We start from the raw sequence: 117,274 nt of genomic DNA, 5'->3' as shown, positions 1-117,274 counted from the left end.
AAAAAAAAAAAAGCGGTGGCAGCCACCTTCTTTCATCCTGATCGACACTTTATTCCTGGTGGAAAAGGTTGGATGGCTTTTTCTCTTAACCCACGCAGCACTCAGTCCACTGCTCAGAGCAGACTGTTCTGAACGTGGGCTACAGTGGGAGTTGAAAGCTGTGAATGGGTTTTTTTTTGTAGATTGAAATGTCGAGTACTGAAGAGCTGTGGGTACAAAGAGGTGAGGGGATATTTGATTGGGAGGGAGCGGGCTTTGATGTGACTTCGTCTGTGTGGGACCACCGTCAGAGATAAAACGGACCCGAGGGGGAGGGGGAGGGGGAGGGGGAGGGAGGACGCTGAAAGAGTGAGGAGGACGGCATTGCTTACCTGTTTCTGAATCACACGGCGATAAGTACTGTGACCCTCATTACTGTTGACTAGCATTATATTCCTCTAAAATACACTGAACTGTAAACTAACTGTTAACACTGAACTAATTGTCTATTACTTATAGATTGAAAGGACATTACATTACGTTGGTTCATATACATTCGAAGGAATAGACACAATGTGGCTGTACTTTAAAGCTTGGAGTAAAGGGGTAATAATAAGGTGTTTTTTTAGTAGTTAAGTGATAGTGTTAGGTTATTTAAAAGGACCCAAACGTCCCTCCAGATTATGTTGCTCTTTACCTAGTTACAATGAAAGGAAGTCGTGTCAGGGCAATAAAGATGCCACTGAAGTGTGGTACTCAAGTGTAATTTCTCTGGAATTAATGTTAAGGGTTAGGAATCTGATTGGCTGAGGTGGAAATGTGTGCCCTCAGGAAGCTGCAGGGCTGGGTTCAGATTAGGTCCTCTATCAGGCCAGGTGATACCCTCGCTGGCAGGTTTAGGCGAGGAAGGAAGGTGTCATGCAATCAGACCTGTGCCTCATGGTTACCGTAGAGCTTTATCTGCTACCCGGGTAAGGTAATTATTTACAGCATGGTTTGATGGTATCATCCACCACCACGTCATACTAGTGCGATAAAGCAGCAATACAATATAACCAGGGCATAACGTTTTCCTACACCTTACACCTTTTGAAACAAAATATCTTTGAAAACAATGGTCCTATTATTTAAGATTTCTTTGCGCTATAAATATTACAGTTGGAGAGTGTTTATTCAGCCAATCTCTGACCATTCCAACTTCATGTATAATTAGTTCACCTTTGGAATGTGAAACTTTATAGAACTGATGGAAAGCCGATGATTGGCTTCCTTAGCCCCTTTTGCTTGTGTGTTATTTATGAGGAAGTATTCACAGCATATTCAGAGCTAAAGTATTGTACCACAGCACACACAACACAACATATTTTAGCAAAGTGCTCATAAAATCCCCAATACCCTCCTTGCATTCGCCTTCATGTTTCCCAGCCTCTTTCCCAGCCAGTCATGTCTCTGAATAGCTCTCCATGAGTTTGTATGTGCCTCACACAGTAGTCAAATCTCTGCTCTGTGGCTTGTTTTGAAATACAATGATCAAAGGAGAGAAAGGTCATCTGGATGTGACTGTGAGTGCTCATTGCCAGTACACATATTTCAGTCGATCACCCTGCATTTACAGTATTTGCTTCTGCGTCAAATACATGCAAGGTTTCAGTGTCGTGAACTCTCAGTGGGTCCGTGAGCACAGCTGTAATTTTAATCGTAAAAGAAAGGGAAGTTGCTGACCTGCTGAGACGTCCTCTTGAAAGCTCTGCTGTCCGTGTCCATCCTCATCCAACGGAGCTTCATTATTGAAGAGTTTTACAAACTTGGAGCGCTCCTTTCTTCCAACACCCTTCTTTCTTTCAACACCCTTCCTTCTTTTCCCACCACTCCAGGCTGCTTTGTCTCATGCAATGAATCTTCAGCCTTCAAGATGGCGTAACGATGGTGGCCTAACAATGGTTTCTTAAAAATTAAGCATGGTTCGCAGTTTGCCTCTTAGTGTTTCGTGCCAAACTGCCTCTGAATGTAATTGTTTTTTTTCTGTGCTTGATGCATGAGGGAGAGAACGAGAGAGTGAGAGAGAGGGGGAGAGAGCAGGAGAGGGAGGTAGAGCATCATCAGACTCATCTGTCCCTGTCAGAAAACCATCAGTAGCGATTGAGTGAAGTGTAGATAATACCTATGTGCCTGCGTGTGTGTGTGTATGCGTGTGCGCGCTTGTCGATGAGCGCATGTCTGAGTGCCAGTGAAACTGTGCCCTTACCTGTTGACGTGTGTCTGTGTCGTTTCAGATGTCAGATAGCGTCAGCTCCCAGTTGCCAGTGACTGGAGGCTGCTGTGGAGCTTTGTGACATCACAACTTGTTAGTTCCGAGCAGAGCAAGTACAGCGGGGATTTAGGGAGCGCCATGGCGGTGCTGCCAAGCAGTGATGCTGAAGTCAGCTCCATTCCTGACCTAAAAATGTGGAGGTCACACCCACATGTGACGTCTATTTCCTGGAGTTCGCTTCTGTGTCATGCCACTATTGTTTAACCTGTTTTGTTGGCTGCACATTTAAGTATTTATTTTTAACTGGCTATAGCTTCATTAGAGGCACAAGAGTGGACCCAGGAGAGTCTACATGGAAAAACAATGCATTGGGCTGGGAGATAACGTGTAGTTCACATTAGTTTAAATAAGGAGCATCCACCTCCTTATATTTGTGCAGCAAAGGAAGTTAGAGGTGAAATGCTGAGCACTTGTGCATTTACGTGCCTTGTTTCGCCTTTTACAAATTGTATAACTGAAACACATGGATTAACAGTTTTTGGTACATAAATGATGATAGTTTAGATGTGTTTATTTTTCATGCTGAGTTTAGTGTAAATAGTAAGTAAGCCATCTACATTTTCTGCAGGAGCTCATAAGCAATCCGGTAGTTTTCTTTGTCATGTGCTTCAGACCACAGTTTACATTGGCAGATCTGTGTAGCTTTATCCAGGGACACACTGCCGAACGTGATTGATTAGGAGCCAGTTTTCCCGTCACCCTGGGCACTGAGTCGAGTCTAATCCATATTACTGCATAAAACTTCAAAATCATATATTAATTTATAAACAGGGAATGTTTCTTCAGATAAAAATGCCACCTTCATTCTACATATGTCTCATATGTCTATACCAAAATAGTTGATTAATTAATACTTTTTTTCTGAATTTGATCATTTAATTGTTGCTTACATTGGCTAAATGGCAGGTGAATGGCATTCATTTCAGAAGAACATAATTAAAACTTATTATAAAATATTGTTTTACATAAATATGATAAGATATATAAAAATAGTAGTAGGTAACATTTTGGAGTTGGACTCACTTTTTATGTCAGGGTGAATTTCCTTAAAACCACATCTTTGTAAAATCACATTCCCTATGGGTCAAAGCTCTCTCTGTCCTAGAGATGGGCGTCAGCAAAGCTGACCAATAAGAACACTGATTCGTGGCAGAGGAGCCAATAAAGTTACAGCAGAGTGGAAGCGGTTTGACTGTCCCCACTGCCAGATTTCATGAAACCCCTGTTTGTGAGAGGAATTAGAACGAACCAGAAGCAAACATGGGCTGGAAGTCAGACTGATGTATTTTTCTTAACGAAAGGAATTATGCATCGTACCACGTGATTTCTAGTACAGAAGTGTACAGAAATAATAATCATTATAAACCACCCCCCAAAATTCCGCAAAAATTAAAAGATAAGGAGAAGAACGGTTCCATTCGCCAAATATCTAATAATGAGGCTGCTCGTTAGATTATACAGTGTATGACATCCTGCAAATAGCCATGTTTGACGTTTTTGTAGATGATAATGAACTATTATAATTGCTTATACATCTACACAAATTAAAAATAAAAAGCTTTTGCTTTACTGTAGTGTCTCCTGTAGGGTCTCGTTGCAATTCATATAAAAAGATTTGCATTTAAATTTAAACATGTCTTAGATTTGACTTGTGGAGTTTCAAGTGATTATGGGACACTATGTCCAATCCTTTGTGCAATGGTAGGGATTAGCTTCGTAAAACCGTTTTTAAATTAATCTTAAGTAAGCTTCCATACATTTTTACAGGTTTTACCAGAATGTAACCAATTGGTCCTGTTTTGACGAATTTGAACTCGGCTCAGTTTTCTATACCCTCTAAAGGTGGAACCAAATTTGAAGGATTGTTGCTAGTCGGAGGAAGACATCTGGCAACAATGCTTTCTAGAAAAAAAAAAACGAATCCAAGGTGACGAAGAACCTTTAGGCAGTTAGCGAGCTAGCCAGCTAGCTAAGCTAAGTGTTAAAATTGCTTCCTAACACTTCCTTTGTGGCGATCTTGTAACTTTTGACAGCGACTTTAGTAAATCGTCGAACTACTCTCTAAGGTAAAATGTCTAACTGTATTAATGGCCGTGTTCGTTTTTTAGTGACGAGATTGAAATTTAAAAGCTAGCTAGGAAATACTTAGCTAGGCAGCTAAGTATTCACACGTTGTTAAGCGAGCCTTTCCACCCTAAATTCAACGCCTTTTGCTAGATATCTAGTTAGCTATCTTAGCTCCCACCTTGCTGCAGCTGCCAGACCACTTATGAAATAAGGAACCACAACATTAATGGTACACATGTCTAATACCTGCATCGGTATAAGCTGTCACTATGCGTTAGCTAAACTGCTCCGAAGTAGCTAGTAACTATCTGGTTAGGCATAGTAGTGGAGTGATGTGGCTAACCGTGACAGTAGAAACAGTTTTGTTTTTAAGTCAAACTGCGTTACCCTGAGACATAATACAAGACAGATTTTGTCAGAGTGAATTTTGTATTAAAGCTTTCTATGACGCGTTCAATTAAAGGTAAACAAACTTTCACTAGACTAATAGCCAGCTAGCTAGCTGTATTTTAGTAGCTGCGACCTGCACACCGTTTATTCAATTTTAAATAATGGCTTTTCATTTTCTTGTATACATTCAAATAATACTAGGTAGCCTTTTAACAACGACAGTTCGTGGCTAGCTGGCTTCGGTCTTTGATGAAATAAACCTTTTTGATTTGACAGTATCAGTATCAAAATTAAACAAGAATGTTGAGCACGTTTCCTACAAAACTACACGGGAAAGAAAGTGTGCCATATTCAGTGTTTTGAGCAGATAGGTCTATAGGCTCACATGATTGGTCACAGATGAAATGCTAGTTCTATGATATTTACTGTTTACTGTTATATTGAAACATTTTTAAAAATCAGCTAAGAGAACGTGGGACATTCCAAAAAAACCTCTTGTGTAAATGCCCCTCAGTTTCCCCCTGTTTGTAACAAGTTGATAAAATTCTTAACAGCAGGATGCTGGATAAAACATGCTGAATAAACAAGCAAAAACGGAACACGGCTGTTTAATTTGGGACCTTAACAGTCTGGGTTAAACTTGACTTAAGGAATGTGCTCTGACAGCATGGATATAGTGGACAGCTACCTGTATAGTTCCAGGAGGCTAACATGACATGTACAACAATTCACATGGAATGTTGATGTTCACCAACAGAAGAAGAACCATAGAAGTACGATTTAACATTGGTTTTAACAGTTTAACTTTTCCATTAAAAAATGTGTTGGTGTGTGCGTGTGCGTGCGTGTACCAGGTGATTCGGCTCTCAGAAAAGCGCCATGGCTGCAGTGGAGGAGGTGCCGGCTGTGGACGGTGGCAGTAAAGCTGAGGACGCTGCCGCCCGCTCTGACGACGGCGACGGCGTGGGGATTCCTCAGCTGGCCGAAAACCCGGGACAAGGGGGGGCCTCGCTGCTGGACAGCGGGGAAGACTTTGAGATGGTGAACAATGAGGATGAGGATGATGATGATGATGATGATGATGCTGACCTCCCGCCCCTGGAGGACACCGGGCGGCAGAAGAGAGCACCGGTGCAGGATGGGGCGGAGGCCGCTGAGGGGAAGGGTGCTGCGACCGACTCTCCCCCCATGCCAGCTGAGGAGTGGCTTGATGTGCTGGGTAATTCAGAATCACACAGGAATTGTGCATTTCTTCTGTTTGGTCACTTTGCTTTCTCTTGTCTCTTTGGTCACTTGCCTTATCTGCCTTAACCACTGAAGGAGGGAAACTGTTCTAAAAAAAACACTTCCTTCAGAGACAAGGAGTGACTCACAGACTTCTCTGTGTGCTTTCTTAAATTGTTAACGGTCATCATGTTCGACCTCTTTTTTGCAGGTGGCAATCACATTAATTTACTGTGTTGCGAGTGTCTGACATGCAACAGTCACAGCAGTTGCTGCTATAGCAATATCATGGTCTGTTCATTTGATTACAGCTGCCCTCGTGCTAAGCAGCAGTGTGTAACTATTATGGGCTGTCACGTGACCTGTGCCCTGTTTCGCTCCAGGAAATGGGCAGTTGAAGAAAAAAGTACTAGAGGCGGGGAAAGGGCCAGACAGCAGGCCGAAGAAAGGTCAGGACGTCAAGATTCATCTGAAAATGTCATTGGCTGATGGTACCACTGTGCAGGAGGAGCCAAGCCTCTCTTTCACTCTCGGGGACGGTGATGTCATTCAGGTAAAGACGCTTGGCCTTGCGTGGGCTCATTTCAGTTCTGTCTTTTATAATACCCCAACTTTTTTGGAATTTCAGCTTTGATGTGGAATGCGAGATTCAAGAGATATGCATGGGGAAGATGTGTAAATTATTGTGGGTCTCTGTGTTGTAGGCTCATGGCAGTTGAATGTATCCCGTTTCTGTGGTGCAAAATAACTGCCCTCCCACTGACGGAAGAGAACATAGCCACTGTTGCAGCCTGCTTCCTTCCCTGTCTGCCAGTACTTGCCAAGTCTTTGAAACAGCACAGTTGAGACCCAAGCCAATGCCCTTCTAATATAAACTATGACATTTTAATCATAAGGTCAGTGCACTGATAAATGCGATGAAGGCACGAATATCCAACACCCTGTAACTATCTTCAGGTAGTAATGTGGCAGACACCATTATCAAGGGTATCGGATGTAGATTTGCACCACAGCGGGACACACGACCACAGCATACAAACAGCAAGTGCAGTAGCAGCCACGATTTTGACCCACAGCTACAAGGCAACACATCCATAGGCACAGTCAAGCACATTTTATGCTAAATGAGGCAACAGAGCTGTCTGTACCATTTTAAGCACAAATCCCTGTGTGGCTAATCCAATATGAATGATAATGCTAGCTGCCTGCTACTGGTGTAGTCTGGCAAATCAGGAGCCAACTGGTGTGCTTCAAGTGCAGGAGCAGATTAGGGCCGATCCCATAATGGTTAATCCCGGGAGAGGGGCAAGGAGGTGAGTCTTTGCAAACCAGTCATGTCTCTGTGGCCCTGATCAGGGTAGATAGATCATTCTTCCACTAGGACCCCAAAACTGAGAATGAGCAGGCCCTGATGATGGAACCTTTGAGAAAAAGAACAGTCAGGAAAGCACCAGTTTTGGAGTACATGGTACTTGTGGGCCTGTAGGGGGAGCCATCCATACTACTCCAAGTAAGAGTGAATGGTTTGGTTCTCAGGCAGATACACACTGTGAGTAGAAGCCAGTGGAGAGAGACAAAGAGAAATGATTACAGGTCTTACCTGAGAGTGGCTGAAGCTAGTAATTATGTGGGATTGCAGTCACAAAAGTGGAAAATAAGTTAACCAAGCATTGTCTTTTAATTACCCAGCTAACTGCTGTTCCTCTCGTCACCAGACTGAATTGAGCACATTGGCAGGTATAACTGGCTAGTGTGGAGGGGCTGAGAGGATGTGTCATGTGTAAATGTGAAGCTTTGATCACAGTGTGCTTGCTCTTAGGCACTGGATCTCACTGTGCTACTGATGGAGATGGAGGAGAGAGCCCTGGTCAGCACTGACGCAAAGTACGCCTATGGAGCCGTGGGCAGGTAAAGAGTCTTTCCACGTGGGGAAAAAGAAGGAGAAAAAAGCAGTTGTTACTGTAAATCCCTGATCTGTTTCTCTTTAATCCTTTACATTTTAAGCTGTCAGTTTGCCTGGCTATCCCCCTGCTCAGCCATGATGAACTTTGTGATACCATTTCATCTTGTCTTTTTTTCTGGATGTGATGCTGTCTTTTCATCTCTTCTTGCACACTCCACCCTGCCACTTGTGACCTACATTTTAGGAGAGGAGTCTCCCAAAGGCATTCAGAGAGCTCCTATCGACCATCGCTGACAGCAGTTTTCTAAATGAGGGCTTCAAGCCACAAGCTTCCAGGCATTATCATCGGTGCCCTTAAACCTTGTATATTACAAGTTGTTATTAGCATTATTCTAGAATTTATTTATTATTTTTGGCTGATGCTTCTATCCAGATTCCACACAAGGTCTCCACCACAATGCACATTAAATACACAAAACAGGAGCAACAATAACCACACTGGGCAGCCAGTAACATCATGTCAGCACACCCGGTTACACATAAAATTTAACACACAGCTGCCAAAATACATTTCTTGGAGGCTTCATAGGGTCTGGTAGTGTGTGATACCCCACCCACTTTGTACCCCTGGTTCCCCTGACAGCGCCGCCCCGCCTGTACCCCCCGACGCCGCCCTGACCCTCTACCTGCGGCTGCTGGAGGTATCCGACGCCCCAGATCTGGAGCTCCTGACCCCCCGCGAGAGGATGGCCCTGGCCGACCAGAAGAGAGAGCGGGGCAACGAATACTACCAGCGCGGGGACTACGCCTTCGCCGTGAACTCCTACAGCATCGCCCTGCAGATCACCGAATCCAGCTCCAAAGGTGAGGGGTGAGCACCGCCCACCTGCAGAGGGTCACACCCATCTGCTCGCCACTGGCAGGGTGACAGGCCACTTCCTGCTCTCAGCAAATGATCCCTGATCTGAATCAGAATTTTCCATTTAATGGTTGGGGCTAGGATTTGGGGAATGGCGTGCTGATCTTAGATCTGTTGTAAAGGGCAGAAAGTGGAAACTGGAGAAACTGGAGCCCATGGCAACTGTGGAATACTATCCAAGACTCCCTTTATGGAGGAGGTGAGAGCCAGAGGAATTCAGTTGTTCTTATCATGATTAGAGCTGTTCAGTGACACGTAACCTCCTATCTGGTAGATTTGTCATTTTGTAAAACGTTCAAAGGCACCACATGTCCACTGACAGTGTGTATGTTGTTTTTTTCTCCATTTGTGAAATATCATCAAGCGTTGCTTGTTTGATATGTCGGTTCTGAATCACACATCAAATGTCACTCGTGTGGGAAAACACCCAGATTAGTCCATGAATTGGCAAAGCTGTAGTGTGGTGACTGTTTCAGGTTGCAAATTAAATCCAAATATTTTCTTACTTAACCCTTTGTTTTTTTTTCTCACATAGGCCCATTTATAGTACATTGCCCTTTTTTTTTTTTTTACAAAAGGCAATTATTATTTTCACTTTGTTCAAGCCAGTTGAGCACTCCAATAAAAGGCCAACCAGATGGCCTGCTGCTGCTTGGCTGAGCCAATGGTGTTGCAAGAAGACTGTATGTAGGCCAATAGCGTCTGTTGTGTTGAGTGTCATTGTCATTCCAAATGTCACTTGGAGTGTGTAATCTTGACGCACTGCATATTAGACACCCACGCAAAATGTATTCATTTGGAAGCTACATGAAGCAGTAGGCGTGTTTAGAGGAGGACTGATAAAATGGCAGACGCTCAGAAAAACACCCCACAGAACTACCGCCACAAGCAGGCTCTCCGCGAGCCGTCACAGCAGTTAGTTCTGGCAGACGCAGAGGACAGCGTTTGCCTCGCAAAGGCGAACATTAGTTAGATATTAAGCAGTGCAGGGCTTTGGTGTTCTCAGCCACTGAATAAATCAGAAATGGCTCGTACCCACACGTAGGCACATCCTGTGTAATTGGGCAGTAGCGTTGAACAGCAGTAGCTCCAGGCATTTGTCCCACTTACAGAACATTGCTTTTTTGGGCAGCCGGTTATTTTAGCTTGCCTTACTGACTCTCTTTTATTATGGACAGCAGCCAGAGGGAAGCGGAGTAGCTGGGCTGGAGCGCTCAGACGGTGTAGCAGTGTAAACACATGTGGGAAGCCCGGAGTGCTGTCACCGGCGAACGTGACACGTGCTGCTCCATGGCTTCTTAAACTGCAGGAGAGAAAATGTTGCCTTTTTTAATGGTCGCGTTTGGTGCTCTGATCAGTGTCATGACGCGTTTGCATTTACCATGTCTCTGCTTACTGTGTATCCTCTGTCTGTATGCTGAGATGGGCTGTGTGTCCCTGTGTACTGACTGTGTGCCATGTTTTCCTGTTTGTGCATCAGTGGACATCAGCGCAGGGGAAGAGGCGGAGCTTCTGGAGGTGAAGGTGAAGTGTCTGAACAACATGGCCGCCGCTCAGCTCAAACTGGACCACCTGGAGGCTGCGCTGCGCTCCTGCGTGTCCGTCCTCGCCCACCAACCAGAGAACGTCAAGGCCCTCTTCCGCAAGGGCAAGGTGGGGCTGCTGCGGCTGCGAGTGTGTGAGTGAGTGTGTGAGTGAGTGAGTGAGTGAATAAGTGAGGGAGGTATCGAGGGATGGATGGAGTAAGTGAATCATTAAGTGGTTTAGGGTGTAATTGAGGGATGCATGGAGTTAGAGAGGTAGTGAGTGAGTGAGGGAGGGAGAGACAGAGGGCCTCACTCTTTGTGCTTCTCTGTTTCAATAACTTGTGTCTCCAGGTCTTGGCATTACAAGGAGACTATGCTGAAGCTATCAGAGATTTGAAGAGTGCCCTAAAACTGGAGCCCAGCAACAAGGTACTGTGAAGGAAAAAGTACTGTCCCTGTTGGGTTCCATTACCAGAATTCCTTGGTTTAAGCCATCAAAACGGAGCTGTAAAATCTGAACCAGAGAACGACAAGAGCTGCAGCAACTATTCTGCATTGGTAAAGAATAAAGCCCCATTTGCAGCTTTGATTTTCTTGCAAAAAATGAATAGGGCTTTGAATACATGGTGAAGAATAGTCAGTGGATTTTTAGCAGGAGAAGGCTGCATGACAACCAGAGAGATGTAGTTACATATAATTTCCAGCAGGGGGAGTGGGGTTGTAAGAGACCAGGCAGACTGCATGCTCATCACTGAGGATCTGGTTTCTTGTTGTTGCTGAAAATAGGATGCACCATCCACATGCCTACCATATCAAAAGCACTCCCTGCACTGCGTTCACCTGCAGTGCTTCCCTTTGCCGGGCTAACTTTGATAGCTCTGATAGCACATGAAGCACTCTGTGGCACCAGCCACATACCGGCCCACCTTGGTGATCTCTGTGGCCATTTTTCAGTGGTGTGTCTAGCACTGATGGCAAAATGTAATGTCCAGGTATGGTGAGTCCTACAGATTAAGGACACATCCTGTCTTAACTGACTGTCGTTTTCAGTGCGGCCTGTTTCTCATGCAGGGCCCTGTTGAAGTGCCGCTGCTGCTTATGTTTACCAGTGCAGATGTCCAGTGCGGTGCTCTGGCTTCTTTTATTAGCAGAGTCCCTGCATCTATTTCTGTCACAGCACACGGAGACCTCACTGCATGAGGACCGCGCTGCAGGGCCAAGAATGACAGGGGGAGGTTATATAATCTCTGCGCCGTGGTCACACTGCTGTCTGCAGTCCTCGTTGTGCTGGAGGCTTCAGTGGGTTGCTACAGTGTACCAGATTTTGGGTGCTGTGCTATGTGTAGGGTAGAGGTTGGTTCTGCAGGACTGGATGCCGCAGAGTTTGCGATATCCTGCGCTGATCATTCGATAGAGTTTGGTTCTATAGTACTGAATGCCTTGGAGTTTTTGTTCTGCTATGAAGAGTGTACGGTAGAGTTTTTATGGTCGACAGTGGTTCTGTACTACTGAATGCAATATACTCTCCACATTCTCCTGTGCTGAGCCTATGATAGAGTTTGGTTCTGCAGCAGTGAGTGCTGAAGAATTTGGGTTCTGCTGTGGTACTGTGGTTGAATTTGGGTTCTGCTGTGGTACTGTGGTTGAATTTGGGTTCTGCTGTGCTACTGTGGTTGGGGCTATGCTTGCTGTGCTGCTGTTCTTGTTGTTTTTACGGGAATATTTTTTTTAAACTAGATAAGAGGAAGAAATGCAGCCTGTGTTTCGAAAGAAATTTAAAAAAACTGCCGGTGTTAAAAAAAAAAAAAAAAGTGGCTGAACACTTGCACAATACCACTTTTTGAGCACAGGGTTTTGGTTCTGCTGTAATGATTTAAATTTTTTGCATACTCTACAAAGTTTGTGGTGGAATCCTTTGGGGGTTGCTGTTGTAAGTCTTCAGTGGCATGAGGGGTTTGTGCTGCCCTGAATGTTGGGCTCTGTTGTTGTGGGCCTTGCCTTATGGAGTGTTCATTCAGAGCGCTGTAGATTCGTGACGGTGGGGTGTGCAGGTGACTTGGAGACCTTCTTGAGCATGAATGCCAGTGGGGTTCAGAAACCCAACACCGTGTTCCGCGTGGACACCATGACTGATCTGAGCAACAGATGGTGAGAAGCGGCCCGGAGAGCCTGGGCCAGGGGCACACCGACAAGAACCTGAGCACAGTCCACAACATCACAAGTCCTCTTTCCTTCCCTACTCTGCTTGCCTGTGGCATCAGAAAATAATTTTCTACCTGTAACTGGTGCTCATGTTCCTTTGTGCTGAGCTTTTTGATGTATATCCACAAATTTCACAAATTTGATTTGTATCTCTGCATTTAGTAGTGTGAATTATGAATTTCTTCATGAATGTTAATTTTTATCTGAATAGGAAACTCCCTACTTATGTGATTGATCACTGACAGAAGTTCACTTTTTAGTTCAAATGTACTGCAGTCAGATGGAAGTGGAAAAACAGTGCTTGTTCCTGAGAGTGGATTGGCCGGTTTCTCGCTCACCATCGCAGTAAACAGCATTACTGCTGCCATTTATCCACTGAATGTGAGGTCAGTGGCAGCAGTGCTGCGTTGGACAGCAGGTCGCTCTGACACACCTGTGTTTCCTGTGCAGACCATCCACGCCGAGCTCTCCAAGCTGGTGAAGAAGCACTCAGAACACAAGGGGGCAGAGCAGGCCATGTACAAGAGGATGCTGGGTAACCCAGCACCTGTAACTTCACAGACGAACCGGAACAAGTCCTCATGGGTGAGACACATACACACACACACACACACACACACACACACACACACTCTCTCTTTCTTATGATTCTCCGTGGACTTCAACGTATGAGTATGACCACTGTCATGTTCAGAGTTGCATTTAAAACGTATGTTTGACTTCAAATTCTCAAAATCGAATATGACCTGACCTCATTAAGATTTAGGTTGTGTTGAGGCTCTCAAATATAATTTGTCCAATTTGCATTTGAAATAAACTTTAATTTTGACCTAATAGATGTGGTAAATGGTAAAAGAACATTAATCTAGTCAAAGATTTTACGTCCAGTTTCTGATTGTGTGTCGTACATGCCAGCTGCTCACTGTTTGAATATGACCCAGCAAATGCCATTGTGTCTGGTGATGTTTGGTGGTTTGTTTGATCACTTGCAGGTGGCCAGCTCACTTTATCAAGGCATTTAGAAACAGAAAATCTCCTATCAGCCCCAACATGGTTTTCCAGTAATACTGATGGCGTGCCTGTGACGAAATGCCATACATTAACTGCCAAGTAAACACTCCTCCTCCTCTGTGTTTTTCTCTCCTAGAGCATCAGCTGGAAATGGCTGTTTGGTGCCACTGCAGTTGCAATCGGAGGGGTGGCCTTGTCTGTAGTTATCGCTGCCAGAAACTGACAGCAGTCAGGTCGCTGGTGGGTCTCGCTGCGGAAGCGAACAGAAGGCAGCTTGGGAAGTGACCACGCTGCCAGCAGACTGCAAGACAAGGACTTTAACGGGACCTAGCGGTATTAAGGCCTACTTTGTGAGGCAAAGTACAACTCTGTTAACTATGCTGTTGATTCCTTCACTATTTAAATGAGAAGCCAGTAAATAAGATGTGAAAGATGATTTATTATGTATATATGAAAAGTGACCACCATTGTTAAAATGCCGTGTGTATGTTAGCGTGTACTGCTGGACACTATATGTGTATGACTGCCTGTTCAATCATTATATGTCCCTGCACTTTTTCCCTCCTGATTAACTAGTGAATTGATTTTAATCCAGAACTGGCAACCGTGGCAAAACAAGAGAACCTGTTCTATTCATGTCCGTAGTAGAACTAGCCAATGCATAACTTTTTAAATTGAATATTGTAGCATTACGGTCATGTGTACATGAAAAAAGTAATAATTTTATATTTGAGATTGTGCAGAACCAAAAGGGTCATTTAACTTTCTGTTTCTTTTTGAAGGTTATTTTTGTACCGGTTCTTTCAAGAGGTTAGTACTTCTGTTGACATATAACCCTGAGGATGCTAATACCTGTGATGGTTTGTTCTGGTATTTCAGTGAAGCAGAATTCTTTGGGATGCCATGTGAACTTCAAGTTAATTACTAACATTATTGAAACTAATGGGTAATTGGGGCAGGGGTAAAGCCTGTCCCAGGATTGAGACCCTTCCTCTGCCTGATTGAAACTTGGTAAATGTGTGCATGATTAAAAAAAAAACACATACCATCAGCGCCTTTAGTTCCTGTGAACAGTTAACAGTAGATACAGGAGAGAGGATTTGCCTGTTTGTGTGTTTTGTATAGAGCACTGGAGTGTACCTCAATTTTAAGTTTCTGAGACCTGACGTTGTTTTCAAGGGGATTCTTCCAAGACCCGTTTTTAGATTTGTTTTCATATTTTGTCTGTGTTCTGTTGTTGTTTGTATGTAACGTTCTGGCATTTTTTGAGTTGGTACATACATTTAATGTCCATTTCCGTATAATGAGGGACACCATCTCAGACATTGATTCAGACCATCCTGTAGAGTACACTTCATGTGCAGACACACACACACCCTGCTGGATTTGAGATGCACTGTCCCTCTATCATTTCATTCATACACTGAGCAGTCCAGGGAGGGGCAACACTGTGAGATTGTGTCTCAGTCATTGTCTTCTCATTTGCTGTTTCTTCCTTCCTGGGACCAAAACTCTTGTCACTTGGCCATTGATGTGGTACACTTACAAACAGCCCGTGCTCCCTTTGAAATCAAGTGGTCTGTTTTACTGCAGTGCTCAAGCATGGCAATCTACTAACTGTGCATTACTTGTGCAGCGTTGCCCAAGTGCCACAGGTCTTTTTAAACTGGCAGCAGTGTGACATAAAGGTAAGGAACTGGGCTTGTTGTCTGAATGTTCCAGGATTGATACTCAGGTGGGGCATATACTGTTGTGTGCCTGAGAGAGGTACTTAACTGGAAGTGCTTAAGGAAATGCCATGTATACATAGATTATGTTGTGAGCTATAAGTGTGAGTTATGCCAGCTGCCCTGCATAAAAGAATCTGTCAAGCAAATAAAGACTAATAATAAATGACTTGGACTTTGTCTCGTGCTTAGGCGTTGGTGTGCTCTTTATTCCATTGTGAGCGTACCAGCTCATGCTATTTCTATTTTTCTATTTCTACATTTTTACTTCTGTTTTTTTCATGTTTTTATATCCCAAGGAGTGATGTATTATTAAGATTTGTGGAGCGATGCATTAGACAATCAAACCAGGGAAAGTGATTGGTTGGATGTACCACTTACACACTAAGAAAGATCGTCACCACAAAGTTGAACAACTGAACTCCTGCAGTGGATTTATTACATTTTCAGAGACAAACCAGAGATGAAAAGTTCAATTATCACTAGATTTTTGGTCCTGCTGTCATTCCCACCCCTACCTGTGTCAGAATTCGAGGCCAGTTTTGTTCCACTGCTGTGGGCTTGGGGTCGTTATGGGCCTGTGACATGGCTGGGCCCATCCCACGGGGTTCAGCCTGTGCTCAGAGTGAGGGCTCAGACTGACAGAACCACTCGACAGCTCCACCTGAAAAGTTGCTTTAGTGGAGTCAAGAAAAAGAGTGAGGACAGTGATAACCCTGTGAAAGTCTCTCGTAGAACAAACAGCAGGTTAATCAGGACAGGAACAGAGGCCTCTCTGCAGCATTGAAATCCCCTTCAGAAAGCCACAAACTCATTTCCTATTGGTCAGTTTGTCAAACAAAGCATTGAAGTGGTCCAATGAAAGGTATTTCTTTGGAAAAAGGCTCAGTACACAACGGCGTGGCTTATTTTGAGTCCAGCAGTGAAGATCAGATGGATTCCTAGAATTGTGCTTTTGCTAAAAGTCCCTGTTCTGATTCCATTCTGTTCTGACACACGCCAGGCTATGGGTGCAAAAAAATAAGTAGCCCCAGGACATGGGCATACTTGTGTGGTGCAGTACTAGCACAGTTCCTGGAACTAATTAGTGTAACTGAGGCACAGCTCATCAATGGTCATAGCTTGTGCCACCATCAGAAACTGTTCCATTCTCTTTCAGAGTGTTGTCACCACGCAAGATGGTTTTTTTTTTTTTTTTACATTATTGGGTTCCCTCCTCAGCCACTCTAAGGTGTGAGAATAGATGAATGGAGAAACCCAAAAAGTTATTGTATCCTAAGATACCTTCCATACCAACAGTCATAATAGTCAGATGTGTCTTCTACCCTGCTATTCGCTGACACCATGGGACTTTTTCCTGTCTTGTTCAGATCAGTGCAAGTACTTTGTTGCTTGCTGATCCCTATCTTGTAGTGGTTTTCACAAACCAGCCCACAGACACCCCCAAATTTTGTGAGTGTGCATATTCCATTTCACCTTGTCTGTCATTTATATCACTCATATCCTGCACCTAATGACTTACACGAAGCTCCAGGCAATGCTTTTTATTTGTCCCTCTGTTGTTTTATCAGGTTGAGATGGTACTGACAACTGGGTACCCCCTTGTTGTTTAAAATTTCCATAGAAGTTTCATGTTAAATACTCAAAAGTGTTATGCATTGCAAATGTGTCCTGGGCAGGGTGTGCGCTTTGTGTCCCGTGGGGGTTTTTTGGGCATGACATTCTCCCCTGCTATCATGAGTTGTGGCCACCTATTTATTTCCAAATTCATTGTGCAGAGTTGGGACTTTCCAAAGGAAACTCCTGACAGAATTTGTCAAATGAAGCTAGTGGAGGACCACATGATGCTGGGGCCACACCATCTGTCTTCTACCTGGTAGTTAAGACATTGCCACTTCATGCCAAAAGTGAAAGTCGGCTTTGAAGCAATGGGCCTTAACACCTGTTTTCGGTTTCAGCAAATTTTGATTATGTTCTCTGGTCAGTTTCATGCTGTCAAAAACAACTCTAGATTCTCAGTTCCGTCTTTGCCTGTGTTGAAGAGAAACTCACAAGGAAGATGTCACTTTCAGGCAACATCCGCCCTCAGCTGTTGTGCGTGCCCATCATCTAGCAGGTGGGTTGTCAGTAAATTTAGTCATACCATTACCTGCAGAAAACAAAAATCCGAAACATCCGTTAATTTCAGGTCATGTGCAATGTTTAAATGAATATGTTATCTTACTTTTTATGTGTGTATCTAGTTGGGTAAGACAGTAATTTAACATGTTAATGTTATTGTTAATAATAGGCATGTAACCCCTTTAAGAAGACGTCAGTGCTCGAATTGGCAGGAATGTACCTCTCAGCCCACCCAACCCCCTCCCAGAACCCAATAAGTTGGATAAAAACACACTCAAGACTGAGGCGCTTACGTCGTTGGTAACAGAATTCTTGGGGAGGAGATGGACACGGACACCTTCTTTAGTTCTTGCTCTCATATATGTTCGCATTTTAGGCAGAGTCCAATATAAACCCTCATCTAGAGAGTTTACAGAATTCAGGTAGAAGCCAATGATATCACGTAAGCTCGCCTATGGTTCTTTTTCAGCCTGAGTGCAAAGAGCATCCTTTCTTTAACACAGTGCATGCATATGCAGGCTCACGGATGCATGCAAATAATGTGGGCACAGAGACGTGGCCATCAGAAGCCACAAATAAAGCGCCACCCACCTAGCTATCTACGTCCTCCACGCACCTCACGCCTTGTGAATATTCATTGGAGACCAAAGGAAGTTTTGTTGCTCAAACGTCGGCGGCGTGCGAGGCTAGTGGTGGTGGTGGTGGAAATGGTAGCAAGATGGCGGCACTGAAGGAGGACCAGTGTTATGGACTGTCCTGTGGAAGACTGAGCAATGGCAGCAATGTCTCTGTCTTTCACGTTAAGCTCACTGACAGCGCGCTGCGAGCCATCGAGGGCTATCAGAGCAACAAGGTAAACGAGAGCTGCGAGTTCGCGCTCTTTCAAACTTGGTATTACGACTTGTAACAGCTGCGGTAACGTTGCCTAAATTAGCCAGCCTAGCGAGCTGGTGACCGAGCTGTCTCACAAGCTGTTAGACTGGCTAACTAGCTAGTTAGGCAGCTAACATGCTTTTCGGGATTGCAGCGTTGGTGTAGGTAGTTAGCTGCCTCAAGCTAGTGGAGTGTTACAGTAAAAGGTAGCCAGTCAGCTGTCTTGATTGTCAAGCAATAAGCCCCTCCACCAAAAGCAGCGCTTTAGTAGTTGTTTTTTTGGTCGCTTGCTAGATTAACAAGTGCTTTTCCTGACGCTAGCTAACTTAAACTCGGAGGTCACTTCCAGGTTGCCTGAAAGGGTTGCTGGGCACAGCGTGAAAAGAAACCCCAACAAAATTAGATCGCTAAAACGCTAGCCAGTTGAGACAGTTTTAAAGTGTCTGTTTCCGCTATTTAAAGTGTTCACCAAATTGGTAGCTAACGAGTGGTCGCCAAATAGGTATTTAACCTGTTATAACTGATTAGATAGTTAGAACTTTTTCCCTACATGGTAAAACGTTGTGATAGAAGTGCTTAATAACATTACCTAGACGTAGAGATTGTCGGTGTAAATTAGTCACCTCGCTACAGGTTAGTTAATGTTAGTTAACTTGCTAGCCAGTTGACTAAGGCTATCAAGGTAAATGTAAGCAAACTGTAGCTAGCCGGCGATCCGGCGAGCTGCTGGCCACGTAGCCAGCCGCTAGTCGATTAAGAATAAAAATGGGAAATGTGTTTGGTTGACTGGGTTTTCTGCTCACAGTCAGCAAACGATAAACTAGATAGGGAGGTCCCTTTATAAAAGAAATAAAAGTCTGGCAAGCAACCGAACTGCCCTGTGAGGAGAAGCAGGACGGAGCTACCTAGTTACCGGAAAGAGTGGCTCACTTTTAATCATTTGGTTTTCTAGTTGGCAAGTTAGACTTAATGTGTAGTGCCCGATTTTGCTAGCTGGCTACCTTTAATACCGGTTGTTTCTGTGTCTCGCCAGGATAACTGGTTAGCCTGGCAGGACAGGTATTCTCTTCAAAGACTTCAGACAGCAGTGCACTTGCCACGACCTTTGTGGCTGTCTAGATAACTCGATTTCCGGTGAGGATGCAGTTTGTGGCCATCAGGTATTTTTAGCTAACGTTTGCTAGTCTAACGTAATTTTCCTACTGACTAACTCTCTAGCCTACATACATAGCTCTATACCTGCGGAGCTACCTCGGTATTAAGGTCTAGGTAACTGGAAAAAGTTAGAAGTTACGTTAGCAAGCTGTCAAGTATACTAATCCGATGGAGTAATGGTAGCCGTAGATTCTTAATGTCTTGTGGGTGCTGAGAGCTGTCAGTCAGATGGCCCACATGAACACACGTATTTTTTTTCGGGTAGGTCATGTAAAATCGAAACTTAATACACGGTCTAACCAGATATTTATAGAATACCAGACCTAAATCCTATGCTTACAGTTACAAAAAAACAAGCTTACACGACTATAGCAACATGTACTGCTTTTGTAAAATCAGAACAAGTTCTCCAATGTGCCGTCCCAGTTGAATCCAAAAAGCTGCAACACAGAAACATCTTTTCAGCTAATGATAGTGTTGCTTGAACTGGGTCTTATGCCAGGCTGTGTTGGGTCTTCTTTCCCAATCCTGTCTTAACAAGCTAGTTATTTGGTCTGTGCTGTTGCCATTAGACTGTCCTGAGACTGGGTTCGGTAGGAGCTTATAAGCAGGCACTGAACCCAGAATCACCTTAAATTCTTTCAGATTATATTACTTGCTGCACTTCAAATTGATTATAAAATGGAATTAGGAACCAGTCCTTAGAAAATGAACCGTACAGTTGAACCTCCTGCTGTTTCAGAAAGTGCTGCAGTAGAAGGAACGTTGACACAAAACTGGAAACTCAGGAATAAACATATACAGTCTCTCCCTTAGTGATCTATAAGTGGGGAAACTCCATGTCATTTTAAGTATTCTTTAAAGGAAATGTAAGGTGTCTCTGGCATTTCTTTTTCTGGGTTTCTGTTATGTGCTGAAATGAAAAAAAAAAGATTTGTTTTTATGCTTATGATTGGGGAAAAAATTGTATGTGTCTTACTCTCATTGTACATTACATTATATTACTTTTATTCATTTTGCAGACACTTTTGTCCAAAGCGACTTACAAGTGAGTACAACACAAGCAAAAGCCATACACGGAGTCACAATGATAGAGGTGCTGAATGGCCAAGTTTCAATAGTTGGCCAGACAAGGTACAAGCTAGCTGGTAGAGACAGTGTGTACAGAAACCTGGAATCATATGAGGTGCTCAAAAGTGTCAGCATCGAAACAGGAGTGGAGAGAAAGCCTTAAGAAGTAAGGCACAGTGACAGTAGACTTGGTGTTACTGGATACTAGTAAGAGCTTAGGGTGTATTTGTATGGCGCTGTGACAGTCTGAAGTCTTGGTCCTGTGTGGGGAGGTTCATCTATCCTGTCCGTACTCAAATTTCACCCTGGCACATGCTTGCCAAAGGGCCAGGCGACCCTTCCAATTCTGTCACGTCAGCCTGGCTTTTGTAAAAACCCAGTCTGCACCCCTCTGACGTATTTGTTCTTTTTTTAGCTGTGTTTGTGCCATAGCGTTGTGCCTCTGTGGCTTTCTCACAGTGTACCGTGTAAACTAAAAAAAAAAAAACAAAGTTAGATCATCTATCACCATTAAACGGTATCTCAGGAAACTGGAGTAGGCAAGGCATTTGCATGGAACGGTGTCATGTTGCCAGCTGCACCGTGGACAGTTGCAAGAGGGCGCATTTGAAAAGGAGCAAGTTTTAAAATGGATTTTGGATGCATCGCCAGGATTTTTTCCCCCTTGTGTTAAAAAAAATCCAAGGACGCGCTCGAGAGCCCGAAGCCGCAATACCCCGTTGGCTACTCTGGAGAGATGTCGAACCGTAAATGTGTCACATTGCGAAAAGCGAGGCTAAAAACCCAGAGCAGAGGTAGAGTCGGCACAAGGCCTCTTTCTTTGGCTCGCTCGCACACATATTTATCTCTGTCAGATGTGTCCTTAGCCATTCGTCACTGCCTCAGAGGATTAGCTCGCGGTGCTTCGCTCTCGTTTTCCCGCCGCTGTCGCGTGATACAGCGCGGGACCCCCCCCCCTCCCCGTGACGCCGGACGCCGATCCCATGTTCGTTTTCCTGTCAGGTGAAAAACGGCACACGTTTCGTTTTTCACGGCTACCCGGAGAGTGCTGATCTGGATTGATACGTCCGAGCAGCGCCGTCCACTGTTTTTTGATGACGGAGGGCTTTGCTTATTGATTTGCAGATTGAGTTCCTGATGAAGGGGGGGGGGGGGGGGGGTTGACTGGGTTTATGCAAGATTTCACAGTCCGCGTTTTTTTTACTTCAGATGAAACATGAGAGCATGGTTGTGCTTGGCCATACTTGCAGATATCCACGGTTTAAGTAAAATTAATTTGCTTTTTCTATATATTTAGTGCACACGTGTAATAAATTCTCCATATGCTGTTGTCTTCTTGGCATACATGCAAAAGATGATGAGGACTTCGAAGATGAATGCAGGATATGCCCGTTTACATGCTGAAAATCATCACTTAAATAATTAAATTGTAATCTGTGACATGTGTTAGTAGCTAAAAGGGGGCTCTAATGTGAGGATCACAGGACATGCACAGTACAATGTACATGCAGGAAATGATGCACATGTTTCACACGTCTTTACAGGCCTGAGGGTGTGGCCTGATGGCCTTATTCATTTTCACATGTCTGGATAGATTATATTTAAAATACGAAGTGCTGTGTAAGATGGAATGTGCAGTCCGCTGGATATTGGTGCAACTGTGCATGTAGGATGGGAGTTGGGCTGGTGTTGGGTAAAGTGTCTGTGTGTGGTAAGACAGTGCATGGTGTTGGAACATTGCGCTGTGGGGTTGGGGTTGGATGAAGTGTGTGTATAGTGTGGTAGCACAGTGTGTGGTGTTTGGAAGCTTGGGTGGTGCGGTAGCAGTAGGGCTGGGCAATATAGCCGTCGCAATATATCGAATAGCTATTTTGAGCGCAATGACAGTAATCCCCGATATGTGGCATTAGGTTTCTTCCCGTGTTTTTTTTTCCCTGTAGTCATACCTGATGCGGGAGCATCGGTTGTATCACTCATCTCTAGGTAGCAGTGTGTGGTGTGGGAGTGTTTGGAAGTGTGGATGGTGTGGTAGCACACTGTGTGGTGTGGGAGCATTGGGCTGTGTTCCTCTGTGATGGAGGAGAGCTGTTATCCCTCTGCCCCCTGGCTTTGGCTCCGTATCCACAGGGTTCAGACATCTTGGCAGCCCTACCATTGATGAATTGTGCACTCTCCTTTGAAAAGCTTTTTTACCTGAGCGCTGTGTGTGTGTGTGAGAGAGAGATTGTGTGTTTGCGTGTGCACTCATCTGTTTCAAAGAGGACATGAGTACACACAGGCAGAGACTTCATACGTAGGCAGTATGAGGTTATCTCTGTCATCTTTCACGTTTAGCCTGTGACTGTTGACCTTCTTTACCAGGAATCTCACGAATCGTACCGTAAAAATGTCAGAAATGTGTTTGTCTGACTGCAGTTTGCTGCAGGTTGGTGAGTTTTCAAACTTGTCCCTGCCTAGCTTTTACGCTGCCAGAAGAAAGCAGGTGTTAGGTAAATACACTAGCACATTACTTCAAATAGCCTAAGCAGTATGTCTCCACTGATGTTATAAAAAAGGGTGCAGGTTACTGCCTTCCCAACAGACAGATGAATAAAGTCCATGTGGGATGTGAGTTTTTGCGTGTTGCTGAAGTCCTCACAGAGCAGGATGTCAGTCAAGCAGACAGCCACAGGAAGAGCATCAAAATAAGATCAGAGCCAAGAACCCAGCAACAGCACACAGCTGAGGGGAAGGAAATTAAAACAGGAAGAGATGCCGCTTGCTCTCTTTAATAATCCTCTGCAAAGCTGCAACCCAAGATGCTGACCAAACTTAAAGTGGTTCGGGTGGGGGGGGGTGGTTTTGTTATGTCCGGTTTTGATCAGGAAGCTGTTCCCTTGATTGCGAAGCCCACATCCTCCCTTCAAAAAGCCAGAATCCTCCAGAAATAATCTGAGTGCGCTTGCTTTACCCTGCTGCCTTTTTTTTTTTCTCTCAGCTCTGAGGGGAAGCGAGCAGCAAATAAAGTGGGAACTTTGCCGTCTGTGTGGCGTACCCTTAGTAGGAAGAGCAGGCACACAGAAACAGCAGGGGTGCGTGGATAGTGCACTGTTAGTTATCCCTGGCCTATGTGTCCAATTGGCCACTGCCGCCTTATCCCAGGAGCCTCACAAACTAGACATCTGTTTTTTTTCCTTTTTCCCGTTATAATCTGTTCGGTTGTCCTCATTGTCTGGGATCGCGTTTGTTACGACAGCTTTCTGGCTCTCGGGGGGAAGTGGCGCAGAGTGACGTGGGCTTTGTCGGGAATCACGCCGCTGAGTGCTGTTGCGTTATTTGGCAGCAGCGACTCATTTGGGGCTCAGAGGAGATGGGCGGAAATGGCAAAGCCCCAGAGAGCGAGGACAGACTGCCCTCTGAACTGACGGGCGAGCAAGGCTCCACCAACCAGAGAATGGGTGGAGCTACCATATGTCAATCACAACGTAGCCTAACATCAAACTGACATCAAAACACTGCGATTTGCTTGAACTCCTAACTCGTCATGGGGCCACCTTTTTTGGGACTTGGAACCTCAGCGTCTTACCTCTTTGCAAAACCTACCAGGATCAGATCTGCCTAATATCTGAAAGCATCATGCCTCATGTTCTCATTAAGACATATTACAAGCAGAACTTTTGAAATAGGGAACTGTGGACTATGTAGACAAGGTCTGTTTCCAACAGTGATGGTCAAATGCAGTTCTGTCCGTCACAATGGGATGGAGGCATTCACTTCCAGCCGGCTCTTTCAAGGTGGATGTGTGCCAGTGCTCCGATCCACCTTAAGGAGCTCGCTTAGATCAGAGGGCCAAATGTGACTAGCACATCCTTTCTATTGTGGGCGAGGTGAGCTGGGTGGCAGATTAACCTTTCTGCCTTGGGAATGTGGGGCAGGGCCCTTGTCCCTTTCACATGCAGACTCCACATGTGTGTAGGGCTGTTCTTTGAGAAAGGAAATATCAGTAGTTAAACTTTCAGTGATTATTTTTAACATTTATCTAATTTGGATTTTGGAAAGCATATTGTTAGGCCTACATTTTCTGAGGAGAAGTCCAGAACTATTTGGAAGATGTGCAAGAGTTTGTCCTTGTATGCACAGAATTGTGCAGAGCACTTACACCAAGCCAGTCCTGAAGGGGCCGATTTCTAAAGGACGCCTGTCACGACCAACCAAACCTGTTCTCTGGGGTGTGAAATCCTCTCGTGCTGCCGTTGAGTGCCTCTGAGAGGCAGGCCATTCTGCTACCTTCAAAAGAGCAGCTCTGCAGAGCTGGTGTCTCCAGCCAGCCGTGCAAGACGCTGCAGATCGATCAGAGGAGGAAACGGTTGCCTTTCAGCTCCGGCTGTCCTCAGGCTGGCAACGTTCACAAGCTATGGGGTTCACAAAGGCTGACCGCTTCCATCTGCCAGTCATCTCCCCGTGGCTGTTAGCTCCACCCACTCATCTTCAGGCCTTAAGGCTAATTTGGCTCTTCTTTGCTTGGTTTTTTCTCCTAAGTGGAGTATCTCGAGTGCACCTAGGTGGAGTTGCTCAGTATTGGGATAGAAGCACGCTTTGGCAGAAGGTGATACTTTTTTGGAGAGAAAAATATTGACAATGGTGATTAAGTGTTCAATTAGGCCCTAAACTTTTATGGTACATGATTAAGAGACTTTATGCTTGTTCTGCAAACATGACCTTGTCATTACCTGATTTGGTGTTTAACACTTTTATTGCTTGGAGTGTACTTAGCCCTTCCATGTGTGCTATGCTTCAGCAAGAGTTCAAACTGGGCTATGTAACATTAGTTAAGTTTGAACTTAAGTTTAAGCATACAATGATCAACATCATAGTCATGGCCATGTTGAGTGCTGTTCATTGGAAGAGGTCAGTAACACTTTGAACCCTAGGGAAAGATATTTTGGACAATCCAAGCACACACCATTGATAAAGATGATTCATAAATTTGCGGTAAGTCCAGTCACATTCCCAGGGCTTAATGTCATTGTTGAACCAATCTCAGTGCCTCTTTGTATTTTTTTTTTTCTTTTAATGTTTTTCCTGTTTTTTTTTTTTTTTTCCATCCCATCCCAATCTGGAATCACCATGCACATTGAGCTCATCTCACCATGGCAACCTCTGTGCAGAATGTCGGGGGTGAGAGAGTGTTCTGATGCACCCACATGTCATCTAGTATGACTGGGACCCAACCCTACCTCTGCCAGAATTAAGCCAGTTTGTTTCACCCCTGGGCTTTTGATCATTGTCAGCAGATGACAGTCTGTCGCCTTCATGGGGTTGGTCACATGACCCACTTGGTGTTCTCTCCCGGCGCTCTGTGTTCCTCAGAAGTGATAAGGTCCAGTAACATCTGTCTCCTGGCTGGCTCGCCGCGTTCCTGAGCTTGTGCTAATTTCTTCCTGGAACCACCTGTAGCATTTCAAATTACCTTGTTTTCCTATAAGCACACAGCATGCTGTAATATCACCAGCATTCACTGAGGCACAGCACAGCAAAGTGGCAGACTAATGTTTGCAGAACCTGCCGTAGTGGAGCAGTACTGTTCCAGAACTGTTCCCTCACTCAATTGTACAGTCCGTGCTGAGTAAAAAGGCCATGTGTATATCTGTGTCATGACTCATGTGTCTCCAAAACCAGAGCATCACAGTGTGGGCAGGTCTTCAGTCCTGCTTAGCTCAGGCTGTTTGCTTTTAATTTCACATATATTTGCTAGTCATCTGCTGGAATCCTTTTTAAAAGAAATGTTTTGTTGGAGGTGGCCAAAAAGAAAAATTAAGTGTGTTTCAGTTGACATTTTTTTCCACATGGACCTCTTCACAAAATGAACACTGATATGTGGCGACTTAAGATTCATATTTTTAGGTGACACAACAGTAACCTGTGGAACAAATAAAGATTAGATGTGGTAGCAGCCCCAAATATAAGGGGTGGATTTTAACAAAAAGTAGCTGAAGAAAGCTGAAGTTGAATTAATTTGAAAGCACATCATCAGAGACACCTTTTTCCAGCCGGTGTCATTTCCTCACAGTGACTGTGAGCCCGCCATGGCAAAGCAAATTGGCTTCTTTTCAGTGGAGGCGGGGTTGGGTAGGTCAGCCAGGGTTTCCTCACCTCATTACTCTCAGGCACCCTGTGATTCGTCAGCTGCCTGTGAGTTTCATGGATGACGACCACAGACTCCCGCTGTACCTCCAGTGGCCCCCCACTCTGCTGTAGTGGGCTGTGTGACTATGCAAAACAGCCACCGACTGTGTGTATCCTGAGCAAATGCAGTGGCTGTCGCTGTGAGATGAGTGTAATATAAAATTGGAAATTCCAAAATAGGCTTGCCTGAAGGGGGAAAAAATGCAAAAAAGAAACACCTTTCTGTAGCACATGCCTGCCAGTAGTTGTAAAATCGAAACTAGCCTTCAATCGTTAACTAAATCAAAATAACTGATTAAGAGCACTTTGAACAGCAACCAATACATATATCTGGTCTCCAGCATCAGGATTGAGGAAATCTGGATCTTTTCCGGTATCACACTGATGGTCAAAAATTGTCTCCTAGCAGGGGTTGTGTCATGTACCTTCCAGGCTTTTGGAATGGGGCTTTTAACTGAAAGGTTGAGTGTTCAGACCTTTGAGCAAGGTGCTTGATATGAAGTGCATCAGTCCAGCTGTCTGAATGGACGTTAAGCCATCTCTGTATGGTGCATGTGAGATTTTTTTTTTCGCTCTGAACAAGAGGAGTATGAGACCTCATGTTTACAGTAAGGAATAATGTCCTACCATCGTTTTGATGCAGAAAATGAAGGGAATGAATTTTACTGATGAGTCATAGGCTAAAAAATAGGATTTATGCCAGTTGTTGCCATGGCATTCTCACTGGTTATCAGCGGTTTCGTTGTAGAACATTTTAGAGAATGGATTGCCGATTTGACTGTAGTGAACTGACAAAATGCCATACACAAGAAAGGAAACTAACGTGGTGCTAGGCCACTCCCTGTAGATGTTCTGATACCAAGGTAAGGAGAGCTAAACATATCCTTCTTTCAGTTCTGACACAGGAAGAAACTTTGTATCCCTCTGAATATATAGGCTACGCACTGATTCTCAATCCTGCTCCTGGGGCCCCCCTGCTCCGCACGTTTTCCATCTTTCCCTGCTCTACCTACCTGACTGAACTCATCAGTGGCTCTTTTGATTAGCTGAGCACACCTGCTTTAATCAAGAGCATGTTAATCATTTCAATCAGGTGTGTTTGGAGCAAGGATAGATAGAAGGTATGCAGGACAGGGGGGCTCCAGGAGTAAGATTGAGAAACATTGGGCTACAGAGTTCACTCCTGCTGTGGAGCTGCGTTGGTGGCCTGAGAAAGGACAGTCTGTCCTGCTCCAGTCTGGCACCCTCTCAAATGGGATTGTGATTTTTGAATGTTCCATTGGTGCCCTGGCTCTGCCTCTCCTCCGGATCTACAGTTTTACTCTTTCTGCAGCAAGGACCACATCTTAGTGCAGCATGGTTCCCATCCTACATTAGCCTGTGACATGTTTATGAGATGCATGGTTGTTGCATGCGTCCAGACCAGATTCACGCAGCTGGAGAGACAGCTGGGTGGGCCTGTGGGCTGGGCAGTCATAGATGAATGGATTTCCACATGTTCCACGGTTCAAAGGGCCGTGCGACGTACGAGAAATGGAGAGTGGAGCAGGGAGGAAGTTGTGAAGGAGTAGCAGTGGTGTGTAAGACGCTGTAGGTGGTTACGGAACAGGGACCTCAGCACAGCCTGAGTGTGGTGTCAGGTCTGGCCCCAGGCCCTCTACAGCCAGTGTCTACCGCAACAGCCCAGAATAACTAACAAATAATGAAAAAATATAATAACAGTATTCTCAGACTCGTCAGTGAGCATTCAGATGTGACAGCCTGCTGGGAATAACCAGTGCTGATGAGAGTTTCGGGCCTTAAGGAGAGCTGGTAGAGGCTATTGAGAAGGATCGGAGACAAGCTGGTCATGGAAAGCACAGCTGCACCGACTACTTACTAACAGCTTTGGGTCGTTTGTGTGTTTTACTTGATAATGTAAATATGGAGGCTGCAACTTTGACAAGAGTTAGTGCTATTTTTAGCTTGCGTGAACAAACTTCCTTGTTTGTTTCTCTGAATAGACGGCCAGGACAGGAACCGTGTAAAATATAAACCTGTCTTGTGGCTAACTTTGTTTTTTTTTTTTTTTTCCCTTGTGCCCACACAAGCCAGCAAGTCCCCGTGTTCATGTTCAAAGTTGCTGTGGTGCTTGGTGGTACTGACTGGCACCACTTTGGCCCTTTCCGTTGGTCTGACCGTTTATAACGAGCGGAGATTTAACGAGTGGCCCGCCGCAGCATGATGCAGAGGGGCCATTTGATGCCATTTTGTGTCTGACGCTGCAGTTGTCTGTTTCTTTCCTTTGTTCTCAAGGCCTTTGGTGAAATTACTGGAGCTATGTATTATTTACGCTGAATCTGAGAGCCAAATGCCAGACCCTGCTGTCTTCTGTCGTCGGAGAAAGAACACTGTGAACCTGCTATAACAGCCTGTTCTTCCTGGTTCTCTAATGCCTTTATTGTGCTTGACATATGAACTGGACGGGGGGGGGGGGGGGGGGGGGCTCTGATTTTTGTTGCCAAGGAAGCAACAGTCTGCGCTTTCAAAAATACATAGATCAGATTTTCTTTCTCTTTTCATGCAAAGGAAAAGAACTCTTGATTGTTCTGCTCTTTTGTGTAGGTCTGACTTTTCTGTCAGGAGCAATTAGAGAAGTATTCCCTGGCGGTATCGCATGAACATGGCATTCTGGGAAAGGAACATGTGCTTACACGGTAATCTAACTGTGCAAAGCAAACTGAATTTGATTTCTGAACTGACTGGTGAGTTGGAGGACATGTCTGGGGAGTAAAGTTCAGTGTAGGGGCGAAGCGAGGACTGTAGGCAGAATCTGAAGGTTGTGGAAGTCCTCTTTAAATGTGTTTCCATGATTACTTTGCTTATGTTACTCACTAAGTATAATGACCACTGTTAGAAGAAAGAGTAAAATCGGGTACAAGAATGAGTATGACAGGGTGTTTGAGAACAGCTCTGTAAATTGGAGGGCAGGAACTCCACAGCCTGCATTGCAGACTTGGGGAGGGAAAACTTTGTGCGCACGTGTGTGTGTGTGTGTGCACCCGAGCGCGTGTGTGTGGTGTCAAGCTGCTCGGTTTGGTTAGGAGACTAGGGTTCTCTAACGCTCTGGACAACTGAAACTTCAGCCATGTTACCGTCATGACCACCTCCTCGACAGTTATTACTGTTCATTCCTTTGCTCGTCTTATTTGGCCATGTAAGGCAAGCTGAACATGCAGCTGACCAATCAAGAACTTGTGGAATAACTCCAATTTTGTGAACTTTTTGGCTGATGTTTTGTTGTCTGTGACAAGCTTGTCAATAGACAGTAGTTATTAGGGTGGGTTTCAGCAGGAAAACCATGTTTTAGTGGCTTCATTGCCATCAGAGGAAGACTAAATAGATATTTTTCTAGACCCGTGGGAGCTTGCGACCGCACTGCACAAATTATCCATATAAACTGATGTCCTTCAGCATTAATCTTGACTGAGTAGTCCATGTTTTTTCACTTCTTTGTTTTTTTTTTTCTACTTGGAGCACAAGTCACATTGTGGGTTAGGCCCCTTCGGTGCATTGTAGACACAGCTTTGTTGAATTTGACGTGAGGGTTTTTCATCGGTGTTAGTCATCTCTGCCCAAGCGCCCCCGTGTCTGGTGTGTTTGCAGCAGTGCTCACCTCAGCTGGTGATGCAGCAGGGCCTGTGTTATAGAGGTCCTGGCAGGTGTTTTGCATAGCAGGGAGGGAGCAGTGATGTCAGCCAGGAGATTGCGGGTTTGAATCTCAAATGGGGTCCTGGGGCCTCTCAAATCACCTTGAGCAGCGTACTTGGATTTACCTGATAGGTAAATATCCAGCTGTGTATTTGGACACTATATCAGCTCAAGGCTGTGCAAGTGGTTTGGGATGAAGGCATGTGCTAGTTAATTAATGGCATTTGAAGGTTTTTTGCCTCTGTGAATCTGGATGGCAGTGTGATGGAGCTGTGTGCGGGATCAGTGTTGTCCTCGGGTCGGGCCTGTAGAACATTCTGGTCTCCGGTCCCAGAGAATACTGCCACGTCAGCTGCCTTTTCAAACGAACAGCCTGCCAGCGTGGCGAGCGTGCAGTCTTTCACAGAGCCCATGGGTCAGACCTGTAGCACGTGGAAAATCAGGTTCAGTCGCAATGGGGAGGGTAATTTCAGTGGAACCTCGGTTATCTTACCTTGACATCTTCAGGGAAATCAGATGCACATTTTTCTGGGCCTGTGGAGGATGCGCTCTAGCCTGTGGGAGGCAGTGCACCATTGTGTGGGAAATTAAAACTGAAAAGGACGTGCATGTAGACAGTCAGCTGTGCAATGGTGCATGGGTTCACCATGCAAGTGCATGTCATAAGTGACATTGTGTTCTGGATCAACTTCCAGTTGTTCAGAGATCCTTTTCTGTGGAGATCTAGGTGTTTGGCTGATAGAGGGATAATAGCACTGGACACAAGAAAGAGACATAAGACCCAAGCCTATGCAGAGGTGAAAGTGACCTGGGGCTACATGAAAGATTGTTTTGATGCGCTTTCAGACCGAACCAGCAGGTCAAAGCTCCAGTTTCTCCATAAAACCCGGAGCTCAATGCTCTGGTTTCTAGATAAAACCCGGAGCTCAAAGCTCCAGTTTCTCCATAAAACCCGGAGCTCAATGCTCTGGTTTCTAGATAAAACCCGGAGCTCAAAGCTCCAGTTTCTCCGTAAAACCCTTCCGCTTTAAGCAGAGGGAAGAAGGGAGAGTTGAACGCCCTGCTCTTAGCTACTGCCTATTAATACACTTAAGAGCTGCTATTTATATGTCCCACAATCCCACACCAAAACAAATTGCCCTGATCTGATTGGTCAGTGAGAGATCGGAGAGCCTCTCCAGCCAGTCTTTTATTTTCGGTGGGATCGGAGGGTCCGGGAGAGGGGCGTGTTTTCCCAGACTTCATCCAGCAATGTTCCGTCAGTGCCTGTCTGTTGCGTTGGTAACAGGATTTCTGACAGGCTGGTGCATGGCTGTAATGACGGACCCTCTTCTCGCAGTTCTCATGAGGTTTCCCACTGTTTTCCTGCTGTGGTATCGCACTGTTGCGACTCTGGGAGATCTGTTGGCTGTCGGCATTGGCGTGACACTGGCTTTCGCGTTAGGCTTTTTGTGGGTAGCAGGCCGCGTGTCTGTATCAGATGGTGGGGTCACACATGCTGCCCCCCCGCCAGCGCCGTGCTGCAGTCTCTCAGTTCACCATGCCGTTTATCGCGATCGAATGGAGACAGGTGTGGGAGTTCCCCTTTTTCACACAGCTTTTTCACTCATGCACCAGCTTGTAATGGAATAGAGCATTACTGTTACAGCACATCACTGGTGTTACACTGTTAGTGTTAAATCACACGAACACAGAGAGGAAAAACCACCTGAGCAATATGGAGCTTACCATTTGCTGAAATGGAAGAACAAGACACTGTAGTGAAAAGACTGTGGCTTATATACTGTTAACTTAAACTGATACTGTTTGGTAACTGTGGTGTCTTCCTGGGTTCCTGTTTCTTGTAGAGTACAGTCTCTTGCATTGTAGTGCAAATGCGATCTGTCTCACACTTAGAATTCTTATCAGCACACTTACTGAAAATGAGCAGTGTCAACATACATCAAATCGTTAATCTTGGATCAGTTTTGGGATTAAATCAAGAATATCTCTGCGCGTTTTATTGCCTATTAACAAACACATGGCAATTGATGTATTTTAAACATGAGTCTTCACAACAACCCTCAGACATCTGCTCTCTAATTACACCGTCTGCCTGTGAAGTGGAAAACCAGAACACGAGGAGAGTACATCTCGTGTTCTCTCTGAGTGGATTTACTCAAAGGAACAGTACACTCCTGCTACAGTGTGCGACAGGCCCAGGGACTCTGACCTGCAAGCACAATGATTTTGAGAATGTGGTGTTTTCCTAAAAAAAAATCTATTTTCAATCCTCAGTCTTTTCTCTGCTCAGTTAAAAATGAATCTCTCCTATTTCTCATTGTGTTGAGTAAGCCTCTGTCTCTTGGTGGCAAGGCGGTTACGTTAACGGTAGGATGGTCACACGCAGTGCATTCTGGGGGAATGTCACCCCCCACCCCTCCTCCAAAACACTCTGACACTCTGAGGTGGTTGTCTTGGAGAACATGTGATTCAGTATAAATAGGAGTGTGGAAGTGTTTTCCCCCTTCTGATGTGGCTCCAGCAGTTCATTTTGGTAGGCAAGGGAGAGACTGAATAAAAGCTATGATTGAAATTGCAAAACTGGATTCTCTAATAGTGTATGACTACAGCAGCATTCATTTAGGTACTTTTTCGGGGATTGACGCATCGATTTATTTTGATAAGCACAGTGCGTTCATCTGATCTCTATGCGGTCACTCTGTTCACCTTTATTGGCCACAGCCTCTGAGGATCACTGCTTGACTGTTTCCCCCGTCATTCATCAATACCCTGCAGATCAACCAAGCAGAATCCATCATCTGCACGCTGTATCTAATCTTTGAGGGGTTGCGTGTTGGGTTTGCAGATTTTGCTGCGGTAGGAGCACCGTGTGGGAAAACGTTAGCGGCGGCGTGGCGATGCGATGCCGTCTACAGATCTGCGGCTCTGGCAGCCGGATCCTCGCTTAGCTTTCCATCGCAAGTTTTCCTGCCCAGCAACACGGTGTGTTTGAATGGCAGCGCATCTGCTGGCTGAGGCTGTGGGGTGCAGGCCAACCCTGCGGGGGCTGATTTTAAAAGTGATTCACGTGCAGAGAGCTTTGCCTTTCTGCAGCGCGTCTCTCTGAGCGCTGTTACGTAAGGGGTTAGCGCCGGAGCAGGGCCTGGATGGGTTACTCGCCTTTCGAACTGCGACACGTGCCCGGAAACGCGTGCACGCTTTCGCTGGCCCGAGTATGTGTGCGCGCGTGTGTGCATGTGAATGCATGTCTCAGTGTTTGACTGCATGCAGGCATGCATGCATGCATGTGTGCACGTTTCTGTGTGTCTGCATGCATGCATGTGTGCACGTTTCTGTGTGTCTGCATGCATGCATGCATGCATGTATGTATGTACGTGTCTCTCTCTTTCTGTTTTTTATGCATGCATGTGTATGTGTGCACATGTCTGTCTGTTTCTGTCTGTGTACCTGAACGCACACATGCATGCATGTGTGTGCATGTGTCTATCTCTGTTCATATCTGCATGTCTGGATGCACGCGTGCGTGTGTGCATGTGCCAGACCTTTCACATGTGCCTCCCGGAGCAGGTGAGTGTAGCAGCCCAGGATTAGCCTGTGAGAAAGAGCTCACATGCTGAATTAACGACCTGCCACAGTGAGTCCCCCTCCTCCACACAAAAAAAACAACAGTAAATATTGATAAAACTTTACTTATGTTCCTCTCGTGTGCAAGCAGGAAGAGCGCTTTCACATTTCAGTAAGTTGTAGTGACTGCAATGGAGAGAGAGCTGGCCGCTGTGAATTCTAAGAGTGGCAAGAGATGCAGTTAAAGGCTTTTAATGGAGTTCAGTTTAGTGGAGTTTGACCAAATTCCACTCTATCTCATTTCAGACGTGGAAAGCCTTCCGAACAACAAAAACAATTGTGGTTATGCCCGCACATATCCAAATGCGTGTCTCTAATGCGGTGCCATCTTCAGCAGAGAACTTGGTATTTCCATTGAGCGAAGGGTGACATTTTCATTGAGTGAGAGATAGAAATGTTCCCTGGTGATTGCCGTGGATTGTCAGTTGCATGGCTGACTCACCTGTTGTCTTTTTAACCAGCATGTGGTCTGTCGTTGGCCTCAGCATGCAGCCTAATGTCCAGCCACACACTTTGGGGTTCAGCACCTCTCACTGCAGGGTCAGTAGGAAGCCTCTCTCCCTCTTTAGATCCTTTGGAGTCAGTGACTGATGGCACATGATAGCTCTACTCATTAGGGTCTTGGAGAAGCATTTCTCTCCCTGCCCTGCTTCTCAGGGTCTCCACAGTCTGATCCTGAATGCTAACTGCTCTTCTCTTCTCTTACAGGGACTGTCTGCACGACCCACTATCCGTTTCTGTGGAAACCAAGGGGTAAGAAACAGCCTTTTTGTGATTCTTTTAACTCTGTTAACTCTGGCAACCAACTGGCAGTGACAGTGAAAAGCTGAGGATGAAACAGAGCCTCTTGATGTTGTGTGTGAGGTGCTGGTGTTTGTTTTTTTAATTGATCCCCCTTTCACAAGACTGCTTTGCTACTGCAGACTGTACATTCATTTCCTTCTACCGTGACAGCCACTTCGCAGTGCAGAGTGTAGCCGGTGCAGTCCTGCATTGCAGGACACACATGCACACCATGCATGACCACAGCGCACCAGGATGCAGGGAGAACAGACGCATCTCCTCAGTGTCACCTGTGCAGCTCGGAGGCCCTCGCCACGGGTCGCAGGGTGCTGAGAGCGGTGTCACGAGCAAACCGTGCCGACACGCCCACCCCAGGGGCTCTCAGACATGCCCACTGGCATCCTTTTAAATGCCGTGTAATCCTGGGGGGGGCTGTCCGCAGGTTGCAGGCTGTGTGCGTGCCTCTCTGGGTCTCTGACAAAAAAAATGGAGGCACTCAAGCAAATCTCAGTGTTCTCCACCACAGAGCTGAATCTGAGAAATCCTGTTAGCTTTTTTCAGGATGATTTTAATGCGTGAACTGCGAATCCCTTTTCTATTTTTGATCCCACAGTGACCCACAGTGTGACCCACAGTGTGTCACCTCAAATGCATCCATGCAAAGAGCTGCTGAGATGCCCACAGACAGAAGGCAGCTGTCGGGGCAGAGAGCCTATTGGGACCTATCTGCAGGGGCCATTGGAAAGTGTTTGTTTGGGCATACTCAGATTGCTGTCTTACAGACAGAGTGATACATGATTTGAAAGCCAACCTCCATTCTGACACACCTCTTAAAAATTCATGGATTTTCTTTTTTTACCTTTAGTTTGGTTTTATTCAAGAAGTCGTTGGCATTTTAATTCCCTGGTCAGCCATGTGCTTTTGCTTAACCTGGTCTCTTCTCAACAGCTTTTTGATTGTGTTAGCATGGCACTGAAGTGTCTGACTGTGTGGGAATCGGTGCGGTTCGGATAAGCCAGGGTGAGATTAGAGTCTTAACAGTACAGGAACCCAGCAGTCAGGCTCCTGGGCCAGTCCCTAATGAATGAGGCCAGTGAAGGGGTTGAGAGGGGATCGAAACTGCAGATCTTGCAGATTCATGGTGCAGTTCCTGACAAGAGACACAATCATCTTACTGCACAAGAGATCCCCAGATCCCTCAGACGGTGGAATTGGCTGACTCTCATCATGGCTTCTGTTGATGATGTCACAGTGGGAGTTTTAAGCGCCGCAGTGACATCATGGTGACATCATGGCCTCTGTCGACTGCGGTGCCTATCCTAACTCACTGGCCTGTGCACGGTTTGCCACTAGCTGAGGGGGAGCCTGGCACGAAAGTGTGGGCCCATGACTGATTTGGTCCTGGTTGGAGATGCTCATCAGCAGCAGCCTTAGCCAGCTGCATTATGCAGGACAATGGCAAAGCTCTGCAACAGTAGGTAATGTCACTGGAAGCTTTGGCTGATGTTCCGAGAAGTGTAACTAGCAACTGAGCTATCAGAGTGCTGCAGGTTGCAGCCTTTTTTGCTATAAACCTTCAATTCCATCTGCTCTCTAGCAATATAGGAACATGACAGCAGTGTGTGAAGTATTTTTTTTCAATGGTATTTGCATGAAGTGCAAAAAAAAGTGTGCATGCGCATGTGTGCCTATGCATTTTTTCTGTTTCTTTAATAATTATGTTTATTGGGTTTTGGTTATAATAACAACAAAAGACATACATATGCAACTAGTTCACCAGAACATCACATCTTTACATTGACAAAACCCCACATACCCATGCCTCATCTCCACAACTCTTAGCTTTAACATATATCAACACACACATATAAAACACACTCACAATCTCACACACTTACACGTACACATGGTTCTCCTTCCTGTGGTTTCCCTGCCTGTTCCCCGCTTCTGTTCTAACCTTTAATTATATGGCTTCACATATATGATGCCATATTCTACTAAATTGTTCCCTTCTATTTCTGTCTTCAGACGTTGTCTTTTCTATACTTAAATATTTCACCATTCCCTTCCATGCCTTACTGTGTTTGTGTTTATGACGAACGTGTGCGTGCGTGAGGTGTATCGCAGTAGCTTTGTGTGTGAGGATGGTATAGTGCAGTAGGTGGTGTGGGGGGCGGAGCTGGCATCCTGAGTGAGAGTGTTGAGTGTAGGAGGAGTGAGAGGGAGGTGCTACTCGAATCCCAGGCCGTCACCGTGTCTCTCACTGAATGAGGAGGCGGTGCTGTGATGTGCAGCTGTCTGTTTTTATTTCATTTGGGTTTATGAGTATTTTTTTTGTCAGTTGGCAGAATATCAGATTCCAGGGGCATTTTAACACTGAGGAGCAAGTGTTTGTTTCGTTGTTATTCTAAATTCTCCTTTGCAACATATTCCTTATGCTGTAAAATGAAATGAGAAAAAATAGGTTGAAATAGTAATACAGTAAAAAAACAGTGCAAAACATTTTGCCTTGTTTATAAAGTCCAGTCATTGGGGTGTGCTCAGTGTCTTGAAAATGAATGAGTGTATTAGGGTGTGTCTATGAGAGTATGAGCACATGAGTGTATGTGTTTGAGTCTTAAGTGTGTGCGTGTGTGTGTGTGAGCGTAGTTGAGTGTGATAGTGTGTGGTTGTGTGTGTGAGTGGTTATGTGGTTGACTGGGTGTGTGTGTGTGTGTGTGTGTGTGTGTGTGAGAGAGAGAGTGGTTAATGATGTTGAGTGTGGGTATTTGGGTATGGGGTATGTGTGTGTGGTTGAGCGTGTGTGTGTGTGTGTGCGCGTGTGTGTGTGTGCGCGTGTGTGTGTGTGCGCGTGTGTGTGTGTGCGCGTGTGTGTGTGTGCGCGTGTGTGCGCGTGTGTGTGTGTGTGCGCGTGTGTGTGTGTGTGTGTGTGTGTGTGTGTGTGTGTGTGTGTGTGTGTGGGAGGGGGTGATCAGTGATCTGCTGAGCAGAAGCCGCACGGCTGCAGGGTGGGTTAGAGCTATGAGTCACCACTCTGCACTGACCTGGGGTCAGCCAGCCATGCGGCCTCTGCGCATCGCTGTGTTAAACACACCCACTTCCCCTCCACCTGGAGCACCTTCGTGTCCTCGTGAGGCTTTTGCACTGAACATACAGTGGAACTTATTCCAACTTTATTTACTCGCGCGTTATATTTCAGTTTTGTATGCTTTGCTTGTATGCAATCTGCAGAGCTCAGCTCAGTGAATGTGGCAGGAGGATTTTTGCGGGTTCATATCATCATACAAGGAATTCCAAACGTTAAACAACTATTTGATGGCCGTGTGCCAGTTGGACTGTTATATTTAAAGAACAATTTGAATGTTGTAGTTCCTGTATGAAAGGATGTTTTCCCAAGAAAGCAGAACATGCGTGATGTGATCAACTGTCAGAGTTCGTGGTCCTTTGAAAGATAAAAAAGGTGTCTTTATTTGTGCCTTTAAAACTCCCAGGATTTCCCACCAGGGCTGCCTTTTTCTCCGCGACACAGGGCTGTATTCTTCTTTGCACAGAGCTCATTTTCAGGGCTGATTCATCCCCATGTGTGACGAGCCAGCCTGGTTCCAGCTTTGCAGTGGAAAAGGGGTATAATTAGCCAGCCTGGTTCCAGATCTGCAATGAAAAAGGGATTCAATGAGCCAGCCTGGTTGCATCTCTACAGTGGAGAAGGGGTGTGAGAGAGAGGTGAAGTGTTGCTTGTGGTGCTGCAGCAGGGTGAGGGTGAACGGGCTGTGTCTCCAGCAGTCTGGACTCTGGACCGTTTCGCGTCACTCAGCAGGTGAACCGCGTGCGTCTGTGCGTGTCCTGACGATCAGCACAGCAGGGTAGCAAAGTTCATCCCAGACACGCTTCTTCTTCGTGGCTATTTTTGGGAGCCAGTCCGTGATCCTCCCTTCAGTTTTGGGAATGTTTTGAAATGTAAATTTGTTCCTCTATCCTTGTGAAATTGAGCCTAAAAATATTTACATTTCGGGTACACCTTCTTTTTAACTTTATATTTAGCAGAGAAGAGCCAACAGGAATTCTATTGGTGCGGATTTGCTAGTGGTTGCAGTCCTGTGGTCTCTGAGTAAGACCCCCCCCCCCCAGGCCAAAACCAGCTGCTCTTGCTTTGGGTACAGCCAGGCCAAAGGTACAGCAGCTGGCTGAGAGGGCAACCCGTAACTGAGATTCAGACATTCAAAAGTTACAGATATAGACTATAAGTTTTATAGACTATAAGTATTGAATTTCCTGATGTGGTGCACAGCGGCACTTTGGTCAGAGTTTCTCAGCAAGTCATGAGAAGATGAATAATGGTGAATAATGGTGGCAGACATCACTCTCGTGCATTAGATCACTGTACAGTACCTTTAATCATACAGAGGTTAATTGGTTCAAAAAAATGGCATGGTTGGTGGTGCACTTAAAGAATGTACGTTTGTCCTCGATGTGATTATAAAGTGAGTGTGTCTGTGCCTCTGAAGGTATGGTTTCACAGCTGAACTGAACCTCTGCTTTCTGAGAGAGGGGGTTGATTTCTCCTTCCCCACAGAAACTGACTCTGGATGATCTTCTGAATGAATGAGAGACGAAGGAGTGTTTCCCGTGTTGTGAAATGACTGCTGCTTCCTCCTCCTGTCTGTCTGCAGAAAATCACCATACCACGGTCGGAAAGCCCCAACGAGGTGCAGACGTTCGCCTTTGACCTGTCCAATGTGGGGAGGGACAACCCACAGGGCAGCTTCGACTGCATCCAGCAGTACACGGCCAGGTAAGGGAGCCACCTGGGGAGCAGCATGCGTATGGAAGCGCGCGCGTGCGCACACACAGGCACACACACACACACGCGCACACACACACACACACACTTACATAGACACAGACACAAGCGCACAAGTACACATATACATTTGGGCACACACAAGTAGCCTGCACACAGAGACAGGTACACACAGGTACACAAGGGCATATAGGGCGAGTACAGACAAACACGGGTGAACTGGAAATGTACACACGCACACACACACACGCACACACGCTATGTAAACATGGTGTGTGAGTCAGTCCTGTGCTCTGACACAGCGTTTTACTGTTCTCCTATGCAGTTTATTGACCTGACCGGTCTATCAGTTGGACCGAGGGGGGTCCAGATCCCTAGTGGCTTGCAGTTTTCCTTATTTCTGCATACTTGGCTTAGAGTGGAAATAAAGTGGCACTGGTTCAATATCATTGATCAAAGGTGGGCCCTGAGCGCTCGAGCTGTGTTTCTGCAGAGCGCTGTCAGCCTGGGGGGGTCGGGGGGGGTGTGTGCTGTCACCCAGAGTGTGCTGAATGCCTGTCCTCTGCCCCCGTCCCCCTCGCAGTGACGGCAGCGCTCGGCTGGACTGCCTGGCCGGGATCCAAGACAAGATCACGGTGTGCGCCACGGACGACTCGTACCAGAAGGCCCGGCAGAGCATGGCCCAGGCGGAGGAGGAGAACCGCGGCCGCGGCGCCATCGTCATCAAGCCCAGCGGGAGGTTTGTGGGTAAGGGACGCCCGCTGTCTCTCGCTCTGTCTGCGGGACGTGTGCAGGGCCGCTCCTAGCGCCGGGACTCCCCTTCGGCAGACCTCCGGCCCATCACCTGTTTAATTCGGGGTTTGAGGCTGAAGAGGAAACCTTGTGGGGCGTGATGTGTGTCACATTTTCACTTGTGAAAAGGAGACGTAGCAGGGTGGTGTTTTTGTCGTGGGCTCACAATATTGGTGTGGGGGGGTGGGGTGCACAGCGGGAGACTCAATTGTGGCAGGGGACTGCACTTAGCTCTGTGTGACACGGACAGCCCACGGAGACGAGTCACCGCGGAAACGGCCTCATTTCCACCTGTACGGAACCGCTGTTTGAAGGTACAAGTCACCCTGTCAGGGGCCCTCTTACGAGCTGACACACATTGGGTCAGCATGTGCTGGTCTGGCTGTCAATCCCAAATGTGAAATGGAAAAGGCATTAGCAGGGTGGTGAACCTCCCATGGAGCTGAGGACTGCTAGCCAGGGTGCTGCAGATGGCATGGTGTGAGTGCAGAGTGCAGCTCCTCTCTTTCTGTAGTGCGTATATGCATTTCTATATCTGTATAGCGTGAGATACATATTTATATGGTTTGTGCAGTCTTTCCTGCTGTGTTTTTGAGCCACAGAGTAATGATTTACAGAGTAATGATCCAGTTTTATACGGGCCGCTGAAGAACCTGGTTGGGCTGGGGGGGACAAAAGACATTTATTTTGTCTAATTTATTGAAACTGTCAGCCCATACAAAGCTTAAATCCGCAGGCGGTCTCCAGCCCCGTGGGAGTTGCGCAGCCAGCGGAGCTTGAATTGGTGTTGAAGCGAGCGGAACAGGTGTTGCTCTGCTCTGGCTTGTGTTCACTCTGTCTTTAAACAGCTACTGTCTCATCCTGCAAGTAGTCACCACGTGTCATGCCATGTAGCAAAAATGATCAGACTGCGTTATCAACCGTTGATGGCCCCCATATGTGCATATAAGCAGGTTAACATACTTCTGTTCCTTTGGGTTCACATTCCACTGAATTCAGTCCCTGTGCAGGACTTGGCAGCGATTTTGCACTCACTTCAAATGCACTTATTGATCCCCTGAAGCAAACGCCTGCCCACCAGTGGCATGTAATCAGGAGCGATCATTAAAGTTTGATGAAAGTGCTAATTATCAGCGGTGTTTCTCGGCTCTCATCAGTCCCTGTGACGCTAGCAGCTTCGGGAGGATGGGAGTGAGCGTGACGCTAACCAGCATCATTCCCTCTGTTCCCTGCGTCTGTGTGTCCGTGTGTGTCCGTGTGCGCTCGTCCGCGCTCGCTCAGGCAAGCGGGTGCAGATCCGGAAGCCGGCGCCGGGCCTGTCGGACGTGGCCCCCTCGCGGCGGACGCCCCGGCCCGTGCTCATCGGCCGCGCGGTGAAGAAGAGCGGGGGCGGGGCCCAGCAGCGGCCGCTGCGCGAGCGCCTGGCCCACCTGCTGGCGCTGAAGCCCTACAGCAAACCCGAGCTCATCCTGCGGCTGCAGAAGGACGGCCTCTCCGCCCAGGACAAGGACACGCTGGACGGCCTGCTGCAGGAGGTCAGCGCCGCCGGCCCTCACTGCGGAGTCACTGCCCTTACACTGCGGAGTCACTGCCCTTACACTGCGGAGTCACTGCCCTTACACTGCGCTTACACTGCCCTTACACTGCGGAGTCACTGCCCTTACACTGCCCTTACACTGCGGAGTCACTGCCCTTACACTGCGGAGTCACTGCCCTTACACTGCGGAGTCACTGCCCTTACACTACGGAGTCACTGCCCTTACACTGCGGAGTCACTGCCCTTACACTGCCCTTACACTGCGGAGTCACTGCCCTTACACTGCAGAGTCACTGCCCTTACACTGCGGAGTCACTGCCCTTACACTGCGGAGTCACTGCCCTTACACTGCCCTTACACTGCGGAGTCACTGCCCTTACACTGCGGAGTCACTGCCCTTACACTGCGGAGTCACTGCCCTTACACTGCGGAGTCACTGCCCTTACACTGCAGAGTCACTGCCCTTACACTGCGGAGTCACTGCCCTTACACTGCCCTTACACTGCGGAGTCACTGCCCTTACACTGCGGAGTCACTGCCCTTACACTGCGGAGTCACTGCCCTTACACTGCAGAGTCACTGCCCTTACACTGCGGAGTCACTGCCCTTACACTGCCCTTACACTGCGGAGTCACTGCCCTTACACTGCCCTTACACTGCCCTTACACTGCCCTTACACTGACCCAACACTGCCCTTACACTGACCCAACACTGACCCAACACTGACCCAACACTGCCCTTACACTGACCCAACACTGACCCAACACTGCCCTTACACTGACCCAACACTGACCCAACACTGCCCTTACACTGACCCAACACTGCCCTAACACTGAATACATGCGTTACTGCCCTAACGCTGCCCTAACACTGCCCTATAGCTGAATATATGCATTACTGCCCTAACGCTGCTGCAACACTGCCGCAACGCTGCCCTAACACTGGATACATGCCTTACTGTCCTAAAGAGGAATACATGTGTTACTGCTCTAATGCTGAATACATGCCTCACTGCCCTAAAGCTGAATACATGCATTACTGCAGATACCATCGGCTATAGGAGTCAACAATATGCCAAGTGATGAGCTTTCCCCCATGTAAGTGGGTGCAAATATGTAATCTGACATAAAATGGCGATAGTTTAGGTACAGTAGACAGGATAAACCATCGGCAGTGTGCTCAGACACAAAGGGCACCGCAGAGCACACTGAAATCTGACGTCACACTTGCAGAATGGAATGTGTGCACTCGCCATTATGCTCTTGATTATGTTTTGCTGTATTGGATATTTTAAATGAGGGTCATGCAAGTGCTGCTTGAACTCTGGGTTCTGCAGAAAGGATCCTGTTGGTAGAGGAAGTCCATTGTGTTGTTGCGTCTGTCTGAAGGTAGCAAACCTGAACGCGAGAGACAACACATTCACCCTGAAGGACTGCCTGTTCAAGGAGATACAGAAGGACTGGCCAGGGTACACCGAGGGCGACCAGCAGCTGCTCAAGCGCATCCTTGTTCGGTGAGTGTAAAAACACCGTCACTCCACTGCCTGTTCTCTCACGGTTTACCGCAAACGCGTAAATGCAAGCGACAGTTGGAGGTATACAGTCATAGATTGCGCTGCCGCTGCTTTTTCAGTTTCACGCCGAGTCCCTGAGTTCAAACGTGAGCGCCGTCAGGCTGCACTCTGGGATAGAGAGAGGAAGGCCCTGGTGGAGGGTGGGTCAGCTCTCGCTGAATGTTCTCCAAAACAGGCCCATGAGGGCTGGGTAGGCAAGGGGGGCCTTTTTCTCACGCGCTGGGTGAACGAGGATGAGCTGGTGGATAAATTTAGAGCAGCCAGACAGATGGGTGATGTTCTCAGATGCCGCAGCGTCGTGGTGTTTGTGTCAAGATGTTTATCCCCGCCAACGTCCCCAGACTGCACCGCATTAGAAATCCCTACCCCCCCATAAGTGCCTGCACCTGCGTGGGTGGTGGCATATCTGTGCTTCTCTTTAACCTCCCCTCGCTCAACACATCGACTGCTTAGCCTACCCCTTTCTAGAGCTCAGTGGGTCACATGGGGCGTAATGCAGCACAATGATTGGACAGCTCCCAAAAATGACACTTCTCCCAGCATGCGCAGAGAGTACGTAATCGACGCAATCAACGCTGACCTGAGGCTCCTCCACGCCTTGCCTGGTGTACTCACACCTGGCACTCCGGTGCCCGGGCCCAGTCCTGAGCCAGCCCACAGCCCACAGCACTCAGCCGCAGCTTGTGCTTTAAAGCTGGTTTTATCTGCCGTCCCATTGGGCGGGCCGCTGATTCACTCTCAGGAGTGAGGATAGCTGGCTGTGTGAGTGGGAGCCCGATGCTCTGAGCACCCTGACTACACTGTGTGTCATCTCCCGCCCCGTGCAGCTCGGTGCCCTGGGCCTAAACACTCATCTCATGGACACGAGCCACCACCCATTCATCCATTCAGCCATTCACCCATTCATCCATTCATCCATTCATGTCCCACCTCTGTGGCCAGTCTGTTTAAGCAGGAACTGTCTGCTGCTGGTGGTGGGGAAAGCATTGATTCCAATGCAAAGTATTTGTACACACTCTACAGATCAACACACTGGGATTTGTGTGGATGTAGCTGATGCAATATTCTGCCTACACGTGTGTCTCGGAAGGAACTGCCATATCCACATGTATACATACGTATACGCATGAAGCAATATTCTGCCTACACAAGTATCTAGTAAAGGAAATTCATTGGAAAAGAATGAGATGGCAAAATCTGTTTGTCAGGTTAGTTGAAAACAGCGTGGGCTCTTTCTTGCCATGCTAAAAATGCTTTTTTTTTTCCCCTCTCGGAGGGAGTGTGGTTTTGAGGCAGACAGGATCTCTGGTTAGGTCATGTAAACAGAACTAATGTGCTGTGTTTGTTTGGCTCTTGTGTTTGTGCAGGAAACTGTGTCAGTCCCAGAACAGCACCTCTGTCCCCGGAGAGAATCCGGTCAGCCCCCCAAAAGAGCCAGCGAACTCCTCCCCATCCCAGGTGAGCTCTGTCCCCCCCCGTGGCCAAGTCCTTGATGGGGAGATGGAGAACCCAGCTCTGTACGTGGATCACATGCAAAAACGGAATTGCCCTGGAAAAGGACATCTGACTGGACAATGAATAATGAAAAGGAAGACATTGACAGGTTGAGCCTCACCTCCCTGTGGACACAGGATCGGTCTCTGTCACCTGCAGGGTTGTGTGTCTCTTAGCTTTCTCAGCTCATGGTGTCCAGACTCACTGTAGGAAGGTCACCCGATCGAAGGGCAGCTTTAAACAGGACCCTCTTAAAGGCTCCCCGTAAGCCAGCAAATCCAGGAAGTGGTGGACGTGGAGGGGGAAGTTCAAGTCATTTTGCCAAACCAAACAGGTTTCAGAGCCGGACGGAGCTGGAGTAGACTAGGGGGCGGGGGAAGCAGGGAGGGGAGAGTGTGTCAGCCAGGGCTGTGTATAGCATGCTGCGGCAGGTGTAGCCTCGGGTTGGTATAACCGGGTGTCCTGAGGAAGAGCCGGTTAAAAACTCCAGCTCAGCTGCTGTCGAAATGCGCTGTGAGGAATCTGACTTCCTGAGCAGTCATTAGCGTGCTCCCGGTCATTACCGGTAGTACGTAATATGATCTGTTGAGTGGAAATAGCTTGGTCGTGCCAGTAATAAGGAGAAAGTAGTAGCGCTCTTTGACCTTACTCAGTGTTCCCGCACCAGTTAGAGCTGTGGGGTAACCCGACGCCGAGGGCCTCTCTGAGCGTGCGTATGCTGCTGTCCCCCTCTCCCTCCTCCAGAAACGGCCTGCTGCGGAGTTCATCGACCCCCTGGCCAACAAGAAGCAGAGGATTTCGCACCTGGCCAGCAAAGCGTCCGGGCCCGTTAACGGGAAGCTGAGCTCGTCCAATGGGAAGGAGGTGGGCGGGGCACAGGCGGTGGCGGCGGCGCAGAGCGCGGACGGCGTGAGCAGCTCCCAGCTCCCCCTGCTGGATATCCCGCGCCCCTGCGACCCGCTGTCGGACGTCAGCAACGACTCCAGCCACAACGGCCGGGACGGCGATGGCCAGGAGGGGGCGCTGGCGGAGAGGCTGAGCCAGCCACCCTCGCTCCCTGGGTCAGCGGCCCAGCCCCTGCCCGGCCCCGCCCCTCCCCCGCCCGTCCCCAGCCAGGCAGGGGAGACCGCCTCCGTCTCGCTGCACGGCAAGTCCAAAAAGAAGTCAAAGAAGCACAAAGACAAGGAGAAGTCCAAGGAGAGGGAGAGGAGGGCAGGGGAGGAGAGCAAAGCCAAGCTGTCGACCAGCACTGACAGCCTGAACAACACTGTTCCATGCACCAGCACAGGTAGAGCACTCCACCCCGTCACCCAACCTCTCATTAAGGTTTAATGTGAAGCTAATGACACCACATTAGGTGCGGGTAAGTAAAAGGAATGGGCTGTTGATGCGTGACCCTGAGTTAAATGCTCATGATTAAGAAGCAGTAACAGATTTACAGACACTTCAGCCTCCCCTGTTTCAGACGTGCCAACCCCCCGCTTCCAAAGACTGCTGCGATGCAGTTTATTCAACAAACAGACGCTTTAAACGATCTCTGCAGCTGCCTCATCACTTCTGACTGATTGTTCTCATGACGTGTGTCATTATCTCTTGACAAAAGCATTCATAGGTTTGCAGTTTTCTAAGAACCCTCTAAAGCGGCACCTGTTCTGTGTGTTTGATGAATGAAACGGATGCAGATGCAGTAGCACCCTCTAGTGGTCATTGCTACGCAAAGAGCACCGTTCTGAAACTGCCTGGCAGAAGCTGCCATCAGACCCTGTGTTTGAATTGAAGGTCGGGTGGTTAAGATGCAAAGGTGAAGGTGTTGCTTTATCGTATCAATTTTGCAAGTGTAAACTGAAAAGCAAGTACTTGATTTTTGCTCCAAGTAACATTTGTGTTTTCTTCCAGACCTGAATGGCACCTGCAGTGTTCCCACGTCAACAGACACGGCAGACTATTTATTGTAAGGATGTTTAAGTTGATGTGTGCATGTAATAAGTATCTGAATAATCATAAAATATATACAGTCCAACCTGTAACTCTGCAGAATTATCTGAAATTCAAACATTGCTGTCACCTGTTTTAATTGTACATTGGTGCTCAGCACAAGCCGATTCAACCCTGATCAGCAGTTGAATAGAAAAGCAGTCACTGCACAATGCGAGAGAATCTGCTAATGCTGAAACACCATCAAAGGGCGGTAATCTAATGAAAGATGGCAAATGAAAGAGCTGTTTGATATCTCTGATTGTGTGATCCTGTGGGAGTCCAGATAATCCATGGAGGCTCCCCACTCAGTATGGAATGTGTGTTTCTCTGTGAAACTGAATGTGTCTCTGCTGTTACTCTCTCCCTCCCTCTCTCTGTCTCTCTCTCTCTCACTGCGACTCTCCCTCCCTCCCTTCCTCCCTCTCTGCCTGTGTAGGAAGTACACGGTGATCGACTCCCAGGAGCAGCGGCAGAGCTACAAGAACGACTTTAACGTGGAGTACAGCGAGTACCGAGACCTGCACGCCCGCATCGAGAGCATCACGCGCCACTTCACCCTGCTGGACTCTGAGCTCAAACAGCTCCAGCATGGAACGGACAGCTACAAAGTACACTGCCTCCCCCTGTTCTGCCTGCGTACACACACACTCACACACACACACAGTCACACACAGTCACACACACACAGTCACACTCACACACTCACACACAGTCACACACACACTCACACACACACACACACACACACACACACACACACACACACTCACACACACACACAGACATTCACACACTCACACACACACTCACATACACACACAGTCTCACACACACACAGACTAGCACATACACAAAGAGACTCACAGACAGACTCACACATATACAAAGAGACTTGTACATACACAGACATTCACCTACAAACACACACACGCAGAGACTCACACGCACACGCAAACACTCATACATGTGTGCACACACAGACTCACAGACAGACAGACGCATACAAAATCTCGTGCACACAGACACACAGAGTTTCGCATACATAGATCGACTCACACACATTATTTTGGTTTGTACTCACCTGATAAATTAACCAGTTCATAGAAGTATTTATCTCCAGCACAGTGGTTCTTTTTAACCAAAGCGGCCATGTCACGAGTCTTAATGATGCTTAGTGGGCCATTTATTTATCTTGAATTAATAACACTCTTGTTTTGTTTCTTCCTTTCTTTACAGACAATCCATAATCAGATTCTACAGGAGTATCGTAAAATTAAAAAGGTGAGCTTTCCTAACAGGGATCTTCACTTGGCTTTTAGGCCCAAGGACTCTGTAGTGGCTTCGGCACATCCTCATGCTTCTTTCTTTCTTCTCCCTTTGCAGACAAATCCCAACTATAGCCAAGAGCGGAACCGCTGTGAATACCTACACAACAAACTGGCACACATAAAGAAACTCATATCAGAATACGATCAGCAGCAACTTCAGAACTGGCACTAGGAGTGTGGAGAGGGGGGTGATTTTTTTTTTGTTTCCTTTTTTCGTCCTCTCTGGAAACCAGCTGGGGAGGGGGGAGTGTCTGAACTGTGTGCTCCAAAATACTCGTATCAAAGGTGCCATGAAGGTGGACACTTGTGTTTCCCCCTCGTAAAGCCCAGAAGCACTAACGAGGACAGCCAGACCTTACTCTCAGCAGCATCATCGTTTTTTTTTTTTTAATTTTGTTGGAAGATGTGACTGTACTTTTGTCCAGTCCTCTTTGGTTTATCTGCGGTGCACCAGGAGGAAACTCCGCTGGTGCTCCTGTTTGGCTCCTGCCCTTGTTACCATGGAGAGGCTGTTCAGGAAACTCGGTGTTCTCTGAGGGTCTCTGGTTTTCAGAAAGGGAGAGGTGACTGCACCAGTGAGGATTCTGCAGAGTCTGTGCCAGAGGCTAGTGCTGTTCTTCAGCTGAATACAGGATCGTGGCTCAATGGATGAAATGAGAAATGATCAAATATCTCCCCTCCATTTATTGAAATGGAGGCTTCTCATGTGAACGATTGTATTATATTGTAATGTATTACATTTTATTATTTTTTTTTTAATTTATTCCTTTATTTTCGGACTGCCATAGGGATAATATGTTCTGTTCTAATTCTACACTCCTCGGTATGGGTACAGACAGTCTCTTGTATTTTGTCTTCTCGCCCGCAACATCAGCCAGTATTATATACAGCCTGCCTTGGCAGGCAATTAATTGCTTATGTTATAATTTGTCATACTTTTTTTAAAAGAGATCTGATTATTTTCTCCTGTTCTCCTTTCATTAAAACAGCACTGTAAAATCAGAACCCCCTTTGTCTGGAAATTTCCTTGCTGTCTTACCGCCTCTCCCACTCCGGACACGTAATGAGAATGAGGCCATTGGCTCTTAACACATGCAACAGCAATGCAGATACAGCATTAGCTACAGGAGACCCTGGAATAGAGCTTTCCAGAACAGGTGAGGATGGTGGTATCCCAAAAATAGTCCCGGTTTATTCGCAGTCGTCATCCCTGCAAGGTGAGGTAAGGGTTGCAGGTGTAGGGGCCTTGCTTCATGTAAACCCCTGTGAGCGAGAGCGTGCTCCTGGTGGAGGTCATCATACCCAAGGAGAGACAGCTGCCATTTCACAACAAGAAAAAAACCGAAGTGTCTCCATGTTACCTGGTCTGGTGAAATCACATGATTGGAGGAGTGCAGAAATATTTAAGTGCACAGCAGGGGAGAGGTTTAAATGAGGCAGTGTATTGAATCCCTGCAAATTTCTGCCCAGTGGAATTCTGCACAGTAAAGGTACTCCAACTTCCATATCGTGCTGCCTGCAGAACGATAGCCAGTAGGAACGTGAAGTATTTTCAGGGTAGTCTTTAAAGGCAAACCCCAAGCCTTCAATGTGTGGCAAACAGCATTATATAATGAGGGGTCTTTGCTCTTGGACAAGGTTAGCATAGGCCTCTCTGACATCGTGTTGCAATATTTCTGTCTTTAAGGTATGGGTGCTAAGTTTGCTGTTCTCGCATCTGTGCTAAGTACATTGTACAAGTGGCCAGTGTGTTTCCTTCCCTTGGTTGCTGGATTTCAAAGTTCTGGGTTAAATGATGTGGCACTGCTGACCTGACCTATAAGATGGTGAAATGGAACAGTCTCAGTGCCGAATTCTGGCTGGGCCATGCTGCTCTGTGTACCGCTCCAGTGTAATCCGCCTCTATTATATAACACATTGTTTTGCAATGAGAATATTAAAAATTCAGTCCTTTCCACAGATCTGTTTCTATCCAGTACTGCCTGGAGTCCTGGTCAAAGGAGACCTTTGTCACATAGTGTGCTTATTCACCTTGAAATGTGGGGTCTGCATTAGCTGTGCCATTCACTGTTATGACTTGGCAGCAGCATCTGTCACAAGTCAATGTCTGTAAGGTCAGTACTTTAGGTCACCACAGGACATTACTTTGCAGTGTAATTGGACTCTGGGAATAGGAGAGTAACATGTTTGTCAAAAAACAACAGAGTTGAATTTGACTTTGATATTACAGTAAAATTTCTACTTATGTAGAACTGATTTTACCTTATGTTTTGGATTTCGTCACGTGTTCCTCATGCATAAAAAGAAAATACTCTGAATGTTAACATGTCAACTCAAAGATTTACACACTTGTTTATGAATCTGCACCAGCAGTCCCAAGATGAGATGGAACGGCATGGTGGATTTGCAGATAACTACTGTCAGATGTTATTTACATCAAGAACCATCATTAGAGCTGACACACCCACACAATGACAGTTCTCACAGTGTTTTCCAAAGTGCCTGCTGTGTGTGATTTTCAGAGTTCTGAATAATGACAATGTGAAATTCAGCCTGGTGACCGGTGTGTTATTCACTATGTGGCAGATGCACTGGCTCAGGGTTTGCCTGACAGCATACCCTGTTTGTCATGAAAAAAAAAACCCTGAAATTGTGTATCTGGGAGGTCCTATGAACAGTTAGTGTTTCTTATTAATAGAACTCCGGAGTGTTATTCACGTTCAGAGACTAACAAAAGAGCCACTGAGATGGAGTGAGGGGGCCAGATGCTGAGGGGTGCAGGGGATAGCGATGAGACTGCACACTCGCCCACTGCATGAAGGATCTCAGGACTTTGTGTCATGTTCCAGCTGGCTCCACTAAGCTGGGGTAAGCGCCATCTTGCAGTCAGCCCGGGGGTGTCACTGAGTTCACCACATCATCTGTAGAAAATCATAACTCCTTCATAGATGGTTTCTCTTTGTCCGTCATGACCTTTTCACTGTTTGGGTGTTCCCAAATCACTGTGATCTATCAGAGCAGATCGTCTCATTCTTACAAAAAGTAATTAATGTCAGTGTATGGAAAGCTATTAAAATTCTGAAATGAATCTTGACAAATGCTGTTAACTGCAGATATGTGAAAGTAAATCAAGAATTTCATATTCACAGTTATATATCTTGTGTAATACAGTTTACAGTGTTTGAATTATTTTAATTTTATTTTAGTTATTTCACAGTGCAAATATCGATATGTTTTGCCTTAAAAAGTCGCTGGGTCGCAGGACGCTTTCTATTTTGCCCCGGCAACCACAGCTGAATCACAGAGACTGATTCAGCCCACTTTGACACTGTCAGGCAGTTAGGTCTTCTGCCACTAACACCTACGTTAAATACCAACATTCTGGTATTAAATGAGCATTAATACCAATATGCTTCGCCGATATGCTGAATGATTACTGAGTTACTATTTAGCTACTGCATCACTCTCAGTCATATTTTATATGCGTCGAGCTACAGCACTTCTCTGGCTAGCAACACACTTTGCACTGTGATTCTCTCAGTCAGAATGTTTTATTAAGTTGACTTACTTTTTCACGACACGGCATGAAACATCAAATACATTTACTAGGCTTGTTAGCGTCACCAGCTGTATATATTTTGGTTCCGGGGCATAGGACAGCGTCCTTAGCAACCCGCTTTCGAATCGCTTGACAGTTGTCAGCTTTCTTGAATCAGTTCCTTCCGTAGCATAAATTTGACCTCCATTCGCACAATTACTTACATAAATTTCTATGGCGAAAGTAGAACTGCCTAAATGCATCCAGTTTTCAACGGCATCTCTGGTCCATAAATACGAATCACTTCCGTTGTTGACCAAAACAGCCATGGCGGAGAAGAGGAGGTCAGGTGTAGCGGCGATCCTGTCCGACTCCAAACCTGCGAAACCAGATACAGACGAAGAGTTTCTTTCTCAGCTCGGAGTCGGAGTGCTGCTTCGAGGGGCTCTTCTGAAGCTGGTGGAGGCCAGGTCGGAAGACCCGATAGGGTTTTTGGCAGACCATTTCAGTAATTTAGCATCGGAATCCGAAAACGGGGCAGCAGGGTGTGGCGATGGAGAGAAAGATAAAGCCACACAGGAGCAACGACTGGCGAGAGCTCTGTGGCACCTCAAATTGGCGCATCATTCCCAGAGGTAGCACAGACATTGTAACATCACAGATTAAAACCTCGACTTTCATTTGAACTTGATTTGTCTAATGTCTTTGCTTGCCTGCAGACGTGCTTTCGACTCCTTACTCCTTACTCACTGAATATACAGTGTTACCGTTGTCACGTGATAGGCGATACACTTTAACCGAGTTTAATCCATTTGTAATCCATTTAAAATGAACCGAAACTGTGAATTCTGTCTTTCTGTTGCTTTGTTGGTAAAAAAAATAATTTGTATCTTAAAAAGATTGAACACTGATGAACGTCTGCAAAGAATGATGTCATTCCAGTGCTGTCTTCACCATATCCAATAGTAACAGTGATCCACAAGTCAAGCTTGATTAAGTATTGTATTTTCAATCAAACTTGATTTCGACACACCTGTCCATAAATCTGTTGATTCATTCAGCCGAGCATGACATTTAGAAATCTAAAATCGATGTCGATTCAGTCTTGTGTTCTCAGCTGCATGGACAGACCCAACCAAATGTTGAACCAATATTATGTTTTCAATCAGTTCTAGTCTTGATAGTCCTAACCAAAATTTAACATTGATCTTCTAAATATTCTTAGATGACTAATAACCAACTGTGACACCTGAATTCAGTGACGCCTCACCATTAGCTTGCTATCTGGGAAAACAACACTTAAGAGATTTCATAACCTTATATTGTCAGAAAGGGTGACTGTCGTTTCTGTGTCTTTCTTATTAGGTCTGCCTTCAACAACAATGTGCGCATTGCCTATGAGCTGCTGATGCAGGGAGGTCCGCGCCGGGGCGGGGGAGGAGGGGTGCGGGGCCGGATCTATACGGAAATGCTGCGTAGCCTGTGCTGTGAAGGGGAGGTGTCCGAGTCAACCGCCGCCCCTCTCCTGCGCCGGATCCAGTGTCACGACCATGAGGCCGTGCCGTTCGAGCTCTTCCGGCAGGGGGTGCTGACGTGTGTGGTGTTCTCGGATTACGTGAGGACGTCCCGGTCGCTGTACATCGTGGTGCGCCCCAGCCCTGAGGCCCAGGCTCAGAGAGCCCTGTGTCAGGCTGTGCTGGGGGCCCTGCGGGATGCCCTGGACACCTCACAGTGCGCTGACTCCGCCCGCTACCTGGAGGCCAGCGCCAAGATCGCCCCCTGCAGGCTGGCCAAGGCGATGGCGTCGGCTTACAAGCCCCGTGGAGGCCTGGGCGGTTCCGTCATGGACCCCAAGGAGTTTGAGGGTGCAGCGGCCGCACTTTTCATCGCGCGAGTCCGAGTTCTATCCTGAGGCATCATTCAGGAAGCACAGAGCTATGCGAAAACATGATGTCAATATACAATATGCCATAACCTCAAGACAGAATGGAGCAAGGATGCTGATATATGTATGTTGTATAGCCTGGACCTTTCTGTCAAGGGACCAATGCAGACATTGATGCAAAACCAAACTGTGCAATACTTCTGGCAAATTTTTATTTTGATGTAGCAGCACTATGTATAGTAAAAAGGGAAGAATATATTGGTTTTTTTTTAGCTGTTGGTATTGTTTTACTTGTTTATTTCTCCTAAAACTTCAGGCTTTATTGCTACAATATGTGGCTTTCCTACAGTCCAGTGCAGTTAAGCAACACTATTATGTAAGAAGTTAAAAATGATTGTTGGCTGTATGAAACTGTAAGTCTGAGAAAAGTATACATTTTCTCCTTTGAAAATAAAACTTGACACCTGAAAACAATAACTTGATGCAAAAGCTCATTGCCTTGAGTAATTAGCCAAGGACATTTAGCACCCATGGTATTGCAGTATCTCCAGGTTCTGTCTGAGCACTGTATTGGTGTGTCTGGTCATTCATCAATAATAACTTTGCTGGACTTGATGTCCATGTATTGAAACAACCATATTTCACACACTTAAGTCTTTTTTTAATGGGGTGACCATCTTGACAGAGTTTATGGGTTACTTGTAACACTTTCCTTGATTTAGTCCAATGAGTTTTGATAACGATGGCAATTTGAACAGGCATTCCTGTCCCCTCCCTCCCCATCAAGAAAATAAGGTGTGCACTATGAAAGATTTGCAGCTGTATACATTCAACCAAGAGATACAAGGCAACCCAGCCTGAATCTGCATAATTTGACCCACGCGCACCAGACCTGAGACGCCTCTTACAACGTCACCCAAAGCCAAGATGGCACTGATATTACCAATGGCAAATTTGTAGATTAATTTAAGCCAGTTGACAAGTATTGGAATTGCATTGACACGTGTCAGTCTTAAAATTCATACATATTGCACAGCTTCCTTTCAAGGCTCTCTCCATCCCCCACCATCCCCCCGCTTGATCTGTGGTTGTAGCCACTCTTGCTTCTGTGACATGTTTATGTTTTCCCTCTCTCTGGGAAGAAGTGCACAGACGATTTCCCTCTACTCACGCTTGGAAAGAGCCTGTCCCACATTACACTCTAGGGAAAAATTTGCAGTGCACAACAGTGCATGTTTTGTTATTTCGCAGTAGGGATAAGGCAGGAATGGTTAACTTCATTGTTCTGCCATTTTGATTTTATCGAAGCTCTGGTGTAAAGTGAAGCAACAAGTTTGGTTTACCACTTTGCAGATGTTGTTGGCCTTATCGTTGTGCAACCTTGAGTCAAAACATAATTTTAAATGTGATGAGTCAGAGGTGATGCTTAGTGCTTGCTGCCCCCAGGGGACTCCTGGGACGTTGGAGGGCAGCCATGTTCAGGCTCCTCTGGCTTGATAGCCCTGCAGCTGGGGAACCGCGCCCTGTCTTTTCCCTGCTGATCAAGGCTGGGTGATTCAAAGGTATTTTCTTGGCAGGCTGGATTGAAATAGGCCTGACAGGGGCGCCATGGAGCTGGAGTAGAAGTGAGAGGCAGAGATACAGAGAGGCGGAGAAGATGGAGGAGACAGTGGAGCTGGAGAACGCTGAATTCAGTCTGCTACCTCAGCACACATGTGCAGCCACTTCCCTACTGACCTCTAAAGTTCGGTGGTAGCTAGTGCTTTGTCTCTCTCTCTCTCTCTCTGTCACACACATATGCACGGTATGAAACATACATCCATGCACATATCACACACACAAACATGTAAAGCGTACATACACACAGATCTTTCTCTGCTGCACACAAACAGTTTGAAAAGCAAAGGAAAAAAGAAAAGATAATATATCCCCTTAGTATTAGTGATGAAAAAGAAATCCTAAATACACAATGAAATGTTTTTCTGTGAACCTTATGTTAAGCTAATGCCTTTGAGCACTAGCTGGTCATGCACAGGCTGCCTACACCAAGTGTGAGCAATGTGTGGGCTCCCTATGGTGAGTCCAGTGGCTTGGAGCAAACTCGACTCCACACATTTGCAGCATTTCAAAGACCCCATGTAGGCAGCTGGCATGGGAGTAATGTGGGCATGTTTGCTGACGATACGCACACACACACACATATATATATAAACTAGTGTGGAATTTTACCAAATATTTTCCATTCAAACACGTCGAGAAGCTATATTTTTCCAGGTGATAGATATTGTTTTCAGACAGCGGTTAGCATTTTTCAAACTATAGTCTGAAAGGTGTGCGTTATCTTTGTGGCAATCGAAAATAGTAGGGGAACAGAGGGGAGCCCCCTTTCACTGCTCCGCACGGCAGAAGCTCGTACGTTTTGTTTTGTTTGTGCCTCCGCGTGGAGGCGGGTTCCACCCACCACCTACACATGGTACAGCCCGCCCATTAACTGTTCGTCGTGTTTGAAAACTACATTCAAAATCACAAGGCGGTGGCACAGTTTCCTCAATCCACACAATTGTCACGATAGGCTGGTCCTATTCGAAGGCAACAGGACCGCACCGGTCCTTATTTCGCGAACACAGTCGTATCTGTTCAACCGAAAGCAGAATTTGTGTCCCTGTCCTCTTGCATTGGTAGGCGCCACTTCAGCTCTGTTTTCAAGCCGGTCCAAAATGGAGGCGGAGTCACTGAAGAGCATCGGCGGGTGGGAATGAGTTGCCGCTCGCTAGATACACATCAAGGAGTACGAGGCTGAGGAGAGGCGAATTATTAGTATTTTTTTCATTATTTCAATTTTATATTATAATGTTTTAATCTGACGTTGTGTGAGAAGTAGAAGACTAGCAGTAGTTAAACAAGAGGATGGGAGAGAGGCTGGAACTCAAGCTCAAATCGCCGGTTGGAGCTGAAGCGGCGGGCTACCCGTGGCCGTTACCAGTATACGTGAGTAAAGCCAGGCGAAATCTTGGTATAAACTATTTTATATATATCTAGCTATCGTGCTTTATTTTTCTGTAGTTTAATGTCTCTGAGTGAGTGACTAGGTTACTACGTTTCTATTTAGAGTGTGTCTAGTCACTTAGCTAACGTTAACTAACGGTTAGCTCGCCAGGTTGTCAAAATTCTATTAGCTAGCTAGCTAACGTTAGCAAAGCTAGGTCACTGACGGTTACTAGATAGTCGAGCTAGCGAGCAACTCCCCCGGTTAGCTGTGTATTAGTCTTTATAGAAATTTATAAGGTACCTTGCTGAGGTTAGCTCGCAATTTTACTTTCGATTCAGACTCAAACAAAGAGACTAGCCAGTTGGCCAGCTGGCTGTAATGAAAGCAAATATGTTAGCTTGCATAGCTAGTTAGCTAGTGACAGATAGTACATGTATATCCAGCGACTACACTTACGTTAGTCATTGTTCGGTATGGGTAGTCATTTTAGTCAACTTGCCGAGATGACTAATAATATTTGCCTAGCTAGTTATCCAGTTTAACTAACTTAGCTAAGGATGATATACACGTTTTTACAGCTAGCTTGGCTAGCTAATATTAGGTTAATGGTCTGTCTGGCTATGCAGCTAAATGTTGTGTGTGCATCCCGCTCGCTTCGTATATTAGCAGGCAGTAGTTGAAGTTGGGTAGCTAGCTAGCTCTATTCTGAAAGGCAAAAGTTTCTGGCTCATTAACGATAGCTCAGTTAGCTATTGTTTTGAAAGTAATTAAACTTATGTCGTGACTGTCAGTGCTAGCTAGCTAGCGCAGTTAGCTACGTGGCTGGTTTGTTTGTGTGGCTGTCTGCCACTGTAGCTATGTGATTGGGCTGGATTTCTTTCTTGTCAGTGGCGCGATTGTAGCAAGGTAACGCTCATGACATGTTAAGAATATGGGACCCAAAAGATTTTGGTGACAAAGTTCGTAAATTAAAGAACGAATATCCGATTGCATCTGACTTTTATGTATATATCTATATAAGAGCCGTAAATATAATGCATTCTCGACAGCTTGGAATTTAGGTTTAGCAAATGAACAACACGTGCATGGGTCAGTTATACGGAGACTAGGTATGTGTAGCTAACAAAACTATATACTATTATTTTGTTCTGGTTGACATTGCTAACGTTAGCTAGCCAGCTAGTTTGTTAAACGGGTTATTATACAGTATGGGTCATTTGAGGACGTAAGAAGGAACTATCTAGAGCAGAGGCATTATCTCTATCTTGTTTTCTTTTGTTCTGATCGCACCATATTGTTTTACTATAGCGAGCTAATATCGATCTGCAGATATTTTTATGACCATAATTTTAAAAATAGTGCCGCTGTCATAGCTTCCTTTTGACTGAAAACCAACCCAGATACCTTGATACACGAGCACATTATACGGAGTGGGTGCATATTTATGAATTTAGGAATACACATAAATGTTTCATTTGTGTGTCTGTCTGGCAGAAGCTCTTTAGAGCGACTTGAGGAGTTAAGTCCACATGTGTTTTATTTTACGGGCGTGTAAATCATCCCGTCATATCTCTTCTATTCGAACTGCTACAAAGGCAGCACATTTAGCTGTTATTGCTTTGGGTTCGCCATTCTGTCCTGTCTAATGCGGAGCAACCGCTAAAGCTGTTTGTTTTCAGTTTTGTCAAAGCGGGTGGTTTTATTTATAGTTTGAGGAAAAAGAAGCTGCCCTCTAGTGTAATTTTAGCTTAATAGTCATAATAGTAGAGGACTTAGACATTTTATTTGTAAAGCATTTTTCTCAAACAGGAAAAATAAGGCTTCCATGTAACAGAAATACCAGTGGAAACATGCAGCATGTTTCATGGTGAACAGTTCTGGTTTAACCGTACCTCATGCTGTTGAGCTGTACCATGACAAGCTGGGGGTTTTACCGATGGTTCATTTACCACACATCGCAGATTGGTAATGGATAATCAGTGGGCTGCCACAAGGTGCTAATTTTATACCTTTATTCACAGAACGCTGCATGGTAGGAGGAAGTAGTGTAAAAGAATAGCTGAATGTGAACCAGGAAAAATGACATTCAGTCAGCTAAACATTAAAAACAGCACTGTAGGTGTATTTGTGTAGAGAGCCGGATAATTACCCCCGCTTTCAGAATGGCGTGAATGCAGTATAGAGGAACATAATCTCCGATCCATCCAAAAAGCCAGCCAAGTGAAAAACGTAGAGAATTGATTAACTATATGAAATGCAAAGGCTGTGGCAGCAACCAGGAAATACACACAAGGATGAGGAGTGTATGAAAGCAGTGCTACTTCTGTGTGTATTCATGAGTTCAGACTAAATGTAAAATATGTCTACATAATGCTAGGTACTTCATGGGTTCCCAGTCACATTTTGTCTTTATCACTGTTCCTGTTATCGCTCCTTTGAATGCAGTTGTACTTTTACTGAGAGGACTGTCCTTTCTAAATGAATAAAACCATGACATCATTGTACTGAAATGTGTCTTACCTTCTGTTGAAATGGACGGTGTCTCCAATCCCCAGCATGTACTGTAAAACGTATGCTATGTTGTGTCAGCTCCTGCATCCCTGGCGCTGGACTAGTTCATCTCTAATGTATTTCAGGTTAACTCCAGTACACTTGCCAGCAGTTTTCAACAGTGTTAATGTTGCTAGCATTGCAATATTGATAATTACTCTAATATGTATTATCTCTAAGAGGAAGATTTTTTTACAATGGCAGATGCAGAAATCCAGATGACTGCTGTTGAGATTTTTTTATGTCCGTTGTTTTTAGGTATTTAAGATATTATTTACACTGTTTAGCACATGACTCCATTCAGCAACAAGTGCTGTGTGTTCTTGGAGATCTCTGTAGTACTTGAAATAAAATTTATTGACCATAATGTACGAACACTAGGCTTTTGTGATTTTAATACATGTATCCTGTGTGGTAGCACATCCACTGTGTGTGAATGGTGAGCTTTTGTTTTGCATGAGAACCGTGAGGGGAGGAAGCGCAAATGGGAACTTGTCCAGACTTGTTTGTTTCGCACTCGTGCACGTTTTGGGTGAGTGGGTGCGAGCCCGGGTGCGAGCCGGCTGTGGTCGTCTGCATGTTGGTATGCTCTCTCACATGTCTGGGTGCGTAGGGGGGTTGAATGAGTGAGCGCGGTATCGAGCGCGCAGCGTAAAAGCGAGGTCACAGATCAAACGGCTGTGGCTTTCAGCAGCCGGCGCTGGATTTCCGCTTTCGTTTTTCAGCCCTCATTTTCAAGAAATGCGGTTGGAAAAAAAGTTACTCAATGAAGGAAAAAGACAGCTTTCTTGTTGAATGCTCTGCAAATGAGTCTTTTCAGAGAAAGCGGTTTCTCCATTGCAGCCTTAGTCCTAGTCTATGCAAAACAGAGCCTCCTCTCTCCACGAAGGTTCCGTTTCGCAGTCATCGTGATACAGATACTCTCCAGTCATTTGATAACAACCTTTATTCCCACGATACAGTGGCACCATTCAGGGAATGCCCTGTGCTGCTAATGCAGCTTTCCTCTATCTCACCTGGTCTGACCTGATCCCAGCTCAGTTCTTAACATTGCTGATACAGACGCATAGCTGCAGTGTACCCAGCACACAGTGGGCATTTCACATGCATAGTGGAACAAAGTCTCACGCTGAGTGGTGCCTTACTGATGCAGAGACCTGCTCCTGGCTCTGCTGATGTTCTAACACCAGGGAAAGGGGCACTGCGAATGTCTGGCCTGAGGCTGGCTCACAGTACCATGTTACATTCACTGCCTGAACACGAGCACATTGGTGAAAAAAGGGCCTTGCACTGACTTGTGTAAAGTCACTACTCAAAGCCCTGTTTCTCAAAGCCCTGTCTCTCCTTCTCTTTGTTCTGTTTATGGGCTGTTGAGTATGTTGCATTTTTGTGTGTAGTCTGAGCCACAAAGAAGTTCTGTAAACTTTTACTTTGTGACTTGAGCTCACTCCTTTGAGCATTGTTGTTTGTCTGTAAGTGGTTCCAGTACTGGATGTTGAGGAGATACACATCCGCTCTAATCAACAGTACACACTGGAGCAAAGGCACAGGAGTGACACGTTGCTCTGTCCCACTTTAAGCTGTGGACCTCGCTATATAATAGTTTCCACATGACAGTCACACTGAAGCAGTACAGAGAAGCTAGCTGTGTCCCTGTCATCCGTTAGCTTGAGCTTATGTGTGAAAACGCAGTGAGTTTGCAGACATGAGCAAGTGTGGAATGAAAGTGTGAGAGTGAGGCTGAAAAAAACTGCCTTTGGAGAAACAGACATTGGGAGTGGAATGATTTATGGTCCTAACTCAGCTCTTTAAAAAGGTGGTGTGGTGTGAGGCAGGGCATTGTGTTTGTACTCAGTGTGCTGTTGTGTGTTTGTTTTGTTATTGCACTGGTTGGCGGGGACCTGGAGGAATGTGCAGTGCTGAGGTTTGGAGTGAGAGTGAGAGTGAGAGTGAGGGGGAGGAGCGAGAGACGGCCGCTTCCTCTGTGCATGGCGGGAGGATAGTGGGCTGAGAGATGGGGCCTCTCGCTGAGAGTTATTTTTAGGGGAGGAACTGTGGCGCTTCTGCGTGCCATTAGCAGGAGCTGCAGGCACTCTCGCACGCAGAAGAGCCAGCGCCCACCCCTCCCTCCGCGCACACACACACACACACACACACACACTCTCTCTCTCTCTGGTACCTCGCTGTGAAGAGGCATTGTGTGTCCGCACCCCAGCTCTGTCACACATGCTGCGCTCACGCTAGCACTTCACTGTGAAGAGGCTGGGTGTCACACACACCCCTCCCCACACGAGCATCTCACTGCGCAGAGGCTGTGTGTCAACCCCCCCGTCATATATGCTACGCTTATGCGAGTACCTCGCTGTGGCTGCTGTTTCTGGGCCCAGGCAGAACCTCTCCCTCTCCGCTCACACTCTGATGTGTATGAGCTGCACATGGCTTAAAGTGGGTTGAGTGGAAGGAGGCCACTTATTGTGGCTTTTTGTACTGTGGAATGAGGAACATGAACAGCCCTGTGTTTGGTTTTATTGTGTTACTGTGGCAAAACATTTGGAAAGGTGTATAACCTTTTTTATATAATTAATTTAGTATATTTATTTGGTGTTAGTGAGTGCTTTTGTGCAATAGTGAGTGTGCTTGTGTATTGGTGCGCGACTGCGTTAGAGAGTGCGCTTGTACATTAGAGTGTGTGTGTGCTTTAGTGGGTGCACATGTGTTGGTGTATGAGAGTGTGTGTGTGTGTGTGTTAGTAAGCAAGTGCATGAGTATGTATGTTGGTGTGTGTGTTTGTATGTGTGTGCTAGTGAGTGTATGTGTTAGTTAGCGAGTGAATGTGCGTGCGTCAGTGAGCGAGTACATGTGCCTGAGTGCATATGTGTGTCAGTGAGCGGGCGCATGAGTGTGTGTGTGTGTCAGTGAGCGGGTGCATGAGTGCGTGTGTGTGTCAGTGAGCGGGCGCGCGTGCATGGGTGCATGTGTGTGTTAGTGAGCGTGTGCGTGAGTGCGTGTGTGTGTCAGTGAGCGGGCGTGGGTGCGTGTGCATGAGTGTGTGTGTGTCAGTGAGCGGGTGCACGAGTGCGTGTGTGTGTCAGTGAGCGGGCGCGCGTGCATGGGTGCATGTGTGTGTCAGTGAGCGTGTGCGTGTGTGTGTCAGTGAGCGGGCGCGTGTGCATGAGTGTGTGTGTGTCAGTGAGCGTGTGCGTGTGTGTGTCAGTGAGCGGGCGCGTGTGCATGAGTGTATGTGTGTCAGTGAGCGTGTGTGTGTGTCAGTGAGCGTGTGCGTGTGTGTGTCAGTGAGCAGGCGCGGACGCGTGTGCATGAGTGTGTGTGTGTGTCAGTGAGCGGGTGCATGAGTGCGTGTGTGTGTCAGTGAGCGTGTGTGTGTCAGTGAGCGGGCGCGTGTGCATGAGTGTGTGTGTGTGTCAGTGAGCGGGTGCATGAGTGCGTGTGTGTGTCAGTGAGCGGGTGCGTGAGTGCGTGTGTGTGTCAGTGAGCGTGTGTGTGTCAGTGAGCGGGCGCGTGTGCATGAGTGTGTGTGTGTGTCAGTGAGCGGGTGCATGAGTGCGTGTGTGTGTCAGTGAGCGGGTGCGTGAGTGCGTGTGTGTGTCAGTGAGTGTGTGCATGGGTGTGTGTGTGTGTTAGTGAGCGGGTGCGTGAGTGCGTGTGTGTGTTAGTGAGCGGGTGCGTGAGTGCGTGTGTGTGTCAGTGAGCGTGTGAGTGTGTGTGTCAGTGAGCGTGTGCATGGGTGCGTGTGTGTGTCAGTGAGCGTGTGAGTGTGTGTGTTAGTGAGCATGTGCATGGGTGTGTGTGTGTGTGTCAGTGAGCGTGTGCATGGGTGTGTGTGTGTGTTAGTGAGCGTGTGCGTGAGTGCGTGTGTGTGTGTCAGCGCGCGGGTGCGTGAGTGCGTGTGTGTGTCAGTGAGCGGGTGTGTGAGTGCGTGTGTGTGTTAGTGAGCGGGTGCGTGAGTGCGTGTGTGTGTGTCAGCGCGCGGGTGTGTGAGTGCGTGTGTGTGTTAGTGAGCGGGTGCGTGAGTGCGTGTGTGTGTGTGTCAGCGAGCGAGTGCGTGTGTGTGTGTCAGCGAGCGGGTGCGTGAGTGCGTGTGTGTCTGTCAGCGCGCGGGTGCGTGAGTGCGTGTGTGTGTGTCAGCGCGCGGGCGCGCGTGCCTGTGTGCAGCGGTGTGCCAGGCTGGCTCTGGCTGTGAGAGCTTCAGCTGGCTGGGCTTGCTGCCCCTCAGCTACCCGGCACGGCGCAGCAGGCAGAAAGTAGGTCACTGGGTCAGGCAGTAGCGCGCCTGGAATTCTGCGGGATATCAGTCACCCCGGTCAAACAGGAGACGGGGGAAACGCCGCGCTCACACTCCGCGGTGCCACTAACGTCTGCCAGTCGACAGCGAAAAGCAGGGCCTGCGAACACTCAGACAGCACGGCAGGATGAGTCAGACCGACAGAGCTGTGAGAAGCCCGGGGCTCTGTGTGAAGGACCAGAGCCGCGGCCCCCTGTGACACGACTCCTTGTCTGCTCTGGTGACTTTCACAGACAGTTTTCCTCAGGTTTGGTCTCTTTGTACATCAACTCCTTTTCTGGGAAGAGGGTTTTATGTTGCCTAGTCATCTCAGATGTGGCTAAAATATCTCCCGTGGGGTAGGTTTGGCATGCTGAAATGGTTACTCTGGATGCAAAATAAATGCCATCACCATGTGTAGCACCTCCTCAGACTCTTAATGAGCGGGGCTTTTCTTTAGCAGCCCCTTCTGTAATGCACTTGGCAAGGTGTCCTCACACAGGTCATTAACCCTTTTGTGTAGGATTCTTTTGGCTTTTTGGCTGTGGAAAGTCTCCAAACTGGCTCTGAGAAACCTTCCCAGTGGATCTGAGTCTAACCATCCCTTCTCTCCTTCCTCCCCTGTGTCAGGACAAACACCACGATGCGGCTCAGGAAATCATTGAAACGATTCGGTGAGAAGCGTTCACCCTCCATCTCTCCCTCAGTCCAGTCTTACGGGAGCCTGATGTGAAAGGGGCTGAGGTCTGCACTGACCTGTTTGTGTCCCTGCTTTGGTTTGTCAGGTGGGTGTGTGAGGAGATCCCAGACCTTAAGCTGGCCATGGAGAACTATGTCTTGATCGACTATGACACCAAAAGGTGAGAAAGGGGGGGTGATGCTTCTGGGCGGAATGTGTTGAACTCCTCTCTCTGACATGGAGCTGATTGTGAATAGGTGCTGCTTTACCTCATTCATACCAGTGATCCCACTCTGGCACCAAAAGATTCCATTAAAGCTCACTCAAGAAGTAATAAAACTGTGGCAGATTTCATACAGTGTGGCTGGAAGCATGTTCAGCTTGGCTTATTTTAAGAGGTTGAATGTGTGGTATTCATTGAGGCCAACGCAAGGCTTATTTGAGCCTCCCTGAGCTGTCATGAGTATCAGTGGAGTAACTGGCTGTCTTCCATCACCAACCAAAGACCCAGTGCTTCAGACTGCATCTTGGCTCCACTACCTAATCACTTCTCAGATCTTACTTGTTCTTGAGAAGTCTCTATGTTGCGGTTGGGTATGTGGTGTTATACGTGGCGAAACGTATTACAGTGTTTGCATACTCAGAAAGGCAGTGTGGAGGACGCTGTTCACGTGTGGTCTGTTGTGTTCTGTATGTGCCGTTGTTCCTGTGTCTTCGTTAGGTGCACATTTGTGCCCTCATTGTGTAGGTTGCTCTGGATAAAAGCATCTGCCAAGTGACAAACTGTAAATAAAAAAAATGTTACTTGTCACAGCAGGCCTGACCTGTTGCTGTCATTTCTGTGTTCACTTCTGCACAATAAAAAATCATTTTCTAGGATAAAATTTTGTTCACATTTTCTAGAATAAAATTATTGATTTTTGTCTAGTAAAACTAGATTGAATTTAGTCAAAAATGGTTGATTATACAGTATGTTTGTTTCTAGAACATTTAGACAACCTATTCTGTTCAGTTGCCAGATAGTTAATAAGCTGTTGGTCATTTTCGTAAATACAAAAAACAACATGTACCGTCATTATCAAAATAAGGTGCTTGAAAGCACAATTTGGCGGCATCCCTCTGTTAAAAATGTTTGATAGAGAATGCGGCGTTGGGCTTTGTGTCGGCGTCATTTTGGCGTGGCCGTTGGTGCAGCCTGGCGAGTGGTTCTGACGTGGGCGTGGCTTTGTTAATCTCACAGCTTCGAGAGCATGCAGAGGCTGTGCGACAAGTACAACAGAGCCATCGACAGCATCCACCAGTTGGTGAGTCCGGCAGCAGCCGGCGGGAAGGGACAGTAGGCTGCAGTGCATTTTATTTCTGCAGCTAAAACTGAAAAATGCTGTGTCTCAGTGCTGGTGCTGTATGGCTGTCTCCAGCGCGGTAACACTGTAACTCCCAATCGCAGTGGAAGGGCACCACCCAGCCCATGAAGCTGAACAAGCGTCCCTCCACCGGCCTGCTCAGGCATATCCTGCAGCAGGTGTACAACCACGCCATCACCGACCCGGACAGGCTCAACAACTACGAGCCCTTCTCCCCCGAGGTGTACGGGGAGACCTCCTTCGACCTGGTGGCGCAGATCATCGAGGAGATCGAGATGATGGAGGAGGACACCTTTGTGGACTTGGGCAGCGGTGAGGTGCCGCCCTTTCCCTCACTTGCACTGTGGGCCCCGGCCTCTGTACTTAAACAGGCCGAAGCTGAGCTGATTTTAAGGCTCCCCTGGGCCTTGAAAATTCCTGAAAATCTTTCAAAAGTTTTTTTTAATCCTGGAAAGTCATGTTGCCAAGTATCCCACTGTACTTGAAAATTCATGGAAACTTTCCCAAATCTTTATTTTATAATAAGTCTACTTTTTGCTTTTACATCAGAAAAAACATTCACCATGCTTGACAGCTCAGCATCTTATTGATAATCTTGATGGCTTGTTCGTCATGCCCTGTATTAAAAGTCATTGGTGACGGGCATTCACTGCCCAGAAAGTTTGTATGGCATTTGATTCAAGGCCAGTGACAGTGAAAGTCATGTGACTACAGTACAGATTCTTTACCTGTCTCTACCTCTACATGTTTAAGCATCATTTTCTGACATTTTATTTGGAAGCTGTATTATTAACATGGAATGTTTTTTTTTTTATTATTTTATTTATTTATGGATGCCTTTTTGACCTTTGATTTTAGGAGTTGGACAGGTTGTGCTACAGGTTGCTGCGGCAACAAACTGTAAACACTACTTTGGGATTGAGAAGGCTGACATCCCTGCCAGCTATGCAGAGGTAACACCATATTCATTAGCATTCATATCACTTCAATCATACTGAAGGAGAAACTGGGCTATTTCATAAACCTAAATGAGGTTAACTTTATGTGGTTAGCTTTTAGGGTTCTGGTGATGTTTAACTTCAGTAATGCAGAATAGAGCTTTTAATGCCATAGTCAGGCATCTGATGCTGCAGTTACAGACAAAATCTAACAATAAATTAATGAAACAAATGCCCCACCAGTGCCTCTTTGACCACCATATCCACCAACCCTTCCACCCCCTTCCCCCCTTGTGGAAAGGCAGGGGTGGGCTGAAAGGCTGCGATTATGTTTGCCGTGCTGTTTGATTATGCTTACTCCTTGCAGGGGATGGACAGAGAGTTTCAGAGGTGGATGAAGTGGTATGGAAAGAAACATGGAGAGTACACGGTAAGTGTGCCGTCTGCCTTCGGGGGAGGTGGGACTCCCCGTACTCCAGAGTACCAAGCTTACACCTCACCCTCTCGTGTGTGTGTGTGTGTGTGTGTGTGTGGGCGTGTGTGGGCGTGTGTGGGCGTGTGTGGGCGTGTGTGGGCGTGTGTGTGTGTGTGGCGTGCGTGTGTGTGTGTGTGTGTGTGCGCGGTTCTGTTTCACAGCTGGAGAAGGGAGACTTCCTGTCAGAGGAGTGGAAAGACAGGATAGCAAACGCAAGGTAGAGTGCAGTGCTGTTCCAGTATTCTCACTGTGAAAGAGAGAGAGAGAAAGAACACGCAAGCCCACATTCATACGTCCGGCCTAGCCCACACAAACGAGGAGCACTGACTCTTTCCTGCTTCACTCTGTACAAACCCACACAAAATGTACCCTGGAGTGTCACCCAGTTCCCACACAGTCAAGCACATGTGTCTGTGCAGAGAGAACCACAAGCTGAGAGTAGCCACAGACACAGTGCATTTATGCCGGTTCCCAAACGTGCCCTGTTACCGTCTCTGTAGACCTCTTTCACTGTTTATCTCATTCTGTTTGCTGTTGATGTCTCCACATGCTGTGCATTACCCCTTGTGTTGTCTTGCAGTGTGATTTTTGTGAATAACTTTGCCTTTGGTCCCGAGGTGGATCACCAGCTGAAGGAACGTTTTGCTAACATGAAGGAAGGTGGGTCATCAGCTGCCTGGAATTATGCTCATCACACCGTATGTAAAAATAGGAAAGCTCTATATTAAACTACATTTCATTTTGTATACTTACTTACACATTCTTGTTCATTAGCTTAATCAGAAGTAATTCATGGTGGCATTCACTTCTACTCCACACTGCCCCCTCTTGGTACATAGAAAAGGTGTATTCATTTTCGAGCCATAGCACAAATAATTAAAAATATAAATAATCGTAGCATTATGGTAGCAGAATTTGGTTTGAATGTGTGGTGAGCATTAGATGCACCAGCCCTTACCATTAACATGAGCAGAGGGTGAAAAAACTGAATTATTATTAAATTAGTGTGCGCTGTGCATGGTCAAGTTTTTGACTACCGACAGGTGTAATCCACAAACCTCAGCCAAATAGCAAATGTATTTTAAACTGGTTACGTAACATGAGCAAAGTGGACTGTGGTGGAGTAATTTCACTGCTGTTGTCTAAATATTTTTGAATTATACTCTGCTGTTTGTTAAATACTGAAAGCCAGGCACTGACCTATTTCCTTGTTTTCTGGGCTTGTCTTTCAGGTGGCAAAATTGTGTCTTCAGCACCTTTTGCACCTTTAAACTTTAGAATTAACAGTCGGAACTTAAGTGGTGAGTGTGAACGTGTTGTTGACTTGCTGACTCTGTTTTTGATTTATTCTGGGTGAAATTGTCATAAACATGTTATCACACTGACGGTGATGTAGGAGCAGGTGCCGATAAAGTGATTTCTCCCCACGTTTGTCCACAGACATAGGAACCATAATGAGGGTGGTGGAGTTGTCTCCACTACGCGGATCAGTGTCCTGGACGGGGAAGCCCGTGTCGTACTACCTGCACACCATAGACCGCACCCTGGTGAGCAGCGTTCCCACGGCCATCTCCACTCATCCCCTCATGATCGTAATACCACCCTAAACTGATTGGTTATTCCACAGCAGGAGGTTGGAAATGTACTAATATATCTAGTACTAGTACTGTATGTACTAATTCAGGCTACAAAACAGGCTACTTTTTTAACAGAGACTATAATGCTACAGGTCTCTTTCTCAAAAAAAAAACACCTTGGTTGGAGAGATCACTGAGAGATTAAAACCAGGGTCTCTGTCTGTCTCTTTCTTTTGCAGCTTGAAAATTATTTCTCTTGTCTCAAAAATCCAAAACTCAGGGTAAGCTTAAACCTTTAAACTGTTGTGGTTTTAAGTCTTGGCTGATTGGCTGTGTCTCTGTTGTGGTGTGATTTAGAGAAATTTGCAGATGTACCGTAGCACAGTGCTGCCCAAAACATTATTTTGTATTTGAAGCGCAAAACACCAATGAACTTTATTTATGTAGCACTGTTTGTACAGGGCACTAAGTAAAATGTAGTTGTAACAAGATAAAGATGTCCGTAAGTTAGCCATGTTACTGGTATGTTAGGTGGTATTAGAAGGATATGGTGGTATTGTGGAAAGCACAGTAAGGTGTTTCTGATTTCAGGAGGAACGAGAGGCAGCAAGGCGGCAGCAGCAGAAGGAGAACAGAGACAGTAAAAACACCATGTCCAAGGTACTTCCTGTGTGAGCGCTTCCCTCCTGGGGGAGCTTTCCGTGAGCTCTTTCCTCTCTGGGCTTCTTCCTGTGAGCTCTTTCCCCTCTGGGCTTCTTCCTATGAGCTCTTTCCTCTCTGGGCTACTTCCTGTGAGCTCTTTCCTCTCTGGGCTACTTCCTGTGAGCTCTTTCCCCTCTGGGCTTCTTCCTGTGAGCTCTTTCCCCTCTGGGCTTCTTCCTGTGAGCTCTTTCCTCTCTGGGCTTCTTCCTGTGAGCTCTTTCCCCTCTGGGCTTCTTCCTGTGAGCGCTTCCCTCCTGGGGGAGCTTTCCGTGAGCTCTTTCCTCTCTGGGCTTCTTCCTGTGAGCTCTTTCCCCTCTGGGCTTCTTCCTGTGAGCTCTTTCCTCTCTGGGCTACTTCCTGTGAGCCCTCTCCTGTCTGGAGGTGCTCGTGGTGTGAGCTTGTCCCTATCAGGGGTTTCTTCCAATATGAGCTTGTCCCTCTCAGGGTTTGAGTAATGATGCTGTCTGTTCAAATTCAGAAAATGCTTTATATGTAGACATGGAAAAATACCACGCTATACAAAAAGAGTCAGTGTGGAAATAATTTATTCTCCCCATCCCACAGACACATAATGGTTTGCTCATCAAACATTATCTTGCTTATGCTGTAGGAGGAATGGACAAAATGAGCTGCCATCCCCACAGTTTCAGCATCTTGGCCTTAGAGCATTTGTACCCTCTTGATGTAAGGCAGAACTGGTGGATGAGCTGGCATATTCAGCTCCTCCATGCACTCCTTTGTCTGCCTGCTTGCTCTTTCTCACACTCTGTCTTCCTCTCTCTCAAATCCAGATAAGCTTTTTTGACCACATAGGTGTCCGGTTTTGCCGGAGCAATATTCACAGAAATATGACAGAACAATACTAAACTACTATCAAAAACCTAAAAACAATTCATACTAAAACAGGAGAAAATAGAAATAAACAGTAACGATGTTTAAATGCGTTTCTCTCTCTGTCTCAGGACTTATGTCGGACGGGTGAGCGTTTGGGCCTGCTGACGACGCTGAAGGTGTCCCCTAAGCCGCGGCGCGGCCAGCTCATGGGGAAGGCGTGCAAGCTGGGCGGCGGGAAACGCGGGCGGCCCAAGAAGGCGGCGGTGTCCGCGGCGCAGGAGCGCAAGAGCAGGAGGACCCAGAGCGCCCTGGAGCTGCTGCACGCCAGGACCATCTCAGCAGCGCCCCCTCAGGGTGAGAGTGCGGTACTGCAACACACCCGCCTGCGCGTTCACACAGCCGCTCCCCTTTCATTCAGCCCTGCTGCCGCTGCAGCCTCACAGCTGTTAATGCGCTCCTCCATACAGATCTGTACAAGTCACCTCAGAGGTCCGTCTACCAGCACCATTCCAAAGTTCCACACTACTCATCTGGGCAACGGTATCGGAGCTCCGCCCCCTACGCCCTGGAGCAGCTGCTGGGTGAGTCACAGTGGCGCTCCGCCTGCCTGACCCTCCCACAGACAGTGTGCAGTGCAGATATGTGATGGAGAGAACTGTCTTTGTGCCGTCTACAGAGAGCATAAAGGTGCAGTACCTGCAGTTCATGTCTTACATGAGGACGCCTCAGTACCGCAATAACCTGCAACAGGTGCTGCAGCAGGAGAAGGTAAGCTCAGTCCTCTGCTCTTTTCCTCTGTTCAGCTCTCCTCTCCCTCTTTTTACCTCCCCTCCACTTCCCTGCCATCCTCATTCCTCTCCTTCCTGTGACCTCTGACCTCCTGCTTCCCCTTCCAGACACCATCGGAGGGGGCTTCAATTAATCTGATTATTTCTCGCACTTCATCCTCTATTCATTTTCATTGGTCCGGTCTCCTTTGTCTCTTTGACCTCCTTGGCTGTCTCCGGCGGTCTCCCGGAGTGAGGCTGCTCTCCCCTCCCTCTGTATCGCTCCCTCTCCCCATCACAGCGATGGGAGTGAGTTATGTAACAGGTCCTTACTCCTCTGCTCACACTCTGTCCTCAGCTGCCAGGAGTCATTACTCGCAGCCCTGTGATTCATTTCTGATTTCTCATTAATCACACACTGTTTCTACACCCACTTACACCCCCAGTTCACCTTCTGTCTCTCTCTCCCCCTCTCGCATAGCCTTTCTCTCTCTCTCTGTAATTAATGAACCAAATAGTAAAGGAAGAATCGTAACAAAAGTGTGAATTGAATAAGGCAACCACCTGTGATTTTAATGGAGAAGGGTGCTCACAGATTGGATTGTGTTAAAACACAACACAACTTTTGGGACTGTCTTTGGCCTCTTTTTCTCCTACGTAGAGGTGCTTTTTTGAGATGGCCTATTAATCAGAGTGTTACAAAGCTGAACTCTTTCTCACACTCCCTCTGCTCCTCCCCCCCAGCACAAGCACAGCGAGCTGTCCGGTCGAGTGAGGCAGCTGTACAGTAGCTGTCAGAGCCACAAGGACAGGATCAAAAGGCTGTTCCAGACCAAGCTGGAGGAGGTGAGGACGGGCACACGCATGAGGGCACTCCCCCGCAGCGTTGCCCTGGCGATGGCCTCCGCGCTCCTCATCGCCGGTAGCCATGTCGCCGTGTAGGTGGTGGTGTGCCGGGGTGTTAATGGATGCCGTGATTTTCAGCATTCGGCTCAGATTCTCAATGGCCTGTTTTTCGTTAGGAAGAGCACAGGCATGGAATGGACCGCAAGTTAAAGCAGCACCTAGTTTGCAGTATGCTGTGAAATGTGTTGTGTGAATCGCACCATGCTGTGCATATTGTAGTGTTTTCAGTGATTTCGGGGCCAGAATGCAGCCGTTTGCTCCTGTGATGAGTATGTGAGAGGCTGTTGTTTACTGAATGGAACTATTATGTAAGTTTTAGTCACATTGTGCGACTGCTGATTAGATGTCATCAGCTTGATTCGTTTGTTGTCCTGGTGTGGTTGGTATCATATCGGTTCTCTGAATGAGCATGAATGTACATTTCAAGGTTTTTATTTCCAGTGGTTTATATTCTTAGGGCAAGAAGAAATACTGTCGTTCAACATCATTGCAGCTTCAGCAACTTTGTTTCTTCAGAGAGAATCACAAAGTGTTCTGTTGTCATTTACAATAGTACAGATTCAAATTAAGCAGCTTTGACTCAGGATTCTGCCTGTCCTCATTACTGCTCACTCTCCTTTTCTTTCTCTCTGTTTCTTTGTCATTCTCTCTCTCTCTCTCCCCATCTCTTCCTCTCCCTGCCTTCCCTCTCTCTCTGCCTCTGCCCCCTCCCTCCCCCTCTCCGCTCTCAGCTGGGAGTGAAGGCCTACACGCTGGAGGACCTGGTGCAGGCGAAGAAGGAGATCTCTGCGCACAACCAGCAGCTGAAGGAGCAGAGCACCCAGCTGGAGAGAGACATGGCGGAGCTGCACCATCACAGCCTGCTGCTGGTGAGACAGCCGTGCGAACGCCGCCCACACGCGAGGTGCAGACATCCCGCCAGGCGGTAAAGCCGCGCCTAAACCTGGCGCTGTCCTCGTCACGCTCTCATCCGTGGGCCTCGGCGGCGGCTCTGTGCCTGCTCGTACCCCCGTGTGCTCTCACTGCCCCTGGACCTGGCCAGTACAGACGGCCGGCGCATTCAGAGCCACACCTGTCACGCTGTGATGCCAGCCGCCTCCCACGCGAGTAAATGACTGTTTCTCTTTCTCTGTTTGCATGTGTGTCCGTGTCCATGTCCATGTCTGTGTCCGTGTGTGTGTGTGTGTGGCGCGTGTATATGTATGCCTGTGTGTGTATGCCTACGTGTGTGTGTGTATGCCTGCGTGTGTGTGTGTGTGTGTGTGTGTGTGCATGTGTGTGTAGCTGAAGTATCGCTGTGAGGAGCTGCAGCTGGACTGGAGCTCGCTGTGCGTGGAGAAGCTGCTGAAGGAGAAGCAGGCCCTGCGCAGCCAGATCTCTGAGAAGCAGCGGCACTGCCTGGAGCTGCAGGTACCACCATGACGAGGCCCGCACACTGCCCGCACACAGCCCGCACACAGCCCTCACACAGCCTGTATATTTAAAAAATTCACATCTATTAGAACACATCTTTTGATCTTCTTAAAATAAAATAAGAAGTATATGCTATTATATCTGGTGTAGTAATGCATTAGATTGAAGTGTGAGTAACTAGGCGTACTCTTCTATGCATTGCACAGCCTGCCCCTCTCCTTCGCGTAAAAGCGCCCTCTGGTGGTTGTTTTCAGATCAGCATCGTGGAGCTGGAGAAGAGCCAGAGGCAGCAGGAGCTGCTGCAGCTGAAGTCCTACAGGCCCTGTGAGGAGCTACCCTACCGCAAAAGCCCCCCCAGCCTGGACCCCAAGCTCCCGCCGGAGCCCCTAATGCCAAAGCTGGGCCCTGCTGACGCCAGAACCAACGGTCTGAGCCCGGAGCTGTTGGTCAACGGCACGGCCTCCCCGAACTCCGAGAGCAGGGGCGACAAGGCAGAGCTCCTGACCCAGTACCTGCCCCCCTCCCCCGAGCAGGACACCCGCCACCGACACCAGGCTCACACGCTGCCCGATTACACCCGCTTCTCGCCCGCCAAGATCGCCCTGCGCAGACACCTTAACCAAGAGCCCAGCCCCGTGCTTCCACAAGGGCCTGAGACCCCAGATCACAGGTCAGGCTGTGTGCGTGTGTGTGTGCGTGTGTGTGTGTGTATGTAGAGTTTAGTGTGAGTGAGTGTGTATTATGTGTGTGTGTGTGTGTGTGTGTGTATATTGTGTCTGTATGCAGTGTGTATGTATGTAGTGTAGTGTAGTGTCTGTGAGGATGTGTTGTGTTTATAATGGGCTCCTTGTGTTCTTCATCTTCCAGAGCGGACAGCAGAAAGGAGGGAGTCCTCTCACCGCCGCCCATCGGAGCCAAACAGTGCAGCCCCTCACCCAGCGCTCTGGATACCAAACACAGCGGCACAGCCAGCGGTGCGGACAGGGTGCGTGTCCCCTACCTGCACACATACCCCTCCTGCACGTGCATATTCAGGCGGTGTGTGTGTGTGCATGTGTGCGTGTGAGTTCAGGTTTCATGGTGTGTGTGTGTTGCGGTGTGGTCCTCAGGCGTGTAAGGAGAAGAGCCCGGCTGTCCCTGGGGGCGGAGACATTACCAGCCTGCCAATCAGCATCCCCCTCAGCACCGTGCACCCCTGCAAGCTCCCGGTGCGCATCCCTCTGGCCAGCGTGGTGCTGCCCAGCCGCGCTGAGAGACTGGTGGGTACACACACGCACACACACACACACACTCACTCACTCACACACTCACCTGCATGCACGTCACATGCACACACGAAAAGGCACAAAGGGAGCATTAACAACTGGTCTCATCTGTTTGGATTTGTAGAGGAGCACCCCGAGTCCCGTCTCATATGAGAAACTGAAGCAGCCCCACACACCCACCTCAGGTAACAAGACCACTGCATAAATGCAGGTTTTGCGTGAATCTTCTGATCACTTTACTTTGTGTATTTAATGGTCTGGTTGGAACATTTTCACATTCTGTGAAGGATGGCACATCTTGTGATGTGTGCGGGTGATCATTGTCCCCAGGTGATTCTCAGTGTCTTCCTCTGTTTGGCCCTCCAGGGATGGTGATGGCGAATGGCTCCTCTTACTGTGGATCTTTCACCCTGGAGCAGAGCCCTGCCTGCTCCTCCTCCCCCACCCCACCACACAGCGCTGCCCTGCTGGGGGTGCAGGGGGCCGCCGGAGCAGATGGGGTCCTGCAGTATGCTGACGGCCCTCCCAAGATCCTCCCCGAGCCGGGCCTCGAGCCCCTCGAGGGCGAGACCAGGCGGTGCCTCGTCCTGTCCTCTTCGTCTTCCTCGTCTTCCTCTCCCTCGAGGGGCACAGGCTCACGGCAGCACTCCGGCGCCGCCGAGCAAAGCCAGAATCACCATGGTAACCCCCACCGGTCTGCCACCCACCTGCACCCCCATGGCTCGCAGGAGGGCTCTAAGCACCGCAGGAGGAAGCGCGGCTCCACGGGGCCCCCCACAGGGCCCGGGTCCCCCAAAAGGAAGCCCCTCCCTGTGCTGGGAGCTCACCCCTCCGCCTCCCCCCTCAGCATCAGCTCCATGGTGAGGCGCAAACCCATGCTACGCTGAAAGGGCCTTGTGTTGGGGTTGTGTGTTAGGGAGCGGTCTGGAGTAGGGATTGGGGAATTGACCGTAGAGATCACAGGTTACAGTCCAGTGTGGTTCAGTGTATTCCTTAAACTGATTTTTTCAGTGAATATCCAGCAGGTGTAAAATGGGTGGTGTGTAAGCATTTACTCAGAGTGGCTGTGATTTCGGTGAATATGACACATTACCGTTGGTCTGGCAGGTGAACAACATTAACCAGCCCCTGGAGATCGCAGCCATCTCGTCCCCGGAGCAGTGCTCGCTCAGCCCCTGCGGGCGTGACCTGGACCAGCCGCCCGTGCTGACGAGGGAGCGGCCGCTGGAGCTCAACGGCTGCAGGCGCGACTCCTCCGACGCCGAGGATCATGGGAACAGCCCCGGCGCAAGGTGCAGAGGCCACTGCACAGCCACAAATGCACATTCAGTTACTCACCCTGTTCATAACCTGAGCAATATGACACTAATGTATTTATAATGGGGGGAGTGTCAAGCTCAGATATCAACAGAACGTGCTAACCTGCCTGTGTAGGACAGAGCAGGGGCCTCCTTTTGCTTAACTTGACACTAATGTGCTTATTTTGTAATGCACACCACACAGTCCCAGTGCACAGGTTGTTTTTTCCTGCTGTGGAAACCGTTGACAGACACAAATGTGTTGTGGCCCTGGGTAATGTGTAACCGTAGTGATCGCGTAAGCGGTCAGTGTTTGGAACGCACATGCAGTGATGCTCACAAAAGATGCTTTGTGTTTTAGAATGGAGAGGCAGATGTCTCCCTTACCCCTGGACAGCAGAGACGGCCTGGCCAAAGCAGGGCAAAATGATTCTGGTGAGATCTGTTGCCGTGGCGACTCCTTTTAAGCGATGTTATTCAGTTACCTCTGTAAATAGCTAAAGGGGTCTTGGTATGTTAATCCCAATGTTTTCAGTGACATGTTCTGTTGTGCTGTCATATTTTAAAGTGTTGTACATTAGGGTTAAGTGTCTTGCAGGGTGGATTATTTCAATAGGCATTGTGTGTGGCTTTGTGAGAAAATATATATAAAGACAGGTTTTTTTTTTTTTTTTTTGTTCGATGTACAAGTCACATACGAAGAGTATGTTTGCTATGTCAAACAAAAAAATTTCCCTGGGGTTAGTTTTCACATACTTAATAGGTCTAATTTGATGTGATATAAAACAATAATTTTAAGATAGTATTCAGACAATGATGTCGATAACTGCTGCCCTGAAGATCACTGTCAGTGCCATAGATCTGCTGTGGTGGCTCAAATTGCACCTCGTTTTAATAAAAGGATCTGTGTCCTTACATTTACATTTACATTTATTTATTTAGCAGACGCTTTTATCCAAAGCGACTTACAAAAGTGCATACAGTAAGTACAGCGACAGTACGGGGACAGGATGTGTACAGTTCCACAATGAGACAGTTCTCAGCTGAGAGTAAGGTCTGTTTGAGGACGCAGTACTATCAGATTTGTACAATTACAGCCTATAGGGCAACTAATACGATACACTTTCAAACCTTCTCACAGGTGGGGGCTCACTGCGCAGGAAGTCCAGTGGCATTATGGGAAATGAAGTCTCCTCTACTTCGTCGTCTTCCACATCTTCCTCCAGCAAATGGAAGTCCACCTTTTCACCAATCCTAGACCCAAAGCAACCCCTGCCAGACCTGAGACAAGGAATGTCTCCTCTCAGAGGAGGGGCTGGAGCCCGTGGTGGCAGAGGGGGCGGAGACCCAGACTATGAGAACAGGCAGCACCAGAAGAGAGGGGAGGGAGGGGGGCCGGAGTCTCTGATTGTCCCCACGTGCCCAGTGGGGACCCCCCACCCAGACCAGGGGGGCGCTGAGGTACAGACCCCCAGAGAGAAAGCGGTGGAGGCGGGCCTCAGGCTAGGCGGCCAGAACCTCCTCACCTCGGCCTCCGTGAACGGGGCCGTGCCGAAGAAGGGGAAGGTGTGCAGCCCCGTCACTGTGCCCTTCCCCACCGGAGCCTCGGGGGGGCCCCCTCCCGTGGACGCCTCTCTCTTTCAGTCACACTCGGGGATCCAGAAGGCCGTGCCCCCCGCCCTGGGAGCCCCGCAGCTGATGAACGGACACGCTGCGCGCGGCACCGTCCCCGGCCCCGGGCTGGCAGGGAGCGCTGCAGGAGGTGAGTGTCTCTGACCCGGGTTCCCTTTCTGTACCTGCTCACCCTGAGCTGAGACTCCACTGAGGGCAGGGCGGGAGGTACAGACAGGCGGACGGACGGCGGTGAGTGCTGATGCTGGCCTGCTGACCCTCCTGCCCCCACCACGTCCTGGGTGCACACGCCCTCAGCAGCACACCAGGAGGAAATGGCTCAGCGCGCATGGCTGTCACTGCTGAAAGGGACCAGAGTTAACGCACGGGTCACTGAGAACAGATCACTCCTGTACTGCCCGGATCTCATTTTGCAGATAAATTGGGAAACGTCAGTACTTTATCTCCATACACGACTGCACATACCATGTTTGATCAGGGTCCCCGTGGTATTTTCTGTCTGTTTTATTCCTGATTCATCTACCACATGAAGGTTGGTCTGTAGCTGTACATTTCCCCAGATGGTCTCTTTTCTGGTTGCTGTTATGAACCACATATTGACTTTTTTGGGCTTCATCACCATTAGGTAGTCATAGTATGCTTTGTACATGAATTCTAGCTCAAAACGCATTTCATTGCTGTTAGAGAAATGCTGGCTGTGTTGTCAGTGCTGCTGCCCTCCTTAATCCAGGCAAAGCCCCTTTTCTTCTGCAGGAATGTCTCTGGCTGCTCACTCTCTCCCTCTCTGCGGGACGTGCTTGCTGCTGTGTGTGACCTGGTTCTCTGCTGTCTGTCTGCAGGGGTCTTTCACCGCGCGGTGCCTTCCTCCAGTTCACCAGGGGGCACTGTGGCCTACAGCTCTCTGCTCAGCCTCTCCTCTTCCTCCCCGCCACGGCTTCAGCGCGCTAACCCCCAGCAGAGCCGCGCTCACTCCGTCCTGCACTCCCCTTCGCCCCCCACCCTCTGTCTGCCCCCGCCTCTGCTCACCGCCTCCTCTTCGTCCTCTCTCACCCCCACACCCGAAACCGGTCTGTCCCGGTTAGACGCAGCCCCGCCCCTCCGGGCCGCTCCTGCCACACCCTGCTACTCGGCCCCTGCCCCTCAACCACCGGCCCCGAGAAAGTCTTCCTCACACTCGCTCTCCTCCTCTTCCTCTGCTTCCATGTGTATCGGTGCTTCCTCCTCCTCCTCCTCTTCCTCTTCCTCGTCCTCCCGCGGCTCCCTCCTGATGCACCCCCCTGCCCTGGCCCAGCTCCACCCGCCTTTCAGCAGCAGTGGAGGAAGCGGGGGCCACCTGGGGGGTCTCACACACGACCTGGCAGACCCTCAGCGCCGAGCCCAGACCGGCCCCGGGGCCAGGCAGGGGGGAGAGGGGGGTGCGGAGGATTGCAGGAGGCTGTAGGACCGAGGGGGGGGGGGAGACACAGGCCTCCATCTGCTCTCTGCTGGGCTCATTTTCAGGCTCAGAAAGGTGAGCTTTAGCGTGCCTGCGCAGAGCTGTATGTGTTTGATGTATGGCGCAAATGACAGGACTCCTCGTGAATAGAGAAATCCTTAAATACCCCACTGTATCAGTACTAAAGATGCCTGCAAAAGGATGTACTCTCAACACAAAACGGCCCTGTCTTCAGCATAAGAACAAATGTTATGTGGAAGCGATTAATATGTACATTTCAGTTATAATGCTTTAGAAGCATTAGATACTCAAGGTAAAAGTAAGAGTGTAGGTGCTGGCTCGGTGCCCTGCTTCCTGCGAAAAGGGAACATTGAGTATTTTGAATATTCAAAACCATAGTCACTAATCCATGAAGCATCTCCTGTACAGAAATGAATCAGTCATCAGTGTTTCATAATTAGACTTGTACCGAATAGCACTCCAGGATGTGACTTTGCTTACTGTCCCACAGGCATGCAGTAAACAACATCCCTCTTTTGTGTGTGTGTGTGTGTGTGTTGCAGGTAACTAAAAACACCTACCTCACGCTAATGTAACCTATGCAAAGGACAGGCCTGGAGCAAAGGAGCGTCCCAACTCACTGGTGCTCGTACATCTGCAGGGCGCCCCCTGCTGTCAGCATGGGTATAAAACTGAGCCCACGGGGAGCTGTGCGCATTGTCACTGCCAGCTCACTGCATGCAGGACCGGGTGGACAAAGCACAGCCCTGTCAGGGCTCCTAAAGTCACATGGGCCCAATCTCGGTTCAGTGTGGAGTCAAGGTTTGTAACAGAAAGCCCATTCCCACACAGCATAAGGGAAGAATGTCAAGCCAGAATACACCAATGTAAGTGATCTGGGAGGGAGTCACTCTGGATCAGAAAGGCCAAGCAAACCAGGTCTATGTCATAATCACATACAGCAAATCCTCTTCATGTGCTTGTGTGTGTACATTTTTGCATATGTATATTTATATATTTGTAAATACATGTGTCGTTGTTTATAGGTGTGTCTATAGATGAACAAGGATGTATAGTTTCATGCTTCAAAGCAGAACCACGCAATTTGTGTCGCTATCTGGGTATCTGTTCTTTTTCCAGTGCATACCAAAATTACACAACAGGACACATGCCTGTAAATTTTTGTGGGTGTTTGAAGTTGTGTGACTACATCCTACTGTCACTACCAGTAGCGTTTAACTCAAATGATATGTACATTGATTTTGCACTTATTTAAAATTGTTCATTTTAATTATCAGTCATATGAGCTCATTGGAACTTCTTTTTTATAAAAGAGTATCGATAGTGAATTGTGAAACCTTTGTTAAATGATAAGTATGTTGATTTTGCACTTATTTAAAATTGTTAATCTTGGTTATCAGACATGAGCTCATTGGGACTTCTCTTTTCTGAAAGAGTACAGGCTGGATCACATGCCTGCAAGAATGAATTGTGAAACCTTTGTTAAGATGTACACATAGACTTAATGCTTATACCTATTATGTAAACCTAGCATTGAAACGAGACCAGGTAATCAGTGGTGTGAACATGTTTATAATACCAGTGGTGTGGTATTAGGCTATACATCTACAAGTGACTCCAATTCTAAGTTCTTGACCACTTTCATTAGATCAGCTGTGGCAATAGCAACACATTTCATCTTAGGATATTGAGCTTGTAGTTACTGCACCTAAGAAACAGCTGCCCGTCTGCAGCTGAAATGAAGACGCTGGAGTTGAGTGAGTGTTCCGGATATTGACGCCGGATGATTCCCAGACTCCGTGCTCTCGTCAGAACGTCATCTGTGATCAAGTGCACAGCGCAATGTAACAGCTATTTCTGGCTGTCCCTGGGGCCAGGGCCTCATTTGTTGTTATTAATAGAGGTGGTTTTTAAAATATGAAATACTTCTGGGAGAATAGTGTTCTAGCTGAGCAGAGCCACTGTAACACTGTCAGGCCAGGTGAGGGCAAGGCCTAGCTAACAGGAAATCAGCCACACCAGAGCAGCCTCGCCAAAGCAGCCCGATCCTTGGCTGACTGAGCAGACAGGCCAGACTTGCGTCAGGCTTCGATTTTCAGTGTCGGGGCGTTTTATTTCATGGGTCATATTACCCAGACGGACAAGGGGGGACCGGGAGTTAATTACAGTCCGATTCTTTTCAGCACCAGCTACAGAGCCTTTGCCTCATCAGAACCTGTAATGCATGCGGTTGACTTGCACTAGGAGTGTTACCAATTTCCTGTGTCTGGTGAAGCACACCTTGTATGACACCCTCCCCCTAAACACACACACAGGGCTGGCTCTGCCCGCTCTGCCCAATGCATACACATGTAGGTACAAGTTGATGGACGGGGAGCCAGGCCCATCGCGGGGGCAGTGTTCCCACTGCAGCTGCAGGGCAGAGACTCAGCTTCTCGCCGTGAGCCGCGGTTGGCACGCTTCCTCCTCCTCCCCGTCGACATAAACAAACAATAGAAGGGGTTCTTGGCCCCGTGCCTGCTGTTTGCTGCGGCCAGGGCTGCAAGCTGCTGCCTCACTGTTGACATGAACACTGCTCTGTGTGTGTGTGTGTGTGTGTGTGTGTGTGTGTGTGTGTGTGAATAATTCAGTGGAGTGTTTGTTACAGAGTTCCGTTTGGATTAAGAGAGAGAGGCTTTCTCCGGCCGTGTCGGTGTCTGTGTGTTTTTCTGTCAGCCGTAGCAGCAGTCAGTGTTTAATCGGTGGGACTGGCACAGTTCAGTGTGTACATGGGGCTTGTAGCTGGAATGAAACTGTAGTGGCAAAACAAGTGTAACATATGGAAGTTGGCTACGATTATAATGGAACATATTTTTCTTCATGAATGCATAAAGCACTGCTGGTGTTAAAATAAAGACGCTGTCTTTAGTTCCTGAATGGGACACTGCTGTTGGCTAGAACTTCTAGTGTTTAACACAATTTACAGGTCTCTTAAATCAGGAGCTATTTCAGTTTTAAAACTCAACCATGGAGAGTGTTTGAAAATATGAAGGTTCGTGTGAATAAACCATACAGGAGGAAAATGGTGTGAAAACGACAGGTTAGGTGTGATGTGTAAGTGCAATCTTTCCATTTCTACTAGCTGTGTGGTTTAACAGCAGTTGCGACATGCACACACAGACGTGTTCAGACTAGATTCAGAGCTGGTGCATCCCTCTGTCCAAATTTAAAACTTCGGGTTTCATGCATGCCCTGGGGAGATGCCTGACAGCCTTGATCCAAGCTGCAAGTGTAGCTCAGTTACAGTTTGTTCTCAGTCTCAGTCTCAGTCTTGGTCTTGGTCTTGGTTATGCCGGTTGTAATTTGTGGTCTTGGCTGGCTTTAAAGAGCTATTATAGAGTGCACCCTTTGGACAATGTAGTGTGAGAGGATGTTAAATTCAGTAGAACTGGTTATATTTCTGTGCGTTAGAGTAATAATTGAATATGTTAATGTGGTAGTCTAAGTTGAATGGAAGGAAGTTCTTCTGTTCCATTCAGAATGGTAGTATGTAGCTCCTTTAATAAAGCTTGTACAGTCATGTATATTAAATGAATAAAAAAGTGCTCTCAGTAGATGATAAACACGTATTTAATCGCCTAAGATTCAGTAGTAGTGTTTTAAATTCAGGTGACCTGATTTTACTGTTTTTTTTTTTTTTTATCCTTTTCTTTTTTGTTACCTCTGATTGTTGGTCTCTCAGTGTCCTTGGCTGTGTGTTGTACTGCCAGTCCAACCACCATATACTCCCACCCAAGGAGGTGCATAAGTAACTATAAAACTTCTGGGCCATTCACACTCATTTACAAATTTCATTTTATAATGAATTAAATATGTAATTCTAAATGGGAGTTACTGTATTTTAAATATATTTGTTTATAATCTGTCTTTATGGTGGGGCTTAATTTGTTCATTGATGCTGTAATTGTATTGAGGATCATTTGATTTTGCCTGTAGCAGTAGTGTACAAGGGCGGTGTAGGAATATTAGAGTGTTGCACAGAGTTTGATAATCCTATCGCTAGAAGTCTGCACTGTGCCTAACATTATGTATACAGGACTGAGAGTTGTCTTTTCCTGGTGCTTCTTGTACACATGTTTTTGTGCCATATTATGGCCTCATGTACAACGTTAATGTATCATGTAAGTGGCTTGATTTCGGTTCATTTGTAAGTTATTGACAGTAATTGCCCTCTCATTTTAATTTCTAAAATCTAGTGTGCAAATACAGACAGTGTGCATTTCAATGAGCCATTTACACAGGCAGACACTGTTAATTAAGTATGCTTTGAAATGGTCTTCTCATTGGTGTACTGGTAGAAAATACCATACTTTATCACAATGCCTACAAAAAAGCACCTTTTGCCTTCTGGAAAAAGATCTGTGGTATTGTACTTGCATATACAAATATTTCGTAAGGGTCTTATGTCACAAGGGTTGGAAGGGGGGCAAAGAGGAAGAATTAGTATTGAGGATATTTGTGCATTCTCTTTGGTGCTGAACATAAAGAGCTCCTGACCCTGAGAGCCTACAGATCCACATCAGACCAGAAGAGGCCACAGTGTTGTGTGTGTGAAACCCCCCTGATCATTGTTTTGTGCAGACAAGATACTGTGCTAAAGGCTGTGGCGTCTCTCCTCACTGCTTGTGGATGTAATTTCCATGGTGCAGAATTTATCTGTGTGTGGTGGAAGGAATATGCAATGTTTTTAATGTGTGTCAGGTTTTCTTATTTTCTTTTTAATCATTGAGAGTCTGAGAACACTGTAAATGATGCTGATTTTTTTTTTTTTGTAATGGACTGATGACATATTATCGGTGCATCCTATGGATACCAAATGCCAGCTCGCTAAGACCTTGCACTGACTGTAGGTCCCTGTGGTTCAGTCGGGTCGGTGCAGAATACTCGATATCGGGAAACGAGTCTGATCTTAGTGTTTTTCCTGAGACCATTTGTACATATGTAAGTTTGTGTGCACCTGTGTTCGTGGTTATATATGTATTCTCAAGGAGCAATAAGGCTTATGAAAGCCTTACGGAAAATGCTCTTTTAGGAAACAACGAGTTGAAAATAGAAATAGGTGTAAACTCTTGGTATTAGTGAACTAGGGTCTTCAGTTTGTTCACCAAGGGCCTTGGTAGAAATGTCCTTTGATACTAGCACTGAAAGGTCTTTTTAATTACTATTATTGTTGTTACAGTTAAAATATGATCAAATTTGATACAATTGGAGTTGTTACTGGTATTTTTTTATTATTGTATTATTATTAAAGATGCAGGTGAATTTTAATATCCTTAAACAGCAAGGTGCTCTCCTACGCTTAAAACAAGGAAAATGCAGCTATGAATGAATCCATATTCCTATGCCTTTGTGCTGGAGAGGACACATCAGTAAACTTTAAAGCAAGTGTACTTTTCATGCTTTCTTTTTTAGTTTCCATTTACATTCATCCTATTCACCTCTCTGCATTTGGTGGTAAGGTTGTGTTTCTGAGGAGAACATGGGGCAGAGGCCACATTTCGTCATAGCCGCTCTTGGTTTGTTTTGTCCAGGGTTTTGTTGTTTGATTTGCTGTATTATGCCTTTCTTTTCAGTGCATCCCCATGCTAAAGTTCAGTCAATAGTTGATGCAGTGATAGCTGTTGTAGTAGTTGGAACTACCGATGGTATAACTGGTAGTTTTAAGCATAAATGACATGAATTTAGGGAGGCAAAATTCCAGATGTATTCATATATTTGGTAAATGACATAACCTCTCTCCTCTTCCTAACTTTGTGCAGTGAATATTAGTGCTGGGTTCAGATTTTGGAAGGTAGAATATTGTTGGCCTGGGTTCAAAATCAGCGGTGTCATTTTCTGACAATGAAGAGGATCCCCTAGCAAATCAGCATTGTTCTGCAAGGGATAGGAGCGGGTTGGTCAGCCAGGGCTTACTTGTTTCACCGCTATCTGCCAGTTGTCTGGAGGTTGTCAATGGAGTAGCGACCATCCTCCAATGGGCACCCGCTGCATTGTAGTGCAGTTTGACTTGGAGTGTGGAAAAAGGCCATAGACTGAGTACAGGTGTGTCAGATGACCGCTTTCATTTTGCTTCTGTGCTACAATGAATGCAGAGATGGTCATGGTGAGGCCAGCAGAGTATGCAGTCGGCAGTTACAAAACAGGGTTGCATGAATGTTAAAAACCGAAACTGAAAATTGGCTTATATCCATTAGAATGTGAGATTTGTCTGTTAAGTTGGCAATCAGGAAGCCCTTGTTCTCTCTTTGCAGGTATTTGTATTTATTCCCAGCTATACACTGAAACAATTTCTGTCCATTTACAACCGTGGTCGCACCAATTGGATGTTTCTGTAGTAACAGAAAGTCTTCAGGTTTTCTTCTGCCTGTCAGAGTACTGGTAATGTATAGGTTAATAGGTGCTTTCAATGTGAGATGCCCGTTTCTCACTTTAACTGTGAAATAAGTGGCTCAATATTGCATGGTAGTTGCTTATCAGTGCATGTCATTGGAAGACATTTCTTATTTCTCATTTTCTTTCACACATCAACAACCGCTCATGATATTTAATGTGTACCACCATATTTAAAACGACTTGTCTTTCCCAATATAATTTCATCTGCAGGGTAGATGCTCTGTGCTGCATTCTTTTCTGCAAGGAAATGTGCACTGTGGACAGAAATTGAGCTGTTTTAATCATTTTGTATCTGTAATAATAACAGGGAAGGTTTCAGGTGCAATAAGAAACAAACCTACTTTTCAGAAGACCCTGGGTTGCTATGTAAAACAGACTCTTTGGGCACTGGTGCTCTTCTCTTTACAAATATAAACAAAATGACACATTTCGTCAATAATGTATAATAATTCATTTCTTGTAATTATTAATAAAATGTTTCCCCAAGAAACATAATTTTCCATATCTTACTTTGTGTGATAACTCATGCAGACTATATATTAGGCCTAAGTCTGAGAGTACTACCATATATGACCATACATGACCTGGTAAAACTAGACTTGGTTCTGCAACCATCAAGCACTATCAGTAACTATCTATCAGTGGAAAATGATTGGGCAGTACTGGAAACCTGTAACACATTCTGTGCATTTGCAACTTGTCATTCAGTATGAATTAGCATGTTGAATGAAAAGCCTGGTCTATTTCCCTTTTAGTTGGCTTCTTCCAACAAATATAAATTTAAAGCAGATCATTTCAAAAGACTTTAATAAAAAGAAAAACAAGACAGACAAGTACTTTGACTTACATCAACACTGACTTGTAAAAATTCTTGCATATACAGCATACTTAATTTTGAGTAGCTACAGTGGGTTGAAGAGGTTAAACATCTCAACTCCTCCAGCATGAGTTTAAACAAGCTATGTATAGAGTAAGAGTAAAGTGTAAAATACTCACATTCATTTTGTAATATTGCTTAAGAGGAACATTATGCAACATACAAGCCTAATGCCAGGCATAACCAACCATACCAGCTTGTGCTGGTAAACTGCTCTTCAGTAAATGCTCTGTGCTGAAGACCACCATACAGACTGAAAACAACCTGCTGCCTTTTGCTGAAGTACATTTCAGTCTGATGCATTAAAATTAAGGGTTACAGCTGGAATAAACATTCCACTCTTTGACTCCCTGCAGGCTTGAGAAAATTACAGTGAGACATTACAAACCGGAGTGATTCACATTTCAAGAATGTCCTTTTTTGTAACTAAAAACTTTAACAAGTCATTTTATGTTTTATGCTGCATTCAATTGCTGCATGAAATATGCTTCTTCCTGAAAAGTAATTCCAGAGATTTATTCACGTCAGACCAAGGGTGACTTAATTGAGTCAGTTCTGCTTCATCATGTGGACAGAGATCTGCTAAATCAATGGAATGATTTCACACATGGAAAAAAGTGAATTTCATGCACCAATTGAACCTAATTGGGGAAAAAAAAAACACAATAAGGTTAATGATTTTTTTTTCAAACTCCCCTGCATGTATAAATCAAGAACTCTTTCTAACTGTGTGCTAAACAGACAGAAGTGGCACTTTACAAGAAAAAAACAGACCAAAAAAAGAATGAAATGTATCTGACTGGTAAGAAATACAGAGCGCAGTGTATCAAAGCCACTCCTTTCCTCTGAGCACTTTCTCTATCCTAATATATTCCACTACAATGCAATCACACACCACAAGATTGGTGCACAATACATTAAGGACAGACACTGATTTACCCTCTATTAACAGACTTTTAGACTTTTTATAATCTGAAATGAAGAACACAAAATATGTATATAATGTACAGTATGGTAACCTAGTTCAGCGTTTCCTAATCCCGGCCCAGGTCCTACAGCTGAGTGCTTCATTAGTGAGGTTTGATTGAACTGTTGATTGAAAACGGATTTGAGTTTTCTGTCCCTTGGATGTTAATAAGCTGTAAGAGTGCTTTTATCAGCGGTGAAGAGATCTTGGTGCAAAAAGATGACTGAACAAGTAATTGTTCTTAATTAACAGTGTTTTTAAGGGACACAAATGAAATACTTATATTAGTGACTGTGCACACTTCTGAAGACATTTCTTTCACGAAGGACTCCCAGCAGACAACTGTCAAGAGATCTCACATCTGGATACCCGTTACCTCTACCAAACCTAACGCATAAAAAGTCTGGCTGAAGTGAAACCCATTATGCACACTGAATCCCCAGGAACAGGACTGCGAAATACTGGCCTAGTGCTCATTGAAGGAAAAAAAAAATCAACACGTGGCAAAAGACACATTCACAAATTGAGACTGAACAGTCCATCACAGTCATATCAGCACTGCATTGAGAAAAAAAGAGATACAGTAGGATACAGTTTGTTGTGCACTTATGCCATACTAACAGTGAACAGCTGACTTCTCAGTCAAGCTGTGTGACTCTGGTGGGGGACATTTATACAGGAATACATTCCACCAGCATTTGGGGGGGGAGTGTCTAAGTCTCTTTAGAAATGGGCTGAAGGGCACTGTTGACTTGGAAGCGTGTCTCATCAGATATTCCGTACTGCTCTAGGGGGTCCTGCAAGAGTGAAATAGACAAGATGGTGAAGCTACGCTGACCAACAAGAGACCACTTCACCAAAGAGGAAGAAAGGAAGTCGCAAATGTCCAGGGAATCACTCACTTTGCCTGTCAGCCTGTGGATTTCAGTACGATAGAAGATGAGGTTCTTTCGCATGAATTCGTAACTGGGAACGAAAGACACAAACATTAAGCACAGACATGGAAAGCTAAGTGAGTCAGGTTGATTGTTAAGGCAAGCGGCATCTCACCTGGCTTTGATGATTGAGTCTATCCATTCCAGGCACTGTTCCTCAGAGTCACACTCAAACAGATACTTTCTCTCAGCCTCATCTAGAAAAGCTGCAAGGGTGACACTTTAATTTAGGAGTGAATAGGACACACTTAGCCTCACTCAATAACATTAAAAGCCTCTTGACTGTGGGGAAACTAAGTTGTCCAGTTTAGTTGGATTTTTATGTTTTTTTCCTTCCAGCAACCCTTGTTGGAATTGCAATTTGTACATTAGGCTTATGTCAGTACAAAAACCTCTGCTGCCATGCAGGAGTGTTAAGAGAGACAAATGCAATTCTCCAATATACTTGTACACAGCCAATGGATATTTTTGACACTGCAAGTCCCACAGTGCTCCACAGTGAAGTGGGTGCCAATTGGAAGATAGGCACTGCTCCACCCACATCATTCAAGCAACTCGCAGACATTGACGTTTAAAAATGTATGTCAATGCTGACTGATCACAGCGTGCCTGAGAGCGGTGAGATGAGGATCCTTGCCAACCTACCCAGCCTTACCCCAACAGAATAAAGCCAATTTGTCCGGCCAATTTGGGCACTGAGTCATTGTCAGCTGATAACAAAGTAGGGATTGAACCCAGGCTGAAGGGTTCAGCTTGTACTCAAGACAAGCACACGGTGGAAATTACTGTTTGTGAAATATACAAGGTGCAACTACTTAGTGGTGACCTCAGCTGGTTAAATGTATTTGTTCACAATATTTCACTTGGATACATAAGTATGTTTTACACTGTATATTATATTTAACACTATATATAGTTAACAGACACTACTATCCACAGTAAATTACATAGCATACATTTTTTACATGTTATGCATTTATATGGCTAGATATTTACTCAGACCATTCGGATTAAATACCTTGCCCAAGGTAACAACAGTGTTGGCTCACCTGGATATCAAACCAGCAACCACTTGGTTAGAGTGTAGACTGGTACATACATGGGTAGCAGGTATATATTCACTGCACACAGCCTAACGTAGATGGCTAAGCGTGTGTAGAGTATTTGTGGAGCAACAGACTCACCAATGGAGAAGACTTGGTCATCCTCTCTCTCCACCCGACACTGCTCCAGCAGCAAGGCTCCCAGGGGCTGCAGAGGGGGAAAGATGCCTTTCAGCGGCTGCCAAACCCCCCATACCACAACGGCTTACTTCCACCCTTCCTAATTTTCCTCTCTTAAATGGCATCGCACCCGAGCCCGCCTGCCTCTTACCTCCTCTTCATCCGTGCGGAAATAGAACAGGAAGTTTACCACCAGCTTCACCAGCCGCTTTTTCACCACTGCAATGAGGAAATGATAAAACATCATAAAACAAGCTACACGCCCAGCTGTGTGAATATCTCGTTCCCAGTACTAGCTAATCAAGCAGCTGGCGAGCTAGTTTTATGTTACATGGCGTTTCCTGGCTAGAAAAAGCACAACAAACGGCGATTGTTTAAGGCGAACGACACGGAAAGAGGTAGCTATATTAGATGATCCTATCTGAGAACAAGAGTTTCCCATCTCGACGAGGCCGGGTCAGAGAAAAGGACAACAAAGTGACACACAACGAAAATGAGTACATACCGTCACCTTTCTTCGGTCCTCTCATCCCCAGTTCCGCCGCTCTCTCGGAGGGCTGGCGACTCAAAGAGACCAGCTCCTTCTCGTTAAACCGCATCTCGAAACCTCGCACTACCAGCAGCTTGTCATACTATTCAGGCCCTATTTCCCCCACTAAAAGCCATGTATTATGAGAAACCAGCAAACTGGCAAGTCGTGCGCCAACCTTCTAACCAAGTCCAATGCGATGTGTCAATAAATATTTAATGTAAAAACTAGCAAGTTTTCAATACATTCAGCTAACCGGTTACCAAGATCCCCCTTACAGACGGTCTAATATTCCATCGGCTATACTCTTCGTAAAACAAAAATGTGTTTGTCTGTTAGTTTACTCCATTTCTTTTCACTCGTTGGCTACGTATTCTCGGAATTGTATGAAAATACCAGCACCAAGCCAGAGGCAAGCCAGCAACGTTAGGAGCCACTTCCGAGTGTGTAGCATCGTGATAGACGTCACAATAAAAGTTATTACTTAGGACGCGTACCATAACCAATGTTCCAGATAATACAATTTTGGATATACGATAATATTATCATGTTTATCAACTATAATATACAATCATTTTATAGCTTTTTGTAAACTGTTATATGTCTCAAAGTGAATGTTTTATGGTATATAGTTCATACAGAATATAATATGGTCATACAGTTCACCCGTAATGATCCTGAACCCTAACAAACAGTCAGATTTTTATGGTCATCTTTATAATAATCTTTATAATAATTTTTTCTTCATACTGTCTCTGTTGAAATGCCCCTTCATTCTCAGCAGAAAGTCTTTACAAATCACAGTGAATCATTAATATTGTTACACAATTCTTTCCGACTTATTTAAATAGTCATTTAAATGGTTATATTTGGGTTATAATATATACAAGTTCAATTAATTCTTTAAATTAGCTACTGTTTAAAGATGTTTTCAATTGTTGTTCACGATAACATTAAAACCACTTTTAAATCTCGAATTCCCGTTACTTAGAAAAGTAAATACTTTTATTTTGACAAAAACCTGAAACCGGAAGCCTTATTGTTATTTAGCGTCGCTGGCTTAAATCAAGCGGTCATGCAGTTTGTCCTGTCCAGGCAGGAAAGTTGCTCACATGCCCTGCAGCTAAGCACTCCCTCAAAGCGACATTGGGGTAGAAACGGGGTAGAAGCTGCCATTTTAGGGGGGTAACAGAAGCCACTGATGTCTGCGCCCCCACACACCGATCCTGAATCCGTTTATTTTTTTAGGACAAAACCTTTGGGTTTAAGCATGCATTGTCGTAGCTCATCCTGAAACAGCTATAAATGACTCTGTCTGCTACGTAATGCAAGCAAATGAAGTATATAATATATTAATCTCTGGTGGAGTAAGGAAATTTGGCTAGTACATTCTGAAGTGTTCGTGTTATGAAATGTGTCCCTGGTCCCTGTCCCCCCTCGTTTATAGGACGCAGCCCCGACAGGCACAATTACAAAAATGCTCCTTTCAAAAAAACCCATGAGCGTAACTGGAGTGGGAATATATCGTTAAGCAAACACTAGCTAGCATCTATTTTTCTAAAGCAAGGGGTGCTAGACACTGTGATTTTGTTGCATTGCTGGTTGTACCTCGCTAGACTAAGAAAGATGGTCAAACTAGCACAAAAGTAATACATTTTGTCATTTTAAAAATGCCAATAAAGTTTCCGGGCTGTTGCAGGAAGTACATCTTTTACCGCTCATGCGCAAATGAATTACTTGTAAGCGTGAGGCCGACGTTGAAGCCTGGGTGAGTTAGCTAGCGAATGTTAGTCCTTTCACTTTGGGTTAATGTTAAAGTTTTTTAGACAAAGGTATTTTCAATTTGTACAAAAGACTGACGATATTATGCACTTTTTTTATGTGAAAGACCTGTTTCAGAATTTAATAGTCTTGTTTCTTTGTAGTATTTTGCGAAATGGTGTTGCTAAAGATAGCTAGCTAGCTGGCTGGCTAGGCAGCTGATTGAATTGGTTGTACTGTAATCCTAATTCATTCGAATGCATATACAGGTAGATATTATGCTAGCAAGTGATTTAGCTAAACACTATGAATTGAACATTCTCACATTATCAATACTATTGCTGCCACACGGCACCGTGATGATATTAGGTTAGCCAGACGACCTAACAAGTTGGTTTCTGTAACTGTTTGTTTTCTCGATTTTGCAACCCAAGAACAAGTGAATTGAATGTGCTTATGTACTAAATCGAACGACGTTGCTGTATAGCTGGATAAATCACTCATGGTTTTTCGTCTTTTTTAGTGTTTTACACAACCCCTTCTAAGGTCCGAGTTGTACAGCAACAGGCCGCGGCTCTCTGACAGCGAACCGTCGGCCTGCCAACCATGGATTTCCAGCACCGAGCCGGTGGAAAGACCGGGAGCGGCGGTGTCGCGTCCGCCTCCGAGAGTAACCGCGACCGGCGAGAGCGCCTGCGACAGCTGGCGTTGGAAACGATCGATATCAACAAGGATCCTTATTTTATGAAGAATCATTTAGGCTCATATGAGTGTAAACTGTGTCTAACCCTTCATAACAATGAGGTACAAACGCTCTACTTTGTGGGATATTGTGTTACTGTTCTGAGGATTTTTTTCATGATCAAACTAAACAGTACTTACTTATCCTTAACTGTAATGTGACACGTTTGGATTTATCCACATTTTCCATTGCGTTTATGTTTTTATTTTCCTTGTTCTCATTCAGGGTAGCTATTTGGCTCACACACAAGGAAAGAAGCATCAGACCAATTTGTAAGTAAATTTGCCCTCCACATATTATGGGGTTATCCAGACACAAGATCTATAAGATTTTGACAAATCTCACAAGTCTAAGCCTCCTTTTGTGACAAACCTTTAAGCTGGAACAGTTATGTTGAAAGTGAGGTTTGGACCTTATGCAGCATATAGAAAACAGCATGTTTGTGATATAATTCTAGAGTGCATGTCTCTATATTTATAATTTTGTGGTCATTTCCAGATGCCTCTTTTCTATAGAAAAAAGTATATCAGTTCATAACAATTTCTAGTTTGCATCAGTAAATTTGTTCTGTTTGACCCACATATTCACAACCAATTGGCAAAGCTGTAGGCAGTCTCACTTTTGGAGCTGTACAAAGGAGTTCAGTGCCAACCCACAAATTAGACTTCACTACTTTGGCTCCTGTAACCCTGCACTTCTGGTGTAACACTCTCTTTGGGTCGACTCTGACTGTGTTCCTGTCTGATCACAGAGCACGGAGAGCAGCCAAAGAGGCCAAAGAAGCGCCTGCCCAGCCGGCCCCAGAGAAGGTGAAGGTGGAGGTGAAGAAGTTTGTGAAAATCGGCCGACCAGGATACAAAGGTAAAAGAACACATTCTATAACAACCTGACTCCCAAATGCATATGACCTGACTTTTGACAGGTGAAAATGAAGAATGAGCCTGATCAAGGATTTGGGAATCCTAGACTGAGTTTATGAATAGTCCCCCTTAACTAATCCTATAATTTAAGCAGATCTTTAATGCAGCTACCAGGAACAATTGCTTGAGTGTAACACAGTGACAGTTTGAATGGAGATGTTAAGTTGACATAGGCTGTTTTTTTCCCCATAGTGACCAAACAGAGAGATCCTGAGACTGGTCAACAAAGTCTGCTGTTCCAGGTGAGGTTGAAACCCAAGAGCACTCCATCCAGAGCCATTATTTGTCTTTTAAAAAGGCACTTGGTGTCCATTACATTTTATATATTTGTACTGCTGGATATTCACTCAATCCATGTTAAGTAGCTTGTTTAAGGATGCAGTGGTGGTGCCTCTGCCCCATGGAAAACATCAGCCTTCTGGTTATAAGTTCAGCTTTTACTGGGTCCTCCACACTGGCACTATGATGAAGTATCGTGCTGCTGTCCTCGCTCAGATCGATTACCCGGAGATTGCGGAAGGCATCGGCCCGCGGCACCGCTTCATGTCCGCGTACGAGCAGCGCATCGAGCCACCCGACCGCCGCTGGCAGTACCTGCTCCTCGCTGCAGAGCCCTATGAAACCATCGCCTTCAAGGTGTGTGCATGCATGTGAATGTGTGTTTTCCATTTGTGTGTGTGTGTGTGTGTCTGTGTGTCTGTGTCTGTGTCTGTGTGTGTGTGTGTGTGTGTGTCTGTGTGTGTGTGTGTGTGTGTGTGTGTGTGTCTGAGTGTGAGAGGCTGCTTGCTTGGTTGTTTATGACTGCTGTGTGGGGGTCAGCTGTGTTTTGCAAGGCCCTTAGGTTCATGCATTGCATGTACATAAGGACCTGCAGAGACTGCAGGGTAAGACGATGTGTTTTGCATTGTGGTGCAATCGAGCCAGTCATGCAGATGGTGAAATGGGCTAGCTAGCTGAAGGCTGGCATTAAAGAAGGCCTCAGTGCTGTGAGTGACAGTACAGGGTTGAGTTGGTTCGTGGCAAAATAGTCCATGGATTATTTTGTATATATACTGTACACTGATGGATTTTTGTAAAACCCCGTAGGCTGATGTAGTATTTGTATATACTCTGTTCACAAATGAACTTTAATGTACCTAATATATATAATATATATGCATATATGCCTCTAGGTCCCCAGCAGAGAGATTGACAAAGGCGAGGGCCGCTTCTGGACACATTGGAACAAAGAGACTAAACAGGTACAGGACAAAATGCACACTGCTAACACACTGCTTCAGGCATGGCTGTTTTGCTCATTGTCAGCATTTGTGTAAAGTAAGGATAAAATGCAGAACGATCTGCTGAAGCTATCCAAGCCTCCTTTTAGCTGTGCTTTTAAGCATGCCTTCTGAACATTGTGATTGAAGATTAACTGAAGATTATGTCCAGGCCTCCTATTATTAGCTACAGTGCCTTCGGGGGGCCTGAGTAGAAATTTTCCACCTTTTCCTTATGCAGAATTTTTTCCACTCTGTTAAGAGCAACTCTTGCTAAACGGCAGATAACTATCTCCTATGGTGCCTCTGAAGAGAATGTGAGCAGGGCTGTGTAATTGGTAGGATGTTGACTGGATTTGTCTCTTCCCCCAGTTCTTCCTGCAGTTCCACTTTAAGATGGAAAAGGCTCTGCCCCCACCCAGTGGCCCTGTGCCCCCCTTGGGGGTGAAGAGACCCCCGCCGCTCATGAGCGGCTTGGGTCCCAGACCACCCTCGGGCGAGCCCATGCCACCGCCCCCTCCCGGTGGAATGCACATGCCCCCTCTACCCCCAGGGGCCCCCGGCCCTCCCCAGATGCCCCCGCAGATGCCCCCGGCTCCAGGCATGCCCCCACCCGGGCCCATGCCCCCTATGATGAGGCCCCCCTTGCCCACAGAAGGACCAGGAGGCCTGCCCCCACCCCCGCCAAGCAATTAAATGCCCACCATAGAACTTTTTTTAACATGTCGTTTTTCCTCCGTAAAGTTCAGGTTGTTAGAATTTTCGAGACTTTGTACACACTTGTGAAAAGAAATGCATTTTTTTTCCTGAGGTTGGAGTTATTTTTTAGAGGTAAGGAATGTCCTGCTGTCTGCAGTAGTACAACAGCAAGGTGTCGATTGGTCTCTGTATACTACCAACAGGAGGTGCTGTTCCCCTCAGGATGCTTTTTTATAAATAAAATAATGAGGAAAGAACCACTTGTGTCTTGAGTCTGTCTGGGTTCTCCACTGGGAGAGGCCACTGTCTAGGGATATGTGTAGGTCAGGCAAACTGGCAATTGATCAGAACAAGGGAACGCCAGATTTATGATTGCAGACGCCACTTACATTATTCTGTTTCAATGTTAACAATAGAATGAGAAACTACAGCATTTAGAAGTACATTACTGCATTATTTTGCCTCATTAGCCTGCTTTTCATTCCTTTTGTTGAAGGTTATATACTGTAGGTTTAGAGAAGTAGAAGGTATTAAATGCATGCATTTTGCATTGTGTATTCAATGACAATCATTTCTATATAAGTGTATGTTCAACGCAAAATACAAACTAGTAAATATACAAATTTAATGTACTTTTATTTGCTCATTGCACACACGTTTTAGAACAAAAGGCAACAGAAATGCCTTATGGTTTTAAACAGATCACATTCAATCATTCAAGTTCAAATGTACAGGTAAGGTGCACTTCACTGAATGAAAGATTGAAGCAAACAGAAGATTATAACATTTCAAAATTCAAAAATGAGCTGTAACAAATAATACACCAGAATTATGTTTGTGCACAACAGCTGAAAAAGTAACATTCTCACCCCATGTCCAAGTGTCGGGCTTTCACAGAACCACTGAGTTGCTATGTTGCTACATTGCCTGTTGTGTAACTGCTTGCTTGAATGTTGAAACTGACTACATGCAAACAGACCTTATATTTCTATCATACCTTTGATGTATTTTTCTACACAGACCAACGTTTTTAAAAAACACTCCTTTTCCAAATGCAGTCACTACAGTTGAGACTCGTATAGTTAAGTAAAGATGGACATTTTGAAAATAAACTTGCATACACATACATCTGCCCAGGACTGATTTTCGTGAGTAATTTCCTTTGTGTTTCTTTATTTTGATATCCTATGGTTTCCCCATGAGCTCATCTCTCTACTCTTTCCTCTTAAAAGTGTCCTCGTACAGGGCATAGCGGTGCCCCCTCCTGCCACTCTTCTTCTCCGGGGATGGGGTGACCTCTGACCCCTTCTGTCGCTTCTCTCGTTTTTGGCTCTCCCCTTTCTGCTTCTTCCTGGGCTTCAGCTGCTCTTCCTCCTCTTCCTCTTCCTCCTCCTCCTCATCTTCTTCCCACTGTTTCACCGTCACCCTTTTCTCGCTTCTCCTCTTCCCTTTCTCAGTCTCATCATCCTGCTGTTTCCTCCCCTTCTTCTCTCGTTTTTCTTTCACCCTCCCCTCTTTCTCCGGCAGTTGTTTCCCAGCTGTTTCCCTGCGTTCGTCCTTCCCCGACGCCCCACGATCGCCTCTCTCTTTCACCTCCTTCCTCTTCGGCTTTTCTTCTGGGCTTTCTTCATCCTCGTCCTGGTCATCATCATCCTCCATCACCCACCAGAACAGTGTGTCCCACAGAGAGGTCTCAGGCTCAGGCTGAAAGGACAGAAAATACCCATGGCTCTCCTTGGGCTATCCAGGCCTCCATATCACATTTTGACCCCTTTTTGGTCTTTAATACACTCCTGTCTGATACGCAGTTTGTGGTTTGGGTTTAGCCTAACCAGTTTGGGCTTTACTTAACTTTGAATTATAAAATTAATACAATCATCCCATTTATTATGCCATATGCATTACATGAGTTTACTGATTGATAAAAAAATTAATGAAAATTATAGAATAAAATAATGAAATGCTTATTTGTTTCACAATGTTAAGGACACAGCACACTGCAGTTAGAATAACAGGAAGCCTTACAGACAGAGAGTGCAACATGAGTCACACTTTTATATTAGGTTTACATCAGAGTCTCTTGTGAGCCTCTTTTGCATTCAAACGTTCACATATCCTGCACTCTGCATTTATAGGAAGTGGGTTAAAGGCAACAATACCTTGAACTGTGTATTCATACAACTTTAATCTCTTAAAATACAGTGTTTCTACATCAAATGTGGAAAATAAAGGCCATGTTTATCTACACCCGACACATCACAAGCTGCAACTGAAAGCCTCTCACAGCTGACGTAAAAGAGCCTTCCATGTGCTAGCATTTCTACCTGTGGTAGGGCTCTGTCCTCTTTCAGGTTCACATGTCTCAGAGTCAGACCTTCCTCCTCACTCTTCCCATGATCCACTGCTCTGAGTGACTTCAGCGCCTCTACAAGACAAGCCACAGTGCATGGAGAGGGCAGTGTAACAAATGATTAGAGTATGTGCTTATTCATAGGTATCAGTGTAGAGAAGGTGCTGCACAGGCCCACTAATATTTTAATTGTATGGATGCAATATTCAAATTCTGTGTCCAATATCAGCCCATCCCAATCATATATAGACCAGTTTATCTGGGCAGTACCAGCTGCTCGTAGGTGTGTGAGAATCTGCACCTGAGAAATTCATATTCCTACAAGTGTATGTTTATAGCCAACAAGTATGATGTCAGAAGTTAAATATGATTCAGAATTATTTTGTGTTTGTTGTAATTCATCAAGCACTCTGTAATCACGGTTCATACTGATAAATCTTGGACTTGGGTTAATTTCAGCCAGTATGCATGTGGCCCACTGGGAAGACTTGTTTACAAGTGAAAGAAAAGTGTAATGGACATTCTTTACTCACGGATAAAGACAAGGATTTGTAAAATATACTCTTCAATGTTTTGCCCAGTGAGTATCTAATTCTAATTTACCCAGCATGGTAATTTATAAAAATTTCTGAAAATTAATGATACAGTAAAGGGATCAGCATTATATCAGAGGTAAATTATGATATGTTTGTCTGTGACTGGTAACAGAAAAGGTGTACACGTTTTATATTTGAGTGCCTTCTCACTTCATGGTTCTGTGTGCAATCAAAAGGTGTGCTCACCCACCATGTAGTCTCTGACACCCAGAGCTGATCACTAAGATGGTGATTGCCACAAACAGACAGCGATTCAGCGTGATCCCCTGCCATGGGCCCTCCATCTGACTCAGGGTTTGAATTGACAGTGCACGACGTAATGATGCTGTGGATAGAACAGATTATATTATTTTAATAGTTAACTTTATCGTTACTAATAAATAACAATAAACATTTGTGAACTTTATATGCAAGTAAATCCAGTGACATTAATAGGTTAAAAGAATGAGAGATGTACATGAAAGAGCCACATCCAAAACATCCAAAACAAATGACTTGCATGCAGACATTGCAAAATGTATGTATACTGTACAACTCCAGGTATGTATTGTTGGTAGTCCACGGACTGCTGCAAACTGCCTATGCACTCTTCATAACGCATGCACAGACACTCAGATTCAATGTAACCTCTAAGGGGGGCTTGATCTTAACTGTGAAAAACTAATTCGATGTGTTAGTACCTATCAGAGCCAGTGGATGGATTGAATGCTAGCCTGGGAGAGAAACAGCGACTGTAACATATAAACACATCTTACTTTGCAAATGCAGACAGAGACATGCTAATCACCTGCACTTGCATAAATTGCCACATACAAAACTATGAGCATCACAAGGATCAAAGTAGGCGTCCCAAAATATAAGACTGCATTTGTACTGGTAAATTGATCTAGTCACATTCACAGATGCACAGAGTCACCTGTATCACAAATGTCACAAGTATTAAAAAGACAAAGTGAGGATAAGAGAAAGACAGGAATGATAGAGCAGAAGAAAGGAAAGGGGTTGTGCTTTTATGGGTAATATTGGAGGGCTATATATTTATAAAAGAGGTATATTAATACAATATACAATAGTCCAATACACTTTTTACAGCTGTCTGTTTTGTGGTCTCCTTTTAACATGCATGTGTTCTGTGCGTAAATGTTTGCTTTGCTTTGGTAACATGTCTGTTCTTGTCATGCCAAGGAATGTTTGAAATGAGAAACATACTGGTTCTGGACAATTCCTTTGGGGCTGACTTTGGAACATGCTGGGGGCTCAGAGATTCCTTTCAGGAGGAAGACAGAAAACAGAACTTTAGAATGCTTGTAACCTCGGTAAGCGGTGAAACCATGCTGCCGTCATTCCAAATTCCATTTAAAACTGCAAATGCGTTACATTGTGTACTTATGGCCATTTGATGAAGCTGGTGAACTGGTGATCTGTAACAGGCAAACATTTTGGATGCAAAAATTTAAGAATTGTAGTTAATTTCATTGTGTTACAGTTGGGAAAGACTTCAAGTCGTGGTGGGCTGCAGGTACCCCTGCCTGACCTTACTGCTACTTATCAATTCAGGTAGCAAGATTAGATGAACAAGTTAATGCCCTACAGTAAAATGATTTATACAGACACATAAAGAGACACCCATTAATATGAAACTACAGTACAGTGTCAGTGCTTGTGACTACAACTCACCTCTTTCACTTTCTTTGTAGCATGTACATCTGGAAAGGAGCACAGCAGAGTTAGCCTGATTCGACAAAGGTGGACAAGAGTGTGCTGTGCATGTGTCTGTGTGCTGAATTTGCACTGTGGTACTGGGCAAGGGTCTGATCATATTTCAATCACCCCATAACCATGGAATGGTATGCCCTCAATGCTGGCCAATGCCATTCAGAAATATAATTAGAACCCAGTCATTTTCTCCTGAAGTTTCAAATGTCCTTTTTCTTATGGCATTGTTCTGCAACCAACAGCTTTTTTTTCAAGATATAAATCATATCCCTTTGCAGAGATGTTTTAGGCAAGACAGATGTTGCTACATCTTGGTAATGGTAATGTACCAACATTATTTTGATCACATTAAAGCATGACTTGGCAGTCCTTTCTCTTAGCTGTTACTATCTGTTTATCCTTACAGTTAGTTGCAATTGTATGTAATAACACTAAGCCACTAAGTATGGGATAATTAATCCCAGAGAAAGTGTCTAGCTGGACATACCAAACACATGCTAAAAGTGTTTAATTCTGCCATAGAAACACGCTAAGTCCCTTTTACGCTGGGTTATGTTCTAGGTCCGTGTTTCCCAACCCTGCTCCTGGAGGCACACTGTCCTGCATATCTTCTATGTATCCTTCCTGCTTGACTAAATCAGGTGTGCTCAGCTAATCAAAAGTGCCACTGATGAGTTCAGTCAGGTAGGTAGAGCAGGGATAGATAGAAGATATGCAGGACGGTGTGCCTTCAGGAGCAGGGTTGGGAAACGCTGTTCTAGGTAAACAATGCCACGCCATGCCTTTTTGATTTCCTGCGTCTGTTGTTACTTAGCACAAGGACAGTCTTAAACAGGGTGAGCCACGACTCTTAGCTTAACATTTATGCTGAGTGGCTGGAGGTTTGGGAGCAGTTTGTGGAAGCCCTACTCTCTTCACTGTACGGTACCTGGCCTGCGAATTACTTTGACAGGCTTGGAAGATGGTTCCTCCTGCAGCGGCCCTCCAAGTTCATCCTCAAATGTTTCAAATGTGCTCTCCTCCATTTCTGCACTGAAAGAGACCCATTGCATTGCACTTGCACATATACATCATAATTCAGTTTAACCCCAAAGTACTGATCAGAGACAGTATTGATAATCCATAACTAATTCTTCCTTTTGATCTAAAACTTTGCAAAATCATCAGTGAGATTACATTCAGGTCAGGCAATCACCTGACAAGAAAATCATTTTTCCTTCCATTTGTCTTGCTCTGCTTCAACAATTCACTGCACTATTAAGTTTGCTTGGTTAGATCAAGTACTGCTGTGGTAGCACACATATAGGAATGACACACAATAAGGAACAGCTATCCAAAATGTACATGACTATAGCTTTAGATTTCCTTCATGTGAAGGTAATATGGTATATGTATGAAATAATAAAATGTTAATAACTGCAAGGAACAGACCTCAATTCTTATGTCTTGAAAATTACAAATATAACAGCTAATGCTTCTGTCATGTATGCAATGTTTATGCACTTTCTGTAAATTGTATTTCACGCTATATGGCGTTTTACAGTGCAGTCTACATTTCTGCAAGTAATGGATACTGGCAATGATTAATGGACTTGACATCCAATTGATATCCAATTAAGAAGTCATATTCATACTATAATGCAACACGTATCAAAAAGGTCGTTCCTTCAAATGCTATCACGTTGCCATACAATGGCCCATTCACAAACAATGTCCTTATTACACAGAGCAAACAGTTATCTCCTTAAAACTGCTAATACAGCCAACAGAACATGACATCCTCAATGACGTCGTTATGCTCCTTCTCGTCCAGTCTTGGGCCAAGGATGTGTCATTTCCAATTAAACTGTAGACCGGTATGTTAAGAGGTCCTAAAATAGTCATCGACTTGGAGCAAGGTAGAGAGACAGAATAAAAAAGGTAGTCAATGATCAAATGGTCCCACCGAAGTTTTGGAGATCTAGCACATTCTTGACGATCAAAGTTTCATCGTGGCTAGAGTAGAGAAAAACTTACCTTTGCCAGCAATGCATAGAGACTGGGAGATTCCTAGGTATCGTGATTTTAGGAGCGGTCGCCCGTAGCAGGGGTCGGAGAAAAGCCCCTGTCCTGGTTCACACTCAACGCAGTCTGACAACCGAGCACAGGTGCAGAAGAATAAAAAAAACAAAACACATTCAATGTCAAACTCTTGAGGCTGACTGATAATTCCGCGTGACATTCAGAGAACACAGACTAACAGACAAGGGTGGCTCCTAATGTCCCCAACTGGTTCTATGATTAACATTTGTGTTTCTGACATTTTCTCAGCATCGCTTTGTTCGAAGGTGTCAGCTATGATTGATATGACCGAAAATTATGCATCACACGCATAACGCCCATGTACATAATTGACAGTCCACACATAAATGTGCGTCTCAATTTAACCACGCAAATCTGTTGGAACCGCACAATGTTTAGACTGAACCACGTTTTTTCGAAGCTGGGTAAACACATAAAAAGTTAGAAGAGGGCTTGTTCAAAGTAATTATTACTGTCTTTGCTGCTTCGCAATGCAAAAAAAAAAAAGCTGTAGCACAAAAGTCAAAGACCAAGAGATCCACTTCTTACAGATGAATCTGAGGTCCACCTTTTCCACACATTTTCACATAAAGTTCTATCATAGCAATTTCACTCAAGTATGAAAAACTAATATCGATGGGGGTGCTAAAGCTGTTACAAACAAAACGATTTCCTCTATGTATGCAACTGATTTGGATTTTGTTGTCAGCCATTTCATAGCTGTAACGTATAGAACCATTGCATCTGAAGTGCCGTTTATTATAAGTCATACTTTAAAACGATGTTTGCACCAAATGTAAGGCCCATTTCCATATACCAAATATGTTATGCAAACGCAGCATGAGGCACTGAAATTGACTGATAGAATTAAGTCATAAATGACTGCTCTTTGGAGGTAGTGCTTGGAGCTGTGTTTTGGGAAGCGCAGGGGGTATTCGGATGACGATTGTATTACTCATATGATCTTCGTTTTGTTGCCGAGATATTTCGTCCAATCATAGACGTATGTTCATTGTCTGATCGAGGATAGCCACGCCCATTTACTGTGCAGTTTCGTTCGTCAGCCTCCCCAAGTATAAATATACTCGGCCGGCCGTAGCATTGCTATCGAAAGCGTCCGGACCGGGGAGACGAGCGAGCCGCCAGAGTGGATTGTGGCCGGATGGTGAAATCCAATCTACAGACGATACTGAATAGCCACTGTTTTGTTAGAGAAAAGGAAAGAAACATACCCAAAATGCCAGTTGTCGGTCTGACAAGTAATATGACATCTGAAAGTAAAAGGTAAGGAAATGAGCATGTCAGGTGTTTAGGGTTTCTTGCGGCCCCAGCTATTAGGCTAGCCATGTTGCCAACTTAGCTAAATGTGCAGATATTAATGTTTAGGAAGTATATGACGAATTAATGAAGTATAACTCGATAGGGTATTAAGTCAGTGAAAGTTTCCAACGAGGTAATTTCTTAACCAGCCGAGGCCCTGTCTAATAAAGTGACTTCAGCTAGCGAGGCGGCTACAACGCTAGCTAAATTGATGCGCGACGATAGCTAGGATAGTGAGCAAAAGCTGCTTTTTCAGTGTGAAACCAGTGTTTTTTAGCAAGATATAAAAGACAGGTAGCTAGCTCGTTCTTTAAAACCCTGAGGTTTGACATGGAGCCAGGGAATTTGGTGATTTAGCTAGATTTTTAGCCATCACTATTATGTAACGTAACTAGCTAGACTCTAGCTAGCATCACATTGTCAGAACGTACTGTACGCGAGGTGATCTTCCATTCCCCGTGACGCAGTGCTGCGTCACCAAGGCTGTGTAAGGGTTTACTAATTACAGTACTTGAATTAATCATTCATCGCTGGTTAGCAAATTTAGAACGTCCGGAGGCGATATAAACGCTCTGTTGCACATTCTGTCCAAAGAGTTTTTTTTTAAAAATTGACAGTAGGAAGTATGCACTGCGGCCTGGAAATCCCCATATGCTGACCCCATGTTATGCAATATCGCCTGCTGAAACGCATTCTGTATGTGTGAGGAAATGCTTTTAAGCCTGCACTGGTTTCTATGAGTAGATTCGGACTTGTGGACTCATGCAGTCATTACTTCGTTGATTGGTATGCGTGAAATGCTGCATTAGTTAATGTGTATAGATGCGGTGCGACATTATGCAACCCAGAGACTGGAAAAATGAAAGCCCTTTTGGCAGGCAGGTGTGTTAATGCATGTCTGTGAATCTCTGTATTACAGGTCCCTGACCTCTGCAGTAGTAGTAGTTTCCATAGCTGACAGCAGAGTTTCTCGCCATCTTCCGCCACCTCTCTAGACTGAATCTCGGCTCTCTCATCTAATCATAACTGAAATGTCCTTTTTGGATTACTTTTGTGGGATATTGAGGTTCTCATTGAAGCTTGTTACCACCACTGGTTTACCATTTGAATGGATACATGGTCAAATATGTTTTTTCATACTCTTTATGTACCATTAATCTTGTGACTTCATTCAATGCCCTTTTGTGCCCTGGCTCTGTAAGTAGCTTAGAATAAGACAAAGTGTTGAAACAAGCCTTGATAATCAGCTGGTGGCATGCACTCCAGTCAAAGACGGTGTGTGGGAACCTCGGATTTGTTGATTTTGAACCCAGAGGGAATCTGGGGCTGGGTTATGTAAATCGGATCGGTTTGGAGTGTGACAGGTGGTGTCGTTTATATGCTGAGCAGATGTCCTAGATACAGATAGCTGGTGAACTTAACCTCCAGCCTCTTAAATTATCACCCATATCATACGGCTAGACATTTACTGACAGAGGTCAGTCGGAGCACTTCAAGAGTAGGGCAGTGTAGCATAGTGTTAAGAAGCAGTGCTTATAATCGAAAGGTTGCCGTTTTTCGACCCCTCACTGGGGCCAGAATTTCTTCAGTAAATATTCAGCAGTACAAATGGGTAACATGTAACAATTGTAACTTACATAAGCTGCTCTGGATAAGAGCATCTGCTAAATGACTTTATTGTAATGCACTGTGAAGACCAGGACTGGACCCTATAGCCTTCTGCAGGCTGGGGAATTTCCTACCCAGGCTTCACACAGCCGCTCCAGTGTCTGCTGTGCAGGGGGAGGCCAGTGTTTGCTGAAGTGCCGACGTGGTGTGGTTCTCAAAAGAGGCCTTTGCCTTTCACACTTCTCCTCCATACTTAGCACCAGTGTGCTGTGTGTGCGATTGTAAGGGTCTGCGGGTGGTTGACAGTCTGGGCTCTCTGTGACATGGGGCTCCTGTGCTCAGAAGGCTCTGTAAACTTGTGCACATGCTTTTAACTTGAGACAATGTTGTTGACTCTGAAAGAGGAAGAAGCAAGTGAGTTCCCTGTGGTAAGTAAGCTGTAGATTTAAGCCCTGAAAGGAGTGCTAGTATGTGAATCTCATGTAGTTTTTTCCTTAGTAAATTTGCACCTCAGTGCTGTAGAAGTCCAGCTGTAGACACACAGCAGTGTTTTTGCCACTAGGTTTAACCATTTGAAGTCTGGCTCTAAGTGAAGGAATTTGGTTTAGAGTGGGAGGCGCACAGACGAAACACTAAAGAGAACTGCGGTGTCATCTTTTGCAGCGGTTCCCTCTCGCAGACGTCTCTCGCTTGCTCAGCTGCTGAGCGGATTTTTGCTCTCCTGGGTTAAGTCTGATCTCAAGGTCCCCCGGTGTGCTAATTCAGGAATGCAGAGTAGTTTTAACCTGGTGCTGCGCGTTGCGTAAGCCCTGTCACTCTTGTGCGTTTTGCCCTGTCATTATCGTAAAGGTTTACGGTTTTATTACTGTACTTGCGTGACATGTGAAAGGTTTAGGATGGGGACACTGGGGCTGTTTTACAATAGCCTGTTAATGATGGTAGCGTGGTGTGGAACCTCTGTGCCATGGTAACGTGGTGTGAAATGAACTTGCCTAAACCCTTAAAATTGGCTTCTCATCTGTTAGAGTAGCTTTCCCAGTTATAATGTCGGCAACAGAAAAACTCACTTATTCGTATGACCCATCCAGAAGACTTTGCACTTTATAGCAAGTCCTTATGGTTGGTTCGAATCAGTGAGTCACTAATAGCACATGATGGCTTAACCCATTTTGGTCAGTGTTGACTTTCTGCTGTCTGAACCTATGGTATGGACCGGTGCCAAACCTTGGTGGAATAGCTTTAGCAGTTCACTAATTTTGCATCAACGCTGCATCAAGATTTCAGTAATAACCACTGCCCCCCCAATCTCTTCTCCCTTTGTCTCCCTCCTGCTCTCTCCCTCTCACCCCTCTTTCCCTCTCTTTTTCTTCTGTCTCCCTGTCTTGTCATCCTTCTCTCTCTCATTTTCTCTCTCCTGCTTGTCTTCCACTTGCTTTCTCTCCCCCTCCCTGTCCCTCCCTCTGTCCTGCTCCCCATCCCTCTGGCTCTCTCTCTCTCTCCGCAGTGCTCTCTGTTGCTCCAGGTGTAGCAGTAACCTGTGTCCGGGGCCTCGGTGGTGTTCCTGATGCCCCTCTCCCACCCCTGAGGATCCCGGGTGGGCGAGGGGACGACCAGAGGGATCGCAATCTTTCAGCCCAGCAATTCCACTCAGTAAGTCTCACTCATCGCTTTTCCAGCTTAGCCATTCTGATTGGCAAATCTCACTCATCTCTCTCCCTCAGTTCAACCATGCTAATCAGCAAATCTCACTCATCTTTCTCTGAGCTCAGCTATTCTATAATCAGCATGTCTCAATCATCTTTCTCTCAGCTCAGTTATTCCACACACCTCTTGGTTCGATTCAGTGAATCGGGCTCATTTCGCTCTCAGCTCAGCTCTTCTACAGAGCCATATATCTATGTATCTCGACTTGTGTCAGCCTCCATCCTCTGTAAACCTGAAGTGATGACTTTTCACCCACTTCATACGCTGTTCTGCTTCTCAGTCATTACTCAGCTAACAGTGTGTGCCTCACAGAGATGCTTTGCAGGAATGGTACACACCACCACGCACTTGCACATGGTAGCTGCAGTCTGTGGTGTTGCTGAGTGCTGCACCCACGCCTGGTGGCACCGGTGTCTTTACGGGTTGGTTTTGCGTTTGTGTGTGCCCCGCAGTGACGCTCCTCTCCCTCTCCCCTGCAGGATGCTCGGTTGCTGGTCCGGGAAGAGCCCGTGCCGTCGGCGGGCCACGTGCGCTTCTTGCACTTTGAGCCTCGCCGGGGAGACGGCAAGAGCTGCCCCTGGAAGGGGGCGTTGAAGGGGGGTAACCTGTACATTGAGATACCCCCTGGAGCCCTGCCCGAGGGCAGTAAAGACAGGTGAGCCGAGGCAGACTTTCACACGCCTGTGCTTCTCCTCTTGGGCATAAAGGTGCTTTTCACCTGCTATTTCTAACTGCGATGCAGAAGTTACTTCACATAGCCTCACGTGTAACATTAAATCGTTGCCTTTTTCATTAACATTGTGTTCGTGCATTAGCTGTGGGCTAAAATACTTAAGTCCAAACCATGCGAAAAAACATAAGCACAGACTGAATCACAGATCTTTCCATTCTCTCTCCCTCCTTCTCTACTGCCCTTCTCTCTCTCCCTCTCTCCTCCATCTTGTTCTCTACCTCTCCTCTAACCCCCCCACCCCCTGTCTCCTTTCGGCCTCTCAGCTTTATTCTCTTGCTGGAGTTTGCTGAGGAGCATCTGCAGGTGGACCACGTCTTCGTCTGCTTCCACAAGAGCCGAGACGACAGAGGTAGGCATCCTCCCTGATCCTGATTACTGTGTGCCCTGTAGCCCGTATGCATTAAGCAGAGCCCTCCTCAAGCTCCTGCCTCTCTCTCTCTCTCTCTCTCTCACAGCACTGCTGTTACGCACCTTCAGGTTCCTGGGCTTTGAGATTGTGACGTTGGATCCTCTCCTCCCTCCCAACCCTGACGTTTTCTTCATGTCGTACACCATCGAAAGGGACTCCTCAGATGATGAATAACGCAGACAGAACACACATGCACATGCATGCGCGCATGTGCACACACACACACACACACACACACACACACACACACACACCACGCTAGATCACACATGAAGTGCACAAAGACTCACATACACAAAAGTGCATCGCATAACTTTTATTTCTCAGACTCAGTGTTGTGAAGATGTTGGTGTTTTTTCCTCTTATTTTCTTTGTACCATTATAGGGATTGAATATTTGCACCAGTCTTGGAACACACTTGATGAAGTGTAGGCTGGAACACCTTGACTTAATGCTGGATTCCTGTCATAGAAAGCTGTATCTGATTTAGATAAAGCTGTTTAACTGATGCACCTTCAGTTTCTCATTTACCATCTTAAGTCTCACAAAGAGTTACAGACCATTCCCATTTATTTTCATGTACTTTTTATTTTTGTAGCATTTTTAAAATATTCATTCTCATCTTTTTGTCGACTTGAAATCCTTTGAGGGCACGATCAGTGCAGGGAATGAAGTTTCTTTTTTTCCACTCGGTTGAGTTCAGCATGTTGTAACATTGTGTGAAATAAATCTGTTCACCTTAACCTGTCTGTGTCTCTGGATGTCTTTGCCATGGGAAGTGACCACATATGACTTTATGATGGTATATTTGAAGCATTAGTACATTCTATACATATAAATATTTACTGTAGTTAGGTGTAAAGTCATTATTCAATAATGGATTACTCAATTTGGTCATTAGTCTGTTGGTGAAGGAAGTGCTGAGATTATGCTTAAACCTTGAACATTTTTTGAGTAATTGAGTAATAGTACATGCATATGCACATAGCTGTGTACGGTACTGTACAACACATTAAAAACTGCTGTTTTTTAATTTTACTGTGTACATAAAGACAGGCTGAGCAAAGATTGCACCGTCCCTAAGAGATGGCCGCTGTGCCAACTTGGAGATCAGTGGTACGTACCTAACTATCAGCCCAGCAGGAGGTGGGATGAGCTCGAGATGAAGCTCCTGGAGGGACTCAGTCCACAGTCCAGCCTGTAGGATTACTGCTGCTGTGCCCCTCTCATCCAGAGGCCAGCTCTCTCCCCAGGAATGCTGCGTTTTAGGAAATGTGCAGCCCTGCTAAGTTTTAGCCTAGGGCGGTAAGAATGTCTCAGGAGCCTACACTGTAAGCCTAGGAAGAATGGTAGTAGGACATGTCTGAGGCTTTGACTACTTTTTCTTTTAGTATTTTTCTCATGCTTTTGACTCAGTTTTTGGCACTGCTGGCTTACCTCTACAACGGCCTTCATGTTTGTGCAGGTGTGCTGAAACGAGACATCACTGGGGATTTGTGTAGCGTGAGACGTAGAGAGGCTGTGGAGATGGATATTGTGATTGATGCTGTCTGACTGATGGTGCTTGACTGTTTCTGATGGTGTGCTGCCCCCATCATGCCTCATGGCAAGAAGGCTGAAGAGAAAGCGGGATGAGCAGTTCTCCCCACGGGCTCTCTGCCTGAGTCCTGAGACCTATAAAGAAGTTAGCATTTCAGCCTCTGCATACACAGGAGATATTGAGAAGACTGAGGGGTTCACACAGAAATTCGAAAATCTGGTAAAGCAAAAAATTTCAGACTTTCAGGGCTGAAACACACCCGCACTGAATTCATCCTGAATACTAAATAACTAAATACTGAACCAAGGTCAGCTCGCATAAATCGCGTCTTACTGGTTTTTCAATCTTCATTCTCTGGGTAATTGTGTATATCGCTGAAGTTACGTCAGGTAAAACGTTTCCCATCTAAACGTCATATTTTAATTTCACCTGTCAGCTAATGGTTTTGTCCAACCCTGTAATTAACTGTGGCAGGTGGCAATGTAATTCAAAGTATATGCCACCAGAGGGCGCAAAGTCACCATGAAATAGCAGGGCTGCCGAGATGTTTCACGGGAGGACAGGTTAGTGGGAATAATCGCAGAACTGTTTTTGCAATGGTTAACGTGATTTGAAGGTTTGATCGATTCGAATTTAAAGAGGCGAGGAGTCAAAAGTAAGGCACGTTTCACTAAAAGCCGTGTTTACGATGTCAGCGACACAAAGCGAACGGAGATGCCCCTCGCTAATTTAATTTTCCGAACGCTGAAACCTGCCGCGGTCCTCCTTTTTCAAGAGGAGCACTGTAGGTTTCGGTTCTGGTTTGTTCTGTAAATTCGTTCGTTTTCCCTTGTGTGCAGAGCAAGAGAAAAGCTCCTGGAACCAGGGGTCGAATATGTCCGGTCAAGAACAGCGAATACCCTTTCCTCTCAATGTGCGCAACATCTCGCCTGTGCCCCAAGCAACAAGACCTCGCGGACGTGCCGCAGAATCTGGTGGTAGAACAGGGTCTGGGGGCTCTATTTCCATTTACCGGCCTACATAGTGAGAAGCATTTAAAAACACTCTGCTTTAGTTTTCTCTAAAATGGGCATGTATAATGCTATATAATGCTAAGCCATATTTACAAACTATCTCTATGAAAATGGAACTGGAATAAGGAAGGGGATTTTGTTTTAAATAATTGATTTGTGTCATCACTTTAGGAGATTTCTGAAATTCATCAAGGACGTTTATAGGAGTGTCCTTGAGTGCATCGATGGGGAAGATTTGTGCAATGGTTAAATCAATTAAAATGAGCTCTGCTCTTGTTTTGAAACAACATCTACTCCCACACTCACTCGTGGCTTTCCTCTGAAGGCACCCGATGTGGGCCAAGTTCATTCCCGTGTCGTGGCTGCCCCGCGGCCCCCTCGTGGATGCGCAGCGCCAGGTAAATGAAGTGGCCGCGGCTCTCGCCACCCCAGGCTTCCCTCTGCTCTACATAAAGAAAATGAAGGAGCTTTGGGTCGAACGAAGACGCGCTGCGCCTTTTGCGGGCCCGGCTACCGCTCGGGAAGCAGGCTGCCCTTGTTCAATGACAGACCTAATACATCACCATAGCCTCTGTCTGTATCACAGGTCTGCTTCTAGCAGATAGGTCAGTTGTGTGGCCATTTTTTGTAGTTTCTGTTGACATCTTATGGCAGAAATGTTGATATGTTAGTCCAGTACATTAAAACTATATAACTGTATAAATGTCTTATTTCTTTGTTTTCTTTTTCCCATTACAGATTCATGGATCTTTAAACGGGACTCGCACACATATGAGAAAACAGAAAATGAGTAATGTAAACATACGCCGTACCAGTAGTTGTTAAAGGCAAGCACTTTTGGCTTCTCCTCTGCCGTCTTATTCAGTTCAGAAAGATACTCAGATGTTCAGCTCTCGTTTTGTGAAATTTGAAGAGCTTGGAGCGTGTGGCTTTGTCGTCAGGGTGTTGGGTTGATTATGAACCGGAGGGCAGAGCCTCCTGGGGGAATCATAAATAAATTACTGGATGGAAATAAATGTGATAATTATCGTGTTTATTTATATGGGAAATGCATTAGCGTAGTCCCACCGGGGGTGAGTGTTGCCAGAGGGCACAGAAGCCACTGCGGGAAAACTTATTCTTCATTATGAATTCTGTAATGCTTACAGGCGTAGGTGAGCTTAGTAGCTCTCAGGTGGAATCTGACATAACATGCAATATCCAGATACTGGCAGACTTGCAGTGCATTGCAATATGTTTGATCTTCTTTACAAATGCTTTTTTATGTGTTGATTGTGGGCCAAAAGGAAGTTTGTCTTTTGGATGAGAGGTTAAATCAACTCACTTGCCCGCCAGTTCCAAAGCTTTTAGTGTTTGAATGGCTTAGAGTTTCTGAACTTTGCTTTGGGTAATCACTCCAGCGCTGCTCTGTGAATGTTTCATGAGTTGATATTGATCCTGCAAAAGAAGCAATTAAATGAACTTCCCAGAATGAAAAAAATATCTGTTTTCCAACTGGTGTTTGTTTGCAAACAAGAAAGTCCTTGCCAAGTTCTGCGTGGCCTCCTGGAGTGAGTTCAAGATGTGAAAACGTTCCGTAAATCTGCAGTAGAGTTGACCTTGAACACAAGTTCTCGCAAAACTGTTGCAGGCCTGTGCAGTGCCTTGGAAATGGTTCTCTTTAAGCTTCGTGGGTGTGGGGAAGTGGAAGTGGAAGTGGAGGAGGTGTTTGTCTTGCCAGATGGTGGCATTAAGTAATTTGCCCATTAGAAGATGACAGAGTAAACTGCACAGAACAGGGGCGGTGCTTTACAAATGTTTCATGGCAGTAGAAGTCACCGAGCATCATGCTACCTCTAAGTTTGTTTGGTCTTTAGATAGATCGGCTCAGTTTATTGATGAAATATGTGTGAAAATTAAGTTGTAGCAGTATAGTAGTTTTGTTTGTATGCATCTGTTTGCGCTGTTTTGATGTTTGTTTTTTTATTAATTTGTACTTTGACAGTTAAAATGGTATAGTAGTGTCTTTTCCCTTCTTCTTCTGTTATTTCCTCTTTCATGGAAGCCTTCCTGGAATCATTTGCTCATTAAGCTCATTTCACTCTCTGCTCTCACATACACAGTGCGCTGTAGTGAAGTAAGTGCCGATTGGAAGATAGGTGTGGCTCCTCTGACATCGTCTGAGCAGTCCATAGCTGCCTGATCGGTTGCTGGGTGCATCCATAGGATTTCCCCTCTAATAACACGACAATGTTTTTTTGAGCCCCAGCTGTCATTTGTTTTTAAATGGACAGTTTTAAATCTGTTAAATAAATCTTATTCCATTCAAACATGTGACTGGCCATAATACATTATTCATTATTCTTTGCTGAGGCATTGTTAAGCCACTGTGAGATGCACTGCATCCAGTCTGAACGGATTAACTAGGGCCTAATTTAAAAAAAAATGCAAGGTCAGTGACATTGTCGTTAAGGGTTCATTTGTACCTTATGTAGATTGTATGAATGAGGTAATGGACATGTGCAGTCATTAATACTTTACCCAGTACAGCACAGCAAATGGAAATAAGCCTAACACACACACACACACACACACACGCACACACACACACATGCACACACACGCACGCACACAAGCCCACAGCCAATCAGAAGAGAGCTGTCTCCCTGTGTGTGGGAGAGAGGACGCAGGGTAGGTCACCCTGGCCTGTCTGAAGGGCGACGCCGCCCACGTCATGCCCTCCTCCACACCTCCACTCTCTGTGCCACGCTGTGGTTGGCATGGTGCCTCGACCGCTGGGCACAGGAAGGTGGGTGGCTTTGAAGGGCCCTCGGTGTCACTCTAATACCTGCCAGCGCTACACACACACACACACACACACACACACACACACAGCTGCTCATCCTCACGCAGGGATGGCAAGGTCGTGGCTAACACAGACTCTCCATTCCTGCCATTTTTTTAATGTTCCTGTGGTAATATTCACTGTGGAAAGGTGCACGCAGGCAGACGTGGGCGACAGGAATCTGTCACTCTCTCGCTATGTGAAAGGGATGAATGCTAGTTTCATTCCACCCAGCAGAGACACAAGGTAATTGTGGCTAAAAGTGAAAAGAGATTGTGGTTTCTTTCTGACCTTGGCAAAAAAAAAAAAAAAATATCCTTGAGGTTGTTACCATGACTACACATACTGTAATCGCAGCTGGAAAATTAGGCTTTTGTGAATAGAAAAGAAGATGTGTTGGTAGGTACATCCTGTTGTCGGGCACAACGGAACACGCAAAAACCAGAAGATGCGTTATTTCAGCGATGGGCACTTTGTTCAGCAGCCGTATTAGTGCTGTTGGCAGTGTGCTCATTTGCTCAAATGTTAAACTGCAGTTTATTCCACGCCTGCGTTAATGATGAACTTCAGAAACCATATTTGTCACGGTAGAGTGTCCAGTTGCTCTATGTTTGTTCCGGTCAAGCAGTGTTTTCAGTAGTTCGGTGTTGGTCATGGTAGACCGTGTTCGTTACCTCGCTGTCGGTTGTGGTGGACGATGTTAAGTAGCTCAGTGTTGGTCGTGTTTGACTGCGTTCAGTTCAGTGTCGGTCCCAGTCAGCAGTGTGTTCAGTAGCTCAGTGTTGGTCCCTTCTCACAGTGAGGTCGGTGTTGGTGGAGGTGAAGTGCAGTGTTCTTTGTGATGTGCAGCACTGCAGTCAGGCTTACAGCGCAATGGTGAGGCACAGCGTGAAAGTATTCCTTATTCTATTTGCTGTGGTTTCGCTTTGTACTTTTTAAATTTCTATGTGATTAGGCACAGTATACAGGTCTCCATCACAATCCCGAACGCCACACTGCAGGCAGAAGGAACGAATGGAATAGAATTATCACCAGGTCCCAGTTCAGGGTTGATACAGCAGGCTTCCAGAATATAATCAAAATTATGGTCAATGAAATGCAAAATCAATGGAACAAACACAATGAAGTGTGCTTGAAAAACTCTTCTCTAGCATGTGCAGGCAGCTCCTACTGCCCTGCTCCATTTACGGATGGACTTTTGTGTTTAATTTTAACCATTTATGTTCTCTTAAACACGGGCACAAGGCAGGTTACGTCATCATTAACATGAAGCGGAATATAAACGAAACGTAAACACTTAAACACAAATACTTCATACCACCATCCGATGTTCATTCTCTCCTCGAATAATAATGATCTGCATTCAATCAGACTACTATATAATGCTTGAATTATATAGTATTATATAATTATAATGCACTATGCTTCAGATACATTTTTGTTCTGTTTTTTTTTACATTAGTTTAAATGGCTCCAACGCCATTGAGCTCTGTGTGACCCGGTGGTTGTAGTGGTTCTGTCCCCCTCTGTGCTTCGGCACTGTGTTTTGAATTGATCAGCGGAGCACCGCCGACCGATGGACACTGTCACCCAGAATGCACTGCAGACCGTCTGAGTCTCCGCCTGCCCTCCGGTGCCTCTGTCTGACCATCAGGACATCCACTGATGGACAAAACAGCTGCTGGTTGAACATGCACACACACACGCACACGCGCTCCACGCACATTCACCCACAAAAGCAGGCACACACACACGCGCACACACACACATACATAGGGACATGTGCATGTAAATGTGCAAGCACATACACACACTCATATACATACACAGGCATATGCGTGTGTACTCACACACACACACACACACACACACACACACACACACACACACATACACACCCATAGGGACATGTGTGTGTATGTCTGAAAGCAAATGCACATTATTATACACACAGACACATGCATGTACATATGCAAGCACACAGACAGACAGACAGACACACACACACAGACACAGACACACACACACACACACACAGAGGCTTGTAGCTCTCCAGGGAATGCTCCTGAGTGGGGGCCATCCTGCAGCTGCCCAGGGCGGAGGAGTCTCGTCCCGTCTGGTGAGTCGTCAATCACTGTCATCGGGACCCTCAGCTGGAGGGTAAAAAGGAGGACAGGGCATAGCAGGGCCATGCTGCATGGGGGAAAGGGGAGGGGGTTGCGTTATGTGTCACAAATGGGTACCAAAGGTGTGAAATAAATGTTCCAGATTTTCTATTGCCGTAGCGTATCGGAGAGGTTTTTTTTTTTTTTTTGCGGTGTGTGACTGGAGGCGAATGTGACCAGAATAATTACATCCCAGGGATCTTAGTGAGACCATTTTCCAAGAATTCGGTGACAAACAGCAACGGACCGGGGGGCACTTCTCTTGCGTGCGTCACTCCCAATCAAGGCTGAGACGGTTCGTCAAGACCTCGCAAATTCTGCAATGAAATGCTTTTTTAAAAATAAGTGTGTGTGCGTGCGCGTGTGTGTCTATGTGTGTGTGTACATATATATATATACCCGTGTGTAATTCAAGCAGTCTGTGTACATCGGCCTGGGGTTGGGGTATGTCTAATGGGTTTAATTTTAAGCAAGCGCACCCTCGGTCATTGGCTTTGGAGTGACGCTGGCAGGCAGTTTTGTGTGTGTGGGACTGTGGGTGTATGTTGGGGGGCATTGAGAAACCGCAACATATTGAGGAAAGCCTTAGCTGAGCCTGAGTGATCTCTGTCTGGACAGACTTCACCCCCAAACAGGGATAAACTAAGATTTGATACTTGAAATCTAAAGACCACCGGATCACTGGAGGAGCCAGATTTGTGTTTGTGTGAGTGCTTGGGGGGAGTGGGAGGGGCCTTAAGCTGTTGACAGCCAATCACTAACCCTGCTCTTCACCCTTCATGAACCTCAAAATGGTTGAAGCTACCATGTGCTGTCAGTTACCTGCTGAACTTTGACAAGGCACGATATTGTGCTGTGGCGAGAAAAGCCTTATAATTTGCTCTTACAAAGCGGGTGGACAGCAGATTGTAGCTCTACCCATTACAGTGTTCATGAAGCTTCATTTTTCCATCACCAGCATCATCCCGGTTTACCAGACCATACCTAGATTTAGCTACCTGATAAAGCAATTGGTGCCTTGTCAGTTACATTTTGCTTGGCATTAAGCATGCACGTTTCTAGCTTTCTAGCATGACTTACAAAGATAGATCAAGAATTCAATCGGTCTGTTAATTCCTGCCTGCCTGTGAGCACTGCCTGCTCGAAAGAGCATTTATGGATGACCTGGATTTGATTGGTTAATTCATTGATCTTTATTAGTCATGTCAGGAAACAAGAAATGTGCAGCCTTGTTGCACAGTAAAAGCACAAACTGCATCAGCACAGCACAAAAACAGCCATCACATGCAAAATTAAAAAGCACTTAGACAGTCCCCATTTCACAATGATCCATAAATAAAATGCAGCTTTTCTTCTTTTTACAGCACAAAATCTGAATTCATGACCAGAGAAACATGAGAACAAAAGAGAGGAAAAAATGAACGAGCTAAAGCAACAAAGGCAAAAAAATTTGTCTGAAAAGGTGACAGAGCTTTGTCCAAAACAGAGACATCTTTGATGTTCTTTTTCATATTTTAAATATTTTTTCAGTGAACTTGTAAGGTAGAACTGAAGAAGTGAGTCTGAATATTGAATATTTATGCTGTACTTTATGTAAATATATCTTGCAAAAGTATGTATTGGATATATAAATATATATCAATATAAGTATTAGAAATTTCTGGGTATTTGACCGAATCCCATATATATTTAGTCCTTTTTTGTGAAAATGTCTAGCCCATGTTCAGGAATGTGGTCCTCACTTATTACACTGCATCTGTTGGAGAACAGGACTGCATTCCTGATGATCTATGGTTTATGATGTGATTTTCAGGAACGCACTGGTAGGACTCAGCTCCTGAATGACACAGTTAACTGTTTGTTTCCAGGGATGCAAGGGACCACCTGTGAACATTAATAGTTGCATAATAATCTTTTATGTGAAACACTGTAATTGCTTCAATAAAATAAAGGTATCAAGACAACTGAAATAATGGAAGTTCCCCTCTGCCATCCAGAGCCCCCTTTAAACGCTTTAAACGCTTTAAAAAGCATGCTGAGAACCCCCCCCCCCCACCCCAATTCTTTCCTTGAGTTGTGAGTGGTGGGGGGGGGG

General features: G+C 45.9%; 7 protein-coding genes and 1 pseudogene across 9 annotated transcripts; 6 read left to right on the top strand and 2 right to left on the bottom strand.

Annotated features, from left to right (window-relative positions):
- The first annotated feature begins 4,217 nt into the window (after positions 1-4,217).
- On the top strand, positions 4,218-15,400 carry LOC118795870 (peptidyl-prolyl cis-trans isomerase FKBP8-like). Its single transcript, XM_036554625.1, has 9 exons — positions 4,218-4,356; positions 5,602-5,966; positions 6,355-6,524; positions 7,791-7,879; positions 8,518-8,738; positions 10,274-10,446; positions 10,671-10,748; positions 12,972-13,106; positions 13,669-15,400. Exons 2-9 carry the CDS (start codon positions 5,627-5,629, stop codon positions 13,753-13,755), a joined length of 1,293 nt encoding a protein of 430 aa, XP_036410518.1. The 5' UTR covers positions 4,218-4,356; positions 5,602-5,626; the 3' UTR covers positions 13,756-15,400.
- Positions 15,401-17,858: 2,458 nt separating this feature from the next.
- On the top strand, positions 17,859-49,234 carry LOC118795672 (RNA polymerase II elongation factor ELL-like). Its single transcript, XM_036554330.1, has 12 exons — positions 17,859-18,233; positions 34,670-34,714; positions 39,415-39,536; positions 40,129-40,292; positions 41,619-41,872; positions 43,263-43,387; positions 44,815-44,905; positions 45,686-46,229; positions 46,838-46,892; positions 47,355-47,526; positions 48,155-48,199; positions 48,302-49,234. The coding sequence occupies exons 1-12, from the start codon at positions 18,099-18,101 to the stop codon at positions 48,416-48,418; spliced, it is 1,869 nt and encodes a 622-aa protein (XP_036410223.1). The 5' UTR covers positions 17,859-18,098; the 3' UTR covers positions 48,419-49,234.
- A 2,877-nt stretch (positions 49,235-52,111) lies between these two features.
- On the top strand, positions 52,112-53,893 carry tpgs1 (tubulin polyglutamylase complex subunit 1). Its single transcript, XM_036554851.1, has 2 exons — positions 52,112-52,419; positions 53,150-53,893. The coding sequence occupies exons 1-2, from the start codon at positions 52,112-52,114 to the stop codon at positions 53,694-53,696; spliced, it is 855 nt and encodes a 284-aa protein (XP_036410744.1). The 3' UTR covers positions 53,697-53,893.
- A 2,313-nt stretch (positions 53,894-56,206) lies between these two features.
- Positions 56,207-79,540, top strand: LOC118795505 (histone-lysine N-methyltransferase, H3 lysine-79 specific-like). 3 transcript variants are annotated; one of them, XM_036554033.1, is made up of 28 exons: positions 56,207-56,657; positions 64,121-64,164; positions 64,276-64,350; positions 65,410-65,473; positions 65,617-65,845; positions 66,392-66,486; positions 66,839-66,901; positions 67,108-67,163; positions 67,527-67,606; positions 68,179-68,247; positions 68,387-68,493; positions 68,763-68,804; positions 69,115-69,183; positions 70,188-70,413; positions 70,527-70,640; positions 70,736-70,827; positions 71,571-71,672; positions 72,464-72,601; positions 73,017-73,142; positions 73,400-73,815; positions 74,013-74,130; positions 74,255-74,404; positions 74,535-74,595; positions 74,777-75,270; positions 75,518-75,702; positions 76,070-76,143; positions 76,850-77,470; positions 79,339-79,540. In XM_036554033.1, the coding sequence occupies exons 1-28, from the start codon at positions 56,577-56,579 to the stop codon at positions 79,344-79,346; spliced, it is 3,999 nt and encodes a 1,332-aa protein (XP_036409926.1). In that variant the 5' UTR covers positions 56,207-56,576; the 3' UTR covers positions 79,347-79,540. The 3 variants fall into 3 exon arrangements, with proteins under 3 accessions (XP_036409926.1, XP_036409925.1, XP_036409924.1); XM_036554032.1 differs by lacking the exon at positions 79,339-79,540 and adding an exon at positions 78,180-78,792 and having other exon boundaries at positions 69,118-69,183; XM_036554031.1 differs by lacking the exon at positions 79,339-79,540 and adding an exon at positions 78,180-78,792.
- Positions 79,541-87,774: 8,234 nt separating this feature from the next.
- Positions 87,775-90,185, bottom strand: plekhj1 (pleckstrin homology domain containing, family J member 1). Its single transcript, XM_036554561.1, has 6 exons — positions 89,736-90,185; positions 89,382-89,449; positions 89,192-89,258; positions 88,123-88,213; positions 87,975-88,038; positions 87,775-87,869 (listed from the first exon to the last, which is right to left on the bottom strand). Exons 1-6 carry the CDS (start codon positions 89,827-89,829, stop codon positions 87,786-87,788), a joined length of 468 nt encoding a protein of 155 aa, XP_036410454.1. The 5' UTR covers positions 89,830-90,185; the 3' UTR covers positions 87,775-87,785.
- A 1,313-nt stretch (positions 90,186-91,498) lies between these two features.
- sf3a2 (splicing factor 3a, subunit 2) lies at positions 91,499-95,387 on the top strand. The gene is made up of 8 exons (XM_036554699.1): positions 91,499-91,527; positions 92,044-92,324; positions 92,488-92,534; positions 93,014-93,123; positions 93,375-93,424; positions 93,678-93,818; positions 94,355-94,423; positions 94,814-95,387. The coding sequence occupies exons 2-8, from the start codon at positions 92,127-92,129 to the stop codon at positions 95,135-95,137; spliced, it is 939 nt and encodes a 312-aa protein (XP_036410592.1). The 5' UTR covers positions 91,499-91,527; positions 92,044-92,126; the 3' UTR covers positions 95,138-95,387.
- An 801-nt stretch (positions 95,388-96,188) lies between these two features.
- On the bottom strand, positions 96,189-101,916 carry LOC118796160 (cilia- and flagella-associated protein 251). Its single transcript, XM_036555011.1, has 7 exons — positions 101,819-101,916; positions 100,731-100,834; positions 99,764-99,792; positions 99,296-99,353; positions 98,277-98,411; positions 97,465-97,565; positions 96,189-96,844 (listed from the first exon to the last, which is right to left on the bottom strand). The coding sequence occupies exons 1-7, from the start codon at positions 101,833-101,835 to the stop codon at positions 96,353-96,355; spliced, it is 936 nt and encodes a 311-aa protein (XP_036410904.1). The 5' UTR covers positions 101,836-101,916; the 3' UTR covers positions 96,189-96,352.
- Positions 101,917-102,970: 1,054 nt separating this feature from the next.
- Positions 102,971-108,370, top strand: LOC118795656 (annotated as a pseudogene).
- The last annotated feature ends 8,904 nt before the right edge of the window (positions 108,371-117,274 follow it).

Source organism: Megalops cyprinoides, chromosome 20, assembly GCF_013368585.1.
Source record: "Megalops cyprinoides isolate fMegCyp1 chromosome 20, fMegCyp1.pri, whole genome shotgun sequence".
Lineage (NCBI taxonomy): Eukaryota > Metazoa > Chordata > Actinopteri > Elopiformes > Megalopidae > Megalops > Megalops cyprinoides.
Note: the sequence above shows the minus strand (reverse complement) of the source record. Positions and strands in the feature narration are given on the sequence as shown.

What these genes read in the sequence shown, in the direction of transcription:
- plekhj1 (XM_036554561.1), bottom strand. Translation starts at nt 89,829, where the DNA reads ATGCGGTTTAACGAGAAGGAGCTGGTCTCTTTGAGTCGCCAGCCCTCC. An exon ending in AGGACCGAAGAAAGGTGACG is followed by an intron (nt 89,450 to 89,735) that starts GTATGTACTCAT and finishes TCCTCATTGCAG; the next exon opens with TGGTGAAAAAGCGGCTGGTG. An exon ending in TCCGCACGGATGAAGAGGAG is followed by an intron (nt 89,259 to 89,381) that starts GTAAGAGGCAGG and finishes CCCCCTCTGCAG; the next exon opens with CCCCTGGGAGCCTTGCTGCT.
- sf3a2 (XM_036554699.1), top strand. Translation starts at nt 92,127, where the DNA reads ATGGATTTCCAGCACCGAGCCGGTGGAAAGACCGGGAGCGGCGGTGTC. An exon ending in AAGAAGCATCAGACCAATTT is followed by an intron (nt 92,535 to 93,013) that starts GTAAGTAAATTT and finishes GTCTGATCACAG; the next exon opens with AGCACGGAGAGCAGCCAAAG. An exon ending in AACAAAGTCTGCTGTTCCAG is followed by an intron (nt 93,425 to 93,677) that starts GTGAGGTTGAAA and finishes GTCCTCGCTCAG; the next exon opens with ATCGATTACCCGGAGATTGC.
- LOC118796160 (XM_036555011.1), bottom strand. An exon ending in CAAAGTAATTCGCAGGCCAG is followed by an intron (nt 99,793 to 100,730) that starts GTACCGTACAGT and finishes GCTCCTTTCCAG; the next exon opens with ATGTACATGCTACAAAGAAA. An exon ending in AGGACAGAGCCCTACCACAG is followed by an intron (nt 96,845 to 97,464) that starts GTAGAAATGCTA and finishes CTGTCCTTTCAG; the next exon opens with CCTGAGCCTGAGACCTCTCT.
- LOC118795505 (XM_036554031.1), top strand. Translation starts at nt 56,577, where the DNA reads ATGGGAGAGAGGCTGGAACTCAAGCTCAAATCGCCGGTTGGAGCTGAA. An exon ending in AGAAACATGGAGAGTACACG is followed by an intron (nt 66,902 to 67,107) that starts GTAAGTGTGCCG and finishes TCTGTTTCACAG; the next exon opens with CTGGAGAAGGGAGACTTCCT. An exon ending in CCAGCCGCGCTGAGAGACTG is followed by an intron (nt 74,405 to 74,534) that starts GTGGGTACACAC and finishes TTGGATTTGTAG; the next exon opens with AGGAGCACCCCGAGTCCCGT.
- tpgs1 (XM_036554851.1), top strand. Translation starts at nt 52,112, where the DNA reads ATGGCGGAGAAGAGGAGGTCAGGTGTAGCGGCGATCCTGTCCGACTCC. An exon ending in TTGGCGCATCATTCCCAGAG is followed by an intron (nt 52,420 to 53,149) that starts GTAGCACAGACA and finishes CTTTCTTATTAG; the next exon opens with GTCTGCCTTCAACAACAATG.
- LOC118795870 (XM_036554625.1), top strand. Translation starts at nt 5,627, where the DNA reads ATGGCTGCAGTGGAGGAGGTGCCGGCTGTGGACGGTGGCAGTAAAGCT. An exon ending in CCCTCTTCCGCAAGGGCAAG is followed by an intron (nt 10,447 to 10,670) that starts GTGGGGCTGCTG and finishes TTGTGTCTCCAG; the next exon opens with GTCTTGGCATTACAAGGAGA. An exon ending in AACTGGAGCCCAGCAACAAG is followed by an intron (nt 10,749 to 12,971) that starts GTACTGTGAAGG and finishes TTTCCTGTGCAG; the next exon opens with ACCATCCACGCCGAGCTCTC.
- LOC118795672 (XM_036554330.1), top strand. Translation starts at nt 18,099, where the DNA reads ATGGCGGCACTGAAGGAGGACCAGTGTTATGGACTGTCCTGTGGAAGA. An exon ending in ATCCAGCAGTACACGGCCAG is followed by an intron (nt 39,537 to 40,128) that starts GTAAGGGAGCCA and finishes TCCCCCTCGCAG; the next exon opens with TGACGGCAGCGCTCGGCTGG. An exon ending in TGGACGGCCTGCTGCAGGAG is followed by an intron (nt 41,873 to 43,262) that starts GTCAGCGCCGCC and finishes GTCTGTCTGAAG; the next exon opens with GTAGCAAACCTGAACGCGAG.